Raw genomic sequence first — 144,179 nt, 5'->3', positions numbered from 1 at the left:
ATAACAACACCCGTGGAACACACCTTTCATACACCTTTAAGATAAGTACATACCTTGGTTAGCTTTTCTTCTTGAGTGGCTCAACAGAAATTCACTTGCTTCCAAAATCCTTATGACAGTCATGCTCATCACTTGAAACCCATCACCCCCTGTGCAGAACTACATGTTCTTTGCACTCTATTAAGGACGTCACTGATAACTAAATTAGAACAGGAAGGGAACTCTGGACTCTGGCAATTAATGCCCATTTGTAGACATGCAAGGCAGATTTCCTACACCTCTTTTTTGCTTATTCTAAAAGACCACATTGGCTGACTCTCAGATAGCAAATAATAACATCAGGTCAACTGTCAGTGCATCACAGTTGTGCAAGTTAATGTTGAATATGGCCACACATAGAAGTGTCTAAGCATGCTAAATATCCCTAATGAAGGAACGATAACACCAGAAAGACCTAAATGGCACTCTGGATGGCCATTGAGGATTCCCTGAAAGTTCAAAAATGAACTATATCATTATTACTCAAAAGCTATTGATCAATGATTATATCCTCAACTATATACCACCGTCCTGGGATGTACTAGATAACACTGTGCCTGGAGTTTTTTTTATAGTGTCTGATATATAGTTAAATCACACTGTTTGACAGATGTAACTAATTATTTATTTCATATATCAGCAACAAACATGGCACCAGACAGGGCTTCTAGAAAGTGAACACCGAGATTTGGACCACTACAATGAGCCCTGGAAGAAGGAATCTACATGCGGATTCCACATAACAACCAAGGTTATTGTTATTGTTGTTATTGTTAATTCCGGCTTTTATAGCGCCAACTCACCGGCAGGTCTCAAGGCGCTTATGACCGAAGGGCAACAACTACATAATTATCAGAAGGAGGAGAGCACCATAATGTTTAAACTGAGCTCTGGGCCCTGTGGACAATCAGCTCGAGTACAATGATTTAGCATGATAAGGGTCTAACAATTTTTACAATGTGATGCAGACTTTGCTTCAACTAAGATATGCAATGAATTAACACAGAAGGGACATTTGCCCACCAATGTCAGCAGATGCCATATTATAACATTCTTGTCTGTGTAGTGTGGATCTCTCTGCTTTCCTTGTAACTCCTGTTCAGCGGCTGTGCTGAAGTCTGAACAGTATGCTAAGCCTTCCAAGTTAGTTTTGGCCACTGTTGGCTTGTATTTTTGTTTTTCAAAAACAAACTCATAGAGTGAGAGCTTGTGTTATAAAAACAAAAAAGCATTGGCCCTAAAGCAAGAAAGCTTCTCTCTGTACGTCAGGGCCTGTTAGACTTGGCATTGTTGGCATGGTTTCCCCTGACTTTTTGCCTCTACCTCCTGTATTTTTGATGCTGTGCTGATTTCGTTGTTGCTGGCTTAGATGCTTTAGGCACTTTGTCATTACTGATCAGTCTCAAAGTACAAGTGCTCCTGTGTAATTAGTTATTATGATTGGTTCTCCCTGAGTGGCATATTTGATATACTGGTCAGCGCCTAGTAGAGTACACTGAGTGTGCCAGGGCTAGTAAATCAAATACTACTTGTGGGCCTGCAGCACTGATTGTGCCACCCACACGAGTAGTCCTGAAACGGTAACTCAGACATGCCACTGCAGTGTCCGTGTGCAGTTGTTAACAGCTATGCCGACTTGGCAAGAGCCCACTTGCCAGGCCCTAGCCTTCTCTTTCTTACATGTCAGTCACTTCTAAGGTAGGCCCAAGGTACCCCGGGGGCAGGGTGCAGTGTATGTGAAAGGTAAGACACGCCCTGATGTGTGTGGCATGTCCTGATAGTGGAATACTGCCAATTTCATTTTTCACTATTGTAAGGCTCTCTGTCCCCGTAGGAAAGCATGGGAGTTAATTTATAACATCTTATATATATAATTTACCATTGGGACTAGAGAGGAAAATAAAGTTAAGTATGCCTGAACTCAGAATCCAAAGATGCATCTTTCAGGAAAGGTGATTTTTCCATTTTGAGTTTAAAAATACCCCTTTTAGAAAGTAGCTATTTTCTTGTTTAACCATCCTGTGTGCCACTGCCTGTTTGTGGATTGATTGTCTGGCTTTTGGAGTGATAGGGGCTGGCGAGGTGCCTTGGCTCCAGGAGTCTGGATGAGTCAGCACTAGGTTGAATAGGCCTGATCTGCATTTGGAGTGGTGGGAGGAGTAGCACCTGTAACTGATAAGGGCTGTACCTGCCTTCTACAACGCAGGCTCCCACTCTCTGTGGTGTGTCTGGAGCCAAGGCTCACACTGGTAATGGATGTTGTTGTGCACTTGCAGAGTGCCCCCAGAACCGGTTTAAACTGGGCTCAGAGCCCGTTGCACAAAGACATTTTGGGGTATAAGTATCAGACCCAAAACCCCAGACGTTTAAACTACTTCTGGAATCAAGAGGAACCTTTGCCAAGGAGAAAAGCTGGAGAAACTGAGGAGAAGTACTGCCCTTGCTGTGTGTCTGGGGTTGGCATGCAGTTGCTGTTTCTGCCAAGGAAAGGAGACAGACTTTGCTGTGTGCTGTGTCCCCTGCTTGAGGGAAATCTCCAAGGGCTTGAGCAGAGCTTGCCTCCTATTTTGAAGTTCAGGAATACAAAGACTTCACCCCCAGCTCCCCTGAACTTCCTTGTTGGGAGGTCTGACCTGCCAGGAGTGCCTGTGACTATGTGGGGCCTCTGGAGGATGTTTCCGCTGCTGGGAGCTGGAAAGCAACGTAGCAACAAGAATCAACGCATCAAGGGATTGGGGCCGAAGAAACCGACGCAGCGCAGCTCGACGCCGCCACATCGTTCGCCACCACATCCCAGATTTCCATGCATTGTCCCTGTGCGACAAGTTTTCTCCGATGCATCAGTCGCGGATTGAAGTCATCTCCGAATTGACGCAACACTTCCCCCTACAGACAGGAACCAACACACCGCTCCCCTGTGCCCAGCGGAACTGTTGCATCGCTTCCACGAAGGTCTCAGGAATCGACACATCTCTTTGTTTTTCTACGCTTTCCATCGCTGCGGATGTTTAGCTTGGTGAATTTTGTCAGAACTACAGGTACTTTGCAAGAAATCACGCATCCATAGTTTTCTATGGACTCAGCTGCTAAAATCTTTTGAAAATTATTTTTCTTAATACTTGTATGTTGGATTTTTTTTGTTTTGGTCTTGTTAAGATTAGCTAAAGATACTTTATTTTCTAAACTGTTGGGGAAACATCCTTTACAATGAAACTTTTACAACGCACTACCATTACGACGCAACTTTTACAACGCAAACCATTACAACGCATAGCGCTGGGGGGCGCTCTAGGATAGGGAATGTATTTAATATACTATCCAACACCTTCCCTACTATCCACGGGGACTGGAGTTGGAATAGTCAATTAAATAAATCACTATCCAGCGCCTAAAAGCACTATGCGTTGTAATGGTATGCGATGTAAAAACCGCGTTGTAAAGGCATGCGATGTAAAAGTATGCATTGTAACGTCATACATCCAAACTGTTGTGGTGTCCATTTGTGGTGTTATCACTGTGCTACTGTGAGTGTTGGTACACGTACTTTACACATTGCCTTTGGGAGGAGCCTCTCTGCTCATGCCAAGCTACCAAGAGGGTGAGCAGGGGTTATCTAAAGTGTGTATCCCCCTTACCCTGACTATTAGCAAGGGTCCCTATTTGGACAAAGGTACCTACCTTTGCCAACTAGAGACCCCCGATTTCTAACAGGGCCCCTGTGTGTTTTCCTTGTCAGGAACGACTATGTCTGGCAGGGCACCCCCTGCCATGAAAATCCAGTGACAGTCATCCCACCCTACAAAACGAGCAGGATGGGGAGCTGAATTTGGCAGGCTTGGTGTCTACTATTTGCAATATGTGCCACACACCCAACAGCCTTTAAGCTACCGCATAATCTAGAATGTGTGGCTCTAGACAAAATAGCTATGGTGTGGTATTTTGGGGTGCCCATGCCAAAAATGCATATTTGTGTTGTGCAGCTAGGTGAGAACAGCAGACCAATGTTTTCCTTACTGTTACTCATGCACTTTCATCATCTTATTTTATTGTTAGAATCTGATTTAAAAATTGTACAGTGGAAAAATATGCCCTATGTATCACCATCAACGCACTGTGCATTGTGAAATGTTAACTCATCTAGAAAAGCTTGAAGAGTGGTATAAAGTCATGATGTCATCGTGCCTATGACAGTCTCTGTAGGCTTACAGGCGTCAAAGGGAACACAATTGTTGAGTTATATCACTATACACACACGAACTCTGGAACCTCGTAGACGCCACAGCCCCTGACGTCGCCTTCCTCACGGAGACCTGGATGAACGCCTCTTCAGCTCCCGACATCGCTATCGCTATCCCAGAAGGCTACAAGATCGTCCGGAGGGACCGCAACGCCAACCAGATGGGGGGAGGCATCACCATCATCCACAGGAATCAATCAATCAATCAGGTCATTTATAGAGCGCACTACTCACCCGTGGGGTCTCAAGGCGCTGGGTGGGGGGGGGGTGCCGTTACTGCTCGAACAGCCAGGTCTTGAGCTTCTTCCTGAAGGAGAGGTGGTCTTGGGTCAGGCGCAGGTCGGTCGGCAGTGAGTTCCAGGTCTTGGCGGCCAGGTAGGAGAAGGACCTTCCTCCTGTTGTCGCTCTTCGGATGCGGGGGACGGCGGCGAGGGCGAGGCTGGTTGATCTGAGGAGGCGCTTGGGAGTGTAGAAGTTGATCCGGTTGTTGAGGTAGCTCGGGCCTTGGTCGTGTAGGGCTTTGTGTGCGTGGGTGAGGAGCCGGAAGGTGATTCTCTTGTTGATCGGGAGCCAGTGCAGATCTCTCAGGTGTCCGGAGATGTGGCTGCGACGGGGGATGTCGAGGATGAGTCTGGCCGAGGCGTTCTGGATCCGCTGTAGTCTCTTCTGGAGCTTGGCGGTCGTTCCGGCGTAGAGGGCGTTGCCGTAGTCCAGTCGGCTGGTGACGAGGGCTTGGGTGACCGTCTGCCTTGTCTCGATGGGGATCCACCGGAAGATCTTCCGTAGCATGCGCAGGATGTTGAAGCAAGACGAGGAGACGGCGTTTACTTGTCTGGTCATGGAGAGGGAGGAGTCCAGGATGAAGCCCAGGTTGCGTGCGTGGTCCGTCGGTTTGGGTGCGGTGCCCAGAGCGGGGGGGCCACCAGGAGTCGTCCCAGGCGGAGGGCGAGGAGCCCAGGATGAGGACCTCCGTCTTGTCCGAGTTCAGTTTCAGGCGGCTGGTCGTCATCCATTCGGCTACATTTCTCATCCCTTCGTGCAGGTTGGCTCTGGCGGTGGCGGGGTCGTTGGTCAGGGAGAGGATCAGCTGGGTGTCGTCGGCGTAGGAGATTATGTTGAGGTTGTGTTGGCGTGCGATGGCCGCGAGGGGGCTCATGTAGACGTTGAAGAGGGTGGGGCTCAGTGAGGATCCTTGAGGGACGCCGCAGATGACTTTGGTGGCCTCTGACTTGTACGGTGGTAGGCGGACTCTCTGTGTTCTTCCGTCGAGGAAGGAGGTGATCCATTCCAGTGCCTTGTCCTGGATTCCGATGTTGCCGAGGCGCTGTACTAGGGTACGGTGGCAGACAGTGTCGAAAGCCGCGGAGAGGTCCAGGAGGATGAGGGCCGCTGTTTCTCCGTTGTCCATCAGAGTTCGAATGTCATCGGTGGCAGCGATGAGGGCCGTCTCGGTGCTGTGGTTCGCTCGGAATCCCGACTGTGAGGGGTCGAGGGATCCATTCGTCTCGAGGAAGGCGGCCAGCTGTTTGTTGACGGTCTTCTCGATGACTTTGGCCGGGAACGGGAGGAGCGAGATGGGACGGTAGTTCTTGAGGTCGGTGGGGTCTGCTGTGGGTTTCTTGAGAAGAGCGCTGAGTTCGGCGTGCTTCCAGCTCTCAGGGAAGGTGGCGGTGTCGAAGGAGGTGTTGATGATGTCCCGCAGGTGGGGTGCGATGACAGCGTCGGCCTTGTTGAAGACGTGGTGAGGACAGGGGTCAGTCGGAGATCCGGAATGGATGGAGTTCATTGTGCGGATGGTGTCTTCGGTGCTGATCGGAGTCCAGGTGCGGAGGGTGGTGGTGGGTGGCGTTGTTGCGGTTGTGGCTTGCGTTGGTTGGTTGCTGAAGCTGTTGTGTATGTCCGTGATCTTGTTGTGGAAGTAGGACGCGAGGGAGTTGCAGAGGTCTTGCGACGGGGTGATGTCATTGTTTCCGGCGTTGGGGTTGGAGAGCTCTTTCACGATGTTGAAGAGTTCCTTGCAGTTGTGTGCGTTGTTGTCCAGCCGGTCCTTGTATGTATTTTTCTTGGTGGTGCGGATCAGTTGGTGGTGTTTCCGGGTGGCGAGCTTGAGGGTGGTCATGTTGTCCGTAGTTGGTTCCCTTCCCCAGACTTTCTCGAGGGCTCGACAGTTCTTCTTGGAGTTCTTGAGTTCGTCGGTGAACCATGGTGTTTTTCTGCTGCAGGGTCTGCTGGGTGGGGTTCTCAGAGGGGCGAGTTCGTCCGCGCAGTTGTTGATCCACTTCGTGAGGTTGTCGGCGGCCTGGCTGGGGTTCGCTGAGCTGGCGGGAGGGTGCTGGCTCAGGGACGCGGTGAGCTGGTTGGCTGTGATCTTGTTCCAGCTTCTTTGGGCAGCCTGTTGCTGGTGGTGGTGGATCGTTGTTCTTCTGAAGGTGAAGTGGACGCAGCTGTGGTCCGTCCAGTGGAGTCCTGTTGCGTGGCTGAAGGTGACGTCTTTGCTGGATGAGAAGACGGCGTCGAGTGTGTGTCCGGCGAGGTGGGTGGGGGTGGATACCAGCTGCTTGAGTCCGAGGTTGGCGAGGTTTTCGAGCAGGCTGATGGTGTTCCGGTCGTTGTTGTTCTCCAGGTGGAAGTTGAGGTCCCCCAGGAGGATGTAGTCGGCGGAGGGGAGGGCGTGCGGGCTGATGAAGTCGGCGATGTCCTCGCTGAATCGTGTGCGTGGACCCGGGGCTCGGTAGATCAGGGTGCCTCTGAGGGTGGTCTTCGGGTTGGTGTGGATCTGGAAGTGCAGGTGTTCAGCGGTGGTTAGGGTGTCGTCGGTGTTGGTTGTGATGCAGATGGTGTTCTTGTGGATGATGGCGATGCCTCCTCCCGTCTGGTTGGCGGTGCGGTCCCTCCGGATGATCTTGTAGCCCTCTGGGATGGCGATGGCGATGTCCGGGGCTGAGGAGGCGTTCATCCAGGTCTCGGTGAGGAAGGCAACGTCAGGGGCGGTGGTGTCGAGGAGGTTCCAGAGTTCTACGGCGTGTCTGTGGACGGAGCGGGTGTTGAGCAGGATGCACTTGAGGTGGTTGCTGCTGGTGTTCGGCTTGGCGGGTGCAGGGGAGGTCCGGATGCAGGTGAACTTGCAGGCGTGGCAGCTGAAGGGTCCGTGGGTGTGCTTCGGGGCGGCTTGGTGACATCCTGGGATGCGGCCGGTGTTGAGTGCGATGAGATCGGCGGCGGTGTAGGTTCGTCGGGACGGCTTCCGTCGGTGGGGGCCAGGGGTCCTGGCACTGGTCGCGGTCCGGTCGCGGACGGGCGCAGACGGGCTTACCTGCACGGTCGCCATTTAAGGCGAAGTGCGCGGGTGGGCGGAGCAGCTGGGAGGCGGGAGCGGGGAGGGAGCAGAAGGAAAAAAGGGGCGGGGTCGGCGGTGGTGGCGGGAAGCGGGGGGCGGCGAGGGAGGCGGGAAACAGGCCGGAGGACGGTCAGAAATGAAGAAAACAGGCACAAGATACAGAAAAAATGCTAAACACGGGTGAAATCAAGAGAGATACAAAACAAGCACAAATGACAGACAAAATAAGCTTGACACGGGCCGAAGCTGGGAAAAAACAAAACAAGCACAAACGATTGTCAAAAACACTACAGAGCAGCAGGGTCAGCCGGCAGCGAGGCAAGCCGCGAGGCAGAGGGCACAGGGAAAGGGCACACGCAGCAGCTGGTGGCCGTGCGGCGCAGGGGTGTCCCACAAGTGGGTCACACTCACCTGTGTCGCACGGTCGCCATTTAAGGCCAAGTGCGCGGGTGGGCAGAGCAGCTGGGAGGCGGGAGCGGGGAGGGAGCAGAAGGAAAAAAGGGGCGGGGTCGGCGGTGGTGGCGGGAAGCGGGGGGCGGCGAGGGAGGCGGGAAACAGGCCGGAGGACGGTCAGAAATGAAGAAAACAGGCACAAGATACAGAAAAAATGCTAAACACGGGTGAAATCAAGAGAGATACAAAACAAGCACAAATGACAGACAAAATAAGCTTGACACGGGCCGAAGCTGGGAAAAAACAAAACAAGCACAAACGATTGTCAAAAACACTACAGAGCAGCAGGGTCAGCCGGCAGCGAGGCAAGCCGCGAGGCAAGCCGCGAGGCAGAGGGCACAGGGAAAGGGCACACGCAGCAGCTGGTGGCCGTGCGGCGCAGGGGTGTCCCACAAGGAACACCATCCGGCTCACGACCAGCACCGACAACACCCTGACCACCGCCGAACACCTGCATTTCCAGATCCACACCGACCCGAACACCACCCTCAGAGGCACCCTGATCTACCGACCCCCGGGACCACGCACACAATTCAGCGAGGGCATCGCCGACTTCGTCAGCCCGCATGCCCTCCCCTCCGCTGACTACATCCTCCTGGGGGACCTCAACTTCCACCTGGAGAACAACAACGACCGCAACACCAGCTCCCTGCTCGACAACCTCGCCAATCTTGGACTCAAGCAGCTGGTGTCCACCCCCACCCACCTCGCCGGACATACACTCGACGCAGTCTTCTCCTCCAGCCCAGACATCGACTTCAGCCACGCCACAGAGCTTCAATGGACGGACCACAGCTGCGTCCACTTCACCTTCAAGAGAACGACGACCCACCACCACCAGCAACAGACCGCCCGCAGAAGCTGGAACAAGATCACAGCAGACCAGCTCGCCACCTCCCTGAGCCAGCACCCTCCTGCCAGCTCAGCGAACCCCAGCCAGGCTGCCGACAACCTCACGAAGTGGATCAGCATCTGCGCGGACGAGCTCGCCCCGCTAAGGACCCCGCCCAGCAGACCCGGCAGCAAGAAAGCCCCGTGGTTCACCGACAAACTCAAGAGCTCCAAGAAGAACTGCCGAGCCCTCGAGAAAGTCTGGAGAAGGGAACCTACACCGGACAACAGGACCACCTTCAAGCTGGCCACCCGGAAGCACCACCAGCTGATCCGAGCCGCCAAGAAAACTGCATTCAAGGACCGGTTGGACAACAACGCACACAACTGCAAGGAACTCTTCAACATCGTGAGAGAGCTATCCAACCCCAGCGCAGGAAACAACGACATCACCCCATCGCAAGACCTCTGCAACTCCCTCGCTTCATACTTCCACAACAAGATCGCAGACATACACAACAGCTTCAACAACCAACCAACGCACACCAGGACCGAACAACCACCCCCCACCACCACCCTCCACGCCTGGACCCCGATCAGCACCGAAGACACCATCCAAACAATGAACTCCACCCACTCCGGATCACCGACTGACCCCTGCCCTCACTTCGTCTTCAACAAGGCCGACGCTGTCATCGCACCCCACCTGCGAGACATCATCAACACATCCTTCGACACCGCCACCTTCCCTGAGAGCTGGAAGCACGCCGAACTCAGCGCTCTACTCAAGAAACCCACAGCGGACCCCACCGAACTCAAGAACTACCGCCCCATCTCGCTCCTCCCATTTCCAGCCAAAGTCATCGAGAAGACCGTCAACAAGCAGATGGCCGCCTTCCTCGAGACGAATGGATCCCTCGACCCCTCACAGTCCGGCTTCCGAGCCAATCACAGCACCGAGACCGCCCTCATCGCCGCCACCGATGACATCCGAGCCCTGATGGACAACGGAGAAACAGCGGCCCTCATCCTCCTAGACCTCTCCGCGGCATTCGACACTGTCTGCCACCGCACCCTAGTACAGCGCCTCAGCAACGTCGGAATCCAGGACAAGGCGCTGGAATGGATCATCTCCTTCCTCGACGGAAGAACACAGAGAGTCCGCCTTCCACCGTACAAGTCAGAGGCCTCCGAAGTCATCTGCGGCGTCCCTCAAGGATCCTCTCTGAGCCCCACCCTCTTCAACGTCTACATGAGCCCCCTCGCGGCCATCGCACGCCAACACAACCTCAGCATAATCTCCTACGCCGACGACACCCAGCTGATCCTCTCCCTGACCAACGACCCAGCCGCCGCCAGAGCCGACCTGCACGAAGGGATGAAAGAGGTAGCCGAGTGGATGACGACCAGCCGCCTGAAACTGAACTCCGACAAGATGGAGGTCCTCATCCTGGGCTCTTCACCCTCCGCCTGGGACGACTCCTGGTGGCCTCCCGCCCTGGGCACCGCACCCAAACCAACAGACCATGCACGCAACCTGGGCTTCATCCTGGACTCCTCCCTCTCCATGACCAGGCAAGTCAACAACGTCTCCTCGGCGTGCTTTAACATCCTACGCATGCTACGGAAGATCTTCTGGTGGATCCCCACCGAGACCAGGAAGACCGTCACCCAGGCCCTCGTCACTAGCCGACTGGACTACGGCAACGCCCTCTACGCCGGTACCACCGCCAAGCTCCAGAAGAGACTCCAGCGGATCCAGAACGCCTCTGCCAGACTCATCCTCGACATCCCACGAACCAGCCACATCTCCGGACATCTGAGAGACCTTCACTGGCTCCCCGTCAACAAAAGAATCACCTTCCGCCTCCTCACCCACGCACACAAAGCCCTACACGACCAAGGCCCGAGCTACCTCAACAGCCGAATCAACTTCTACGCTCCCAAACGCCACCTCCGATCAGCCAACCATGCCCTCGCCGCCGTCCCCCGCATCCGAAGAGCGACTACAGGTGGAAGGTCCTTCTCCTACCTGGCCGCCAAGACCTGGAACTCCCTCCCGACCGACCTGCGCCTGACCCAAGACCACCTCTCCTTCAGGAAGAAGCTGAAGACCTGGCTGTTCGAGCAGTAGCGGCACCCCCCCTCCCCCAGCGCCTTGAGACCCTACGGGTATGTAGTGCGCTCTATAAATGTCATTGATTGATTGATTGATTGATTTATAAATAATTTGGCACCGTATACATGACTCAAGTGAAGTCACGCAGCCACCGTTGATTTCATGCATGTGTTGTCATGAGCAGTGTACTTAGTGGGAGTAAAGGCTGTTCAGTGACATTAACTGGCGAAGTAAGCCTATTTGAGTATTTTATGCTATCCTGAACGACATTGGGGATAGCGCTTTTCAATAGAATTTTTAAGGTTTGTGAGTAATATAACATTATCCAAAAGACAGGTAAACTTAATTTCACCTCAGCTCAAATCTGTTTAGTGAAAGTATGGAAGATGACAAACACGCATATTAGGTTATTAATGAATTTCAACTCAGGTGGCTGAATGAAAAAAACGACCAAAAAAAAACCTGTCAGAACATCGACGCAGGTCTTATTCCAAGAAATACCTGAAGCACCACGGCTGCAAGCCACATTGACAAAGCAGTTTGCCTCTGCAGAATTGCTATCAAAACTCATTGATAATTGTTCTCCAGCTGAGAACTACGAGGTGCTGCTAGAAATGGCTTGCCGCAAATGAAAAGGCAGAAAAAACGGTTCGCCATGTGAAAGACGGCAGCTGAGAAGGTTTTTTGAAACCGCCCCCAGGGAAAGCCTCCTTGGGTTTGCTAATATGCAGTCGGCAGTTCATGCGGAAAACCAATCCATGCTGTAATCCGCAGGCTGGATTTCAGAGTGCGCAGTTAGCAGCGCCCTCCACGGGGAGGTCTGCCCTGGTTCTGCTGAGAGGAGTTACTGCTCCTACTCGATTTTCGAATGGTATCCAACTGCTAATGGGAGAAGGGAGGATATTTGAAGCTGCTCGTCGTGCAGAGATAAAAGGCGGCAAAGTAATCCTGCTCCGCTTTCTGATAACATTAATTAGCCACAGAGCTTAGCTCCGCGTTCCTTTTCATTATTGAAGGTATAGATTTTAGAAGGAGTTTTAAACAATTCACAGAACTTATTTTAAGAAGTTACGATTGCTCTCTGTAATATTGCTGTTACTCACGAGTTTCAAATTAATGAGCGTTTCTCCAGTTTGCACAAATAAGATTTGAAGGTTCTAAAATTATTATTCTTTGACTCTCTCATTTGAAGGAGTTTATATACATGTTCGAATTAGTTTACTGTATTGTAATACCAAAAGAACACACTGAAGGGAAAATGATTCTCGCAATTCATATATATCTGTGTGAACAACTTAATCAATAGGTAGCCTGCAATCAATTAGCAATGCTTCTTAGGTCTCACAGAGAAATGTCCCTTGAAGATAGTTTGTTTTCAAACAGTGAGCTTCTTGGCTGCAGATTACTTTCCATTTGTTTGCTTCATTGTCACTCTGATTTCCTTGCTTCTGATTGGTCACCTGATAATGCTTCCTTCCTCCTCGTGCATTAGTCCTTCCCCTGAGTTTGGCCGCATTACTGGTGTTTTTCCACTGCTCATTTTTTCAGGCATTGCTTTTTTGTGTCGAAGTTCTTTGCCAGAGTGAATCTTTTTGTGCCATCTCCCTCGGGTACTTGCCCCACTTCATGTTCTCCTCTCCTTCCTCCCCTCAATTTTCGTCAACTTGCTGCAGGACTTCCCTGCCTCCCTCTGTTGTCTCTGCTACCCCTTGAATAAACCCTCTTAGTTGCTTCCTACCTTCACTCCTCGTAATAAAGAAAATCAAAGGGTTATAATGCAGCCAGAGCTGTCTGTGTCATATATTTTTCCCCAACACACTCTGCCTGTGTTGCCCTCTCCACATGCCCTCCATCCATGTTAATTCCAAGCTCTCTTCCCGCACCACCAGCTGTATAAAATATCTCTAAGATTCATCCAGCACTGGCCATATCACAGCACTTAAAAAACATATTTTAGTAGGCTGCTGAACAACGTGGCTAAAATAACACTGACAAAGACAATAGTAGCTCTCTTTTAGGTGAGCCTCTTGGCTTTGCCAATGCCTGTTTAATCAGCTGAGACACTTACAACAGGTAAAAGCTGACACAATAAGGTCTACCTTAAAAAATATATATATATTGGCATTCATAGTTACTTGTCCTTGCATTTTTTTCAAGCTGCAGTCACCACATTCCGAATGGAGGCTGCAGTTGGCTTAGCCTATTATTAGAGGTTCCTCAAGTCACATGGAAGTGCTTGCTGCTGCAGGCTGCAGTACCTTGGGCTATAACTAGATGTCAGAATAAGCACTTGCTGTAGCCACGGGCGTAACGAAAAGTGAGGGGGCCTCCCTGCACGGTACTTAGGGGGGCCCCCTCCGGGATCAATTAGGAGCTCTCCCGGCCAGAGTTCAGTGCCGAGGGGGCCCCTTGGAGCTTGGGGCCCCCTGCAGCGCGTGGGCTGCGGGGGCCTGTGTTACGCCCCTGGCTGTAGCAGTCTGCAGTACTTGACGCCATTAATAGAGTGCCAAGCAGAAACACAAATACTATGGGCCTGATTCCAGTGTCAGTCGGAGTTGCCTCCGACTGACACCATCGCGGTCTAGGGACCAACCGACCTTCTGAACACCTGATTACAATGTGACTGAGCACCAATCAGTTGCATACTCCTTATTCCATATGGGAGCTTGTGTTCCGACTGTCCACTGCTTGTAACACAGGCTCCCATAGAGAAATGCGGGTGTGTGGAACGCCCTGCACCCATGGTGTCTGTCACACAGTGCAGGGATTTACAGATGTGCATCCTAGGTACTCCCTCCGCCCCCAATCATAGGCCGTTGATGCAAGGGGGCCCTGCTGGTGGCCCCCAAGTGGCTTTCTGTGTCATAAAGGCCGGCACGGAAAGTCTGTCGGAAATTGACATTGTAACCTAACAGCAGAAATGCCATTCAGAGGGTATTACAGCGCAGTTCTGAGCGAGCAGAAACCTCAGAGAGCCGAGAACCGTGTTGGAATGACTGGCTGGTTTACTCTCTGAAGGCTGACATTGTAATCGGGTGGTCAGAATACAAACTGACCATGTTGGGCAGAAAGCCTCGTACTGTGTTGGTCAGCTTCCGACCGGTGGTCGGAGGCAAATCTGACTGACATGGTTATCAGGCCCTTAGTGTTTGTTATTATTATGAACGCTATTAGTAATTTTTAGTATGTGATTTTACCTTATATTTTTATGAGTTTACATATTTTGGTTAATTATGCTATTTTTTTGTTGTAAGGTATACTTTTCACATATTTGTAAAATATGCATTTTTTTAAAAATATGATACTATTTTTAATGTTATTGTATGTTTCACAGTTAATAGAGAGTATGATATTTATAATAGTTACACATATGTTTTGACAATATTGTAGTCTTCCATATAATTTTGTTGTCAATATTTTTGACTCCGCATTTAATATACGTAAAGTTGATATTTGTGCCCTCAATATTTTTTGGCAAATGTTTTTTTGCTGATATTTTTGTTAGCGATATTTGTTCATACAACTGCACAGTGCGATCTGTTGCAAACTGGAAACAAAAACATGTATCTAAACATGGTAGGTGTACAAGCATGACAGGTACATTATAGTGTCATATGTATCAATAAATTGCAGTCTATCTATCGCTCCCTTAATTGCCTCACAACTTCAACACAGTCCCCATATGTGCTTGCGTGTGGCATAACATAGAAGATTGTAGAGTATAAAGGGCGGAATGTGAGAAAGTAAATTATTGCTAAAATCATACTTAAATGTGAGGACAGGTTATGGGTGGAAATAGTCAAAGATCAGAGTTAAGGCAGAAATTGTATTGGCACCACACTCAAATACACGTATGAGAAATCTGAAGTGCAGGCCACAGGGACAGAATGAACATCGCTATGTCTCTAATGGAGAAGAATTTACCAAGAAGTCTCTTAGTCTGCTTCCCCAGAAGTGCATGTAGAAAAGTTTCTCTTCCACTGGCTATAAATCGATACTACAAACAGGCAATCAATCATAGCATTATGGAAGGGACGGTATTGTGACGTTACAACGCATGCCATTACCCCGCATGCCGTTGCAACACCAAATTTTACCCCCGACTTGCTGTCGGGGGAGCGCTGGAAGTTGGAATAGATTAATTTTCTATTCCAACTGCAGTGTGTGCAACAGTAGGGAAGGTGTTGGAGTTAAATCCAACACCTTCTACCCACTGAAACACACCTTTTTCGTTGCAATGGCATGCTGGGTAAATACATGTGTTGTAATGGTTGCGGTGTAAAGGCTGTTTCCCGGAACGGACAGTTGCAGCCTTAGAGTATGGAAGGCATTTGACTTTGGGTGTATCTGCGATCTAGCGTAGACTTCACTGTGTTATATGAGATAATAATCCAGTGTGGAGTCCCTCTACAGGATGAGACAAAGTAATGGTCACTGGAAGAAAAATTCCTAGTAGGTCTGAAGAGTTGTGCAGCTTCCCATATAGTCCATGTACTTTCATCCCTACATATTTTGTCCCTACGTACTTCAACATACTGGACAAAAGAGCTGTTTTAATGCAGATTCCCATGCATGTATCATTTGTATTCTTACAAACTTCACATAAATCCAAGTCATACAGACCATGAAGCTGTTGCTGAATACAATGATAAAACAAATATTTTCATGTGGAAGCTCCCCCCATTCTTACATTTTGATTCATGGATTCTATCAGCATTTAATTTGACAATCCAAACATATGTATCCTAAGAGACAACATGACTGACCATCAAAAGAACGCTGAATGTAGGTGCGCATTTCATGAGCTGTGTGCAACAATCAGTTATGGCATTATTGGTGGAACAGCATACTCATGCAGGGCAAGTGCACAAAAGCACACACCGATGCCTCAAAATCCACATAATGTCAAGCACCATTACATTAATTTTGAAGGTTCTTCAAGCTATGGACATGCACCTTCACTGAGACAAAAGGCATGCATATATGTGTATAGATAACAGATAGTGTTCAATCATAACCCCATTGTCAGATTTGCTCATGCATATCCCCCACACTTTGGAGCACATGGCATTATACTCATTGTCACTGTCATACTAAATGTCACTGATCTGTCAACCATATAGCTTTCCAGGAAACAAGTCCTTCTCCCTCGCTCATCATCGCATGTGCCTGCGTAACCAGTCAGTAGCTGGATTGCCTGTTGATACCATCCTCTTCCTCCTCCTGGAGCAATAGGTCTTCCTACAAGTAATAGATCTTCAGCACTTTATCACACACTCTGTCATGATCAGTGATTTAAGTATTTCCATCTTTTAACGGTCCCCTCCCAATCCTGCTGAACACTCCATGATGATACCTTCATGGGTCTTCTTGGCTAGCTAACTTGACCTTGATACAGAAAATCTCATAGTCGTCCACATCCAACAGCATTTGCTGTCACCTTTGTAAGGTGGAGTTTAAGGACCTCTCCCTTTTCCTCTGTGATTCTTGTGCTTCTTGATACAGAGGGCCTAATTTACAAAGAGCCCCTGCACTCGTGGAAGAAGCCTCACAGTCATGAGAGAGTCTCTGCACTCGGAACGGAATTTCCTTAAAGAGAATTCTTCATTGTGGAGATTATGCCCCGAGGGCATAGACTCCCCCATGACTGCTGGGCCTATGTCACAAGTGCAGAGGCCCTTTGTGAATCAGGCCCTGTGTCTCTGTCAGACAATGGTTTGTACTGAATACACAAATGTGAATTTCAGCAGATGGTGCCTTATGTATTGAGTTGTACTTAGTCCATACATTACTTATATTTATTTGCTGGTCTGATACACACAGACTTTAAAAAAAAAATTATTCTTGTATGTATAAAGTGTATGGCTACCCACAAGGGCTGGCTAAAACACATGGCACAGTACTACAGATGCACAGAAGTGTATAGCCATGCAGGCTTTGTGTGTATTTTAGGCAAGTTCACAAGGTGTCCGCTTTGTATGCATGTCACATCTGTGAAACAATTACAAATGCTCAATGCTTTCCTTTTTTTAATGCTTGATGGAACATTTGTAATGCTTGATAAAGCAATGTTTTGAGTGATGTGTCAGTAACATGTATTTATAATTCAGATTTTACATTCACATGCATTTGTGAATAGTAGATGGACCATGGTCTCACAGAAGACCCATTTCCAAATGTTCTTAATTCATACTTCAGATTCTAAACACCAAATACATGCTCGAATGCATTTATGCTTTCATTGCACTTATTCGGGAAGAAGAGAATACAGACTTATACAGTGCTGCTAACATCCATGTAAATAAAGATGAATGAGTTCTGATTACGCTAACTTTTATACTTGCCTTTCCTACTGAATTCACTACCGATGGTGTTTTATTTGCCTGCAAAAAGTGGTAGAGGGGAGCAAAGAAATTCAGGATTATACTTACAAATTAGTCATTTGGGACCACAGATTCTGGAATTCGTTTGGTAGATTTATTATAAAGCCACAAATAATTAAATATAAACACATCTTAATATCAGAGAATAAAGGTAAATAAATATCAATACAGATCCGAGTTTGTGAGTATAATTCATTCGGCACATAAGGCATAATATGATGAACTCTAGAATTTAAATGCAACCCAGAATAGAAGCTGAGTCCAATTCTCTTTTAATTGAGAAGAAAATGAAAATATCTTTCCCTACACTGTTCTAAATGAGAGTCCTGGCTAATGTCCTTATCTCATACCCCAAAGGTGTCAGCACGTGTTGACTTCCTTAAGAAGTACTCACGTCAAAATGGGCCTGAAAGCTTAAGGCTATGTAACTCGCTCTAAGATGCTCCTTCTTCTCTGATAAAGCAGAAGTCTCTCAAATCTGTCCCTGTGCATCATACAAAAAGACCAAGTTCATCCCACAATACGCCACATAATGAACTTCTGCATTGCAAGATTTGTAAATTTCCACAGGAGCCTTAGTCTGTTCAACTCCTCTCCAGTGGCCTTGGTTCTCAGATAGGCCAGATACGAAAGACGTCCTCCCTTTTCACCTTCCAGTGTTCTTCAAAGACATTCTGGGTATCTCCTTAATCTGAGAATAATGAGGTCGAATTCCAGTACCTGCAGTGGGATGAGAACACACTATCTTCAAATAAAAAAAGATTAATTGAATTATTTCTTGAGCAACCAAGGAGAATCAAAACTAAAAACTATTTGCAATTTGGGCCTACAATGCAGACAACTTAAACTACACACAGTTACATTGTATGAATATAATTTCGTCCTACACATTATACATACAGGAATAATAAACTGTCTAATACTTACAAATCCTATTTAAATGTGCATACTACATTTCAAATGCTTATATAACTTGAATAAATGCATTTTAATAATCATGAAACATCGCAAACAACAAAATATATGTTAGTGCATTTGAACCATGAGTATAATGCACCCATACAATTTAGAGTGCTGTAAGCGCTCTATCAGTTCAATCTGTGTGCATTACTTCTGATTGTGCATGTACTTATTGATACTTGTAATGCAACCAAATAGGTGCAATCAGTTGATCTTTTTAATGTTCATTCTATTAAAGTGCTTATGTGACATTTGCAAACAGTGGACTGTACTTGTGGAAGACCACTTGATGCAAATGGTATGTCTCATAAGTTAATTTTAGTGCTTCTTTTTGTGCAGCGAGTTTTCTAGTTTCTATCAAATATTTGAAGCTTAATATGGTCAATCCTTTTACCTTTCTATTTTAATGTGCCCGCTTGTATGGTTCATTGAACTGACACATTCCCACAGATTGCACAGCCCATATCTTGGGAGACGTGTGTCTGAAACAGCTTTCGGAATGTAACAATTTTGTTTTTATTCTATAAGCTTCCCAGAAGGGCGCTCCACATTCTTGGCACAAGAATCGTCAAGGGCCTACCTCATTTTCATTGATTTCCACATCACCCTTAATTGTCTTATGGAGAGCGAAGTGATCTCAGTGGTTAAAAGCTCTTGATTTTAGTCTTCAGAAAGCAAGTCAATGCACATAAATTGCCTTATGCCCAACACAGAGTGACATCAAGGAGGTCTTTCGATAACCATAGAAATGCCAGTAGGTCGTGAGATATGCTTACATTTGTGAGTCACCTCCACTGAAAGGGGCTGCCAAATGGTGTATCTGTATCTGCTATAACACATTTTCTGGCAAAGTAAGGTATAGAGTATGAGTTATTGAGCTTACCTCCCTCCGCTGGCAGCATGAAGCCAGGCATCATGATTCAGTCTGTTGATGCCTTGAGAATTTTAGGCTATTGGAACATACTACAGAAACAGCCCTAATCCATGGTTTCAGTGAAGGAGAACTATTCCATTTACACCATAGGTTTTTGATCTAAGACACAGGCACAAAATCAGTCTCTCTGGACACACATCCTCTTGGCTTCCTGCCATAAAACCCTATGGGGCATATTTAAAAGAAGTTATGCAGTCCTGCAAGTCACCATGCTGCATTACGTGACAGAAAAAAAGCATGAAAGCACCGTATTTAAAATTATACAATGCATTCCTGCCTTTGTCCCTGTGCAGGTGCCATTTTGGTTGCCTAGCACCAACTCAGGCATCCTTGTACCATGATGCAAGAGTGCCTGTATTTTTAGGAGGATTGCTTTTGCACAGTAAGGGGCACCTTCCTGGAAAAAACAATTCCTGAGGAATATTCTTCGTTCTCTATCTGCTGCAGAATGCAGCACACTTAGAAGGAGGAGTCATGGGGAGAAATAAAGATATTTCTCCTCATTACGCCTTCCCTGAGCGTTTCTTTTTGGAGCATTCCAAGGTCTACCACTTTTATGTAAATCTGGGAATGTGTCAAAATCCATGGGAATGCCCATACAATGTTCATGGAACGCCTTTCTGGGGCAGGGTAACATAATACAGTGATTTGTGCGGCAGTATTTTATTCCTAAATTATGAAGCCACTAAGGGTGGCCTTGCATAGCTTTATAAATTGCATTTTGTCCTTGCTTATCTCTTCCACCATGTTGCGTGGTGCAAGAGCGGCGCAAATCTTCTCATAAATATGCCCCTTTTTTAATTTCTAGGAAACAAAAAGGGTTGCCAGTACTGATATGAATTATTTAGAAAATTAAATAACTGTCCTATACTAGAAAAGAAATTCCAGAAAGGGAAATGCTAATTAATAGCTTTTTATTTTATCAAATTTGTAGCATCAATAATTCAATAAATTTCTACATACACAACAAAAAGTTATTTTTACAGCGGACACAAGAGACATTAGGGTATAACTGTACATTAGTCATTCATACAAAGTTACACACATATCACATTCGAACATCCTACATTCAAACTATCAGAATCATAGTGTATAAAACAATTTATATACATTCAAGAGAAGAAGAAGAGAAGTAAAAAGGGGGATGCCACGATCTGCATGGAATTTACAAAAGATACAAGGACTAATTAACTAAGGTATAGTACATTCCTACATATTGTATAACTAGAGCAATGCTCATTGGGATTCCTAGTCCAAGGTAATGTACAACTCAAACTGTGGCACACATTCATTAAATGTCCAACAGTTCTGGCAGACCAATGTGGCGGGGCCTACGCGTTTCAAATCCCACCGAATTCCTGGGGATTCTCTTCAGGGCCTGGTGTGTTCTCCTAAGTATGGAATATGAGTTCCTAATTAGATCGGTGTCCTGTGTAGTACAACAGATGCTGGAGTTCAAACTGGGGTCTTACGAACTTGAAAATGGAATCTTTGTTTGTTCAAAACCTGCTTCCGGTAAAGCTGGGGAGAAGTCCGAAAAGGAACTCCTATTTCACGGAGGGAACGTCTGGAAGAAAGGTCAAGTCTTGGGCGGGTGCCTGTTCTACGAAAGATGAAACTCTAAGTTTTCGGTTACTCAGTCTACGAGTGTTCGGTTTGGACTGGGGCCAGACGATGTCATACTTGTATGACAGTGGCTGGTAGAATTCCCCCGGTTCTAGGAAAAGCTTGAGCTCGGGGTCCCTCGGTGAAGCGTTCGGGTGAACGTAGCGTTCCAGCCTGCACTAATCCGTGGCGCATGCGTCTTTTTTAATTTCAGCCACAGATGAGTGGCTACCAAAAGGGTAATGACAAAACACAGTGTCATCAGCATCTACATAGCAATGGGAGCTGCACAGTCAGATGAGGTCCGCCAGTGATTTATGCTAATCATGGAACAAAGTGTATGAACGGACAAGGCACTTAGATACCCCACCTCCAATGTTCTCAGGAGTAGAAGAGAAAGGTGGACGAAAATTGTCTTTCTTCTGTTAAATAGCTATGACGCTGCTGATCCTGAGCCACTCTTTCCACTCCTAATCATTTAGGGACCCCAGGAGGATGGCATGGCTAACAGTGCTAGTCGTTTCTGCTAAAAGAATCTATGCTGTGACACCATCACCAACCGTCCTGTGGTCATTCATTACTGAGATGAGGGATTATGTAGACGTGCAAATACTCATCATCTTCCTCATCCATTGCGGTACTCTCTTAAATCAGATAATGGCATTCGCATCATAGGATTTTGATGCCATGCTTTCTCCAATGGTTGAAAGGTATTTCTAATGTTGTATGTGGAGCGCTCCACTGCTCCTGGAGCTAGTGCAATAGTATTCAAATGCGCTTCCTAAATAAATTTTAAAAAACATTCTTTGTTTAAACATTTCTGTTAACATCAATATTGAAAAATTAACTTAATGACAAGCTATGCATACTTCAATATCAGAAATTAATATATTGCTTTGCATATTATCGTTTCTGTGGTAACATAACATGTGAAGAAAAATTGCTGGAAAATGGAAAATGAATCAACACATAAACAAAATATTATTAGTATAACACTTATAAACATATCTATTTTACTGAATCTGTATACTAATATTGGTAACAGTAATTAGTTTAAGTGTAGTGTATTAATTCAAGAAGATAATGTAAATACATTGTAAGTATAAAAAATATAATACAGTACATCCAAAAGTACAGAAGAACAATTATGTTTTTTTTATCTCTTAACAGAGAATAATTAATAACATTGTAAACCTTTCAATGGCAGTATAAATATCAGAGCTTCCTTGAAAAATTCAAAATAGTCAATTTCATTTACTATGGGATGTGCTGATTTAGAAACGGCTATTCGCATATGTTTTACATTCAAGCACAACTTTTCGAAAACGATCCCCTTGATCTTGCACCCTTTGTATTTGCAACATTTGAAAAAACAATATATCTTTGATTTACCAGTATGTTGCATTAATAGAATCTTACAGAGTGCACTTTCACGCAAAGGCTTCTTGGCGCTAGAGCTTGGTAGGGACAGATTGATAGTATATGTTGTTGATTCAGTTTTGGCTCAAATGAAGAAGGTCTACATGGAAAAATAGATGGAGTATGAGTCTGCTTCATTTGCATTCTTACATAGGCAATTTTAGTTCCATTACTCCCCCTTTGCCAGTGAGACTGACAGAGGTCAGAAAGGGATTGTTTGTAAAATGACTCTTGTAATTACAGCTCAGAGAGAACAACCTCTAGTTAGTATTTGTTCAGCACTTTTCTTTTCACCTTTACCACTGTCACCTGCTTACATCTCCCGTGTCTCTAATGGGCCCTTGACGGATGGAATTTCACCTAATTCCAGCACTTATGTGTGAATGAGACATACCCTTCTCTTTGTGCGGAAGGAAAGAAAATATTGCAGGGCAGCCAAATGGGAAAGGCATCGCATCATTATAAAAAGCTCTGGATAAAACCAGTTATACTCTTGTCTGCCATTGTGATCTTCAGCAGTCCCAGCAGATAGTGCTCAATATATGTGCCAGTATAAAGTGCAACACATTATGAGACACTCGTTCCAGGCATCCCTTCCCGCATAAAGCACAACAATCTTGATTGTCCTTCTGCAGAGGAACGGTCGAGCAGACAGATTGGATGGTCTTAAATAGAGAGGTGCAAATTGTATACACAAATCACTGGCACACACGCTACATAAAGGCACAAATAAGACACAAGATTAACTCGCCTCTCTCACCTTCCTGTTGAAGAGCACTTTTATTCACCAAGGAATGAAATGACCCCAATAAAAACCTTTAAATGGATTGGCGTCAAAACATCAACAACAATCTTGTGATTATGCCTCAAAGGACCATATCACTTTAATTGAGACAGTGTGGGGCAATTTTGAAGGGCTTCCAGGCAATTCTGCACTGGGGCTGGTCAGTTTTTCAATGACATTGCACAGTCGGTCAGTTGCAAAAACAACACGTGCACTGACCGATTACATTGAAAATTGCATTTTTTTCGTGTTGGACGCTGAAAATGTTGGTTTAAGACTGCACAAAAAAGCACAGGGTTATTGTAAAATTTCAAGGTGGCAAGATCCCATTACCAGGCACTGGTGCATAGTATCCTGGGCCACTGGAAGTATGCACGTCTGTGGCTCCAGGGTGCAGTGTTTTCTGTATAATTATTTAGAGAGCTTGCCACATACTCGACCGTGTTCCTGCATAATTTGCACATTTCAACCAGAAAATGTTCCTAGCTCAAATGTATCAAAAGTTAAGAGAAAGTTGCAAAAGGTGGTACCGCGCTGTGGCGGGCGGTTGCAACAATTAATTGGTTCATGCCGAGTGCTATATTTATTTGCTAGACTGTAACTGATGAGGTGAATTCGTTACACAGACTTTATTACCTTGTGTTAGAATGACAAAATAGTGAAATAATAAACCTGGTCATAATTTTAATGGTGACGGACAGATTTTATATGTGTCAGGCCGCTGTGTTTAGAAAATGAGGTCAGATCCAGGAGAAACAAAATATTTCAAACGTGTTTTAGTCATCTATTTTTATGATAATTACTCAAACATATAAGAAATTTCTGAAACTTTTTTTGCACCTCAGCTGCAACATCATTTGTAAAATTTGAAAGTGAGTGCTGTATTATTCTGTTATTGTGTCCTTTAGTCTGTGAGGCAGAAAGTACATTTAATGTGTTTGTGAGCATTTTTTCCCAGATAAAAAGTACAAGATAATTCCGTTTTGATTGCCTTATGTATATCTGTTTTGACCTGTGTTTGTTTCCCTTTTATTTCCAGAACCTCGTTGCATTCACCACCACTCTGCCTGCTCCACCTCCAGAGGTTCGAGGCCTTGTGAATAGCATTCATTATGGTGACGTACTCACCACCCTCATTTGTACTCCACAGGGGCCTGTAGGGCATCCAACCCAGATAAAAAGAAAAAACATTAAGGGTGGCTCCCTGTAGGGTATTCACTGTTTAGGCTTTTTAGGGCCTGAAAAGGACTTGGGTCAGGAACTCTGTCCCTGTCAAGTGTCCATCAGAACATTTCAGGGTAAGTTATTACCTTAGCCACCTTTCCTTCAGAAAGTTACAACCCAAACTGCAATCCATAACATTGTCAGCTCTTGTGTTCACCAGGTAGAACTGCAGGAGTTGGTCCTGTGTTTGAGCATGGTTATCTCCAGGATAGCAATGTACCCATTCCTGGGCTGGTCTCAAAGACTCCCTACTGTGGCCTTTAGAGGGCTCATGGCTCCTACTAAGGTAATGCTCTCACTTCTGGGTGTGCCTCAAAGACCTGCTTCTGTAGGTTTGTTAGCTTCAAAGGGTATTGAAAGAGTAGCAACATTTTCACATCTTTCGAGTAGATGCCTCTCGGAAGGTATATAGGCCTTCTGCTGTTTGGTGTCCAAAATATATCCCAAGATTCTGTAGTGTCATGGTACCTGCTGCGGGGCAATCTACAAAGACCCACTACTGGAGAGTCAAGTCCTATGTGTGATCAGCACATCTCCATCTTGTCAGGGCATCCTCTGCGGCATCATCCACGCACAGGAAGACTTCCTTTGCCACAATACGAACACTCAAGTGATAACCAAGCAATCGTCACCCAGAACTCTTCCTGGTACCTTACTCTACTGTTTGCACCAACCAACCACAAATGACCAGCTACCAAACTCAGCACCCCTGTTAAGCAACTTTTCTTTAAAGTAGCGATCTTGTATTCCAAAAGTCAGCTAGAGACACTGTTTAGCTGTTTTCACTGGCTGGTCGTGCACCTCTGGACTAGAGGTGTTTCTAAAAAAGCAGTGTTAGGCTATTTAAATAATTGACCTCTTTGGTCTCATTGTGTGCCAGTACAACTGTATGTTTTGGTTTTTTGGCACATTAAGGGCCGCATGCATGTACTTTTTTAAAGGTCGCAAACGGATGTTCCTATGTACCAAAACCTATTTGCGATTCAGTAACCTATTACGAATCGCAAATAGGGTTTGCAATTTAGTGTTAGGAAAGGGCATGTTTAGGGTGTCTCTTCCTAATACCGAATAACAGCGGTATACAAGAATGTTTTGTGATCGAAATGTGGTTGCAAAACTTTCGCATTTTACCACCAAATTCTTTGCAAATAGGAAGTGGTTCCCAAGGCACCCATTTCTGCTTAGTGAATGGTAGTACAAACATTTTTTTAGAGCAGACAGGGGTCCCACACACCAAAGTTTTTTTAAATTCAACCCGTTTTCCTTTAAGGAACACAGGATGCATGTAAAAAAAAGTTTGCTTTATTTAAAAGCAATCACAGACATGGTGGTCTGCTTCCCCAGCAGGCCACCACCCCGTGATTTTAGTGACTCCTAATGTGTCGCAAATTGCGACCTAGCTCATTAATATTTATGAGTTAGGTTGATTTGTGACCTCCTATGAATCGCTAAAAGAAACTCTTAAAATTTCATATATTAGGAACAACATTTACCTAATTGCGATTCGCAGAAAATCACAATTAGGTCGTTGCTATACCTAATGTTGATACATGTGCCCTTAGTGCTATGTTTTGATGCACACCTCGATTCCATATCTTGTTTCAAGCTTAAGGTATAATGAAAAATGTGGAGATATTTTCATTCATGTTTTTAACAGCTTTGCTCGTTTCTCAAATTTACAATCATAAATACGGGAACGCTAGACAAGGGAATGATGCAGTTAATCTTTGGAGACTAGTAGTACCAGATATGTTTAAGTTTTCCTAGGGAATGTAGTAGGCACATACATTTTGCAATATTTGCTCACATTAATAAATGCTGGCATAATCACTGTTTATTGGGCACTGTTCATTTGATGGCTGATATCAAAGTCAGGACTGCATATCAAAAAAATGTATGTTTTCTAAATATGTGCAATGTATGTGCAATGTATAGAATCTATTCTCCCTTGCCCTGCTGAGAGGAAGAATCTGTTGAAAATCATACTTTTTCTGTTTTCAGTAATTTTGTAAAAAAACATTCAAAATCTCCCCTGTTTTCATTGTTTATATCCTTGACAATGCTTGACCCACATCTGTGTTCTACTTGGTCTCTAGAACGTGGTGGTACTAGACCTGTATTGACTTTATATGGGTTTTTGGTGCCTACTAGCGATACATTGGGTATAGTACATTAGGAAATTACAATAGTAACTGAAAGCAAAATGTTGGGTTTCTGTTTTTTGGTCAAAAGCATCACCCCTGAGAAGCATGGAACCTACCCCAACCATATTTTTCATTATTTGCATATCTTACGGTTTCTAGCACTGGGTGCTAGAGGTCATTCACCCTGAGTGGCTTGCGTGGATAATAGACTGAATATTATGTTTGTCCCTCCAGATTGCCTAATGCAGTGTTGGGACTGGAATGTCCCCTGCATAATATACAAGCATGTTCCCTGACCTGAGTGCCCAAATGCATGTGTATCTGGTACCTCAACTTTTATTTTGGCCCTATTATCACATTTATCCATGCCTGAGCACAGAAGCCTAGGTCCATTCCTGACTTTGTGAGGTTTTAGGAGGGACTAACCTGGTGTGCCCTCATAATGGACAGAGGGCTACTGTCACTGTCCTGGGTACAGCACATAAATCTGCGGAAACAGCATCCCATTTTGAGATTTATATTGTTACTAGGTATTTTTATCTATGTCACTGTGAGTGTGGCTTACAGACCCCTCCTGTTTAAAGTGCTTTTGTTTTGTGAATGCCCTGAACCTTATGCTGATAGTTTCCTTGTGATAAACAATTTGATTATGGTCTTCATGAATAAAACATAAACACCTGCTTGAAAATTTGCATCATTTAATGATGTGATTCATTCATATTCTTTGTCTCAATTTTTTAAAAACAAAAATATTGCTGTGTGAAAAAAACACTTTAGACAATACTATATACAAATATATACAACAAATACAACAGATCAACAAGTGAACAAATTGCACTTACACCACATGCATCCTTCTTACACCCTTAGCATTCACACTACAGAAAACCCTAGGAGCACCACAGTACAAAAGAAAATACTCAAATATAACACATAAGCATATTACAAAGATGATGAGAATTAATTGCGTCAACAATGTTTCTACTGATTGTTCAAATTCCAACTGTCCATTAATGACAATCCAAAATGATCACTTCTTAGTGCAGGTGACCTAGGATTAGGTCGACGCGTTTTGAACCCTCATAATCGTTGGGTTCTCATCAGGACCAAACAGACTCTATAAAACACAAACAAAACCAATTTGTAGGAAATATCGCTATAAAATATCTCATCTAAAGTGCCTAACCGGTGAAACACTTCCCTACCTTAAGTCTTCTACAACCACTCCAATATGTGGTGTTGCTGTTGTTGGGATCTGAAATTAAACCAAATCTAGTGTCATCCAAAGGTTCACAAATCACTCAAATCTCAACGTGTGGTTAGTCACAACATGCACTTATATCTTTCTCTCTTAGGAACTCACCCCTGTGTTCAATAGTCAGGGTACCCAATGTTCTCGTTTTCAAATAGCGGTCTTAAACCAGCAAAGACCTGTTGCTAAAAGTCCATGTTTCTCAATTCCTTTTGAAAAAGTTGCCTGTTGAAAAAACAGGGGCTCATTAGGATTCACATATCGTCCCTGTGTGGCTTGGTCTGAATCGACTAGAATGCTGTGGCACAGTACTTCATGTAGCGTCAGAACACACTCTTTCGCTGCTTTCTGTGTCTTCTTAAAGCTAATACCGGTATATACAAGCTTCCGCGCGTGCTATTCAGGTATTGGGGAAGTAATTGTTTACGGGCGCTAGTGGTGTCTGGATCTAATGCGAATAGACAGTTTACCAATGTTTGGAAGCATCGACAGTAATGCCCCTCAGTATTTCGTAAATCGGCCGAACACAATATTTTGCTATTTGCTGTGGCACGTTTTGAATGCTGGCTAACGCGAATGCTTGCATGCACTGGGAGAGTTATTTTGTGGGCGCTAGTGGTTGAAAAGCATCAACGACGCTGGTTCCCCTTTGGGCTGTTTGCCGCTGGTCGTTCTTGAAATCCCCGAGTATGCGATGTACGCGAGTGCTGTGCTGCGCTGTCTCTTAGTTGCCCCCTGAATCATGAAGTTGCGCTGGTCGCGCTTCCAGGCACTCAATCTTACCTGGAATGAATTTTCACACAATGTCGTGCAGCAATGCGGGACACGTCCTCCAATGTTGTGAGCAATGCTGGAAGTGAATAGCCCAGTGCAAGTTGGAGGTTTTACTTCCTGGTTGTCACATGGTTCCCTGAGGGCAAAGCCTTCTGGGAGATGTAGTTTGATACAATGAAAGTTCGGGTTTTGAAGGGTGGTCCTGCGGGAGATCTAATTGCGGTCCTAAGTGGATGGTATCGGTTCTATAATACACTGCAGGTGTCGAGCAGGTGATCAATTTTTAAAAATTTCATAAATTTCGTTGAGGCCATTAATTGCTGTAATATATTTCATAATAAGCATTGCCTCCCTTTGATTAAGTCTTGCGTCCAGATCACTGCCTCTTTTGTCCATTTCAATTTTAGAGATCACCGTCCACTTGAGGTCAGCTTCATTGTGTTTTGTTGCGATCCAATGGTTGACAAGTGGAGCGTTTGCCACATTTCTTCTGACCCTTGATTTATGCTGGGTTATCCTCTGACGTATCTCCTGTGAGGTCTTCCCGATGTATAACTTTGGGCAAGGACACAATATTCCATACACCACATTTTTCGTTTTGCAGTTAGTAAAACTGTCGTGTCTCCAATGGATTCCGTTGTGAGAGAAGACTGTTCCCTCTATCGTTTGTTCACAACATGTGCAAGTTCCACATTTATGATGTCCCACTATTGGTGGAAGATGTAGCATATTTCTCAGGTTTAGTGGTTGTTCTTGTGGGAGGGCTGCCCTTACCAAATGGTTGGCGATATTCATGTCCTTCTTAAAGGCAAACATGGGTACTTCTGAGAAATCTTCATGGAGATTTTGTACTAAATGCCAATTGGTATTTATCATCTTTCTGAGTTGATGTGCATTGGGACAAAAAGTGGAAACACATATAATCCTGCTGGGTTCCTTTTTTGTTCTTTTTTCTAGCAAGGTTTCCCTGGGCACCCACCAAGCTCGTTTAAGGGCGTGCTTCACAAGTTTCTTAGGATAACCTCTATCCATTAGTCTTTCTGAAAGTTGGCCGGCATGCAAAAAGTATTCATCCTTGCAGGAACAATTCCTCCGTATCCTCAAAAATTGCCCAAATGGCAAATTTTGGCGAAGGCTTCTTGGGTGATAACTGGTATACAGGAGGCTCTTATTTCTATCCGTTGTTTTTCGATACAATGTAGTGCCTAATCCTCCTTGCCAGGGGAATACTTTGACATCCAAGAATGTAATCGTTCGGTCTGATGAGTCTGCGGTGAATTTGATGTCCTGTGTTCTTGAGTTCAACCACCCTACAAACTCATCCAATTTCTCTTGAGTTCCTGTCCAGATGTAGAAAACGTCATCTATGTAGCGCATGAAGTGTGAAATGCTGGTTGAATAAGGATTATCATTGTAGATAAACTTTTCTTCATAGAGCCCCATGAAGAGGACCGCCAGCTCCGGTGCAAAGGGGCAGCCCATGGCTACTCCTTTTATCTGGAAAAAGAATTCCGAATCGAATGTGAAAAAATTCTTTTGTAGTGCAAATTTCGCTGATTCCAACAAGAATTCTGTGGGGACTCTTGTGGGACGAGGTCTAGTCTCAAGGAAGTACTGCAAGGTTTCCAACGCTTGCTCCTGCGGGATCTGAGTGTACAGAGAAGTCACGTCCATTGTCACCAGTAGTTGTTTTGAGCTGTCAAATTGAACTTTATTGAGTTGATTTAAGAATGCAGTCGTGTCTTTCAGATGTGCTGGTACACCGTTAACAAACGGCTTTAAAAAGAAGTCTATATATTTCGCCACTGGTTCTATGAGCGAATCGCAACCCGACACGATTGGACGTCCAGGTGGGTTAGTCTCGTTTTTATGTAACTTTGGAAGGACATAAAAAACAGGTGTTCTAGGATTCTTGTTTTGCAGATAGAGAAATTCCTTTTGGCCCAGGATCCCCTCATCAAAGCCTCTCTGAAGTATTACAAAGAGTTCAGCTTGTAAGTCATTTGTGGGATTTTTTCCGATCCTTCGGTAGCAATTGGTATCGTCAAGTTGCCTTAATATTTCCTCCTTATATTTCTTTACATCCCAGACCACCACTGCTCCTCCCTTGTCAGCCTGCTTTACGACCACTGTTTTATAATTTTTTAATGACAATAAGGCTTCTTTTTCACTCTTCTGCAGGTTGTATTTAATATATTGTTTTTTGTGTTCCATTGCTGAAATCCCCGAGAGCAGTGTTCTTTCAAACGCTAGGACCTCTTTTGGAATTTTATAACCGGGAGGGATAAAAGTAGATTTTCTTTTCAATCCAGTTACTTCCACGCAGTTGGCAATCGGCGTGTCTTTAAAGAATGTTTTCAGTCGAATTTTCCGACAGAACTCCATCGTTTCCAATTTCATCCTGACGAAATTAGTCGGTTTTGAAGGGACAAATGATAATCCCTTGTTTAATACAGAAATTTCTGGTTTGGACAAAACTCGAGATGATAAATTGAAAACTGCCCAATGTTTTAATTCTTGTAGAACTGACGGCGTGTTGTCATTTCCCATGGTTGTGGGTTGTAGCACGTCCGCCCTCTGCCTCTCCGTTGGCCTCTCCCTAAAAAAGGGGTTTGATTTTGTTGTTGTTGCGGGGGTTGTTGGTTTTGTTGGTTGCCTCTTTTACTTTGATTGTTCCTAGTGTCACCAGAATCTGACTCCCCTCCTGATGAGGATGATGAAGTGTCAGAGAAGGTAAGAAACTTGTTGTGAGATCTACCTTGATTGTCCCCAAGAAAACGTCTTGAATCAGTTCTTAAGTAAAAATCCTTGTTAAGATATGGATATGTAGATTCCAGTGAGAAATTCTTTTTGTCCAGTTCAAATTTATTAGTCTTTTGATTGACCGTGAAATCCTTGAACTCTACAATTTCCTTCTCAATCTTATCCAATAGTGTCTTTGAGTCGGTAATAAGTTGATTATTTTGGATTTCTGTTTCCAACACACTTATTTCCTCTAGTTGTTTGAGTGAGATTCTATGTGCTGTTTCCACCGTTAAGACCATAAGGTCCCTGCTGCATTTGGTCTCAATACAGCTGAATCCTTTCTTATATTCAGGGTCATCTGTGAACACCACTGGAATGTTATGTATTTGGAGCCCTACAGGTATAGTCCCTGCTTTCAGGTGCTGCAATAAAAAATGTCCGTGCAAGTCCGTCCGGATTTGTTTTTTACGTAATCTGATCAGATTGTCCGACTCGTTCTGGGTTTTAGCTGTAGTACTTAATGCAGCAGAAGCGAAGACCGGGGGAGCACTAATGAGTTTCTGAATATGATCTTCACTGTAAGCGAAAGTATCTTTTTCAGACATACCAAATAATCAGATGTTCAAAAAAAAATTGGTTAGTAACAAATAAACAACATACACACGCTTAGCAACACAGCTATACCCCAACCCAAAGTGGGAGACAAACTCCGAGAATCTTGCACAGGATTCTCAACTGTCTATTTGAAGTCGTGGAATTCCTACCTCAAAAAGCCTCGCGAGCAACCGCCCGCACTAATACCCAATAAACAACAAAGGGCCTCGGCTCATAACCAGTCAGGCTGAACCAGATCAACTATAAATACCAAAACGTGCGCCAGGACTGATAGTTTCCTTGTGATAAACAATTTGATTATGGTCTTCATGAATAAAACATAAACACCTGCTTGAAAATTTGCATCATTTAATGATGTGATTCATTCATATTCTTTGTCTCAATTTTTTAAAAACAAAAATATTGCTGTGTGAAAAAAACACTTTAGACAATACTATATACAAATATATACAACAAATACAACAGATCAACAAGTGAACAAATTGCACTTACACCACATGCATCCTTCTTACACCCTTAGCATTCACACTACAGAAAACCCTAGGAGCACCACAGTACAAAAGAAAATACTCAAATATAACACATAAGCATATTACAAAGATGATGAGAATTAATTGCGTCAACAATGTTTCTACTGATTGTTCAAATTCCAACTGTCCATTAATGACAATCCAAAATGATCACTTCTTAGTGCAGGTGACCTAGGATTAGGTCGACGCGTTTCGAACCCTCATAATCGCTGGGTTCTCATCAGGACCAAACAGACTCTATAAAACACAAACAAAACCAATTTGTAGGAAATATCGCTATAAAATATCTCATCTAAAGTGCCTAACCGGTGAAACACTTCCCTACCTTAAGTCTTCTACAACCACTCCAATATGTGGTGTTGCTGTTGTTGGGATCTGAAATTAAACCAAATCTAGTGTCATCCAAAGGTTCACAAATCACTCAAATCTCAACGTGTGGTTAGTCACAACATGCACTTATATCTTTCTCTCTTAGGAACTCACCCCTGTGTTCAATAGTCAGGGTATCCAATGTTCTCGTTTTCAAATAGCGGTCTTAAACCAGCAAAGACCTGTTGCTAAAAGTCCATGTTTCTCAATTCCTTTTGAAAAAGTTGCCTGTTGAAAAAACAGGGGCTCATTAGGATTCACATATCGTCCCTGTGTGGCTTGGTCTGAATCGACTAGAATGCTGTGGCACAGTACTTCATGTAGCGTCAGAACACATTCTTTCGCTGCTTTCTGTGTCTTCTTAAAGCTAATACCGGTATATACAAGCTTCCGCGCGTGCTATTCAGGTATTGGGGAAGTAATTGTTTACGGGCGCTAGTGGTGTCTGGATCTAATGCGAATAGACAGTTTACCAATGTTTGGAAGCATCGACAGTAATGCCCCTCAGTATTTCGTAAATCGGCCGAACACAATATTTCGCTATTTGCTGTGGCACGTTTTGAATGCTGGCTAACGCGAATGCTTGCATGCACTGGGAGAGTTATTTTGTGGGCGCTAGTGGTTGAAAAGCATCAACGACGCTGGTTCCCCTTTGGGCTGTTTGCCGCTGGTCGTTCTTGAAATCCCCGAGTATGCGATGTACGCGAGTGCTGTGCTGCGCTGTCTCTTAGTTGCCCCCTGAATCATGAAGTTGCGCTGGTCGCGCTTCCAGGCACTCAATCTTACCTGGAATGAATTTTCACACAATGTCGTGCAGCAATGCGGGACACGTCCTCCAATGTTGTGAGCAATGCTGGAAGATCTCCATGAAGATTTCTCAGAAGTACCCATGTTTGCCTTTAAGAAGGACATGAATATCGCCAACCATTTGGTAAGGGCAGCCCTCCCACAAGAACAACCACTAAACCTGAGAAATATGCTACATCTTCCACCAATAGTGGGACATCATAAATGTGGAACTTGCACATGTTGTGAACAAACGATAGAGGGAACAGTCTTCTCTCACAACGGAATCCATTGGAGACACGACAGTTTTACTAACTGCAAAACGAAAAATGTGGTGTATGGAATATTGTGTCCTTGCCCAAAGTTATACATCGGGAAGACCTCACAGGAGATACGTCAGAGGATAACCCAGCATAAATCAAGGGTCAGAAGAAATGTGGCAAACGCTCCACTTGTCAACCATTGGATCGCAACAAAACACAATGAAGCTGACCTCAAGTGGACGGTGATCTCTAAAATTGAAATGGACAAAAGAGGCAGTGATCTGGACGCAAGACTTAATCAAAGGGAGGCAATGCTTATTATGAAATATAATACAGCAATTAATGGCCTCAACGAAATTTCTGAAATTTTTAAAAATTGATCACCTGCTCGACACCTGCAGTGTATTATAGAACCGATACCATCCACTTAGGACCGCAATTAGATCTCCCGCAGGACCACCCTTCAAAACCCGAACTTTCATTGTATCAAACTACATCTCCCAGAAGGCTTTGCCCTCAGGGAACCATGTGACAACCAGGAAGTAAAACCTCCAACTTGCACTGGGCTATTCACTTCCAGCATTGCTCACAACATTGGAGGACGTGTCCCGCATTGCTGCACGACATTGTGTGAAAATTCATTCCAGGTAAGATTGAGTGCCTGGAAGCGCGACCAGCGCAACTTCATGATTCAGGGGGCAACTAAGAGACAGCGCAGCACAGCACTCGCGTACATCGCATACTCGGGGATTTCAAGAACGACCAGCGGCAAACAGCCCAAAGGGGAACCAGCGTCGTTGATGCTTTTCAACCACTAGCGCCCACAAAATAACTCTCCCAGTGCATGCAAGCATTCGCGTTAGCCAGCATTCAAAACGTGCCACAGCAAATAGCAAAATATTGTGTTCGGCCGATTTACGAAATACTGAGGGGCATTACTGTCGATGCTTCCAAACATTGGTAAACTGTCTATTCGCATTAGATCCAGACACCACTAGCGCCCGTAAACAATTACTTCCCCAATACCTGAATAGCACGCGCGGAAGCTTGTATATACCGGTATTAGCTTTAAGAAGACACAGAAAGCAGCGAAAGAATGTGTTCTGACGCTACATGAAGTACTGTGCCACAGCATTCTAGTCGATTCAGACCAAGCCACACAGGGACGATATGTGAATCCTAATGAGCCCCTGTTTTTTCAACAGGCAACTTTTTCAAAAGGAATTGAGAAACATGGACTTTTAGCAACAGGTCTTTGCTGGTTTAAGACCGCTATTTGAAAACGAGAACATTGGATACCCTGACTATTGAACACAGGGGTGAGTTCCTAAGAGAGAAAGATATAAGTGCATGTTGTGACTAACCACACATTGAGATTTGAGTGATTTGTGAACCTTTGGATGACACTAGATTTGGTTTAATTTCAGATCCCAACAACAGCAACACCACATATTGGAGTGGTTGTAGAAGACTTAAGGTAGGGAAGTGTTTCACCGGTTAGGCACTTTAGATGAGATATTTTATAGCGATATTTCCTACAAATTGGTTTTGTTTGTGTTTTATAGAGTCTGTTTGGTCCTGATGAGAACCCCACGATTATGAGGGTTCGAAACGCGTCGACCTAATCCTAGGTCACCTGCACTAAGAAGTGATCATTTTGGATTGTCATTAATGGACAGTTGGAATTTGAACAATCAGTAGAAACATTGTTGACGCAATTAATTCTCATCATCTTTGTAATATGCTTATGTGTTATATTTGAGTATTTTCTTTTGTACTGTGGTGCTCCTAGGGTTTTCTGTAGTGTGAATGCGAAGGGTGTAAGAAGGATGCATGTGGTGTAAGTGCAATTTGTTCACTTGTTGATCTGTTGTATTTGTTGTATATATTTGTATATAGTATTGTCTAAAGTGTTTTTTTCACACAGCAATATTTTTGTTTTTAAAAAATTGAGACAAAGAATATGAATGAATCACATCATTAAATGATGCAAATTTTCAAGCAGGTGTTTATGTTTTATTCATGCAGACCATAATCAAATTGTTTATCACAAGGAAACTATCAGTCCTGGCGCACGTTTTGGTATTTATAGTTGATCTGGTTCAGCCTGACTGGTTATGAGCCGAAGCCCTTTGTTGTTTATTCTGAACCTTATGCTGACATTCTCTTTGTATGTCAAGAGCTTCTATAGTGTGTTTGTATCAAATATGCAATAGTAGGACTCTCTGGTGAGTTAGTCTAAGCACGGAAGCCACTGGGATCTATCTTGGATGCTCCAGATTTGGCTTGGCACAAGATGGAGGATGAGGAGAGCTTCCCCAGACAGTGGAAGTGTAACCCTCCATTACCGTGGTTGGACAGATACTGAAGTGAGGAGGATGGAGACAGGGCTACTTTTAGAAGTTCCATGAAGACTTTTGTTACCAAGGGACTGCCATTTGGTTGATGGCAGGGTTGAGGTGTGGGATTGATCTGTTGTGCAAGGAAAGAAGGTTTCTAGGTTAATAATCAATCAATCAGGATTTATAAAGCATGGCTAATCACCCGGGTATCGAGGCGCTTTACCCTACCCTTTTGTCTATCCCTGATTATTGTTTCAGGGAGGATGATAACAGCTACGTGGAGAAATCTCAGACTTCGTTATGTCCATGTTGTTAGTGTTCCTGTTCAAGGACAGCCCTGGTGCTAGCTGCAGTGAAAAGCATCTCTCTACACAAAGGTTATGCATGTGAAGACGTGAGCGGACCTCACTGAGAGAAGTCTGTCTGGTGGTCCTACAGGAAGAGAGACTGTCTAGGATAAGAAACCCACTGTGTCCGTGGACTGAATGGCACCCAGTGAAAGCTGACTGCCTGAGAGCAAAGCCGGAGTGACTAATGCATGTATGGTCCCCTGGTGTCTCAGAAGTTTCCAGCCAGGAAGCACGAAAAGCCTGTGTGAATGTAACCAGCTTAGTGATTACTTCAGCCTGGTGAGATCTACAACTTCTGTGGTGATTGAGTCGTGCTGCAGATTCCTTTGTGAAAGTATCAGCATTGTTGAGTCTGCAATTGCCCGATGGGATTGTGTCTACTTGATGGTGGCCCGTACCTGCTTCAGCAACGGCTGGCAACCAAAGCAGGCTGAATACATCTCACCAGCTGGATGAGGCCAGAGCAGCTGACCCACTCCTGTTTGCATCAGGGCTGAATATGGGTGGCTATGTGAAACCAGACGCAGGGTATGGCTGGCCTCCTTAGGGACTTTTGAGGATGCCTCCAAGTACTGCAGTCCTCTGTAGGGGAAGACAAAGCCATCAGATCCACACTAGTCATTATAAGAGACTCGGAGACTAGCTTTCTGCTCACTACATTACCAGGGATACAAATATGCAATATGCATGAACTGATTGTGCAATTGACTTGTGCAATTGACTTGTTGGTCACCAGACTTTGCACCTGTGATTGATTTCTGCCTCTTCCACAATTGCTGGGGGACAGGCTTAATAAAGGGCACCCTGGTGTGTAATATGAAATGGGGAAATCAGCAGCTTTAGCAACACAAGGGAGTATTGTTACCAGGATCACTGCCCTGTATGCTCGAATGAATTGTGTAGAATTCAGTCAATTTTAAAAGTAACATTCTTATTAAAAATGCTTTCTTTTCTAAAAGGACCAGCACTGGGATGTACATTGAAGTTAGTGTGTTTGTTGAATACTGAGTTTTGGAACTCATGCCCTCTACACAATATCCATGAGCAACATGCATCTTTTCATTGCGCTAAGAGGCAAGTGTGGAAAGGGTTGTACTTGACCCAGTTTTCAGAGCTTTGGCATGATGGACCCCAGGATACCAGTGGCAAACAACCTCAAACCCCACAGCTGGGGCCCAGTAGAATCTGTATGCCCTGTGGCCCCGTGCATAGGGTCTGACAAGGAGGTTGTACATTGTAAGGTGTTGAGCTGCATGATCAAATACCGCTGTTGTGTGGTGCAGGAATTGAGTGGTGCAGGACTGCTTTTGTTTGGGAATGGTATTTATGTTTTTATGTGCTGCATGATGAGATCAGAAGAAAGATCAATGTTGGGATTTGGTGATACTCTGCCAATTGCTTATTTGCGTTTATCTTAATCTGTGGTGAGGTGTGGTCCATGCCAGAGGATTCGGTGCTATGATTCTGTTTGAGTGATGTAGGAATGGTGGAATTAAATATAAGGAGGGATGGTCCTATGTCCAGACAATGTTTTTCAAGATGTCATATTATGTTATCAGCATTAGTGTATCAGTTATTGTCAATTCAAATATTATAATTAAGACATAATCTTTATTGTTTAAAAGTGTAGGTATCTATGCATATGAAGTGAATTTAATCTTGGAACAATTCATTAGAGTGTTCTGTGTGGGGGTTGGTGTACCAAAAGATTTTCTGACTTTCCTTTGGCTTGGTAAGTGGTTTATCTGTTGCTGATCTGGAATACATTCTTTCTAAATCTGCATTCTATAGGACAGTCTATATTTTTGCATATATTTCTTCACTTTTTGATTGGATTGCTGGTAATATTTTCCCTGAGAAGAGAGAAGTTTCCAAAAAGACTTCACTGAGTCTGCTGATTCAAAAAAAATATGGTAATCGTTTAACTGTTTAATGTGGTATATTTATCCTTTCAGTAATCCCATTATAGGTGTGTACAAACTACAAATGAAGGGTAAAAATGAACTGCCTTATTATGATGAAGCCCGAAAAAAAGTGCCAAGCCTCATCGCAGTTTAATTTCAGACCGTCTAATTCAATTCAATTAAAAAATTCTTTATTTCGGCCATTCAGGCCATAAAAGAGTACAGAGTAAACCATGATAATAGGAGATAAAATAAAAAAATTGTTACATAGACACCGTGAAATTCATTGTACATATATTAGACGTAATTGCAGTAAAAAAGTTCAGAGTATTTTAAACCTTAGCATTCAATATCAGTTAATTGGCGTCGCTTGGACCACATAGCTAGCAAATATGATAGAACTTGATGTGTCAGTCTTTAGGATTCTAAAAGCATGTAAACAATTTTTGAAACCTAAGTTTCTGCAAAGTGGTACCAGCCAATACTTCCTGGATTTAGTGTAAGCTGGACAGAAGAAGAGCACGTGGAGTTCGTCCTCTACGTCACAGCTGCATCCTGGGCAAGACTTATTAGTGGAGGCTGACCATTTACTTGTAAAAGCTTTAAGTGATAAAGTGCCGTATTTCTATTGAATAAAAAGTTTCCTTGCTAAAATCGGGAAAACAACATCCATAAAATCCTCAGAAAAGTAAGAATTTTTGAAAGCTAAAAAAGAATTAGTCAAAGTGCCAGCATTAGAGTCACAGGCAACGGAGTTAAAAAAATGTTCCTTGTAAATCCTGGTGAGGGACTTGCGTGATACCTCGAGACAGCCCCTTTCCGGATTGTCCCACATATCAGGCAAACCTAGACTTAAAAATTCATGCTTTATGCTTCATGCTTTATGAACGCCAGCCAGGGAATTTTACCTGCGCTATTATAGCTTAATATCTGCTTCAGCTTTTGCCTATAGTTTAGCAGATCTGTCGATACCCATAGCCTACGCCAAAACCTGAGCGGCTTTAGTGCTAACTCGTCTTCTATAGGTGACAGTCCCAAGTCTAGCCTTAGGGGGAGTAGGGGGGTACTTTGAGGGAGTGTCAGCAGCCATCTAATACATTTTGTTTCTATCTTAGCATTTTCTGACCCACATGAATGACCCCACAACTCCCCGCCATAGAGAGCTGCAGCCCTTGCTTGGGTCTTGTAAATCTCCAGGGTTGGGCTCACTGGCTTGAATGTCGATGTATTTGAGACTTTGAAAATACCACCTGCCAACTGTGACAATTTCAATTGGGATTTAACTTGTTGAGGTCCCCAAGAGAGATTTTCATGAAGTGTAACCCCAAGATACTGGAATGTCGTGACCCTTTCCAACCTCACACTGCCCAGGGTCGGATTCGGTTGAGTGGATGCCGGAGGATTAAATATAATAAATTTTGTTTTGTCGGCATTTATCTCAAGACCACGGCATCAACAGAAGTCCCCAAAGCCATTCAATATCCATTGGATCCCCATAGGAGACTTGGAAAGCAGGAGGGTATCATCGGTGAACATAATCGCCGGGACCCTCCTGCCTGCCATCCTTGGAGCATCATTATTGGGGACATTATCCAGATGTGAAATTACACCATTAACGTAGAGGCAAAACAGGGTCGGTGCCAAAACACAGCCCTGTCTCACCCCTCTGGCGACTGGGAACCTTGATGACAATGCCCCATTCCTCCTGCATTTAACCTGGGCAAAATTCCCCTCGTGTAGCCTCATCAACACGTTCAATATTTGGGATGGAACGTCCAAATCCTGAAGAACCCCCCTCAATTTTCCCCGTGGCACTAAGTCAAACGCGGACCGGAAGTCCACAAGCACCATGTAGAGGTTGCCACCCTCGATCTATGCCGTTTTCCAGTACAGAAGGATCAGGCGAAAGATCTGATCCATGTTGGATGTGTTCCTCCTAAACCCCGCCTGAAAGGGACTTAAAACTTCATGTTCCTCCATCCATGCCAACAGGTGGTCCAGGACAAACCACGCAAATTTTTTTTGCAGGAGGTCAATGAGACTGATGGGCCTGTAGTTGGCTGGGAGCAGAGGAGAACCCTTCTTAAAAATCGGGACTATCTTTGCTCCCAGCCAAGTACAGGGAACCTCCATGCCTCTCAGAATTGCATTAAAAACAATGAGCAGGTAAGGGCCCCAAATCCCTGGTTGATGCCTAAAAAGGTCCCCAGTGAGTTTATCAAGTCCCAGAGCCTTGCCCACAGCAAGTTTCCCTATCGCGTGAGACACCTCCCCCAAGGTGAACTCTAGGGCCTCATGCTGAGCATTTAAAAGTATGGAACCTCAGCAGGTTCATCTAAGTGTAAAGCTTTAAAGTGGGATTCCCACACTGATGCATCGATACTAGGTTCTATTGCTGATTTTGGTTCCCCCGAGCCTATATTAACTAGTGACCAAAATCTGCGTGCATCCCTTGAATCCAAGGCGGAGGTTAGGTTAGACCACCTATCCAGGTCCCAATCACTCTTTGCATGAGCCATTACTTCTTTATAGTGCAGTCTTAATTCACGAATTTTGGGTTTATTAGTCCCAGACTTAACCGCCGTGATCAACTCGGACTTAACCTTTCTGCAAGCTGAGTTATACCAGGATGAAACTGGTGCTCTATTCTTCCTAATGGGAACCTGGGGATTGAAAACCTCAGCTAAATCAGAAACCAAACCCAGGTGGATATGCCGTAGTTCCCCATTAAAATCTGGGGGTGTCGGTTGGGTATTTAAAGTGTCGACCTCCAGAAGTCGAGGGAGGACTAAATTATACAGTTTACCAAGTTCATCTTGGGATTCCGCTATTTTGCCCCACTTTACCCTGCGTTTATTATTTGAAAGTGTCATCCCTTCACCCGGATCATACATTTCTGGAGTTGGAATTTCCTTTGGCCCTGGGAAGGCCATCTCCAACCATAGTGCATTGCGGTCGCTGTCGACCCTAGGGATTACTCTAAAATCAATGACCTTAGACCCCATTCTTGTTTCCACCATGATCTAGTCAAGGCGAGATTTGTGACCCCTTTTGTTGAACGTGCACATCGATGGAGTATCGGACGGTGTACGCCCATTACAGGCCCTTAAAGAATTATTTAAAATAAGGGCCGTGATCTGAATCGCTAAGGGAGACCATGACTTAGGACGTGGAGATTGGCATGGTGGAATGGCCCAATAGTCATCCTCACCCATGAGGGCACCCTCACTCATTCCTAGAAGAGGCTCATAGTGGCAGTTCACATCCCCAGCCACCAGAGATGGCAGTCACTGGGCAATGTACTCAGAAAATGGGATAAATCATCAATGGTGGCTGATTCGGAAGCCAAACTACCTGGACGCGAGCATACAATCACAATAGCTAGTTTGAACGAATTTGGCCATTTCAGAAGTATGCACTGAACATCTTCCGAATATGTGACCATATTCTCTGCCATACAACCCAAGTGAGTAGCGACCCAAATGGCAAGGCCACCTGACGGTCGTCCTTTCCCTCCCCACCTGGCAGGTACATGGAATGTGGCAAAACCCACTCTAGAGTGTTCGTCCCTTGCCCAAGTCTCTTGAAAGCGGCAAATATCATTTTGGTCTACCAAGGATCCCCACTCTGTACAGTTCAATTTATGCGATAGACCCGCCACAATCCACGATAGTACTGTCATCGACTTCAATGTTGTAACAGGGTTTGAGAGGGCAACACAGCCCTTTGGCACTCCATCACCTGAGGCTGCATAAGGGGAGAGCACTATATGAGGCAGCACTGTGCTCCCCGATCCATCAGTACCCATTTCCGTGTTAAGCCCCTGAATATGGGAATGAAGATCTACGGGAGGACTAGATGGGCCGCTGGTGCGCAGGTCCGCAACTCCGCTAGATTTGGCAGAGTTTCTAAATTGGGTGGTGCACAAAGTATCCTTCTTACTATGCTGTAGTCAGTCCACCATTTCCAAACTGCTAAACCTATTATGGGTAGGTAGATAACTCTGAGCGATCGGTCGCCCATACCTACCCCTCTCCACCCTTCTCCCACGATGATGCGTTACTAGGGACCAATCACCTGCACGATCTAGCAATTCTGTTGGGGGATAGAAAAATGATAAGGGGTGGGATTGAATAGTTGTCCCGGTGCTATTATGGCTCCAATTACATATATGCTCCACAGTACGGGGATCCCTAAAATTTACCAGGACACAGTCGCCTGTGGTAGTTTTGGGGCTGTACCCACCCAAGAAACCCTACGTACCATCAATATTTCACTGGTAGTATGAGAGGGTAGTGGTCTATTACAATTAAGCCAATGGGTCACTCACTTTGTTTTTTAGGGACCTGAACGATTCCTGTCCAGGGTTACTTATTTCAGGAACACCTGTCAATACTACCAGGTATGGACTAGTTTCAGGAGGTAAATCATTTCTAGGGGCCCCCTGCAATAATGCTAAAGATGAATTCTGTCCACTCTCTTTTGGTTTTGCTGCATTAACAGAACTACTCCTTCTCAGATTATCAGAAGGTTCGGGCAAGACGGGCAAGACATCAGCAGTGTTTAGCATAGATGGTTTATGTGAGAAGTTGGCCTGATGTGCAGTGCTCACTATTCTAGTGATCACTATATATCAGTCCAAACAACCCTTATTGATGATTGGTTGTAAGTCAACCTTATAGACCAGCTATCCTAGTAGCATGGATACGAGCAGTCTAAGGCTAAGACTCTAGAGGGCGTGTTAAGCCAGCTGTTTTACCATCACATTACCCCTTGAACACCCAGTGAAAGGACACCACACAAGTGTTATGAAAATAAACAATGTATTTATTAGAATCACAACAACCCTGTACTCTTTATGAGGATAGGGTGCTAGGCATACAACAAAACTCTTACGAAAATACTTAAGTTAGCACGGTATACACAAATGCCCGAGGGGCACGAAAAACCATATACTCTGAAAGTGGAATGCGAAATTACTAGCAGGTAAGTACAGTACTAATAGGCTTTGGAATCGCTAGGACTTGACTAGGGAATCGTTAGATTACTTCTAGGAGGCCTAGGGGACTCGGGTGCAGAGTGTGCACTCTCACGCGGGATGCGGGACAAAGTCTATGGAAGCTAGTAAAGTTAAAGTTAGTGTTTACGGACGAACCCGACCTGGTAGGAAGAAAACGACAGTGGATCCTGACCCTTGGATAGTGAGGCTATGCTGGGGCACCGAAATGCCGAAGTTACCTAGCCCAGGGGCTGCAGCTGCATAGGTCTCAAAAGACGTCGGGAATCCTCGTTGCCGGACCAGGAGCCTGGAAGAAAGATGCTGGCAGGCGACCAGTGAAGATAGTTCGAGTTGATCCACGCCTGGATCTGGAAGATGGATGACACCTGAAAGCAGAGGGGACCAAGTTCGTGACTACTAGCCAGTAGTCAGTGGGCACCAGGAGGGCACCGGATGGTAGTCACCTCGACTAGGTGAGTGGGCGACGCTGGCTCTGCAGATCTCACGGACCAGGAGGCGTTGTCGGCAACCAGGATGGAGAGGTGATCTGTCCCACGATGGATGAAGCTGTCGGCATCGAAGTTACCCAGGATTGGGCAACAAGCCTTGGCTAATTCAAGCCCACGCAGTGGACTCAAAATGGCGTCTTGAGTGGACCAGGAGGGTCCGGGGTGCTCCTCTTCGGGAAGGGAGCAAGGGCCAGTCTGGAGCAACCAGACCAGCAGCAGTGATGTCGTCGGGCGTCGTTCAGAAGGCCACAAGCCAGCGGGCTAGTAGCCAAACAACGCGGTGAGCAGCAAAAAGCAGAAGGGCCCCACGCAGATCGTGGAGATGCTGGGAGGCTGCACTTCGGTGCTGGAGCTGCTCAGGGTCGGGGCTTCTCGGACCCCAAAGCACTCACCAGGAAATTACTCGGCGGGCTTGCTGTGCAGAAGTCGTGCAGTCTTGCAGATGGCCGGTCCCTCGAGGTCTCGTCGCACCCACGATTCTCAGCTGGGCTGTAGAGGTGGGTAGAGGTCAGAGGTGCCAGGGAAGCCGGTTCTCGTCGAGCTGGGCAGTCGGATTCCGGAGGAAGGACTTGCAGCAGACCGCAGTGTTCTTGCGATGGTGCCTGCGGATGCAGGGTGACTACTCCTTAGCCACAAGGGAGAAATCTTAGGAAGAAGTCTTGAGTTCCTTTCGTAGAAAGTAGTTTCAGGATTCAAAGATGATCTAATTTGGAAGGGGGCCTGCTCCTACCTTTATCTGGGAAAAGGGGGCTGGCACGCGACTAAGTCCTGCCCTAGGGGTGGGACCAGGAGGGGGGTGGTTACACCCACTTCCTTGGCGGGCTTTTCCCCAGCACAGGGTCTGGAGTGTCCCTGGAACTGGTTCAAGCCAGCCTATGCACAGTGAGCACCGGGGTGCCACGTGCAGTCACCTTCCTCTGAAGCCCTGCCTACCTACAATACACAAAATCCTGTCTGGGACGGTGCTGGCACCGCCCCTGGCAGGAAACCCTTTGTCCTTATCTCCTGCTCTGGGAGGACTCCCAGCAGCAGGAGGGCAGACTTGTGTCTCGGTGGCAGCATCCATTTTGTGGATGCTAAGGCTCTGTCTGACTTTAACCGGGGTTAGGGGTTACATACATGTCGTGTCCCTCTAGAAGGGTGGAATGCTAACCCCGTCGCCAGAATTGGCGAGGGGTTAGTATTCCAATTCGTATGACACCTTACTCGACATGTTTTGATAAAGCGATACCAGAGTTGGCATATAACCGCGAGGATTATAATGCACTTAAGAGTATATGGTATGCGATATCATGGAAACGGCTAAGGGATGGATCCCGAAAGCCGCAGACAGGCTCAGCTCATGCCAGAGCACCATCTCACACGATTCCAAGCACTCTGCCTTCAGGATTGTTAAGGCCTGCCATAGGAGTGACTGATAGGAGATCTGTGTGTCCATTTTAGTGTTAGATATAGGTATACTATATCTAAAGCAAAGGGTGAGTACACCACCTTGCCCCAGCTGTCGTGCAGCCAGTTGTGTCAGTTTAGTTAGTCAGCCCAGGGGTGGCATAATACATGCTTCAGCCCCTGGGAGACTTCTGGGTACACCTCAGCCCTGGGTACAGGGACTTGGAGAGGGCCCAGTGCCAATTCAGTACCTGAGTACAATTTGGATAGAGAGAACAGCTAGGCTGTGGGTCTGATTAGCAGGCCCACAGCCAGGGAAAGTCGTAAACCAGTGCAGCAAAAAGCAAAAATCTGGGTGATCATAGGATTGCAGACCCTACTCTCCTACATGACCCCCCCCAAACTTTGGGACAATAAACTAACCTTGACCAGGTGAGTCTTCTTGCTCTAAGTGGAAATACCTGGAGAGCCCATCAGCATTGCTGTGATCAGTACCAGGTCTATGCTCCACTGTAAAATCCATCCCCTGTAGGGAAAAGGACCACCTAAGCAGTTTGGGGTTTTCACCCTTCATCTGATTTAGCCACAAGAGGGGCTTATGGTCTGTCTGAATGGTGAAGTGAGTGCCAAACAAGTAGGCCCTCAGCTTCTTCAGGGCCCAGACCACAGCAAAGGCCTCCCTCTCAATAGCTGACCAATTTTTCTCTCTGGGTGTCAACCTCCTACTAATGAAAGCAATAGGCTGATCATTACCATCAAAATTCAGTTGAGACAGAACAGCCCCCACACCCAACTCAGAAGCATCTGTTTGGACAATGAATGGCTTGGAGTAATCTGGACTCTTTAGGATAGGTGCTGTGCACATGGCCTGCTTTAGGTCATTGAATGCTTTCTGACAGCTTGCTGTCCACTGAACTTTCTTTGGCATCTTTTTGCTTGTCAGGTCATTAAGAGGGATCACTATGGACCCATAATTTCTGACAAACTTCCTATAGTACCCAGTCAGGCCCAAGAAAGCTCAAACCTGAGTCTGGGTGATTGGAGGAGTCCAGTCCTTGATGGCCTGTATCTTACTCTCCAGTGGCTGAACCTGGCCTCCACCTACAAGGTGGCCCAGGTATACAACCTGTGTCTGCCCTATCTGGCACTTTGTGGCCTTGATAGTGAGGCCTGCCTTTTGCAGAGCCTCTAACACTTTCCTCAGGTAGACCAGGTGATCCTCCCAGGTGGAGCTAAAGACAGCAATATCGTCTAGATATGCTGCACAGAAGTCATCCAGCCCAGTGAGGACTTGATTCACCAACCTTTGGAAGGTGGCAGGTGCATTTTTCAGTCCAAAGGGCATTACCACAAACTGATAATGCCCTCCAGGGGTAGAAAATGCTGTCTTGGGTTTGGCCTCCTCAGCTAACCTGATTTGCCAATACCCAGCTGTCAAATCGAATGTACTTAAGAAGTTGGCAGAAGCCAATTTATCTATAAGTTCATCTGCTCTTGGGCATCAGTCTTAGTGACTGCATTGAGGCCTCTGTAGTCTACGCAAAACCTCATCTCTTTCTTACCACCCTGGGTGTGAGGCTTTGGCACTAGAACTACTGGGCTAGCCCAAGGGCTATCTGAGGGCTCAATGACTCCCAGCTCCAACATTTTCTGCACTTCAGTTTTGATGCAGTCTCTAACATGATCAGGCTGTCTGTAGATTTTACTCTTAACAGGCAGACTGTCTCCAGTGTCAACATCATGGGTACACCAATCAGTTTGGCTGGGTGTCAGAGAGAACATATGTCTGAAGGATTGCAGGACTTGCCTGCAATCCTGTTGCTGATGTTCAGTGAGGCTGCCACAAAAGACAACACCATCAACTGATCCATCATCAGGATTCTGAGTGAGCAGGTCTGGGAGAGGGTCACTCTCTTCCTCCTGTCCCTCATCTGTGGCCATGAGCAAGCTCATGTCCTTCCTGTCAACATATGCCTTGAGCCTGTTAACATGGAGCACTCTGAGAGGGCTCCTGGGAGTTCCAAGGTCCACCAAGTAGGTAACCTCTCCCTTTTGCTCAATGATGGTGTGGGGCCCAGACCATTTGTCTTTCAGAGCTGCTGGGGCCACTGGCTCCAGCACCCACACCTTCTGTCCTGGCTGGTACACAGTCAGAACAGCCTTTTGGTCATGCCAAGCTTTTTGAAGTTCTTGGCTGGCCTCCAGGTTTTTAGATGCCTTCTCCATATACTCAGCCATCCTGGAGCGGAGACCAAGTACATAGTCCACTATGTTGGTTGCAGGCTTTTTGAGAGGTCTCTCCCATCCTTCCTTCACCAAACACAGGGGTCCTCTTACAGGATGCCCATACAGAAGCTCAAAAGGGCTGTAGCCAACCCCCTTCTGTGGGACCTCTCTGTAAGCAAACAAGAGGCAGGGGATCAGGACATCCCATCTTCTCCTAAGAGTTTCAGGTAGCCCATGAATCATCCCTTTGAGGGTCCTGTTGAATCTCTCAACAAGCCCATTGCATTGTGGGTGGTAGGGTGTGGTGAACTTGTAGTTCACACCACACTCCTTCCACATTGCAGTCAGATATCCTGACATGAAGTTTGTACCTCTGTCAGAAACAACCTCCTTAGGGAAGCCCACTCTGGAGAACACTCCAACTAGGGCCCTTGCCACTACAGGTGCTGTAGTGGTCCTAAGTGGAATAGCTTCAGGATACCTGGTGGCATGATCCACTACCACCAGTATAAACTTGTGCCCTGATGCTGTCTGGGGTTCCATTGGACCAACAATGTCAATCCCCACTCTTTCAAAGGGAACCCCCACCACAGGTAGTGGTATGAGGGGGGCCTTTGTTGTGCCACCTGACTTACCACTGGCTTGGTAAGTGACACAGGAGCGACAAAACTCCTTGGTATTCTCATTCATATGGGGCCAGTGAAAGTGTGAGACAAGCCTGTCCCAAGTCTTTGTCTGACCTAAATGACCTGCAAGGGGAATCTCATGGGCCAAGGTGAGAAGGAAACCTCTCAGAGACAAGGGGATGACCAGCCTCCTGGTTGCACCAGGCTTGGGGTCTCTTGACTCAGAGTACAGGAGTCCATCTTCCCAGTATACCCTGTGGGCACCTGTGGCATTCCCTGCAGCCTCAGCAGCAGCCTGCTGTCTGAGGGGTTCAAGGGAAGGGCAGTCTAACTGTGCCTTCCCCAGGTCTGCTCTGGAGGGTCCCCCTGAGCCCAGAAACTCAACTTGATCAAGTTCAAGCTCTTTAGGCTCAGTTTCCCTCAGTTCTCTCAGATCAGCCTCCTCAGAGACTTGATCCTCAACCTGGGGCAAGGGGGAAGGCAAAGCCTTACCCTTACTGCTCTTCTTCTTGGAAGGTGTCTGGTCCATAATTTCAGGATCCAGCACCTGTTCAGTGGGGCATTTTCTGGCCTGTGACCTAGTCACAGCAAGCACATGTGCTGGCAAGCCTAACATTTCCATGTGAGTCCTCTGCTCCACTTCTGACCATTGTGATGACTCCAAATCATTGCCCAACAAACAATCAACTGGGAGGTCTGAACTGACTACAACTTTCTTTTGTCCCTTCACTCCACCCCAGGAGAAAGCCACAATTGCCACACTATGACTAGTAGTGACATTGCTGGCATTGGTCACCAGGAAATCAGTACCTGGCATGATCTGTCCAGGGTCCACAAAGTTAGGTGTCACCATGGTGACACTGGCACAAGTGTCCCTATAGGCCTGAGCCATTTTGCCATTAATCAAAGGCGTCTGCCTGTATTTGCCCAAAGTATTGGGACTTATCTCAGGGGATATATCCATATCCCCTGTACAGACAAGGACAGCCTGAGTGAGTGTGCCAACTAAGTTGTCAGACCCCTCAGTTCCCAAGGTTAACCCAACTAATGCCTTGGGAGGTACACTACCACTACTGACTGTACTAGGGGGTGGCAGGAGTTTGTCCTCCTCTTTTGGTGCACTCACTAAACCAGTGAGATTTACTTTTGCAGTACTGGCACCACCTTTTTGACTGGCCTTCTTGAGTCTTCTTCTTCTGGGAAGCCTGACCCCCACCCTCTTTGGTTTGTTGGGGACCTGGTGAAGACTTCTGGTCATTTTGTTCACTCTTTGCATTACCCTTCTGGTCTGCTTTCTTCTGACCACCCTGGTTCTGGTTCTGGTTTTGCTTGATCCTTGTCCTGACCCATTTGTCTGCCTTCTTTCCCAATTCTTGGGGAGAGGTCAGATCTGAGTCAACAAGGTGCTGGTGCAACAACTGGTTCTGACAATTGTTTAAAATTTGTTCTCTCATCATAAGATTATACAATCCTGTGTAATCTGTAACCTTGCTACCCAGCAACCAGCCCTCCAAAGCCTTAGTGGCACTATCCACAAAGTCAGACCAGTCCTGAGACTGAGTTTTCTGGGTGTCTCTGAACAGCAACCTGTACTGCTCAGTGGTTAAACCAAACCCATCAATCAGTGCATTTTTCAGGACCTGGTAATCATTAGCATCCTCCACTCTTGTAGTGAGGAGCTTAACTCTACCTTTACCATCAAAGGAGAGCCACAGTATAGCTGCCCACTGACTTCGGGGAATGCACTGCACAGTGCAGGCCCTCTCCAAAGCAGCCATCCATTTCTGGATATCATCCCCTTGCTTAAAGGGGGGCACTATCTTAGTCAGGTGTTTAGTATCTAAACCCTTCTCTCTATCTCTTGGGAGATTGCTGCCACCAGTGGGAGCTAGCCCACTCATCTGCTGCTCTCTAGCAAAAGCAAGCTTTTCTTTGGCCAGGGCAAGTTCTTCCCTTTCAATCCTCAGAGCAGCCTGTCTCATTCTAGCTTCATGCTCTATTCTCTGAGGGGAAGTCACTCTCCTCTGTGGAGAGTTTCTCCTCCTCTGGGAAGAGGCATTAGAGTGCAGAGATCTATTGGAGTCCCTAGAAAGAGATCTATCTCTCCTAACTCCAAGGTTAGGCCCACTTCGGGTTAGTACTGGGGGGCCCCCAGATCCTAGCCCAAGTAAGTCTAAGTTGGCCCTGGTTAGCCTTCTGACTACCTCAAGACCTTTGTCTACCTCATCCCCAGAGAGTTCCTCTTGATCCTCCTCCTCAACTGCAGTAGCAGTGTTGGGGAGGTCTGGATCCCCAGAGGTTCCCTCTAAGGCTGGCATATTCTCATGTAACTGAGAAATCTTTCTGGCATCATATGTCTCTAAGAGACCTATCAGAAAGGGAATGGTGGGGTTAGACCCCTGCTTCAGTTTCCTGGAGGTACAGACTTGTCTCATCTCCTGAAAACTGAGAGCTGCATATCTTGAAGTGACCTGTGGAGGGTCAACACTGACCAGGGGAGTCTCAGTAGATTCTCCCTGGGTAGACATGCTTTTCTAGTGAGGTGTAAGTGGTGCACTTACCTACACTATGTGTTTGCCTACTGATCCCTTGCTAGAGTTGTAGTTTAGGGTGTGCTAGGCCCTAGGAGCTACAACAGCTGGTTCAGTAGCACTCAGAGTATTCTAAGCTAAGTTATATGTACCTTTAGTACTTATGTGATCTTTCACAAGATATTCTTAGGATATGTGTGGTAAAACAACAGCAAGCTCAAATCCCAACCGCTGCTCACCAATGTGAGAAGTTGGCCTGATGTGCAGTGCTCACTATTCTAGTGATCACTATATATCAGTCCAAACAACCCTTATTGATGATTGGTTGTAAGTCAACCTTATAGACCAGCTATCCTAGTAGCATGGATACGAGCAGTCTAAGGCTAAGACTCTAGAGGGCGTGTTAAGCCAGCTGTTTTACCATCACATTACCCCTTGAACACCCAGTGAAAGGACACCACACAAGTGTTATGAAAATAAACAATGTATTTATTAGAATCACAACAACCCTGTACTCTTTATGAGGATAGGGTGCTAGGCACACAACAAAACTCTTACGAAAATACTTAAGTTAGCACGGTATACACAAATGCCCGAGGGGCACGAAAAACCATATACTCTGAAAGTGGAATGCGAAATTACTAGCAGGTAAGTACAGTACTAATAGGCTTTGGAATCGCTAGGACTTGACTAGGGAATCGTTAGATTACTTCAAGGAGGCCTAGGGGACTCGGGTGCAGAGTGTGCACTCTCACGCGGGATGCGGGACAAAGTCTATGGAAGCTAGTAAAGTTAAAGTTAGTGTTTACGGGCGAACCCGACCTGGTAGGAAGAAAACGACAGTGGATCCTGACCCTTGGATAGTGAGGCTATGCTGGGGCACCGAAATGCCGAAGTTACCTAGCCCAGGGGCTGCAGCTGCATAGGTCTCAAAAGACGTCGGGAATCCTCGTTGCCGGACCAGGAGCCTGGAAGAAAGATGCTGGCAGGCGACCAGTGAAGATAGTTCGAGTTGATCCACGCCTGGATCTGGAAGATGGATGACACCTGAAAGCAGAGGGGACCAAGTTCGTGACTACTAGCCAGTAGTCAGTGGGCACCAGGAGGGCACCGGATGGTAGTCACCTCGACTGGGTGAGTGGGCGACGCTGGCTCTGCAGATCTCACGGACCAGGAGGCGTTGTCGGTGACCAGGATGGAGAGGCGAGCTGTCCCACGATGGATAAAGCTGTCGGCGTCGAAGTTACCCAGGATTGGGCAACAAGCCTTGGCTAATTCAAGCCCACGCGGTGGACTCAAAATGGCGTCTTGAGTGGACCAGGAGGGTCCGGGGTGCTCCTCTTCGGGAAGGGAGCAAGGGCCAGTCTGGAGCAACCAGACCAGCAGCAGTGATGTCGTCGGGCGTCGTTCAGAAGGCCACAAGCCAGCGGGCTAGTAGCCAAACAACGCGGTGAGCAGCAAAAAGCAGAAGGGCCCCACGCAGATCGTGGAGATGCTGGGAGGCTGCACTTCGGTGCTGGAGCTGCTCAGGGTCGGGGCTTCTCGGACCCCAAAGCACTCACCAGGAAATTACTCGGCGGGCTTGCTGTGCAGAAGTCGTGCAGTCTTGCAGATGGCCGGTCCCTCGAGGTCTCGTCGCACCCACGATTCTCAGCTGGGCTGTAGAGGTGGGTAGAGGTCAGAGGTGCCAGGGAAGCCGGTTCTCGTCGAGCTGGGCAGTCGGATTCCAGAGGAAGGACTTGCAGCAGACCGCAGTGTTCTTGCGATGGTGCTTGCGGATGCAGGGTGACTACTCCTTAGCCACAAGGGAGAAATCTTAGGAAGAAGTCTTGAGTTCCTTTCGTAGAAAGTAGTTTCAGGATTCAAAGATGATCTAATTTGGAAGGGGGCCTGCTCCTACCTTTATCTGGGAAAAGGGGGCTGGCACGCGACTAAGTCCTGCCCTAGGGGTGGGACCAGGAGGGGGGTGGTTACACCCACTTCCTTGGCGGGCTTTTCCCCAGCACAGGGTCTGGAGTGTCCCTGGAACTGGTTCAAGCCAGCCTATGCACAGTGAGCACCGGGGTGCCACGTGCAGTCACCTTCCTCTGAAGCCCTGCCTACCTACAATACACAAAATCCTGTCTGGGACGGTGCTGGCACCGCCCCTGGCAGGAAACCCTTTGTCCTTATCTCCTACTCTGGGAGGACTCCCAGCAGCAGGAGGGCAGACTTGTGTCTCGGTGGCAGCATCCATTTTGTGGATGCTAAGGCTCTGTCTGACTTTTAACCGGGTTATAGGTTACATGCATGTCGTGTCCCTCTAGAAGGGTGGAATGCTAACCCCGTCGCCAGAATTGGCGAGGGGTTAGTATTCCAATTCGTATGACACCTTACTCGACATGTTTTGATAAAGCGATACCAGAGTTGGCATATAACCGCGAGGATTATAATGCACTTAAGAGTATATGGTATGCGATATCATGGAAACGGCTAAGGGATGGATCCCGAAAGCCGCAGACAGGCTCAGCTCATGCCAGAGCACCATCTCACACGATTCCAAGCACTCTGCCTTCAGGATTGTTAAGGCCTGCCATAGGAGTGACTGATAGGAGATCTGTGTGTCCATTTTAGGGTTAGATATAGGTATACTATATCTAAAGCAAAGGGTGAGTACACCACCTTGCCCCAGCTGTCGTGCAGCCAGTTGTGTCAGTTTAGTTAGTCAGCCCAGGGGTGGCATAATACATGCTTCAGCCCCTGGGAGACTTCTGGGTACACCTCAGCCCTGGGTACAGGGACTTGGAGAGGGCCCAGTGCCAATTCAGTACCTGAGTACAATTTGGATAGAGAGAACAGCTAGGCTGTGGGTCTGATTAGCAGGCCCACAGCCAGGGAAAGTCGTAAACCAGTGCAGCAAAAAGCAAAAATCTGGGTGATCATAGGATTGCAGACCCTACTCTCCTACAGTTTAGTAACATCTGAGGTAGATAACACAACGGAAAAGAGGGGATTATGTGTTACAAAACCATCACACACAGGATTCATTTGAACATTACCCTGACATGAGCCATTTGGCTTTGTCTTGTCCATTGTGCCCCGTGTGACCAGTTCCAGCTGGGAAAGCTGATGTTCAATGCGCCCAAGTCTCTCTTCTATCAGTCCAAATGAGGATCTCAGTAGGTCACCCAGTTTTGTAAGCAAAGAATCTTCTGCCACCATTGTGCCACCGGTAAACTGAGCCACGTCCGCAAAAGTTGGCCCTGGGCCCAATCCAATCGATGGCATTGGCCCCTGGCAGATCAGATCATTCGAAACAAGGCAGGCCTTATCTTTCGATGTTATATCACTATCACCCGACCCTTTTGCAAATTCAGACTTTCTTCCCCCAGAAATAGTCGTAGCTGCGTGCTTTCTCTTTGATTTAGCGCCCTCTTGTCTTTCCCGGAGGTGTTGGGTGGGTAATTTCTCTGGAGATTTGGCCGGGATTAGAGCATCAGTAGTCAGCAAGGCCTCTGGTGTTTGTAAGCAGGCAATTGGTGAAGTGTGCTCATCCTCGTGAGAAACGGGTGGGGGGTGTAGAGTTACTGGGACGAGAATTATATTAGCACGACTATCGCGCTCCGGTGTCCGGGCATTAGCAAAATGTCCCATTGAGGAGCGTTTAGCCATGGCAAGATCTTGTGACACCCGGCGCTCCATCAAAGTTATCCCCTGGTCGATAACTGAATTTGCTCTTGTTATAAAATTATCCAAAGTTCCTGTTAGGTGACCCCTAACAACCAATGTTTTATTCCTCATCTCACGTGCAGCCATACTATTACTTAAGGCCTTCAGCCACGAGAGTACTTACGGCTAACCCAGGCGATGAGTATGTGTTCTACAGCGGACGCAAGAGGGATGGCACGGTCCGGTCTCTCTCGGTCTTAGTCTTGAACGGGCTAAAACGGCCCGCCCTTGGTCCGGGCTTCGCCCGGCGCGCGCCGGTGCGCGTCCCGCGTGGCGTGGTATGGACGTGTTTATGTACAGCAAGTAGGCCGGAGATGTGCGGGAAGAGGCACCAGCTGTGGCAAAAGCTGAGGCTGCTGGTCTTCACAGTCCCGCGTTGGCGTGCTTATAGTCCCTCTGGCTTCAACCGACCCAGTAAAATACAGGTCCCGGTATGCACAGACTCCCCAGAAGAGCAACAACTGCTGCAAATAATTATATGGTTTCCTGGGGTTCGCACTGTTTGGCGCTGCACGGCTCGGACTTGGTAGCATTCCGGTCCCTGGTTTGGATGAACACCGAGTCTTCAAAATCCCCACCCAAGATCTCCAAGATATGAATGGCTGAATAATCTTCCAGTATTGCAAAAGCACTTTTTGCCAAAAGAAGCTTCTAGAGTAAACACACCCCCTAAAGAATGCAGTGCAAAATAAAAGAAAATGAATCCCAGCCAGGACGTTGGAAAATAATGGGTAACACTATCCTTGTTCTGCCATCCTGGTATTACCTCTTAATGCAAGCAGAGGTTAAATCTGTAGGCAACAAGATAAACCGAGAGCCCCAAAATACACGGGCAGATCCGCTGCGCGGTAGAGCAAAGTATGGTGAAACTAATAATTAACTCAAGAGGAGAGCGCCTTCATGCGCGGTCTCCGACTCTCGGGAAATGCGGGAACCAGCAGGGACGCGGCTCGCAGATAATGGCTGCCGAAGTGAAAACCCGAGAGGAGAGCGCCTTCATGCGCGGTCTCCGACTCTCGGGAAATAAGTAACCAGCAGAGATTGATTTAGAACCCCCTTGCCAGGAAAGGAGCAAGTCCCAAAACTGAGGCGATATGGAGAGCTGCTAGAACGCCTCTCCTCGTTTCTCTCTCGGCGGAAACAAGACTCGAAAACCCGGGCTGGAATGCTGAACACCGTCTAATTACAATCTAGGTGGTCGGAATTGAAACTGGCTAGTCATTCTGGCTGGGTTCCTATGGGCTCAAAAAGCCTGTTGGCCAGTCGGAGACCGGCCCGTAATCCCTGTTGGCGGCATTTCCGCCGTAGGGATTACGATGCTCAGACATGGTTCTGACATGGAAAGCCTGTCGGAAACTGAGTTTGGGTGGCCCCTAGCTGGGCCTCCTTCTCCTTGCGGCCGCCGGTTGGGGGCCAAGGGGGCACCTATTGTGGCCCTCTGTCAATCCCTACACCATGTGGCAGGCACCCTGAGGTGCATGCCATGTGGTGCAGGGATTAACACTATCTCCGCTTTCTCTCTATGGTAGTTTGTGCTATGGCCGGTTTACGGCTTTAGCACAAGCTCTGATAGAGAAATGGCAGTATGTGACCACGGAGGTCCATCGGTCCAGCAACCACAACGTGTTGGTTGGAGGCAACTCCGACTGACATCGTAATCGAGTCCTATGTATCTAGGCCATTATTTACAAGCGGCTTGCGCCCCTGTTGCATTCAAACTTTTGAAACACAAGCAGCGCAGGCCGTACTCCTAATTTACAAGGAGATGCATGTTGACAAATACGTCTTTTTAATAGACCTGCATCGGGGATACCTGCGCCAGAATCTGCTGCGGTATGCAGAATTTAATATATGCCAGGTAGGCATTCCTCCCTAAAATCCATCATAAAACTGATGCTGTGATATTTATGAGTTTTTCCAAAAGTGACACACCATTTGCAAGAGGTGCACTGAGGCAGAAGTGGATCAAAAATCCTGTGTCTCAGTAACCCAGGCATCGAAAATGAAGCATTGGTTGTTGCATATGAAGAAAAGGCACTCAATACAGTCTGGAAAGCTCAACTACACCATGGATGTGCTCATTTGCATCTGGGAGTTGCAAGTAGACCACCACCCCCTTCACACACCCCACCCTCCCTTAACCACGTTGCAGCACAGGAGATGCTAGAACGTTTATCGGCAGCATACTTCCATCATTGATCTCAGGGATGATGAGGTCATCACCTACTACTGGCTAAGGAAGGAGGTCATCATCCAACTGCTACACCAAATAGTGCCAAGGCTACAGCCACCAAATTCCAAGTCCGCCAACATTCCCCCATAGGTCAAGCTCATAGCTGTTCTCCAGATGCTGGCATCTGGTATATTCTAGATTACATAAGCCAGAGTGGCAGGAATCTCCCAGACAGCTTTTTCGGTCTTCCTACCCACCGTCCTTGATACCATCATCCACCTAACACCCCAGTACCTCCTCTTCCCCAACACACAACAACTGCAGCTGGAGACAAAGCAAGGTTTTAATGCCATCACTGGTTTCCCACATGTGATGGGTGACATGGACGGTACTCATCTGGAACCTGGTCACCCCTGAAGCAACATCCTATCTCTATAGGAACCAGAAGCACATATATTCTATCACTGTTCAGGCCACCATGGACCATCGTGGGATGTTCACCAATGTTCTCGCCAAGTACCCTGGGAGTGCTCATGATGCCTACTTCTTCAGGCAGTACATCATCAATGAGCGCTGCCAGAATGGGAGTTATGGGAATGCCCTACTGGTTGGTAAGTACATCTGAAGTATATGACAGGCCTAATAACGTTGAATGATGTATGATAAAATATACATCTCTGCATGTGCTATACATGTAGGAGGGTGGGCCTCATACTTGCACCATGCCACATGGCACATGTGCATTGCAAACCTGCAAGTCACACAGGTAAACACATGCTAAGCTACTGTGTGTGCCCATCAATAATTGGGGAGAACCTGCGCAATACAACGTTAGAAAAAAAGCCATACTGCAACAATGTGTAATAGTCATTCAGCACACATAACAGACATGTACTCAAATGTGGGTTGTTCAGTCACCAGAATCATTGAGTGACTTTTCTTTCTTTGTGTTTTCAGCTGATCAAGGATATGGTCTGCAGCCATGGGTCATGACCCCATTTGCACATCCCCAGACTGAGCCCTAGTGCAACTACAACAAGCACTGTGCAAGTCCAGGGGTATTGTGGATTGGACTTTTGAGGTACTAAGGTTTTACTTCCGCTGCCTGGACATGTATGGAGGGCAATTGCTATACTCCCTGCCCATAGCATGAACAATTATCCTGTGTGTGCTGTTTTGCAGAACATCTGTGTGTGGACAAATGTCCCATGGGACCTGTGCCATAAGGACGAAGAAGCACTGGATGAGGATATGGTTCAGGATAAGGCCAGAGGGGAAAATGTTGGCATAATTGCAGGTAACCAGTGAAGCAACACGATTGTGCATGTACCAGTTGCACACTTGACTAGTCTGGCAGTGAGCTACAGTGTACTGACTGCCAGACAGCCTACTACAATCCAAAGGAAGTGTAAATGTAAGCTGTGTGCAATAATTTAGTGTGTGCTGTACGTCTCAACATTTTCCACTTCCTTTCACATCACACTCGTGGAGGCCAGTGCATTGACCTTATAGTCCTATGTGTGTAAAAAGAGGCCCATATGATGTGCATGGGCCCACATTGCAACCCAGTCTCCATATGCTACATCAATGCTTGCAACCACATAGCAAAATCTGAGTGATCTCTCACATAACATATATAAATGTGGAGTATTTACCTGTGCTGGTGCTGGATTGGCTTCCTAGGCCCAAGCAGGCACACTTGACCCACTAGTCAAGTGTGCAACTGTTACATGCAGGAATGGATGTGACGGTGTTGATGTGTCCTACTCTGTAACTGTTAGAAATAGGTGTCTCTAGTTAGCAGTGGTTTGCACCTTTGTCCAAGTAGGGACCCTTGCTTCTAGTCCGTTAGGGAGTTACGCCATTAAACAACCCCTGATCACCACCTTAGTAGCTTTGCATGAGCAGTCACGCTTATCTCAAAGGCAGTGCATGAAGCATTTGCACATAAGCCGCAGTAATACAGTGAAAACACTACAAAAGGACACAACACCAGTTTTAGAAAAATATCTAATATTTTATCTGTGCAAAAGAAGACCAAAAACGATTTTACAAAATCCACCATACAGTTCTTAGAAATATCAATAGGCAAAAATAGACTTAAAAGACGTTCCTTGAAGTCGATAGCTCCGTCACGTTGTGAACAACAAATCCAAACAGTCCTGGTTGACCGCGGTGCAGCGGGCCAACCACAGTGTTGGGAAGACCTGCAAAACAGTACCTTTATAAATGCAAGGTGTTGGTGGCCTCACGAAGAGCCAGAATTGGCAGACATTGTTTCCGGAGGTCACTGCAGGAGTGATCGGGCCCTTGAAGTCACATGCGTGGCAGCTCAAACTCTGTGAGGTTGAAGTCAGGAGCACTGGCATCAGTGGGCATCAGGGCTGAGGTGTGAACTGCAGCAGTGCAGCATGTGGTGCCCTCAGGTCGTGGTGCAGGCATCGTCTCGGTGACGGTCATCCAGCTGCATCGGTGAGTCCACGACTGTGGTGCAAAGTAATGCGGTGCTTGTGGCGGTGCTTGCATGTCAGGGTGCAGGCATCGTTGTTGCTGAAGCGCTGTCGACAGCTGATGAACTAGAATCAATGGTGCCGGCATCAGTAAGTCAAGGTTATGGTGTGGGATGGGGTAGTGCATCGTGTAACTTACGAGCGGTGCCCTCAAACCACGGTGCAAGCAGAAGCATTGATGTTAGCATGGAGCGGTATTGTCGGGGATACCAGGGCAGTGGTGTGAAGCATTGCAGTGCAAAGTGCAGTGCCGACAGGTCATTGTGCAAGTAGCGGCCCGGTTTTGGCTTTGGGCGTCATCAGCAGTGAGAACAGGGTTGCAGTGTGAACTGTGGTGGTGCCCTTTGTAGTGCCTTCAGGACACAGAATCGGCAGAGGCTACGTTGACAGTGATGGGTTCTGTTGCAGCACAAAACACACAGTTCCCAGAGCTGGCAGCAGATGAACTAAAAGTCTTTGCTGTTCCTGAGACTTCTTGAATAGGGGGCAAGCTTTATCTCAAGTCCTTGAAAAAACTCAAATAAAGACGTTGCAGAAAGTTCAGTCCAGTCCTGTCACTGTCCAAGACAGAAGCAGCCACTTCAGGCCAACACAGCAAAACACACAGCAAAGTAATAGTTCATCCTCACAGCTTCTCCAGCTCTTCTTCTTAGCAGGTTCATTGATCCAAAAGAGTTCTAATTCCTGGGGTCAGGGCCTAAATATTTATACCACATTTTCACTTTGTTTTCTTTTAGCAAGGGTCTCTGAGCCCAGTCCAACCCAGTCCAACCCAGTCCTGCCCTGTCTGGCCCAGCTTCACGACAGCATTGTGCAGAGGAGACACTGCCTATCCAGGTGCTAGTGAAAACTCCTCCCATCACTCTAAATGCAGACCTGGCCTTTTCATCCCAAATATGAGTCACTTAGGAAAGGCAGGACACACCTCCACCCACCCTTGTAGCTGTCTACAGTGAATGCACATGCCCAGCCTCTGTCACTACAAAACCAGACAGTCAATACGCAAAGCAGCAGAGGCACACAGAATGTTTAAACAAGAAATGCCTTCTTTCTAAAAGTGGAATATTCAAACACACAATTCAAAAACCACAATGCTAAAAAGGTCTGTTATTAAATTCTGAGTTTAGAGAGCCTAAACTCCATTTATCTATCTTGTCACAATGAAAAGTTATACTTGTAAGATATTACAAAGCAACTCTCATGTTAGCCTATGGGACAGATAGCCTTTCGACAGTGAAAAACAAAATTGGCAGTTTTTCACTATCAGGACATGTCACACACACCAAGACATGTTCTACCTTTCCCATATACTGCACCCTGCCCATGGAGGCACCTTGGACCTACAAGACGGGGTGCCTTTCATGTAAGAGAAGGGATGGTTAGGGCCTGGAAATTAGGTGTACTTGCCAGGCATGGCAGTAAAAACTGTGTGCAGACACTGCAATGGCAGGTCTGGTAACCCTTTGAAAGCCTGCTTGTGTGGGTGGCACAATCAATGCTGCAGGCCCACTAGCAGCTTGTTATTTACAGGCCCTAGGCACACACCTAGTGCACTGTACTACGGACATGGTAGTAAATCTAATAAACCAACCATGGAAAAACAATTTACAGTAGGAGCACTTGCATTTTAACACTGAATGGCAGTGAGAAAGTGCGCAGAGACACTAAACCAGCAAAACAAAGTCCAACATACGATAAAAACAGGAGGAAAGAAAGCAAAAAATACAGGGAAAACATTCCAAAAAATTCCAGGTTCATGTCCCCTCTAGCTGAAAGTAGTGAGAACTACCCAACCACCTTGTAGTTCTCTTCACTAAGGCGGAAGAACCTGGACAGACCATCAGCATTGGTGTGTTCAGCGACAGGGCGGTGTTCTGCCATAAAGTCCATTCCCTGTAGGGAGATGGACCACCACAAAAGTGTTTTGTTCTTACTCCTCATCTGCATTAACCATCTGAATGCCCTGTGGTCTATCTGAACTCGGAAGTGAGACCCAAACAGGTGGAGTCTAAGCTTTTTCTGTGCCCAGACCACAGCAAAACCTTCTCGCTCTATGGCATTCCACCTATGTTCCCTGTGGAGTAGCCTCCTGTTAAGGAAGACTACAGGCTGGACTAGGTCCTCTTCTTTTAGTTGTGAGAGCACACAATCCTCTGAAGCATCAGCCTGCACTACTCGTTTCTTGGAGAAGTGGGGTGCCTTGAGCACGATCACTGTGCACATGGCTGCCTTCAGAGCATCAAAAGCTGGCTGACAGGCATCAGTTCAGATCGCCTCCCTGGGCAGCTTCCTGGAAGTCAGCTCAGTCATGAGGGGCAATAATGGTGCCATAGCCCTTGACAAATCTCCTATAGTAACCGGTTAGACCTAAAAAGGCTCTCATCACCCTGAACTGTTAATGCCCCACTTGTGTTGAGAATGCACACCTCTCCTTTGCCGCATCGGTTAAGTCAATCTGCTAGCACCCAGACGTTAAATCAAACGTGCTGAGGGACTTGGCAGCCCCCGACCGACCTATGAGCTTATCATCTCTGGGGATGTGGTGCGTATCAGTGCTGGTGACAGCATTGAGCCCGTGGTGGTCCACTCAGAACCAAAGTTCAGGAGTGGCACCGGGTTCAGCAACCTTTGGGCCCAAAGATTTTTGGAGGGCTCTAGCACCCCTAACGCCAACATCTTAGAAACCTCTTCTTTGATGCTGGCTCTGACCCTGTCAGTCAGCCTGTAAATTTTGTTTATTAGCCAATTAATGGCCATATTCAGTTGAAGTGTGTTGAGTGCCTGTTGAAAGTACTGCCTATAGTTCATTGTTTGGAAAGATGTGGGCAATGTCTTTGGTTTGGGTGTTTTGTGTAGGAAAGAAGCACCGTGGGCATAGTAGACAAGCACACTACCACACTGCAGGTCTAGCATCCTCACTATCTCTCTAGATGCGGAATGAAAAAAACGTCCATAGTAGCAAAATATTTGAATGCCGGTGCATGTTGTCATGTAGTATCAAAACAAAAAGAGGCTACCTCAACATTAATGTCAAACAGGTGGGGATCAGGAATATATTGAACATAATCAAAGAGAAAAAAATGCTTACTTTCAAAGTTTCAAGTATACTTTGTGACAGAAATATTATTCACAACACAACACCTTTATTATCACATTATTTTCAAAATATCAACTTTTATTTTGACAGTTTGTCACTTCATTATTGCAAAACATCAAATGAACAATCTTTGTTGAGTGAGGATTATATTTTCTTTTCCTTGTCAATGGGAAAAGGGTTTCATGTTAGGATAATAGGAGTCATAGTAAAAGAATGTTTATTGTTCTGTAAAAGTTTAACATCTCTTTTTATTTGTTTCGTCTATGCTTGGTTGGGTTGAGGTACTTTCTCAGGATAATGCATTTGGCACTTTTCCAAAAATATGTTTGTCTCTGCTTGAACAGGTCATGGGTTTTGTCAATTGAAGACATACATTGTATTGAACAGCATGGCACTTTGACTTAATTTCTAACTCTGATAAGTGTTTAGGTACATAATATTTACAAGCACCTGGAACTTTGATGCAACCTGTATGGTTTTCTGTCCACTAGGATAGATTTAGCTTCATTTCTAACTTTGATGAATTCTATATGTATGGGTTTGTACTGGATTATCGAACAATTTTACATCATACTTTAACGTATTTTTTAACCCCCCATTAACTTTTACTCATATAATGTTTATAAGCACTTAGTACTTTGAAGCAACTTGTATGGTTTTCTGCGGGATAGGACAAATGTAGCTCTATTTTTAACTTCGATGAATTTTATGTGTATTAGTTCTAATCGAATCGTTGCACGATCCCATAATGTTGTATGGTCTCTATAAGAATATTATTTGTGAAACTGCTGGATACATACTGTAATGTACCATGGTGTGGTGTTTATTAATCAGACAATAAAATGTATATAATGTAATGAACAGTCCATATGATTGCATAAGAGCACCCCAAGGATAACCTCCCTCATTTCTGAATTACACACCTTCATACATACTAAAATACACCCTTTACCTTTGATGTAGCAGATACAAAAGTCTGTGAGCTGGAAGTTTTTATCAAAGTTAGAGAAACAGAAATCTCACAGGAATATCTTCATGGGATTATTATGTATATTGGAATAAATAAAATGATAAACGCATTAATTTTTGCGGCATCCTCAAGGGAACAGAGGAATTGTATTTTTGTAGTTTTTTTCAAATAAAATGATATAATGATATTGGTTGAACTTAATGTAAATTGGACGTTTGCAAATTAAAAGTATTGAGATTTTTATTGAAATGTCATGTTTACTTAGATGACTTTGAAATGTGCAAGAGCGATTGGTGTGTCTATAGTATAGACAATAACATATCTTTTGTATTGGTTGCTTGTGAGCCACTGTAGCAGTGTGCCAAAATAAAGACCTTTCAAGGCAAAAAAATCAAAAAAAAAAAAGTCAAAGTTCTTGTTTGGGGCTATCTCCAAAGGTAGCAGAATAGCCATGATATTCAATGGTGTATGCTATGCCAACCAAATATATTATGTAAGTTGTGAACAACAATGTACACACCACTATACACCACAGGCAATAGCACCTGTCACACACTAAGGAAGCACTAGGAAGCATGGCCAGGAGAACAGCATTCTATCACAAACATCAAAGAACAGATAGAGCACAGCAGCAGCAGTACACACAATCCCTTAAACACAGAACAGGTACAGAAAAAGCAAATGTAAGGCTATCATCACTAACACATAAAAGAGATTGGGATGCAGCATTGCAAGATTATCTTAAAGACATACTTGTTATAGAGAGAATAGCAAATTACAAAAAATGAGGGTAGGTGCCTATTTCTAAACTAACACCAATTCAAATTATGGCAATTTGGGTGGAGGCAGGGGGGTACAGCTTGATATGGGACCTTTAAGCCCTGCTATGCCAGAGGGAGGTGTGTATGAAGGGGTCTACTCTGGGATCATTCTGCCAACAAATGCTTATGCAGAATACATGATTGGGCAGCTGTGGCATTATTAATCCCAAGAACTCCACCATTTTTCATCAGCCCATTGAGTAGCTCTATATTCCCCTAGTGGTCCTCATCAAGCCATTGTACGTACATCAACCATCCCCAGCCGGCTGTGATGAGTTTTCATCACATATCATCTCTCGGCACAGAAGGAGCTGTGGGAGGTCCTCACGTTGCCTCTGTCAGCCCTTATATAAATGCGTCCGGTACTCAGTGACCCAAATCCATCGTAAAAGATTCCAACAATATGGTGGTCCTAAGCCACACTCAGAAAAACTTTGCGAAGTTGGACACACTTTCACATAATTATCAGATAATCCTTTGAAGTCAAAAACCCTGGAAACTCTCATGTGACACTCATAAATTGAATCACTCAATTAATGTTCAGGAACACTTTTATGGCAATCTGACCCACTCGTTTGATTCTCTGTTTGTCAAACCCTCTCTACTGCACCACAGTCTTTTCACAGGGACCCTCCCCTGTAGCAAAAAACCCATGATCCCTTTTCATGGTTTCAGTGGATCCACTGGTGTGGCGTATAGACTGAAGGGTGAGTAGTCTGCAGAAAAGGGGTCAAGGATTTTGTTGCTACTGCTCTCTATATTTAGAAATATCTGCAAGCCATGTTGATATCCCTGTGGCTTTAAAGTAGCTGTCGCTATGGAGGTTCCTCTGAATACACTGAAAGTTTACTGAATCGCTGCCAGACTGTGTCATCAGAAACATGGTGCTGAAGCACCTGGATGGGGAGCTTCTTCTATGCTGCCAAACTTTAAATGATGCCCTCTGACTATTGATACCTTGCTTTTTTCATAGGACACATTGTGTCCAGGTAATTCTTCCAGGGGCAATCCCAAGCCCTTCTACACTTGATGTTGCCAGTGTCCTAGATGAGAAGATAAATATTCCACTTAATGCAGAGAATGCTATCAGTCGTGTCAGGCATGGATTCCTCTGCCGAACCCTTAAAATTGCGGTACTGGTACCAAACGTCTTTGAAAGGTCAAATGGCAATGCAGGGAGCTGATAGCCCAAGCCATTTGTGTTGGTTTTCCACATGCTACCTTGAAGAACATTAAAAAAGATAGTGCATTATTGGATCAATCACATCAGGTTCTCTTCTCAGTTATTGAAGGCAAACATTGTGAAGGCCAAGAGCGTGGACAGTAGTTGCTGATGGAGGGCACCGGCACACATTTATTTATTTATACATTTTATATAGCGCTAGTTAGACCCGGAGGTATCAGAGCGCTTTACATATAATGCGAAATTATTAGATTGAAGTATATGCAAAAAAACAGACAAGGCAGAGTGGGTGTGAGCTTTGGAAACATGGCTCAGTTAGGGTGTGTGTTGAGCATTATGTGTTTAAGGTCCCATTTGAAACAGGAAAATGAGGGGTTGCAGTGCAGGTCACTCAGGAGTGAGTTCCATATCGTGGGAGCATTTCCGGGGAAAGAACATGTCTGGGAGGATTTCTTTTTCAGTTTGGGAGGTATGAGAAGAAGTGCGTTAGAGCTCCTTAGAGATCTGGCTCTATCTGCTTTCAAAAGTTTGTTCTCCAGATAGTTGGGGTTATGTGTGTGAAGGGCTTTGTGTTTGAAGCAAACGGTCTTGTAGAAACATCATCCTTCGATTGGGAGCCAATTAAGGCTCTTGTGGGCCGGTGTGATGTGCTCACACCGTATGCAACCCGTTATTAGCTGGGCTGCTATGTTGAGAATTGAACTTTAGGGGGCCAGTTGAGTTTTTGGAGTTCCTGTGAAGATGGGGATCAGCGCTTCTTTTGACATGATCAGGCCTTGATCCACAGTAAGGGAGAGTAAGAATGAAAAGGGAAAAATAAGGGGATGAGGAAGATGGGAAAGTGCAACAGAGGAGATCAGAGATGAAAAAAGTGGCAAGAGCAAATTAAAGAGATAGGGAAGCATATTTACAAGGGCATTGTGCCAAGGGAGAGTCACTTTTTTCAACGCCTTGCTGGCGCAATGACCTGCTCCATATTTACAAAGTGGTGTTAAGCCACTTTGAGTGGCCTAACGCCACTTTCGAAATATTGTACCCTTTCATGCAGTTGTCTGCGTGAAAGGGGCTTGCAATGGGTGTTGCTGTGGGCGTTCCACAGCAACACAGCTTGTTTTTTACCTCACCCCAGATTTACAAGGATATGCAAATCTGAGGCAACGCCAAAGACTAATGCCACTGAAAAGCAAGCGTTAGATTGGGGCAACGAGGAGAAATAATTGTATTTCTCCTTTTTTGTTGCTCTTTCTATGTTTGATGCATTCTGCAACACACATAGAAGGAGTAAATCGCCTTTAACCCCTTGGGCGCGGGTGCGATTCTGCACCTGTGCGGCACATTCCGATCGCGGGTGAGGTCATGACGGTCGGGAGCCGTCATCAGTACACGAGCACTGTGTGCCATGACGGCTCCCGTCATCAGCATGGAAGGGGTTAATGATTACTTCTGCACAGGAAATAATCATCCTTGCAACACAGACACCCTTGAACAATGGTGCAAGTGTGCCTGCATTGCAGGGATGATTCCCTTGCACCGGAAAGGTGTCTGTGTTGGCACTAGACAGCTTCTTTAGCGCCAGCCCAAGGGAAAACACAAAGGTGCACCATATTCTTGTGAATACGACGCATCCCTGTGTTTTTAAAATGTGCGACATGGGACTGCTAAATTGCTTGGAACACTGCGCTGTACCATTTCTTTGTAAATATGTCCCACGATATGTAGGTGGGAGAAGATATAGGCAGAAGGTGGAATCAAGTCAATGCAGCTTTGACATTCATTCACCCTACCTAGCAATAGATAACCAGGAGATCTGGAAACAATTGCAAGGTAGTCGGAGGCTCCTAAGAAAAGCCATGGGATATTACACATTTCTTTTTTTTTTTTTAATTAGTTTTAAACAGGTTCTTTAGATTGTCATAAAAACAGCAACCATTTACACATAATAAAACGCTGTATTGTGTGAGGACCTACTCTTATATTGTACACCTGCAAACACAATTCTTCGTTGGTGCAGCAGGGCAAAATGATCAGTACGAGAACACACAAGAATCATTTCTGCAGTTTACCTATGGCAAACCATCTACTGCTGTCTTCCGTGAAGATAACCAAAAAGTGCGTTTCCGAGGGTAAAACACTATAGGAAAGACATCAACATCCTGGAAATGTGTTACCCTGAACAACTCTGCTGCGGCCTGTTTGTTATTGCTGTGAACAGTACCGTTGTACTTGTTAGATAATTTACAGTAAACACACGTCTTTTTAATTACATCACGAGAGCTTAAATGGATTTGTAAAGCCATTAAAAAATCAATGCGCGGCTTTTAGGTGATGAATTAATTAATGGAGTGCAAATGTTCAATGTCTGCTCTAGTCACTGCGCGCTATGACTTTTCATAGCATCAGTGCTCGTGGTAAAGTTAAGTGTACGCGGTAACATGGTGTTAATAGATGGCAAAGTGGCTATCAAATGTTTCAGTCCTGCCTGTCACTCAGATTATTCCCTTCAAGCCCGCCCAATCCAGATAGTGATGGCTAATAAAAGGTTTCCTCCTGGCATCAGAATAACATGGACAACGGAAATGAGCATGCCACTGGGATAAATAATCCTATTAAAGTGCCCAGAGGGAAAAAACACGATAAACAAACACTGTTTGGATGACAATAATGATCTCAGCCTCTATTAGGGATCTGATTTTGTCTCAAGAAATTGCCATTGTTGTTTACATTAATTGCCACTCTGGTTGTTAATATGAAAGAAGAGGGCATGGATGGTGTGCGTATACTACTTATTTAACACTTTTAGGCCAGATCTGCTCAATCTTTAAACACTCTACTCATCTTGTCGCTATCTAACTCTTGCTGGTTCCTTTTCATCCCTGCTTTCACCCGTTTTCGCTGTTTTCATATATTTCTCTTCCTTATGATTTCTTAATTGTCTTCTCTTTTTTTCTGTTGCTCGGGCTCAAAGTCTGATTATGAAAACGAGTCATGGTCTCAAAAATGAATTCCGGTGCCCACTATGTGCAAGCACCTGCACAAATAAGGCCTCGTTTATAATTTTGTCTATACACTACTGTAAGTTGCCTGCATTTTGACTGAAGTGAGAGTGTGAAGCAATGACATAAAGCTGATAGGAGCAGTGTGTGGGCCTGCCCGTTTACCTTGGCTAGGTATTAGAGGGTGTCGATGCTAACACTGTTTTTGTCTGATGCCACCATCTATTAATTGTATTTTTCACTCATACAATACCCTAACCACCAGCTAGAGCAAATAAATCTGAAGCAGTCAATAATGAACGGTTAAGGCCCTGACCCACTTGTAGTATACTTTAAAAGTTTATCAAAACAGGGTATTTCTTTGAAGTAATGATTTCATGATGTGTTTGCTTTTATGTTCATCTGCATCTTTTGGACGGTGTAAGTGACCATATATACTGTAGGTGTGTTTCAATGTCTAGAGAACAAAGGAGTAAGGGTAGGGACCCTATTGAGCTCGGTAACAAACCGTCCCTAGTAGACATCAAACCAGTGTTTAGTAAGGTTAAACCCAGTTCTGTAGTCAGGACAAGACAAACTTCGATTTATTTCTTGTACTTTCAAAGTGAAAAACCTTTGATTTCTTGAAAGGAAACAGAGTCCAGTTACATATCCATCCTGTCTGACATTTTGAGAAAGATGGAGAAATCTGTGAAAGACAATGGTTATTTTTTTTTTGTTTTCAAGTATGCCTAGTTCCAAATTGGAAATACCATGCTATAATAGGAACCAGAATACCTTGCCTCTCGCCATGTCGTTTTGGGGTGGTAACGGAGAAGACTGTACCCTGCTATATGGTCATGATTTACTGTTCACAAGGTTCTACTGAGGCTGTTTCACTCTATCATGTTTACATTAACTTTCGACGTAACCACGTTGGCCTTATTTTATTCTAAATTTTTAATGCAAAGCATGGCAGCAAGCAAAGTTGCTGCGCTGGTTTGCATGAAAGGGAAATAGCACCAGTGCGGATATGGCACTGCGTGGTGCCTAGAGACAATGCAGGCACCGTTGCACCATGGTGCAAGGGTACCTGCATTACAGACAGGATAGGTTTTGTTCAGCAAGGAACTCTGTTGGAAAGTAGGATTTGCTTTCATGGTTACCCACACTTTTTCTGGTGTCATTCTGTTTTCTGACTAGTCTGACTGGAATCCTGCTAATCAGGACCCCATTCTCTGTGCTTCCTCCCTAAATTGGACCATGGTGAGTACTTAGGTACTCCCCAGATTGGCTACTGGTGTACCCTTGTAAATCCCTATTACATAGTAATAGGGTACCCAGGGCATAGGTGTACCAGCCCCCCCCCCCATGGGCTGAAGCATGTATTATGCCATCCATGGGAGACCACTCAAATTGTGACTACAGGCCTGCCTTTGCAGCCTGTGTAAGCTTTTGCTAGCACCAATCACAACAGATATGCGATTTCATATATCTAAGGTCACTACACTTAAAACCTATAAGTCACCCCTAAGGCAGGCCTTTAAATCCTGAAGTCAGGGTGCTTGGTTATAAGTGTGAGGGTGCCCCTGCATGAACAGGACACACTTACAATCTCCGGAGTCCATTCTTCAGACATTGCAATGTACATCAGCCATTACTATACATAGAGTGGCCATGGGTCATTAAGTGATGGCTAACTCTAATCTCTGGCTGTAACGAATCCTGGCATGTTTGGTATCAAACATGTTGGAATCATACCCCAACACCACGAATGGTGTTGTAGCTATGATTCCATGCACTGTGGGGCTGCTCCCGGTACCACTCTACAGAGGCTGACAGCAAGGTATGGATGCTGGGGACCACAGACACGATTATACCCTCCTACTGCTGAGCCAAGCTTGAGCAGGGGAAGGTAGGATAATTGGTTTCCTGTCACAGGGAGGTGTGGCCACCTCCCAGACAGGACTTAGTGTACTGGGCTAGGCTGGGGGCACTTGCCAGCACCAGTTGACAGCTTCGAAGGGAATATTTGGTGCCTTTCTTACATCCTCTAGTTTGAATCAGTTCAGAGAGCCATTGGCTCCTGCTCTGGTGCGAAACTGGACAAAGGACATGGGTGTATCATCCCCACTGTTCAGCCCTCCACTTGGAGGGACCCCTGAATTGTCCCAACCCTTTCCTTTAGGTACTAAGGGCTTACTTGTGGGTGGCTATTCAGATACGTTGTGGGACAAGACTCAGATTTGAAACCACTTCATCTTCAACCGTCTGGACACTTTGGACTTCGTTGGGCTTCATTGTGGGAACTAAGATTGCAACTGTAAGACTCCTACTGCTGCTGGTCTTGTCGTCTTGCCAGTCTTCTTCATCTTCTGTGCCTGTACACCATACAGGTTCTCCCCAGGTCTGTAGGCATCCAAGACACCTGAAGGAATCTCCCTTGGAGTGAAAGAGTCACTCCCCTGCACCTGCAAGCACCACAACAAAGCTGACTAGCCTGCTGTTACTGAGCTCCCACTGACTCTGAAAAGTTCAGCAACAAAGGTGATGGTTATGAATTGCCCTCAAGGCCTGCTCTGTCTTTAGAGCAATTTTGAAGCCAATATCCCTCGTCGGAACTGCTGGAGCAGTACCCCTGTGCACTGCGTGTACTTGCCGTTGCCAAGGTTTATTGACTCTCTTCTACAGAGATCTTCGGGCTCCAATATGCCCCAGCTTCCAGCATCTCCTGCTACCAAGATCTTTGTCCTCACCACATCCTCTGGAACGTGGGCCTGCATCATTGGTGAGCTGCTCGAGGTAATCTTGCGACTCCTCTGGACTGTGGGTCTTCTTGAGGGTCTTCTTTGGCTCCAGTGGGCACCCCTTCTTGCTAGGGGCCTACTCTCAGTTAACTGCACCTGGTTAGTCTCTTGGACCTTGCTGGTCCCGACACTGCACCTTTTTCATCTGCCCCATTATTTGCTGCTGCCAAGGCATATTGGTGCTCCCACGGACACTGACCCCCTGGCTCTTGACATCCGACGTAGGACAGCTCATCAACAGCTCCTGGTCTTCCACAGCATCACCTGGTTTGCACAGCTACAGAACCAATGTCACCATCAACTCTACTGCATCTTCCAACATCAGTGGGTATTCATTTTCCATGCCTCCTAGCCACTCCTGAGTGTCATTGACTCTGTATCCTCTGTTTGCAGGTTCCTCTCTTCCTGAATCCACCCTTGGATTCCACCGGACTCTTTCACCCTTGTCGCCAGCGGCATCTTTACTGAAGTCCTCCATTGTGGTCTACTGGGGTTTCCGGCGTCACTTTGGACGTGGTGCAGGTGCCCTGTTCCCGGGGCGGGGGGGGCACGGGTGGAGTGACTCTCCAACTTCCATCTTCCACAAAGTTTCTTCAGGGTCTTCTGGGAAGGGTCCTTCTTCTTGAAAACTGCATCTAGGACTTCCCCGTTGACTTGTATTGAGTGCACAGTCATGTTCCCCCTCTGCACACGCCCTCCGTGGGGGTTCCTGGGTACTTACCTTGGGTGGTTCCTTGGGTCCCCTGCTCTCCAAAGTCTTCTGGGTCCAGTCTCGACTTAGGTCATGGGTCTCATTCCACTTTATTAGTATATGATTTGATCCCTCCCTGAAGACCACTGTGTATTTGTTATACTTACGTGTTCTATTACTGACATATGGTGTTCATTGTGATTATATCTTCGGGGAGGAGATAATGCAATGTGTTAGTGAGTGTTTAATATATATACATATTTTATAGCTACACTGTGTGGTTCTTTTTCACTTAACCTACACTGTATGATTAGTACTGGTGCTTCACACTCCTTCTAGACTAAGCCTGAAGGCTGCTCTCCACAGCTACAAATTAGAGAGCTTTCTAAGGTTGTTAAAGACCTTGTGGTGACCACTAAATCACCACAAGGGTTGTTTGGATTAGTGCAAGATGCACCACTTAAATAAGTGTGCACCATGTACTAAGCCATCCTCCTACAAACATCAAGGGGGTGGCAGAACAATGTTGTCCCTCAAGACCAGGGGTCTCCAACCTTTTCTGTAATAGGAGTTACTTATGTTCAATGAAAATCATCATGAGCTACTAATATTATTAATGTTGTAATTGTGATTATACCATATAAGAATACAGCATTGCAGACCCCATTCAAATGTTCAAGTAGCGATCACCTCAATGCATCAAGTCGGGTGCGAGAAGTAATGTAAAAAGGCCTTTGTCAGTGTGGAATGCCTCTCCTGTATAATACATAACAACAATAACTGCAATACTTCTGGCACCAAGGTGATATTATTGGTAATACGTCTCCCTCATGCCACAAGCTTTATCACTTAAATTTGAACTCTAAATATATTTTGGAAATTTACTAATTATTCACCAGTTGTTCACCAAACAACACCTTATGAGTTCATTTGTTTTTTTCTTCTTTTTTTTTTCATCAGATAGGGCATAATCATATAATTGACATAAGCAAAACAAATTAATATAGATAAACAGATATGTTAATTAATACATAGGCAAGGACATAATAGAAAAAGAAAGAGGGGGAGGGGAGAGAGATCTCGTAATAACATAACAGATAAGAAAAAGCAATTACAAACATTTTAAGTATATTACTTCTTATTTCATATTTTAGCCAGATCTAGTTAAATTAGGCCATCCAGGGCCATTGGCCCCCACAGCGCCTCTAATTTGACTAATTATTTAATCCCCCTTGCCTTTGCCAGAGCGGCCTCTAAACCGTAGATATCTCTGATAACCGCCCACCAATCCTCTGCCGCAGGGGGTGTAGTAGAAACCCATGCCCTGGCAATAGCCAATCTGGCTGCAGCCATCAAAATCGTAAAGAGACGTGCTACTGCCGGGTTATCATCCTTGTATCCCAACATAATTTCGAGATCGGTAAGTATGTGATCCAACCCTATTTTAGAGATAAGTATTTGCTCAATTTTCCTCCAGTATCTATTCAATTCTGGACATTCCATAAACATATGTTTTAAGGTAGCCGCATACAGTCCACATTTCAAGCATTTCACCTTATCCCCCATCTTATTTCCCTTGGCCCATTTGGCTATTCTAGCAGGGGTATAATACATCATGCAAGTAATACGTATTTGCTGGAGTTGCAGACTGACCGAGTGGACTGAGTCCTTAACATAGCCTAGTATTTGTTTGATCATTCTAGGTGAGACAATTGTCCCCAAAGTCTGAGTCCAGCGTTCCGCTAATTTCTCACTGCCCAATGGTCTATAATTATGTAAGAGAGCATACATTGAGCCAATGAGAGATTTAGACACTCCCTATAGATACAGTACCAGATTTTTGAATGTTTTATTTCATCTACAGTCAGATTAGAGGCTAGATAGTCCTTAATTTGTACATATTTAAAATAACAATGGGCTGGAAGTTTATAGGCCAGTCTTAAATTTTCGAATGATTTGATATCTCTATCATTATATAGATCGCCCAGACAGTTTACTCCATGGTTCGCCCAGATTTTACCCGCTTGATCCTTAAATACCTCAGGGAAAGTCGTATTCCCCCACAATGGGTAATTTTTATGGAATATAGGTAGATTGCACCTAGTAGACATTGCTTGCCAAATATAAGTAATATCCCTTAGGGTCTTGAATTTTACCCTTTTAAAATAGTTTGGATCTCTACTTCCATATAAGAATGTATCCCTCTGATTCCCAAGCATAAACCTAAACACAAAATCAGATTGATCTAGGCCAAGCAAACTACGAAAACGGCCCGTAAAGGCTGCCCAAAAATAGATTTTGAAGTCTGGGAAGCCAAGGCCACCTTGATCATATGTAGCTTTAAGTAATTCAATTGCCCTCCTAGGTTTTTATACCCCAAATAAAACTACTGAAACCCCCCCTAATTTTTTATAAAATATGTTGGGGACTTTTAAAGCAATAGAACGAAACAAAAATAAAAATTTAGGCAGTATTTTCATTTTGATCAAATTACATCTACCTAACAGGCCTATGGGAAGCCTATGCCATATTTTTAGCAATTTATTAGTTTCTTTTAACAAGAGTGCATAATTTAAATCGATAATCTGATTAATCTTAGCCGTTATCCTTACTCCCATGTAAGTTACAGTGACACAAGATCCAGTAACGGAATTATGGATCCCCACAGTAGTTAATACCTGAGTCTGGTCAGCATTCAGTTTGTAGCCTGCCACTTTGCCAAATTTGTCTGCTTCAATCCTAATACTCTTTACAGCTTCCTCTGGATTAATTGCATAAACTGCAATATCATCTGCGTAGGCTGTGATCTTTAATTTAGTATTGTCAGCTTTTAGAGGTTTGATTTGAGCGCATTTTTGTAGTGTGCCCATAAATGGATCAATGTAAAGAGCGAATAATAACGGGGACAGAGGGCATCCTTGCCTTGTCCCACACAGAATCTGGAATGGAGATGAACACATTCCCCCATATGACAGCTTGGCCTGTGGTTTACGGTATAGAGCTTGTACACAGGACCGGAATTTAAGTCCAAGACCAATTTTAGCTAATACGGCACATAAGAAGTCCCACCTGACTCGGTCAAAGGCCTTTTCGGCGTCTAATAATATCATACCGAAGTCAAGCCCTTTTTATCTGCATAGTCAAATGCCCCAATAGCCGTATTAACGTGTGCAGTGGTGTCCCTCCCATAAATGAATCCATGTTGTCTTTCAGAGACTATTCGTGTCATAAGTGGAGCTAGATGGGTTGCCAAGATCTTTGAAAAGACCTTTGCATCAGTATTAATCAGTGAAATAGGCCGGTATGACCCACATTCTGTTGGAGATTAAGCTTTTTAAAAAAAAAATACTGTTTGTGTTGTATTCCATGATTCCAGTGTCTGCTCGCTTACTGCCACTGATTGTATCATTCTGCACATAGGCAGTAATAGTATTCTTTTAAAAGATTTATAAAATTCTAATGGTAGCGAGTCGACTCCAGCTGCCTTCCCCGTTGGTAGAGCTGACAAAGCCAGTTCCACTTCTTCTATAGACATTGTGTCTTCTAGTTTGACTACTTCCTCCTCATCAGCTATTAATATACCGCTGTCCTCAATATAGTTTAATATATCTTCCTGATTCGGGTCCCATGTAAGGGAATAGAGTTTCTGATAGAACAAAGAAAATTGCTCTATAATTGCCGACGGTTCAGTGTGCATATATCCGTCTGGGCCCCTTAAACCACTGATCTTGGTTTTTGCTTTTGCTTCTGCAGTCTGATAAGCCAGTACCTGCCCTATATGTTCACCATATTCGTATTTCTCCAGTCAATGTTTAGTAAGATTAGCTGTCATTTTTTCCCGCAGGGTCTTCTTTACTAATACTCTTGCATCTATTAATAATAGGAGCAGAGTATCTTGAGTAGCCTGATCTTTATTTGCTGCTTCCATATGCTGCACCTCAAGATTGCGTAGAGTGCTTATTAGAGACTCTGTTTCATTTTTACATTTCTTATTCCTCTCATAAATGTATTTTAGTGTAATACCACGAACGAACGCTTTCATGGTATCCCATACAATCGTCGGTGAAGCTGTTCCTGTATTAACTCTAAAGAACTCTTCTAATTCCTGTCGTATTATCTAAGTAGTCACTGTCTGTCAGCAGATATCTTGGAAATGAGAATGGTCTGGTCTCCCTCTTTAATACATCAATCCGGAATACTAGCTTAATAGGATTATGATCAGATGTTACGCGGGGGCATATTTCCTTTTTCGATGTTCTAATTAAGCCATCTGATACCCAAACCATATCAATCCTTGAATAAGATTTATGGGGGACCGAATAATATGTATAGCCCGGTATTGTTGGGTATTTATGTCTCCATCGATCTTTAACAGATTGTAGCCTTGCCAGAAGAGTCTAAACCGTAGTCTATGATACAATTGAAATCTCCCACTATCAATCTTTCCCCCTCCCAATTCAGCAATTCCAAGCTAAGATGTTCAAAGATTGCAGGATCATCCACATTAGGGCCGTATACATGCGCACACCACACATTTTTTGCCTCCTATCTCTAGCTGAGTTAGTGCCCAACGGCCACGCTCATCAGATTGACTTTTTAACACTCTACAATTAAACCTTTTTTCATTATGAATAGCTACCCCTTTTAGAGAAATTGATTGTGTAGTGCATGTAATAATCTCGTACCCCAATTGTTTTAGCAAGTTGCGATCTATGTATGCGATATGTGTTTCTGTTATAGCTATTAAATTGGGTTGATACATTCTCAACTACTCCCGAACTAGCTTGCGTTTGGTAGTACTATTGAGGCCAGCCACATTCCAGATCATGCACTTAATCTGATCCATAATGAGGTTTCCTGACCTTTGCCCGGGCCCCCTTTAATACCTCAATAGCCATTACTCTATTTATTTTTTCTATCTTGCCTTTCAGATAACTGAATATTGAACAATTACATTCAAACAAAAAGAAAATACCTAGTAAACTGCAATGCCCTAGTGATGACATGTTTTGCCCACCTTTTCCCTCCCCCTCCACGATCCCCCCACCCAGTCCCTTGAAAGAGGATTCCCCCCTTTACTCAGCTGCCGCTAACTAGGCAGCCTCTACAGAGCTTCAACCATAGTGTTCTCCCCCCATGCACCCTTATCATATTAATCAGAAATGTTTCCCTTCTCTCTAGATTAGTGCCTAACTTAGTAGAGACTGGGTGCGTAAAGCTTACTCCACCTTAGGGCAGCTTTGTTGGACTCATTGAAATATCTACTATCGATATTACTGATTGAGGTTTCGCTGATATGTTCTCACCAGGGACGCTTCCCGAGTTTAGTAATGCCACACGCTTGATGCCTCCTTTTGCCTGTATCCATTTACGCAAAGGGCTATTGGCAGGAATTAGCTTTCCACGTGGTGTAGTCACATTCTGTCCGACATTCTACCCCCCATTCTGTCCTACAGGCGATTTCTTCTTGTTTTTGCTGCCCTTACTTCTATTTTTTGCCTTCCCCTTTCCCTTTCCCCTTTTATCCAAAAATACATTTGAGAGTTCCATAGTATCTTCATTATCATCAATATCGTCGAAAGAATCTGCCTCCAAATCTCCCTCATCTCTACCCGCAGCGGCGGTATCCATGGCAGTTTTATCTATAGCACGGCAGCCTTTTGCCCCCAATTCTGTCGCTTTATTCAAATGGATAGTTCCATCATGCGCAATCAGTGCATCCTCTGCACCAGTATCCCTATTGATTAGATTCGGACCACCTTCAGCAGCCAATACAGTATATAGAGGCAGAGGCAAAGACGTAGCTATATTATCATTAACGGTAAAAGTAGCAGTAGGTTCCGGTAGTTCCGAAACAATAGAAGTAACAGTAGCAGTATCAGTGACGGATGTAGCAGAAGAAGCTTTTATAGCATTGTTAATGTCGATCGTATCGCCTGAATCACTTAAAACAGTAGAAGTTGCAGTTGTAGTATCAGTTATAATTGTAACAGCAGCAGTTGCAGTTGTAGCAGTAGTAGTTGCAGTAACTAAGGCAGCATTTAGTACTATATGCGCAGCATTAAATGAGGTATCACTACTACCTTCCATGATAACCCGAGCTTCAGGAGCCGCCAGCAGAGCCTCCAGCAGGCTGTCATGCCCTCTGCCCATCTTAGAGCTGCCTGCATGTAATGGCTTCCCAACTCCTTCCAATATGCTCTGAGACATATCCGCAGCAGCCCCCTCTCCCATTCCCATTCCTATTTCAGTGGAGAAGCTGAGACGCTAAGACTAAACGCCCAAATCTAAATGCGAGAGACTGCCACATTCGCTCCGTGAGGCACTTCAGGTATTTTCAGAAGTCAAAGCAGCTTTGGTTCCTTTTTTTCCCCCGTTCCTCTCCGCTTTTTTTCCTTTACCAAGCCGTGCCGCTACGTTATACACATTGCACTCTCCCCGGGCTCCGGGCTCCGCTCCATTCTACAGCTTTTTTTAGTGTTTTTTAGCATTTTCAGAGGGATGAGGCGGGGGGGCGCTTCAGGTATGAGGACGTGGACTAGCCGTGGTGATTCTCACAACCGTTCGCAGCACACCGCTGTTACACTGCCGCTCAATACAGCTCAAATGCAGTACCTCTCCAATCGCTGCGTTTTCACGAGAAATGCCGGGTAAGTCTATCCCATTTCGGGTATCGGGTGGAGCTCACTCGGCTGTGCTCTGTGGTGGCGGCATCAATCCGCCATCTTGCTCCTCCGTCAAGGTAGCACTCAACTTCCCCACCTTATGAGTTCTGAAAATACACTTTTTCATTTCGAATGCACTCCTTTCAAGTTTGGAATACTTAAATTAGTTCAGCTAAACAAAAACTTCTAATTTGGTATGCTGGGTTGCAAACAGTAGAACTACTTACAGGTATATAGCATATGACAGATAATCTTTGAGGTCAGGTCTAAATTCTACAGCTAAGAGGTGAATGCTACTGTCTTTCATGCTGTTATTATTTTCAGCCTTCTTTCATTATGACATGCGTTTCTGTGCTTGTGGTCCTTGGGATTGTGAAATTGACATCTATCTATCATCTATGTATCTATCTAACTATCTATCTATCTAACTATCTATCTATCTATCTATCTATCTATCTATCTATCTATCTATCTATCTATCTATCTATCTATCTATCTATCTATCTATCTATCTATCTATCTATCTATCTATCTATCTATCTATCTATCTATCTATCTATCTGTCTATCTGTCTATCTGTCTATCTGTCTATCTGTCTGTCTGTCTGTCTGCCTGTCTGTCTGTCTGTCTATCTGTCTATCTATCTATCTATCTATCTATCTATCTATCTATCTATCTATCTATCTATCTATCTATCTATCTATCTATCTATCTATCTATCTATCTATCTATCTATCTACCTATCTATCTATCTATCTATCTATCTATCTATCTATCTATCTATCTATCTATCTATCTATCTATCTATCTATCTATCTATCTATCTATCTATCTTCTTGTATCTATCTTGTATTGAGTGCACAGTCATGTTCCCCCTCTGCACACGCCCTCCGTGGGGGTTCCTGGGTACTTACCTTGGGTGGTTCCTTGGGTCCCCTGCTCTCCAAAGTCTTCTGGGTCCAGTCTCGACTTAGGTCATGGGTCTCATTCCACTTTATTAGTATATGATTTGATCCCTCCCTGAAGACCACTGTGTATTTGTTATACTTACGTGTTCTATTACTGACATATGGTGTTCATTGTGATTATATCTTCGGGGAGGAGATAATGCAATGTGTTAGTGAGTGTTTAATATATATACATATTTTATAGCTACACTGTGTGGTTCTTTTTCACTTAACCTACACTGTATGATTAGTACTGGTGCTTCACACTCCTTCTAGACTAAGCCTGAAGGCTGCTCTCCACAGCTACAAATTAGAGAGCTTTCTAAGGTTGTTAAAGACCTTGTGGTGACCACTAAATCACCACAAGGGTTGTTTGGATTAGTGCAAGATGCACCACTTAAATAAGTGTGCCCAATGTACTAAGCCATCCTCCTACAAACATCAAGGGGGTGGCAGAACAATGTTGTCCCTCAAGACCAGGGGTCTCCAACCTTTTCTGTAATAGGAGTTACTTATGTTCAATGAAAATCATCATGAGCTACTAATATTATTAATGTTGTAATTGTGATTATACCATATAAGAATACAGCATTGCAGACCCCATTCAAATGTTCAAGTAGCGATCACCTCAATGCATCAAGTCGGGTGCGAGAAGTAATGTAAAAAGGCCTTTGTCAGTGTGGAATGCCTCTCCTGTATAATACATAACAACAATAACTGCAATACTTCTGGCACCAAGGTGATATTATTGGTAATACGTCTCCCTCATGCCACAAGCTTTATCACTTAAATTTGAACTCTAAATATATTTTGGAAATTTACTAATTATTCACCAGTTGTTCACCAAACAACACCTTATGAGTTCATTTGTTTTTTTTCTTCTTTTTTTTTTCATCAGATAGGGCATAATCATATAATTGACATAAGCAAAACAAATTATTATAGATAAACAGATATGTTAATTAATACATAGGCAAGGACATAATAGAAAAAGAAAGAGGGGGAGGGGAGAGAGATCTCGTAATAACATAACAGATAAGAAAAAGCAATTACAAACATTTTAAGTATATTACTTCTTATTTCATATTTTAGCCAGATCTAGTTAAATTAGGCCATCCAGGGCCATTGGCCCCCACAGCGCCTCTAATTTGACTAATTATTTAATCCCCCTTGCCTTTGCCAGAGCGGCCTCTAAACCGTAGATATCTCTGATAACCGCCCACCAATCCTCTGCCGCAGGGGGTGTAGTAGAAACCCATGCCCTGGCAATAGCCAATCTGGCTGCAGCCATCAAAATCGTAAAGAGACGTGCTACTGCCGGGTTATCATCCTTGTATCCCAACATAATTTCGAGATCGGTAAGTATGTGATCCAACCCTATTTTAGAGATAAGTATTTGCTCAATTTTCCTCCAGTATCTATTCAATTCTGGACATTCCATAAACATATGTTTTAAGGTAGCCGCATACAGTCCACATTTCAAGCATTTCACCTTATCCCCCATCTTATTTCCCTTGGCCCATTTGGCTATTCTAGCAGGGGTATAATACATCATGCAAGTAATACGTATTTGCTGGAGTTGCAGACTGACCGAGTGGACTGAGTCCTTAACATAGCCTAGTATTTGTTTGATCATTCTAGGTGAGACAATTGTCCCCAAAGTCTGAGTCCAGCGTTCCGCTAATTTCTCACTGCCCAATGGTCTATAATTATGTAAGAGAGCATACATTGAGCCAATGAGAGATTTAGACACTCCCTATAGATACAGTACCAGATTTTTGAATGTTTTATTTCATCTACAGTCAGATTAGAGGCTAGATAGTCCTTAATTTGTACATATTTAAAATAACAATGGGCTGGAAGTTTATAGGCCAGTCTTAAATTTTCGAATGATTTGATATCTCTATCATTATATAGATCGCCCAGACAGTTTACTCCATGGTTCGCCCAGATTTTACCCGCTTGATCCTTAAATACCTCAGGGAAAGTCGTATTCCCCCACAATGGGTAATTTTTATGGAATATAGGTAGATTGCACCTAGTAGACATTGCTTGCCAAATATAAGTAATATCCCTTAGGGTCTTGAATTTTACCCTTTTAAAATAGTTTGGATCTCTACTTCCATATAAGAATGTATCCCTCTGATTCCCAAGCATAAACCTAAACACAAAATCAGATTGATCTAGGCCAAGCAAACTACGAAAACGGCCCGTAAAGGCTGCCCAAAAATAGATTTTGAAGTCTGGGAAGCCAAGGCCACCGTGATCATATGTAGCTTTAAGTAATTCAATTGCCCTCCTAGGTTTTTATATCCCCAAATAAAACTGCTGAAACCCCCCCCTAATTTTTTATAAAATATGTTGGGGACTTTTAAAGCAATAGAACGAAACAAAAATAAAAATTTAGGCAGTATTTTCATTTTGATCAAATTACATCTACCTAACAGGCCTATGGGAAGCCTATGCCATATTTTTAGCAATTTATTAGTTTCTTTTAACAAGAGTGCATAATTTAAATGGATAATCTGATTAATCTTAGCCGTTATCCTTACTCCCATGTAAGTTACAGTGACACAAGATCCAGTAACGGAATTATGGATCCCCACAGTAGTTAATACCTGAGTCTGGTCAGCATTCAGTTTGTAGCCTGCCACTTTGCCAAATTTGTCTGCTTCAATCCTAATACTCTTTACAGCTTCCTCTGGATTAATTGCATAAACTGCAATATCATCTGCGTAGGCTGTGATCTTTAATTTAGTATTGTCAGCTTTTAGAGGTTTGATTTGAGCGCATTTTTGTAGTGTGCCCATAAATGGATCAATGTAAAGAGCGAATAATAACGGGGACAGAGGGCATCCTTGCCTTGTCCCACACAGAATCTGGAATGGAGATGAACACATTCCCCCATATGACAGCTTGGCCTGTGGTTTACGGTATAGAGCTTGTACACAGGACCGGAATTTAAGTCCAAGACCAATTTTAGCTAATACGGCACATAAGAAGTCCCACCTGACTCGGTCAAAGGCCTTTTCGGCGTCTAATAATATCATACCGAAGTCAAGCCCTTTTTATCTGCATAGTCAAATGCCCCAATAGCCGTATTAACGTGTGCAGTGGTGTCCCTCCCATAAATGAATCCATGTTGTCTTTCAGAGGCTATTCGTGTCATAAGTGGAGCTAGATGGGTTGCCAAGATCTTTGAAAAGACCTTTGCATCAGTATTAATCAGTGAAATAGGCCGGTATGACCCACATTCTGTTGGAGATTAAGCTTTTTAAAAAAAAAATACTGTTTGTGTTGTATTCCATGATTCCGGTGTCTGCTCGCTTACTGCCACTGATTGTATCATTCTGCACATAGGCAGTAATAGTATTCTTTTAAAAGATTTATAAAATTCTAATGGTAGCGAGTCGACTCCAGCTGCCTTCCCCGTTGGTAGAGCTGACAAAGCCAGTTCCACTTCTTCTATAGACATTGTGTCTTCTAGTTTGACTACTTCCTCCTCATCAGCTATTAATATACCGCTGTCCTCAATATAGTTTAATATATCTTCCTGATTCGGGTCCCATGTAAGGGAATAGAGTTTCTGATAGAACAAAGAAAATTGCTCTATAATTGCCGACGGTTCAGTGTGCATATATCCGTCTGGGCCCCTTAAACCACTGATCTTGGTTTTTGCTTTTGCTTCTGCAGTCTGATAAGCCAGTACCTGCCCTATATGTTCACCATATTCGTATTTCTCCAGTCAATGTTTAGTAAGATTAGCTGTCATTTTTTCCCGCAGGGTCTTCTTTACTAATACTCTTGCATCTATTAATAATAGGAGCAGAGTATCTTGAGTAGCCTGATCTTTATTTGCTGCTTCCATATGCTGCACCTCAAGATTGCGTAGAGTGCTTATTAGAGACTCTGTTTCATTTTTACATTTCTTATTCCTCTCATAAATGTATTTTTGTGTAATACCACGAACGAACGCTTTCATGGTATCCCATACAATCGTCGGTGAAGCTGTTCCTGTATTAACTCTAAAGAACTCTTCTAATTCCTGTCGTATTATCTAAGTAGTCACTGTCTGTCAGCAGATATCTTGGAAATGAGAATGGTCTGGTCTCCCTCTTTAATACATCAATCCGGAATACTAGCTTAATAGGATTATTATCAGATGTTACGCGGGGGCATATTTCCTTTTTCGATGTTCTAATTAAGCCATCTGATACCCAAACCATATCAATCCTTGAATAAGATTTATGGGGGACCGAATAATATGTATAGCCCGGTATTGTTGGGTATTTATGTCTCCATCGATCTTTAACAGATTGTAGCCTTGCCAGAAGAGTCTAAACCGTAGTCTATGATACAATTGAAATCTCCCACTATCAATCTTTCCCCCTCCCAATTCAGCAATTCCAAGCTAAGATGTTCAAAGATTGCAGGATCATCCACATTAGGGCCGTATACATGCGCACACCACACATTTTTTGCCTCCTATCTCTAGCTGAGTTAGTGCCCAACGGCCACGCTCATCAGATTGACTTTTTAACACTCTACAATTAAACCTTTTTTCATTATGAATAGCTACCCCTTTTAGAGAAATTGATTGTGTAGTGCATGTAATAATCTCGTACCCCAATTGTTTTAGCAAGTTGCGATCTATGTATGCGATATGTGTTTCTGTTATAGCTATTAAATTGGGTTGATACATTCTCAACTACTCCCGAACTAGCTTGCGTTTGGTAGTACTATTGAGGCCAGCCACATTCCAGATCATGCACTTAATCTGATCCATAATGAGGTTTCCTGACCTTTGCCCGGGCCCCCTTTAATACCTCAATAGCCATTACTCTATTTATTTTTTCTATCTTGCCTTTCATATAACTGAATATTGAACAATTACATTCAAACAAAAAGAAAATACCTAGTAAACTGCAATGCCCTAGTGATGACATGTTTTGCCCACCTTTTCCCTCCCCCTCCACGATCCCCCCACCCAGTCCCTTGAAAGAGGATTCCCCCCTTTACTCAGCTGCCGCTAACTAGGCAGCCTCTACAGAGCTTCAACCATAGTGTTCTCCCCCCATGCACCCTTATCATATTAATCAGAAATGTTTCCCTTCTCTCTAGATTAGTGCCTAACTTAGTAGAGACTGGGTGCGTAAAGCTTACTCCACCTTAGGGCAGCTTTGTTGGACTCATTGAAATATCTACTATCGATATTACTGATTGAGGTTTCGCTGATATGTTCTCACCAGGGACGCTTCCCGAGTTTAGTAATGCCACACGCTTGATGCCTCCTTTTGCCTGTATCCATTTACGCAAAGGGCTATTGGCAGGAATTAGCTTTCCACGTGGTGTAGTCACATTCTGTCCGACATTCTACCCCCCATTCTGTCCTACAGGCGATTTCTTCTTGTTTTTGCTGCCCTTACTTCTATTTTTTGCCTTCCCCTTTCCCTTTCCCCTTTTATCCAAAAATACATTTGAGAGTTCCATAGTATCTTCATTATCATCAATATCGTCGAAAGAATCTGCCTCCAAATCTCCCTCATCTCTACCCGCAGCGGCGGTATCCATGGCAGTTTTATCTATAGCACGGCAGCCTTTTGCCCCCAATTCTGTCGCTTTATTCAAAAGGATAGTTCCATCATGCGCAATCAGTGCATCCTCTGCACCAGTATCCCTATTGATTAGATTCGGACCACCTTCAGCAGCCAATACAGTATATAGAGGCAGAGGCAAAGACGTAGCTATATTATCATTAACGGTAAAAGTAGCAGTAGGTTCCGGTAGCTCCGAAACAATAGAAGTAACAGTAGCAGTATCAGTGACGGATGTAGCAGAAGAAGCTTTTATAGCATTGTTAATGTCGATCGTATCGCCTGAATCACTTAAAACAGTAGAAGTTGCAGTTGTAGTATCAGTTATAATTGTAACAGCAGCAGTTGCAGTTGTAGCAGTAGTAGTTGCAGTAACTAAGGCAGCATTTAGTACTATATGCGCAGCATTAAATGAGGTATCACTACTACCTTCCATAATAACCCGAGCTTCAGGAGCCGCCAGCAGAGCCTCCAGCAGGCTGTCATGCCCTCTGCCCATCTTAGAGCTGCCTGCATGTAATGGCTTCCCAACTCCTTCCAATATGCTCTGAGACATATCCGCAGCAGCCCCCTCTCCCATTCCCATTCCTATTTCAGTGGAGAAGCTGAGACGCTAAGACTAAACGCCCAAATCTAAATGCGAGAGACTGCCACATTCGCTCCGTGAGGCACTTCAGGTATTTTCAGAAGTCAAAGCAGCTTTGGTTCCTTTTTTTCCCCCGTTCCTCTCCGCTTTTTTTCCTTTACCAAGCCGTGCCGCTACGTTATACACATTGCACTCTCCCCGGGCTCCGGGCTCCGCTCCATTCTACAGCTTTTTTTAGTGTTTTTTAGCATTTTCAGAGGGATGAGGCGGGGGGGGCGCTTCAGGTATGAGGACGTGGACTAGCCGTGGTGATTCTCACAACCGTTCGCAGCACACCGCTGTTACACTGCCGCTCAATACAGCTCAAATGCAGTACCTCTCCAATCGCTGCGTTTTCACGAGAAATGCCGGGTAAGTCTATCCCATTTCGGGTATCGGGTGGAGCTCACTCGGCTGTGCTCTGTGGTGGCGGCATCAATCCGTAATCTTGCTCCTCCGTCAAGGTAGCACTCAACTTCCCCACCTTATGAGTTCTGAAAATACACTTTTTCATTTCGAATGCACTCCTTTCAAGTTTGGAATACTTAAATTAGTTCAGCTAAACAAAAACTTCTAATTTGGTATGCTGGGTTGCAAACAGTAGAACTACTTACAGGTATATAGCATATGACAGATAATCTTTGAGGTCAGGTCTAAATTCTACAGCTAAGAGGTGAATGCTACTGTCTTTCATGCTGTTATTATTTTCAGCCTTCTTTCATTATGACATGCGTTTCTGTGCTTGTGGTCCTTGGGATTGTGAAATTGACATCTATCTATCATCTATGTATCTATCTAACTATCTATCTATTTATCTATCTATCTATCTATCTATCTATCTATCTATCTATCTATCTATCTATCTATCTATCTATCTATCTATCTATCTATCTATCTATCTATCTATCTATCTGTCTATCTGTCTATCTGTCTATCTGTCTATCTATCTATCTATCTATCTATCTATCTATCTATCTATCTATCTATCTATCTATCTATCTATCTATCTATACCCACCCACCCACCATCTCAGTGTATGCATCAGTTTGCACTTGGGTGTGGTAGGGTATGTATTAGTGTGTCCCTGCATTTCTTAATGTAAGCATCAGAGTGTGCCTGGGTGTGTCAGTGTATCTATTAGTGTGTGCCTAGGTGTGTCAGTGTATGGATCAGCGTGTGCCTGGGTGTGTCAGTGAAAGTACGTGTGTGCCCCTTGGTATCTTAGTATATGAGGTAGTGCGTGTGGTTGTGTCAGTGTATACTTAAGTGTTTTCTTGGATGTCTCAATGTATGAATGAGTGTGTGACTTGGTATGTCAAAGTATGCTTAGGTGTGTCAGTATCTGTATCACTGTGTCTGTGGGTGTCTCAGTGTATGCATCAGAGTGCGCTTTAGTGTGTCAGTGGATGTATTAGTTTGTGCCTGTGTGTCTCAAGGTATGAATGAGTGTGTGCCTGGATGTCTCAGTGTATGCATCAGTGTGTGCTGGGGTGTGTCAGTGTATATATGAGTGTGTCCTTGGGTTTCTCAGTGTATGAATGAATGTGTGGCTGGGTATGTAAAAGTACGCATAAGTGTGTGCCAGGGTGTATCAGCATCTGTATCACAGTGCCCGTGGGTGTCTTGGTGTATGAACGAGTGTGTGCCTGGGTGTCTCATTGTATACATCTTTGTGTGCCTGGCTATCTTAGTATCTGTATGCGTGTGTGCTTGAGTTTCACAGTGCATCCAGCAATGTCTGCCAATATGTATTATAGGGTGTATTAGCTTCAAAAATTAATTAGTTACTTACATACATGCAAGAAATTGTTCCATTAATCTGTGTGAAAAGAGAGAAAAAATTAATAGTAATTGTTACATAATATAAACTTGCACTATGAAGTTTAAGTTTCTGCAATACAAATATTTATGTTACTAATGAAGGTTTACACAGCTGTAATGCTGTAAAGCAATTATACATTTAATTTAAGCATTTGGTTTCCCATTTTTTACTGTTCTCAGCTTTTGTAATTGTACATCATAAACAATTTACTGTATAAAGATTCATCCTTAAATATTGAGTACATACTAGTGATCCACTACCTATATCTGCCAGATCTGGAATGCCTGAAACAGGATGCATTACAGTCCTGTCAATATGCAAATGTTGCTGCAAACCACACAGTGCAGGAAACAATCTCTTCTTTGGTTTATGTTCAATTGCATTTATAAGATGTGGTAAATGAAACAGTGCATACAGAACAACATTTGCATTGCAGTTGACACCAGAAGTGTTAGACCACTGATAACCTGTGCTGGGAGTAGAAGCCTCTCTCTGATGGCTTCCTGAGCCGGTCGCTCCGTCGTTTACAGAGACAGTACCCCTGATTTCCAGGGTCTACAGAATCCATGGCACACCAGAGAACCAAGCTTTGGCTTCTGTTCGAGTGCCGTGTCTGGGAGCTCATGGCGCAAAATTGCGGATCGCAAGTGTCTTTTGTTCGGAGGTCAGTCATTGCCCATCTAAGACACGGATTGCCTCTGCCTTATACCGATTCCATGGGAGCTCAAATACCTACACCCTCGGATGAGGTAGTTATAGCGTTACAAGTGTGATCTGAGGTTTGTGGCGATCCTTTATTTAATACAGCATGACCCTAAAATGGCAGCCATGTATGTGCTGTGAGAACTTTCCTGCCGGCTTCGAGTTTGAGGTTTTATACAAGAAAAGAGCAAGTTTGCTTGCTGTGACTGCAGTGTGAGCAACTGTATGGAGCATTCTGAAGCGGGGGCACTCACAACTTGCTGATGTCCTTTAGTTGTTCAGTGCATGACCTTGGTATGGCGGCCATGTAAGGACATCGAATAACAATCTAAGATGGTGCCCGGGGAGCTGCAAACAAGAGCCAGAGGCTGAATGAAGCACACCGTAATGACATCAACCACTGCTCCAATCCAGGAATCTACCCCCACCCCTCGACCCTCACCTCAAAGTGCCTGCTGTCTGCTGCATTGACCCATCTCGTGTTCCCGCTCTTCCAACATCGCACGCCTGCAGCTGGAGAGGGAGGAGCACTTGAACTCTATCAGTGGTGTCCTCCGAGATTCTCAGCGGGCGCTCTCCTGAGGCGGTAGGTAGGGACACGTGGGGCAGCCTTTCACGACCTGAGCTCAGGTTTTGGGATCCCGCTGGTGCCTAGTTTGACCCCCTGTGAGGAAGACGGCTGCCTTACCTCCGGGGCTCATAACGGGAACGAACCTGCAACGATGTCGCAACCACCCAATGCATCTTGGGACTTGAAGGAACTGAGTTCAGGCCGACTGACATCCCCGTTGACCATGTCTTCTCAGAGGAACCCCGGATTGTACCCGGAAGTCAATACAGAGGACCCGGGAAGTAAACAGGAGGAACCAGTGAAAGGAGGAGGGACCCTAGAGGCGGGGTCTTGGACCAGCGAGAGCGAGGACGTACGAGGAGTGAGAGGAGACGCCGAATGTCGACGCGAACCTGAAGAGGACACCGTGGAGTTCCAGACGGAGACAGAACCTGCCGTATACCAGGAAGACGACGAGGCGGGAGACCGGTGGATCGAGGAGTGGTGGTACCCGCCGGAGGAGGCTGGAGAGCGGCCGCAACTCAAGGAGAGAGTTGCGGCAGAGCCGGTGAGTGGGGCGGGCACCGGGGAGTTGTGAGATGAGTCGGGAGGTGTGAGGAAGGGGAAGCGGGTAGATGTAGGAAACAGGGGGGGCGGCCTGGTTTGTTTCACCCGGATAGTTTACCCTTGACACACCGTGTAGAATCTTAAGTAAAAAAACAACATGAACAAGGCTGCATGTTCTTAGTGAACCACCTCAATAACCCTCTTTTGGTTTATTTAATACCCGACCACAGAAGCCTACGGGAACTATTAGCTTTCTTCTCTATTTCTTCTTTAGTCATTTCCTTCCCTCCTTCACCCGAGCACATTCTTTCCCGTGACTCAGTTTCCCTTCACTTACGGTGCGGTGACTGGTACATTTTAAAAACCCAAAAACGTTACAGAATGACTGACGGCTCCATTTATCTTTCTCTTCTATGAGACTCCGGGGAGACCCCATCCAGTCCGAAAAGGAGGAGCCGGGAACATCAAAGATTGACCGCTCATCATCCAGTAGTTCCCAAGAAGACCAGGAAGATAGACCCTCTGTATCATTGACTATTCCACTTACTGCAAATAAACCACTTCCTTTTGGATCATATGTACAGCCTCCTCGCCTGATTGTTAAGCCTGCGCTCCCACATCCCCATTGAACTCGGCACTTACTTTCGAGATGGAACCCGACTCTAAAATGGCCCCCACCAATGTATTTTCACCGGTTTGGGAAAATGTCCCATCAGACAAGAGGGTCCTGATGTTCCACTATGACAATGGGCTTAGCTGAGGAAACAGTTCCTAAGATCTAGAGACAATACCACCTATCGAGTCTTGGAGATCAACAGACTTGATTTGCTTGACTCTAAGATGGTTGCCAAGTGACACTCCTCTTCCTATCCTGCCATCCTTGCCATCTCTACCAGCCCGTCTCTGGACTTTAGACTTTTGGTTCTGTCCCGATCCTCATTTTTATCCGGCGGAGTCTGAAATGTCTGACCGATTTCCGGTGGAGCTGCTTCTACAGCTATATGGGAGACAGGCTCTGGCACACCGCTATGGCCGTCACCTACCCAGCCGGATTTCGGACTATGGCCCGTCTCTTTCTCCGCTGCTGACTCCCTGCTCTCCATGGCCTTTTTCTTTTTTCTTTTCTGTTGATCTTGTTTTTATGGTCGCTAATAACTCCTGTATTGAATTTGTAACCCTTCTGTAATTAATGTGATTATTTGTGTAACTTGTAACACTCTGTGACCTTATGTAAAGTGCTCTGATACCTCCGGGTCGATCCAGTGCTATATAAACCTCAAATAAATAAACCTTAAATATGTCTCTCATTCTCTAATTTTTCTTCCTAACACTTTCCTTGTTCTCCTTCTTTTTCTTTTTTTCAGCAACATCCATAGATTCATTTATGATCTTCCACTTTGGACATATTATCTGTCTTTTAGAAATTGGATACTGTCCTAATGAGGAGCATATACACTTCTTAACCAATTGTACTGTTTGACACAACTTGCATTAGAACTAACTTTTCTGTAACCAACATCAACCAATAAACAAACCAGACAATGTTGTTACTCGAGACAATGCAACATATGACATATCTTCTTTAAATACAGTGCTACCAATATTAATAAATGCTGCGTCCTCACCGAAACATTGAGATTTATGGATAGTTAGAGTGTATGCTAGAGACACTGGGAACTGCTGTCGCTGGACATTTAACTCTTTTACAAGCAAACAAACGTACAATACATCTAGCAATCTGCTTCACATCATCAATCTGATCAAATGTTATGGCTAAGTATTCAACCTCATCCCTATTTGGAAAGATAAATAAATCAATAATTTACCCATTGCACCATTTCTAATCCTTCCTCAACATTTAAGTTATGCCACAAAATGACTCCATAGTTTTTGCATATGCATAAATACTTTTTGAATCCTGCAGTCCTGGTAACAGATTTCTTTGATTAATCTAATTTTACATGCAGTTTTCCACTTAACAGTACTGACACTCCTCGGTGTTTCATTTTGTCAATAGCTGTCAAGATTTCTTCATCCTCCAGTTTTAGTAATTGTTCATTAAAATGAGAGAACTCTTGAATTGTAAGCATTAAACAGACTATGGATTTCGCTTCCTCAATGAAACTGAACGTCAACTGTGCTGCTGTATTGTCAGAAAACAGTTTCTTGATAAGTCATATTTCTAAGATATGTTTCCCCTCCTTTGTCAGAACTCCTACTTTCATGTCCTTTAGAATATTTCTGAATTCCACGTCAGATGCTTGACATATTTTCCTCAGCAGTTGCATGCATTAAAAGTTTAGCCAAATGTTTACCATGCTAATACTACCCAAATAATTCAGTGTTTCATCATGAAGATGTGTCTTGAAAACAGGTTGTCCTTTGACAGGGGTAAGCTGCAGTAGGTCACTGAAGCAATTAAATACTTTCCTCCAAAGAGCACGTTATACTCTGTTTTTAAAATCTGTGGCATTCTAAAGTGTATTAAGGCAAGCATTACGTTTGAGACCACACGCCTCACTGATGATTAAAAGCTTTCGTTTGTTCAGTATTCTTGAGACTTCATGACAAGCTTCACCGGTATTCCAGTTTATTGCCATGTTCATCAGGTAGCATAAGTAGTCAATGTAAAGTAATTCCTTTAATGTTGTGTGCAGTTAATTTAGTTGGTGCTGTTACTACTCTCAATAAAATTTGATTCTGTAGTCCTCTGTAGGTAAACGGTGAGTACTTTAATTACAAAACTTTTCCCGGTGACTACTTGACCACATAAGTATAGTAGTATTGACTTAAATTAAATTATTTCTTCTTGTACAGGAATTCATGCTCTATTTTCTCTTTTACCACCACATAAGTGTCTTTCTGTACATCATTCAGTTGTCCAACTAGCAGTTCTAAATCAACTCTTTCCTGTCTCGATTATTGTACTGCATTTTCGACCTCATTCATGGCTATTACAGCTTTATTTTTAATAATTGGTTGTCCAAGAGGATTTTTACTCAATGATCCAGAACGTTGGTTGCTTTGTGAACTATCCTTAGCTATCTAAGCAGCAAACATTTTTTCCTGTTCAATCTCATTATTTAACATTTGTAAATAGTTTGAAAAGACTATACACTGAATGCTGTCTTAAACAGCATTGAAAGGTTATTTGTAGCCATCATAGCCTCCAAGTCATTTGGTTTCAGCATCTGTCTGGAGTGTGGCAACTAAGTTTTCTGTGATTAATTAGATTTCCTTGTGTGTATCACATCCATCTACTGCATATTTCCCTTCTTCTTTGTTTTCTGTTACATTGCTTCTGTAGTTGTAGTGTTGAAGCTTTACATAAAGGCGCATGTTTTCTAGATGTGGACTCCTTTTTCGATAGTATGTGTCTAACGTTTGATTTCACAATGTCTGTACTTTACGGGTCAAACTCTGCTCTGTACTTAATTTCCGGGAAAAACTTCAACACCCTACTTTCGTTCTTGCTATGCCTAGACTTAGCCAAATAATTCCCCTTGACTCTGTGGACAAACTGGCTAAACTCAACCGATCACTAGGCCTGGGTGAAGCTCGCCGAGTTTCTCACCACGGAATTCTGTTGAGTTGCCAAAAAACTCTGCCAAACCTGCAGAGTTCTCTGAGCGGGCAAAGTGTTGCTCGGCCATCCCTAATGCATTTCCCTTGGCTGCTGAAGATCTTTGGGGGCCACTAACCCCTATCATTGCCACTAGTAGGTCCCCCACAGTGGGATTACTGAGACCTCATCGGAGGCCCGCCCCCTTTCTCAACCACTCTACAATCGTATCTCCTGGTGCACTACTGGTTGGGGCATTAAATACCCTTGGCTGCTGAGGGTCGTTGGCAGCCAAGATCCTATTGTTGCCACCAATTAGTCCCACGCAGAGAGATTGCTGAGACCTCGTCAGAAGCCCCGCCCCCTTTCTTAACCACTTTGCAAAGGGCCTCCTGGTGCACTACTGTTTGGGGGATGAAGTTCTCTTTGCATCTGAGGGTCTATTGGAGCCAATAACCCCTATTGTTGCCACAAGTAAGTTGCCCACAGTGGAATTGCTGGGACCTTGTCAAAGGCTCTAGTCCCTTTCTTAACCTTTCTGCAAATGTACTTCCTGGCACACTACTGGTTGGGGGATGAACTCCCCTTATTTGCTGAGGATTACTGGGTGCCAAGAAACCCTATTGTTGCCATAAGTAAGTCCCCACAGCAGGATTGCTGAGAACTGGTCGGATGCCTCGCCCCCTTTCTCAACCACTCTGCAAAGGGGCCTCCTAGTGCATTACTGGATGGTAGAGAAAGCCCCTTTGGCTGCTGAGGGTCATTGGGGGCCAAGAACCCCAGTTGTTGCCACAAGTAAGTCCCCCACAATGGGATTGCTGAAACCTTGTCGGATGCCCTGCCCCCTTTCTCACCCACTCTGCAAACATGCCTCCTGGCACACTGCTCTTCGGGGATAAAGTCTAGGGTGCCAGAAAAACCCTGATCTGCTGGTTGTTGGCTGACCTTTTGCTGTACGGAGCCAAGCATAGTGTAAAGTGGCAAAACTCCACAAACTCTACCGGCAGAGTGGAGTTTTCCACCCACCCCTACCAATCAGAGCATTCACAGGACCCTATCTTTCTATGGGAAATAATTTTCAAGCTTAGACTGTACAATTTCTTGGTTAGAGATTTTTCTGCAGAAATCTCCCCCCACATCTCCTTCATCTCAGTCTTCTCTGATTGTATAATATACAAAGTGACATAATGAGCAACCGCGATGGAGTTGTCTGCATCAAATTGTATCTCCATGTTAGCATTCTGCATTTTGAGAATCACAAGGTTATAGTCATTAACATAGCTAGAGACCTCTGTTCTTTTCAAGTTGTATGTGTTTTTTGGTGATCTTCATGACACTATATGTCTGACTGCGGATAAACAGATGTTCATTCTTCTTTGGAAAATGACAGGTGGTAGAAATCCAAAACAACATCTTGTGTAAAATTTTCCTTTACATATGCATTTTTACCACAGTACTTGCAACATTTATGTATTTGAACGCACAAAACTTGTTGTTTGAAGCCTTTTTGACCAGTTTCATTCGGGATGGGGGCATGTCACATACTATTTAATGAAAGAGGGTATAGACTCATCACTTAAAGGAAAACGGGACCTGTTTAATTTTTTAAGAGTAGGCGGTCATCCAAGAAACCACTGTCTGCTCTTAAAAAACACTTTTGCTGCCAGTCACCTACTTGATGTAGGCGGTAAACTGTGATTGTTTTGTGGCAGCATTCCGGTTGCAAAACAATCACTCATTACCTAGTGACTTTCTATTAGCAAGGGATGCCCTTGCCTCCCCCCTTCCTAATAGCGAGTCACAAACCCTATTTTGCGAGTCGGTAATATGTTACCAACTCACAAAATAGGGTTGAAACATTGCACAAGCTATTTAAGTGGTTGCAAATGGACTGATTCTCTATTTTCCTCTGCTAAAAACGTTTGTACAAGTACTCCTTTGTCAACAAAGTCTTTTGCAGAGAAAGTTTGTAGGTTAGCTCCTGTCTTCAGTATGTGGTTTACAGCATATAATAGTCCAAACAAGTCACTTTCAAACAGAAGATGAAATATGCTTGGAATACACTGGTAACATCTAAGATCTTCTGAATATAACCTGGTTGACCTGTATTCAGCTGCTGGTATTTGTAGGGGCGGTTGTCATAATGGCCACCTGCTCCAGAGGGAAATAGGTGTGGAAAACAGCAAGCCTCTAAACTTTTCTCCCACACACTCATGAGATCTCTTTTAGCTTGTTTCGCTTGAAAGAGATCAATAGCATCACCAAAATCTTCATTGGAGTGCAGAGGATAGATGTTTTAGTGTTCATAAACTTCTTTTGATCAGGATCGGTCCGCTTTTTCAATCTGCCCACTTGGTGATAATGTTTCACCCGCCATATAAGTTACATCTTGAACAACATCAACATTTTTATAATAAATATTATTTTGTACCAGGTATACTGTCACTTTGTTTACTTTGCTAACATCCACTAACTCTAGCCCGATCTTTTTATTCTTGGTTGGCACACCATTTACTAGAATGATAAGTGGTTCTTCAATATCTCTCTCTACCCCTACATTTTCAAAATCTAAAGGTAAGGAGACAGCTCTTTTTTAAAGGCCTTTTTGTAGCTCTGTTGGTGGTGATTTTCCTGTCTTTGGTTCCATACAAACTATTGCGGGAAAAGGGTGTATATAAGGTATTAGAACTCATTCATAGGCATTTGATTCTTGAAGTTCTTTTGGAATTGATACAAATTTTAGCTTATTATGTATGGCTCTGGCTGGCATTTTCTTATTCTCTAACTTATCACAGCAATGATAACATATAATTTGCTATTTTGTCAAATTAAAGCATTTCTCTACAAATAAATATACCCCAAATTCCTGCCACTTATCTCTGTTCTCCTGTTCGATTTTTGAGAACACAAACACATTGCGAGTTTGGCTTTGTAGTGAGCACGTCAACAACAAATACAAACACAGTTTGGTTTTTCTTTTGAGAGTGTGTTAAAGTTTGAAGTCTCTTGTGCAAAGTTATCAGTACTAATATCTGTGTCCTGTTAGCTAGACCTCAAGTACGCAACTCCTCATTTGCCCTAAACTCCTCTTCAGGACAAAAGAAATGAAACAGTACATTTTCACAACCATTTTCTTCCTCTGCTGTGTACCAAGCAATAGAGCTCTATTCATCTCTCCTAAATATAAGGCAGGAGTATTCACAAACTAATGTCTCCTTACGAAATTTCACATTTTAGAGTGATGAACAGTTAACATTCAGAAGTGCTGATAGGTTTTTCTGCACTCTTTCTTTAAAAGACACGCCAGCGAATGTCCCTGTAAATTAGCATACTTCCTCACTTTGCACGGATCTAATCCTTGCAAAATTCCAATTTTCAGCTTCACACTTTTTCATGGAAATTCACGTAGGAAACTTCTCAATAGAACAATTAATTCCTGACAAACACTGCAAATCATATTACGGTTCCATTTGTGTACAGAGGCCTGTCTACATCATCCTTGTACCTCTTAAGCTATCACTTCCTCTGCAAGGCTAGGAATCAGCTCCTATATTGCAATAGGAGTAATATATTTTACCTCATATCAAAGACCAGTTGTATCAATTACATGCACAAACGTGTTCTCTTGGAAGTAGCCTTCTTCATTAAAACCTCCGTATTAGAGGTGTGTTTCCATTCACCTTTCAAATCATGCAAAAAAGTGCTTTATTAATAATGCTTTTTTTCAATACGCAATACTATTTTGTCCAGTGTCCTCATTCTGTTCAAGATCAAGATTAATAGTTTCCTTTTCACAGCAAATGCTTTGTAAACTATACTCTCAATATGTTGCTTTTGTTTAAGTGCAGCACTTCCCCCTTCAACTTCTTCATCCTTTGTAGCAAATTCTACCAACTAGTAACTCCTCAAACTGTTTCTGTATCCATGTCAACTTGCCTGTTTTCTTTTATCATTTCCTACTTTCAAAATAATGTACTCTTTGCTGTTTGTAACTTGATTTAAAACTTCTGCTATTACTTAACACATTTCCGTCACTCTGCATTTTATGGCATATTTTTTCAGAAACTCCTCGCAGCTGCTCTTTTTTTCCTCTGCACATTCTCCACCTTATTTTCTTTTCCACTCTCAATTTTAAGCACATATTACTGTTTACTCTGTTTCTTTCTTCTTTGTCTCTTTTAAGGCATTTTAATTATTCTTTAAATACAAGTGGATACCTGGAAAGCCAAAAAACAATAAAGTTACCTATACAGAACACACTATTTTGTTAGTTACTATAAGCAAGCGACTAAGTACATACGTGGTCATTTCAGTGTCCAAAAGCATAATAAGGCTCTTTATATAGATCCATACATGCATATATCAGTTAGTATATACATAGCACAATAGGGGCCTCATTTACAAGGTCATTGCCCCACCGGTGTGTCCCTTTTTTTGACGCACCAGCAGTGCAGTATACCTGCCCAAATTAACAAGACCACTCAAAGTCACCCTGCATGACTGTTCATGGCCTTGTAAATATGCACCCCTTTCACACATTACTCTATGTGAAAGGGGCATTTCATGGTTGTTGCCGGTGGTGTTCCCACGAAACATCAATGGAACCTGACACATTCCCAGATTTAAACATTTTTGTAAAGCTGGAAATGTGTCAGAATCCTATGCCTCCCCAGGGGAGGCATAGGAGTGGAGCAACGGGGAGATATACTTTTATTTCCCCTGAATTTTTCTTCTCCTATGCATGCAGCATTCCTCAGCATGCCTAAAAAGATGAAAATGCCATTGATTTGTGTAGGAAGGGACACAATCATTGATGACATTTTCCTCTTTCTATGCATCCCTTCCTGCACAAAAACAATCACCCCCGCAACGCAGGCACCCTGGTGCATGGTAGCCAATTGTGCACCAGTGCAGGGGAAAGCACATGGATGTGTCAAATTGTTGTCAATGCGACGCATCCCTGTGCTTTTAAGATGACACAGCTCAGCGCAGCAAAATGGCTTGCGCTGCCAAGCTGAGTAATTTTTTTGTAAATGAGGCCCTAGCTGTCTGTGGAACTACCTGTCTCAATGATACGTTTTATTGATGGGATGAATGTGTCAATGTATGTATTAATGTGTGCATGGGTTTGTAAGTGTATGCATTAGAGTTTGGCTGGGTCTATTACTGGGTGCCTCAGTGCATACGTGGATCTCTAAGTAGCTGTATAATAGTTTAGCTGCCTGTATTTGTAGCTATATTACTTTTTACCTGAGTCAGTGTATTCAGTATGTGCCTGGGTGCATCAGCGTATTCATCAGTGTCTGCCTGGATGTGTTAGTGTAGGCATCAGTGTGTACCTGGCTGTGTTACTATATAGAGGAGTTTGTACATGGGTTTGTTAGTGTATGCAAAGTTATATGTCTATGTTTGTTAGTGCATGCATCGGTGTATGCCTGGGTTTGTCAGTAAAGCATCAGTATGTGCTAGGTTGTCTTAGTGTATGCATCAGTGTATACCTGGGTGTGTCAGTGTATACATGATGAAATTCCTGGGTGTGTTTTGGATAGTTTTGTATTTTTGTGGTTGAGTCAGTGTCTGCATTGGTGTATACCAGGGTGTTGTTATTCTTTACAAATTCTTAATCCTCCTTTGGTGATTGATGTAGTTTGCCTTATATTCATAACATGCTCTCTTTTTATATTCCTTTTTACTTTTTGAAAACAGCCTATTTACTTTCATCTGTCGTATATACACTCATGCCTTTTCAATCAAATTTACTTTTAAACTATAGCTTTATTCACATACCTGTTAAATCTGATTGTTGATTTGTATTTTTGTTTCTCAAGATCTCAATCTCAATGCGTGACGCGCGCGGGCTTGCCCGGGCCGTGCCCGGGCAAAGCCCGGGCCAAGGGTGGGCCCGTCCGTGCCCGTCAGAGGCCGGAGGAGGCTGGACTGGGCCTATTTTCTAACTTCTCTGCCCCGGGATCTGCAAACAAGGTACTGTGGCCGTGTCCCCCAGTCTGGTATGTTATAGGAAATGTTCTTCCCTCTTCTGGCACACAGTTAACCCAGTGTGCGCCCCAAATGACACTGTACTAAGAATAATTGGGGAACATTAATACTGCACCCATTTTTTTTTGTATCTATTTGTTTGAGCTGCATAGACCTTTTTCTTTTGTTTCTTTGATTTTTGGGAAGTAAATCACATAAGTGGTGACTTGCATTAGCTTTGCAACTTTGTGTCTGTAGAATCTGCTATTCTAACCACGCTGGCCTTAGATAATACTCCCCAGCATTGGTCTCTCTAATAGGTATTCTTGTAGTTGTGCATACCTATAGAGAGTTGTAGTGGAGATTTGTACCAGTGAGCTCTTGTGCCAACTCTAAATTTAAACCTTTCAGCCAACTCTAGAGTATATCCTAGTGATAGTGCATAATGGGGAAACGAACCTGCGTCGAAAATAAACAGGCCTTGGCCAAGTCCAACCGAAACACTGGACCTACCTCTATCGATAGGATGTTGGAAAAGGCTTTAGGGGCTGTGGCCACAGAAATAGAGCAGACCGAGAGACGACTGTCCTTGACCCCAAATCTAGAAATCGCACCGACAGACCCTAGTACCTCACAAATCACAGGGGGTCCAATAACTGATTCTCCTAGTGTTCAAACATCAATAACTGAAGTAGTCAACCCCGAGCAACCTAGGGCTGTCATATCAAATCAATCAGGTAGAAAAGGTAAACCCAAACCCAAACGAAAAGCAAAAACAGTAGCAAGAAGAAAGAAGGAAGAAATCCCCAGGAGCGATAGCCGATAAATGGAATTTTGGGATTGAGGACCCAGAAGACAGTACAGAAACCACAAGCGATCAGCCAGTGTGGGTTACTAAGTTAGTGGTGGATGTACAGATTCAAATGAGGGATAAAGTTAAGGATGAACTTAGATCTCTACAAGAAAGGGTTGACAGGTTGACAGTACTCTTCAATGACTGGACAAGCTCTAGGGGGACAACCCATTGTAAGGCTAGTCTTGAAAGCATAAGGCGAGTTCAGACCACTGCAAGCATTACATTGGCCAATTCAGTCCCTAAACCCAGTGAACAAACCTCGCTACCAACACCAAATGGGGAGATACATATATTGGAGGCTACCAAAGACAGTATTTCAAGGCCCCCTCCGGTCACATCTAATACAGCTAATTGTACACCCGCATTCTATATTTCTAGAGGGCAATTACAAACAAAACATCAGCAGGCTGGGGGAGGCGCACCCAAAAATACAGAAGCCACTAATCATTTCTCCCCCTTTCCAGTCATAAACCTACATAAACCTGCAATAACTCCTTACGTCCTTATCCTTGCAGGTATCCCAGAACTTAGAAGGGACCAATATGAATCCCACCGAGAACTAAAGAATAAATGTATTCATTGGCTTGCAAACCACTGACGTTTTAGCTATGATCATGTGGAAGAGATTTTAACTACACGCAGGGTGGGTTGGGTAGGCAGGCGACACAAGGATTTACAAGGTGATTGCACAGTAATTAATTTTAGAAATCCTGGATGGCCCAAAACATTTTAGTTAGAGAGGATGGGAGAGAAACGGGCGGCACTCAAATGCTCCCATTGAGTTACTTCTACCCCCCCAATAGGCCTTACCAGGGCTGTAGGGATTTTGAGCGAGGGTGGAGAAATGGCCCCAATAATCATGAGTTACCTCCCCCAGACCAGCACTGGCAAAGGCAACATACTTTTAATATTCCAACATCAAATATGTTTAGCAGCTTAGATGGAGTAGATTGACTACAGGATCATCCCCCCAATACCAATGAGCGAACACGCCCGCCCCGAATAAAAACTGAGACCCAGGCTAGTGATACAGGACTTTGCACGCTGCGTGGGGAGGGCAAAGCCTGTGGGAGCATGAGCGGCTCCCTAGCCGCACCCGCGATGGCTGTGATACATTTCTAAGGGATCATTTAAAACTTCAACTTACTAGAGGATCAGTTTTGAAGGACGTTAGTGTGAAGAGAAAGGCCTCATTGGAACCTCCCCTTCTAGTGGCTAGTAAACCGAACTTCCCCAATTGCCCAAAGACAAGGATTCTATCATGCAACATTGCGGGTCTGAATAATAAGATAGATGACCCAAATTGGGGTCTCTTTATTAGCCACTTTGAGATATGCATTTTACAAGAAACATGGGCCAGAGGGGAGGTTACTAAACTGGGTTTTGCCACTTTTATTACCCCCGCAACATCTGGGGGTAAAGGGAGACCATCTGGAGGCCTTAGCACATGGGTGGGAGTTTACCTAGGTTGCATGGCCAAGCAGATTGATACAGGATTTAATGAATTTTTTTGTGTTTTACTGCAGTTTCCATTAAAGATTTCCATTGCTCTTTTAAATGTGTACTCTAGACCAACCGCCCAGGGAAAGGAATGTATAACGCTGGAGGAGCTAACCACGTTTCTAGGCACCATAGCTGACATTCATATGGTGATTCTAGGAGGGGATTTTAATTGTCAGTTTGAGCCACTAGAGGGAATGCTCCAGGACCGCCTACATGATGAGGACACATTTTGGGCAATCCCGGAGACCAGATGCCCACCAGTTAAAAAATGGTGCCCTCTGGTGATTCAGATGAATTGCCTTGCTTTGAAACACTACCTAAGAGCTTGCAAAGGTAGAACTTTATCTGACACATCAAGTAGTTATACTTTCATAGAAATGAGTGTGGTTCTTTATTAGATTATATTTTAATTGACTCTAAGTCCTGGGATAGGTTCATTGTTTTTAAGGTTGTTCCGTGGCTAGACAGTGATCATCATGCATTAGTATTCAAATTAAAAGAGTTTAATCCTGTGAGTATCCCTAATCTGGACAATCCTATTGATGGTAGGTTGACAATTTCAAATTGTAGGAGAAGAGTGCGATGGTCTGATATTAGAGATTCACAATACAAACTTAGCACTCTATATGAAGCCCTCATCCTGGTGCTTTCGACAGCATCTAACGCAATAATTCATCATGGGGACAGTATAGATTCCGAGTTGGTTATATTGAACCACGGTAGACTAGGAGAAGTCGCACTAGACTTCTTCTATCCAGAAAAAATAAACCGGCCAAGTAGGAAACCCCCCACCCTTGGTATAATGATCATTGCCGTAATGCAAAAAGATCGCTGGTATTGTCCATTAAGGCTAATGATCGCATGTCAATAAAAACTGCTAGGATGTCTTACAAGGCGGCCATCACTGAAGTAAAAAAAGGGTGGGAAATGGACAAGTGGGATGCTCTAAGAAGCGCTTTGGGACCCAGGGATATGAGGACTTTCTGGAAAGTAGTCAACTCAGGCAGCTCTGGTGCTAAGTCACTGGCAGAGCCGAATTTGGATGAGGAGATCTGGCGGGAACATTTCAAATCTCTCTACTCTAAAGGAGACACACTGAACAATGTGACCATTGAAGGATGCCCTATGGGGACCGACTATTCTACCAATACAGGGGAAAACAATGAACATTCTGATGATAGATCCCATACAAGTATAAGTTTAAATGAGATTAATGGAGCCTTAGCCAAAATAGCTCCAAGTAAAGCACCAGGCCTAGATACAATTCCAGGGGATCTTTTCCGCAGTGAACCATCTGTATGGGCTCCATACCTCTGGGTGTTATTCAATGCCATACTTCAAGGTATGAAGATCCCCCCCCAGTTGGGCTGGAGCGGAAATAATTCCCATTCATAAAAAAGGTTCACCACTTCTACCAACCAATTATAGGCCGATCAGCCTGATAGATATTACGCAAAAAATGTTTGCGCCTGTATTGCTGCTTAGGTTACAAACTTGGATGGAGGAACGGAGGATACTTACCCACTTACAGGCAGGGTTCAGGGAAAAACTGTCTACTTTGGACCACTCAGGCTACAACTATTACACTGGAAGATCATGGGTCTAGAGGTTGGCAGCCTCCACTTAATATTTGTAGACCTGAGGTCAGCTTTTGATTTGGTCCCAAGGGAAAAACTGTGGGTAGTCCTCCACGAGATGGGGGTCCCAGCATATCTATCCCAACTCATTAAGCAGCTGCATGAGGAAAACTTTGCCCAAATCAGGTTTGGTAAGGATGAAAAGCTTACTGCACCCATCCCGATTAAACGCGGTGTTCGACAGGGCTGTGTGCTTGCCCCTACCCTCTTTAGTTTATACATAAATGGTCTAATAGATTATTTACTTGTTGAGAAAGACCTTGATGCACCCAAGTTATCCTCCCGCATAATTCCAGCAATGATGTTTGCCGATGATACTTTATTAGTATCTAAATCACCTATGGGGATACAGAGGGTGCACAATAGATTTGTAGCATTCTATAGTGAAAGAGGATTAGAAATTAACCTACAGAATACCAAATTTATGGCGTTTAATAGCCCGAAAAGCACACAAGCTAACCCTTCATTAAATGGTAAATCCCTTGAGAGAGTTTCCTCTTTCGATTACCTCTGCATTACAATCACAGAGACCATGGATTGGGAGGCACACATTAAAAAATCATCATTAAAACTGTTACAATCGTCAGGTGGTATCATGAAGGTATTCTTTAATTCCTGCAGAAACAAGTGAATCCCATCATTGAAATGTATCAGGTTCAAGCCCAGGGAGGGGCGTTATATGGCGCAGAACTTTGCGGCCACTCTGGTTCGGAGAACCTAACGCAGGTATAGAACAACTTTCTTAGACAGTTGTTAAATCTCCCACGGAGCACTCCGTTAACTCCGCTCCGATTAGATCTGGGAGTCAGGGCAATCGCAGAGGAATCTAACCTAAGACCTTTATTGTATTGGCGACGCCTGTGGGTTACTCCAGAACTCCAATCATATAGGGTGGAATTAAAAGAAGTAATAAACTTGCGGGGGCAGCGAAATTGCTCTGGCTTATGTACATTAAGCACATGCTAACCAGCATGGGGTTGGGGGAACTCTGGGTTGACCCTGAGCTCGTCTGCACCTCGTTACCAAGGAAACTGCTAAAGGCCCACTATGGGGAGTATATAATGGCACTGCTCCATAGTAGCCCCCGAGTAGGCAAGCTAACCTCAGCTTTCTTAGAAATTAAAGATAGGTATAGCTTTGAGTCGGTCCTGGATGACATCAAGCCGGCAGCTGCTAGAAAGCTTTTTGTCCAGTTTAGGCATGGGGTTTTGCCTCTCCGTTGCTTTACAAACAATTGGGGGGGTCAGCAGGTTTTGAAGTGCCCGGCATGTAACTGCCCTGCAGAGTCAGTGCTCCATGTGTTTTTTAGCTGTCCTGGCTACCATAGGGCAAGAAAACGATGGCTGGTGCAGATTTGTAGATACCTTGGTGCTAGGCGCTGCTCAGAGGCTTTCAGGATGCTGAAACATGATTGCAGTATCCCGATTGTTTACTCAGTTGCAGGTTTCCTACTTTCTATGTGGTGTACCCGCAGGACATTTTTTAAAGCACCTTAATAAAAAGCAAGTAAAGATAATGATTTTGGCGAAAACAATACAATTTCAACATTAACCATTTGGGAAATGTATCCATTCATGGTCACCTCCGCCAGTTTTAAAAGCTAGGTTCTGTTTTTAAATGATCAGTTTTAATTGAGCATATATGTTGGCCTTCCAATCATGCCATGGTAAATCGTTTTTCTACTTTACATGTGTTTTTAAAGTATACATGTTTTTATATATTCTTACTGTTTCTTAAAATGGTAGCATTATTTACTGTTTTTGTGTAGTTTATGAGTCTACTATCACAATCACTGTGAAAACCTCCTGCAGACGCAGCCTGCTTTCGGGGGTTCCTAGTGCTAAGTCCCAGTAACTGCTGCATGGCAAGAACAGTGGTCATCTTTTTATGAAATTTGTTTTTATCTAAATTATTTATTTATTTGCACTATGCACTTCCCAAAAAGTTAATCTCTGTCCGCTGCCTTGAATAACCATTTGCTATATTTATTGCCCCAGCTCTTTTTCAGCGTAGCAATTAGAATAATGTGTATTTTAAAACTGAGTGTGAATTGACTTACTCAATGTTTGCCAGCTATGTTCATTTTTGTTTTTACTATTTGCTCTCTACTACATGCAATTGTTTTCTTTTTTATTATGTGGTTTTAAATGTATTTGTATGTATTATGATTGCACTTTTAAGGTCATATTGATTAACCCTTGATTACCTATAAGAAAAAAAACTGAGTGTCAGGAAATACATTTTATTTAGTTTTGCAGTAGTCTGACAATTGGCAATATGACATATACTCAGGGCCACAGAAATTATGAGTTTCGTTGGCAGCAGCATTTCTGCATATTCATGGACTTTCTGCCTTTGCTACATAATGTACTATCTGCTGCATAACGTAAATAATTTGCCCAAAAATAAATTTAGATTCTAGCTCAAATGAATGAAAAGTTATTAAACAATAAGTGCTACACATAATTATGAGCAGTGACATATCCTTTGAAAGTTTTACTGGACACATTCTATTTGAAGATTGCTATATTCTGCTGTTCTTAAATTGGAACTAATGTGGCAAACCGTTGCCCAGACACTTTCATTTGTTGCAAAAATGTCAAAATATAGAAGTAATATTGCTACAGAGTGTGTCACAGTATCCTGTATAATTTGCCTTTTCTAGCTGCATAAATTTGTTAACACTGTTGCATAAATTGATCCTCCACTGCCGCATAATTCCAGTGGACAAGCATTTAATGCCATCGCCCTTTCCTGACTATAAGGCCAACTGCTTAATGCCTTTCAGTGGTTATAGTTTTGTTTTGAACACTACCACTGTGGGCTCAAAAACCCAGCATGAAAAAAGCTGTTGGCTGCAAAAATAGAATTGGCCTACAGTGTTACACATGGCGTTAAGCCCTTTGTTAGCTATGTTTCCGTTTTTTTAAGTCACCTAGTCCATTTAAAAAACAAATCTTTATTTCACATATAATCAAAGTAAATTCTGTTTTCATAGCTTATGAGGGTTCACTCTTTCTTTCACATCATGTATTAAGACAAGCTTTGGCAATGTAAATTGGTTTGCTTTTGTGTAGTGAAAGGTTTAATACCGAGCTTTATATCACAACAAAGTTATAATATTGGCAGCAGCCAACTAGTGCAAAGTACCATGACTTTAAAGCCCTGAAGAAGTGAGACACTCATGAAACATGTGTTGGCTTGGCTGTTGAATTTATGTGTATAAAAAGAAGTTTGAAAATACTAATGTGAAGAAGCTTTGGAAATAAAAACTTTACATTTAGTGGTCGCCACAGGTCGCTGCCACATCCCTTAGCATGCCCCTGGCTACCCCTGGCACTGCCTTTGCCATCTCTAGCATCAGCAGTGGCAAAATCAGTGGCAGCATCAGAAGTAGTTTGTCCTTATGGACGTCAGTGGGGGCTTGACTCGTCTTGTTTTTTGACAATTGTTTATTATAGCCTTATAGCCTGCCGTAGCGGGCTATACCGGCTATTAAAGGCCCGCTGAATCGTTAAAGGCCCGAGCCGAAGGGACTGATTTAGATGCCCTGCTGATACGGTCAGAAGAGAAACTCCTATGCAGGAAGATACACCTAACTCAATGCAGTGATGATTTCAACATGAAATGTAAATATTTAGATGGGAAACTGGAAAAAATTCAAGTTGGGGCCAATTTGCAAATTACTGGTTTGTGTTTATTCTTTGATTTTTCATGTATTGAGAAGTAGCCATTACCTTTTAGGCCAGAGTTATTTGGAGCAGCCAATCTACAGGCTAAGGGCCTCATTTATGGGGATTTGGCACAGGGCAGTGCAGCAAGCCACCTTGCTGCGCTGTCCTACGTCACAGTGAAAGGAGAGGAATGGACCGTATTTATCTAAAATGGTACATTCCTGTTCTTTCTCCCAGCGCTGGAGCCGTTTCTGCAGTCTAGCGCCAATACACTTACCCTTGCAAGGGTGCCTGTGTTGTTACCAGAATTGTTTATGTGCAGGAAAGGGCACCTTCTTGCACAAAAACAATCCTGGAAGGCTTCTTCCTCTTTCTATGTGTGCTGCAGAATGAGGCACACATGCAAAGAGGAAAAAACGAGGAGAAATAAAGTTAATTCTCCTCGTTGCGCCTTCCCAGGGGAGGTGTACGTTTTAGGCACATGCCCGGGTTTACATGGTTATGTAAATCTGGGGAAGCATCAAAATACATGGGTGTTGCGTGGAATGCCTCCCTAATGCAGAGTAAGGCAACACAGTGTTTTGCGCCATATTTATGACCCGTTTGCACTGCTCTTGCACTATGCTACATGTGCAAGAGGAACGCATACATGACGTCACATTTCTGCAGCCATGCTAAGTGACTTTGCGTGGCTTTGAATATCTTCAAAAATATGGAGTAATGCAATGCAGTGCAGTGCAAATCGCTGCGTAGAATGACTCTGCACCAGGGAGGCGTTTCATAGGCGTTGCATGGGTGTCCCCATCAACTCCCATGGTTTTGATGCATGCCCAGATTTACCAAACCTGGTAAACCTGGGAATGCGCCAAAAAGATATGCCTCCTCTAGAGTGGCATAACATTGAGAAATATCTTTAGTTCTTGTTTTTTCCAGTTTCCATCTGCTCTGCATTCAGCAGCACAGATTATTTTTGTGTAGTAAGGTGTCCCTTTCTCCCCAAAAACAATCTTGCCTACAACACAGGCAGCTGCAAGGGTGTCTGCGTTGGCTCTAGGCTGCCAAGATAGCGACAGCGCAAGGGAAGGAATGCACCCTATTGGATAAATACGGCGCATTCTTGCCCTTTCCATGTGATGCACCGCAGCAAGGTGACTTCTTGTGCTGCACCACAATTTTCACAAATATGCCCCATTCTCTTTAGGTCAATTATGCTTCAACTGACCCTGGTTAGGTTATTTCCTCTGTTGTTTCTGTCTCCCTTACCCAGTCTTCAAAAGGACCATACTCGTGATGAGGCGTTTAGGAGAAACATCAGGAACAACCACAAATCGACACTAGTCACTGGCCATGAAAGACTGCTAAGAATTCACATTGATTGGAGGCCATACATCTGTTCTCTGCAGGATGAATCGAAAAGAAAAGGTAATGCAGTTTAAGATGCTCTAAATATACCTCTGCATGTGTTGCCAGTATCCAACGATTTTTCCATTAAAACACCACTGCTTTAATTAAAAGTCAGTATTCCACGTTGGCCATCAGGGCCGGACTGGGAACTGAAACCGGCCCTGGCAAAGTGCTCGGTTGGCGGGCCCCCCTCCCCCCGGGGAGATTGGGGGTGCGACCGCGCTCTTTTCTAGGGCCGGTTTTTGGCCGATTTTGTTACAGGGCCGTTTCTGCAGCTATGCTGCAAAAAATGGCCCTGTAACAAAACCGGCCCCCACCCTCGCGGCCGACCAGGGAATTGCCCGGTGCCCACAACGGCCAGTCCGGGCCTGTTGGCCATATATTTTTGACACCCTTATCATGGTTGTTAGAGTGTGTGTGTGGCCAGTGACGTTTTAAGAATTTTGGAGGCCCTGGGCCAAATGTATTTTGGGGGCCCCTCTTCAGAACAGATTTAATTTTATCATCCAGTATTCAGGGATAGTGATGTGTCTTTTCAGTTTTCTAACACAGCAGCAGCTTGCTAATATTACTGCAAATAATCTGTGTGGCTCCCTCCCATTTCTCATATGAGAGGTCCTGTTTAGGCCTAAAAGAAACTTTTTATATGGATGTTACATGAAACACAGACACGTTTTGTCTATAAAATGTCTGTAATAGACTCTCACACATTAAAAATAAATGATAAAAAAACGCTATTTACAACAATCTGTTTACATTTTTTTTAATTATTCAAGGCAAACAGGACAAGACTCTGCAGAACATAGCTGGCTCTATCAAGGGACCTCCAAAAAGAATGGGGCCCTGCCCAGAGCCCACTTTGCCCATGTCTTAAAATGTTTCTGTGTGTGGCTGTTCATGTGTTTTTGCATTTGTGTATATGAGTTGTTATGTATGCAGATGAATGCAAAGTATTTGTCTTTCAATGCAAGCATGCACGCATACAGGCGTGTGTGTGTGTGTGCAGGTGTGTGTGTGTGTGTGTGTGTGTGTGGCTGGGTGGGTGGGTGTGTGTGTGTAAAACCCTTTCCACAAGAATGCAAACAAACCAAATGATCACCATCGCCATTTTCCACTTTCAGATAAAAATAACTCTTGCACGCTGTCAACACCACTCCGAATTGGCATCAGTCTGATAGCGGTATTTGCAGTGCTTGAAATGGAAAAATAGAAGTGTAGCTACTCTGTACCAGAGTACCTTCGTGTTTCTGAGAAGTGCCAGTACTCTCCAATTAAAAGTATTGCACTTCTGTTGAGAGGTGCAGGTACTCTCTCTCTTAAAATAAACAAGTGCTGGTACTCCGTATCAGACAGTACCGGCCCATTTAAAGCACTGGATATATGCCTTCTTTCTGAGAAATAAATGCACAGCCACACGACTAAGGCGATGGGTGACTTTGTGTCCATGGATTTGTACCACGTGAACCACAGAAGACGGCTGAAGTTATATGGGGCAGATATACAATCCCCTTACGCCACTTCTGCGTCACTTTTAACATGGGAAAAGTGACGCAAAAGTGGAGCAAGGGGCTTGTAAATCTACCCCCTATGAGTGTAAAACACCTGCGCTGGCTGTTTTTCAGGGGAAACATCATTTACCACGAAGGCATTACCACTACTCACGTTTACCACGTGACACTTACCACGCAGGGTGCCTTCCACGCAGGGTACCTTCCACGACGTCTTTACCACGGGCTAGGGGGGAGACGTGGTATTCCTTCAAGTCGATCTGCGTGGGCATGGGGGGGCAGAGGGAGGGGGGGGCTCGGAGGGGGGCTGGGGGGGGTCTCCCCCCCCAAAAATAACAAGCAGGTTACTTTAACAAAAAAACGAACATAAATTTATAAGAAAGAGGAAAGAGCCTCCCCCAAAGACGTGCCGTGTACGTCAAAAAAGCAGTCCTTTTTTTATTTTGGTATACGTGTTTTGACGCTTGTTTCAGAGGAGGATGGAAGTAAGGGCTCGTGGAGAAAGACGTGAAGGTAAGACGTTGCAACGCGTAGTAAAATGCTACGTTGTAAATACCAGCGTGGTAAAGCCACTTGCGAGGTAAAATTCGCGTGGTAAAGCCATGCGTGGTAACTGAAATCGTGGTATAATCATATATTCGTTTTTCAGCTTTTAATAGAGCCTCGTTTCTAGTTTGCATCCCGCCGTACAAACTATTAGGTGGCCTAAGCAAGGCTGACACCACATTCTGTCATGCTCTAAATATAAGTATAAATTGCACGGCATATCACCTTCGATGCATAACCTTGTTGTACAAACCTTCGTTAATATATGCTAATAAAACGTGCCGCCATAAATTGTTTACTTGGCACCATTACACTGGCGGCGCTATTAGCACAAATTGATTTAAGACAGTAGCATCTCTATTAAATGGAAAGGTGAGCATATTGTATCGCTCGGAACATTTTAAATGTAGTTTAATGCGGGTTATTCATCAGCGGTTACTTCACGAAGGGAGAGCGGGAAGCATACACAACAGGTGTCTCGAGTCCGCTGGGATTTATAATGTATCTGTCTAGATTTAATAACTAGCTGTTTGAACTTGCGCAGTCTTCTGGGACCAGGAAACAGGAGCTCCTTAAATAGAATTTTGCAACAGAAATCTTTCAATGCCTGGACCAATTTTCCTGTAAAGAGACACCATCTCCTGGTATAAGCGCGGATGAAAATCGAGCATAAAAAAAATTTGAACAGTTCCACGAAACGAAATACGGCTATTGTGTTGCAGCTTTGGCAAGCAATTGAATCTGCAATTAATGCTCTTCTATGGAGCATTCAACATGACCATGAGCCTTCGTGACATTTTCGAGAAAAGCTCGCGAGCGGCCCTGCGAAGTCTGATCAGGTTTTTGTGCATCTCTCCGTCTGCAGTCAATACAATTATTGGCAATGGAAAGTGCATTACATCACGAACAAAGGGCACAGAAAAACAGAGCGCGATCTGCCGGAGGGTGATGTAATGCAATCATTTTCAGAATAAATAAAACAAAAGCCGCGCGGTAATCCTCACTGGGGACGCGAACCGGTATGAAATGGGCTTAGCGTTAGGTCTGGAAACTGATATGAAACTGATCTCAGATTTAATGCACTGGACAGACAGCCAATAACTGCTCATCCAAATTTTCCGAGATGGATGGCAACAGACTCACTGTACCGAGTCTAGAAGTTCCCAGGGGACAGCATGTCTAATCCAACATCATATAAGTGCTTCTGCGAGAAAAAAAAATTCTGAAGTGAGTTTTTTTTCTCCATTTGACTGGAAACCAAGGCGGCTGAGGCTGCATTTTAAATATGGCCGAGTGTTCCAGGGCATTCAGTGTTTGGAGGATGCTCTGCTTGTGGGAAGCTTTTATTAGCCTGCCCATGCTTCTGAGTGTAGATGTTCCTTTGACGTGTTCCTTGCTTCCCCTAATACCTTCTGCGACTCGACACTTCCATGCAAAGTCAGTAGTCCCAATTCAGCTGGGACCAGAGCTTACTCAAAAGCACCTCATGGCACCTGCAAGTTGAGTCCCAGTTGGTTAAATTATTGAGAAACTGTGGACCTAATTTACAAAGGGTCTCTGCAGTTGTGGCAGAATCCGCATAGTCGCGGGTTGGTCGGTTGGAATCCCCACAATGAGTATTCCCACTGCGAACATTCCGCCCCAAGTGTTGAGGCTCCTCCATGATTGCTGGGCCTCCGCCACGAGTGCGGAGGCCCTTTGTGGATCAGGCCCTATGTCCTGAGTCTATGAAAGGCAGGCACCGGATCCACTCTGATGCGAAAGAGTATCAGCCACAGATTTGTAGTGGCCAATGTTGGCCAGAATGGTTTTACAGAAATGTAGGATGCCATGCACAATAAGCTTACACACTCTTCTGCTTTCTTCCCCAGGCTTGGGTAAATGTGTGTAGCTCTATACCAGCAGGCAGTACTGCTCTGTCCCTAGCAGTGTCACATACCTTGAACAAAGGCAAGGCAGCAGGTGTAAACCATTCCTACTGGAAGTAAGCTAATAGAGAAAAATGAGAGGGAATGGATATCTCCTCAGAATATTCCAAATCTCAAGTTTCCCAGGGTCACCATGTCCTGACATGGACCTGCCCAGGACATGGTTTTGTCTCGAAGAAGTAAAAGTGGAGTCTGTCTACTGTGCCCATGATTATACACTAGCTAATGGTAATGCTTGCTGTACAAATGCTATTCATACTTTTTCCAGAGAGCGATCTCCATCTTTTAATCTCTCAAATGTAGAGATGTCTTCCACAATTGTGGACATCTCCACACTTTTGTCACCTTAGGTGGGTAGGGTATGGCCAGACATAGGTCCAGTGCTCACTGCGCCACTGAATTCAAGCTAGCCTGGCTGATGAGGGGTGATGCGTCGAAACCGTTCCCATGATGCTTGTTTCCTGTCCAGGGAGTACCTGACTTGGCAGTCCGGCCTGGACTGTTACCATGAGGCAAAGGGTCAAGACTGTTTGGCATTTGGCTGGGTCCAAAGTGGGGTGGGGTGGTGAGCAAAAGAACAATGGATTAAACCCAGATCTTTGTGACTGTGGGTGAATGTTTGCATTGTTCAGCATTTCGTCAATCAATTGTTCCTTTTGCCCCTGTGTGTATGCACACCATTTCCTGCATGTCATGGACTTTCAAGTCCATGCTGTGCAGGAATCTTGTTGTGCAGTCCCATGGTGGGGCCTTTTTCAGAGGCACAGCTGAGAGACTGGCACGCCGCCCGCCTGCCAGATCACATTTAAGTCAAAATCTGGAGGGTGGGCGGCAGTGAGAATCGGTGGTGCGGAGCGAGGCAGTGGTGTACTGCCCACCCCTGCGCTGCTGAAACCCGTAGTTGGGCCCTATATGTCCTGTATAGGTACAACCCCCCCCCCCAAAAAAATTTGAGTCTAGGCCTTCTCTCAGTCACAGTCACAAGTGTTTTAGCTTCTCTTCATCACTTCAGGTGCAGAGCATTGACACCAAAAATCAATGTTAATGGCTCACAAAAATGGTTGCTTATGCACTACTATATTAGTGCCAAACAGCAATACCAGTAGCAAAACAATAAGCTAGTATGACACCTAAAGAAGTTATATTGTGCTCCAATAAAGGTATAAAGCTACATTCTCTAACTGAGTAAGAGAGAGACTAAAGAGTGCAATTATTTTTCTCCAGCAAGGTTATGTAGTTTCCAGTTTTCCTTCACAATTAAGGGTGCCTAGATTCAGGGGCAGATTTATCAATAATTTCTGCAGCGCAGCAACATACCTTGCTGCACTGCGCTGCATGATAGGTAGAGGGCAGGAATGTGCAATATTTTGCATTCCTGTAATTTCCTTGCACTAGTGCACTTTGGCTGCCTAGCTCCAATGCAGGCACCCTTACATAATGGTGTAAGAAATATTTTTGTACAGAAAGGACACTTTCCTGCACAATAACAATCCTCTGAGGTTTTTCCTTTTTCTACATGTTCGTTAGAGTGCAGGACATGAAGAAAGAGGAAAAGATGAGGAGGAAAAAAAATATCCTCTTGTTTCGCCTCCCCTGGGAAGGGATAGCATTTTGACTTATTCCCAGGTCTGTCACTCATGGAAAATCTGGGAATGTGCCATACTCCATGGGCCTCATTTATCAGGCCGTGCGTCACTTTTATGCCGCCGGTGCGTCACTTTTTGTGACGCACCAGCAGCGTAAAAAATGTGCCTTGTTGCACCATATTTACAAAGTGACGCATCTAGGTAGATGAGTCACTTTGTAAACCCCTGCGCTACTTTATACCTACGCCAGGTATAATGTATGCAAGGGGGGCGTTCTGACGCAAGAAAGGGTCATAGAAGTGACGCAGTGAAATCTATAGGATTTCACTGCGCCACTTCTAGGACACAAATGCGTAAATTTCTTACGCCTGCCTCACAGCAGGCGTAAGACTGACGCAGGCCCTTGCACATGGGGCTTGCCCCATGTGAAAGGACACATTGCTGGAGTTGCGTCACTTTTGTGACACACTCCAGCAATGCGTCACTTTTGCGCCTAAACTTGTAAACTTGTAAACTTGCAGATTTATAGAGCGCAAATTGTTGCCCGGAGGCGTCCAAGCGCTAGGATAACCATGACCTACTGAAAACAGAGGGAGGGACCGGCAGTTGTACGATCTGCAGCCTGCGTAGGGTGTATTCTGGGGCGCCAAGGTAGAGTACGTTGTTAAAATCAAGGCGTAAATGAATGAGGCCTTGAATGGCTGCCTGTTTGGCTTCCATGGGAAGGAGGGGAAATATTTTATTTAGCACTCTCATAATGCCAAAACAGGTGGCTGAAAGTTTTGTGGCTTGGACATTGAAAGATAGGGAACTGTCCAGCCACACTCCGAGGCTTTTGATGTTATTTTTAGGGGTTGGGGGGGGGCCTAGGCATGGGGGCTATAGAGAGGGAAGGAGGACCGGATCTGAAGGTCCTAAGAGCATCAGCTCAGTTTTGTCCCCGTTCAGCTTCAGGGATGATGATGACATCCAGTTCCTCACTTCCTGCAGGCATTCTCTAAGCCCGCCTGGCGCAATTCGCTACAGATACGTCAGAATACTGACGTATCTGTAACTCCTTGCGCCATGATGCGTCATACTGTAAATATGACGGATCATTTGTGTCGCAAGGAGAGCGCAGTGAAAAGTGACGCATCGCTGTTTTCACGCAGCGATGCGTCACTTTTCATAAATGAGGCCCCATGAGTGGAGCATGGGAACACCCACACGCTCCACCCATGAAAGGCCTCCCTGGTGCAGAGTAATCCAAGCCAGTGACTTTTGCTGTCTTGTGTTACTTCAGATTTACCAAGCACTGTAGGCCCATGCCAAGTGGCCTTGCATGGCTTGAACAATTTTACTTAGTGTTACGTTGCTCTTGTGTTACCTTGTTTGACGCTAGGGCAATGCAGCAGTTTCATAATCTTAGCCCTTAATGTTTACAACTACCTCTTCCTCAACAATCTTCCCCACATTTCTATGCACAGTGGCAACGTTTTACATTCACTTTCTCTGTAAGGTTACCGTTTGAGGAGCTTCTCTACTTCATGTGCCATTGCAATGGAGAAGAACACAAACTGTCTGCTGCAAAGTAAATTTTTATCAAACTGTTTTGTTAATATTTAAAGATGATACCTTCAATATAAAGTGCCACAAAAGTCACTATTTTCATGCAGCAGTACCAACAGGGCAAATCTTCCAACCGTGCCAAGTTGGAAACATTCAATAGACCTTTGGAAGAGGTTGCTAAAAAAAAGCTTTGCATCTTTGTAAAGGTAAGGATGACATGTGTCATCTCTCTGAATTGTTTGACCTTTGATGGAACAAAAATATTTTCTCAGAAAAGTAGAAAGTAAGTAATAGCAATGTAAGTGTGAAATAAGTGGGTGAAATGAGAAGGTGGGTAAAGTAGAAGAAAATAGTAAAGAAGGTGGGCTTGTGAAAGGAAGTACAGCAGTAGTTGGTGGGATGGATTTGCTTTTTTTGGTTTTGAAGTCACCACATCTGTCTTTTTCGCCAAATGATAAAATTGAAGTACCAAATGATGCTGTGCTACTGCAAGTGCCCAGAATTAAAATGCAAAGTAGTTATGAGCATTAACTTAAACATACTTTTTATCTTTACTTCTAGTAAGTCATTTAAAAAAATCTTTTGAAAAACTTGATTTTTTTTGGCTTGTTTTGTTGCGAGTCTGAATTTGCCTCACTATAATTAGTCCGTAAATGTATGCTAGTAAGAAGGTGTGTTAAAATGCATACGTTTTGCATGTCCGGCATGCACCATGATTCTTTCCAATGACTGAGGTTCCAACTTCAGATCATGTCTTAAGTCCCAGATGAGGTAAGTGCTATCATAATGATTATCCTACGTGCATATACCCATTTAAGCATATTTTATATTACATTTTCTCATTTAGGAAAAATACATACATCTGTGATCACTTCTATATATGAGAATTTTCAATAAGACATAAATAATTATGCATTTATTGCAGCATGTGTGAAAGCTAGCTGGAACCTATGTTAAATGTTTCCTACTTTATAGGTATAACAAAAAATCCCGTAGGCGTTTATGGCTATCTTTCCTCTATTACATATGTCTATAATGAGCATAGCAGATACAGAGATAGCTCCCAGGAGCTCAACAACATATTGCTCAAATGTGCCTTTCAGATGAAATGTGCCTTTCAGCTCAAATGTGTCTTTCAACATGCCCAGCTTTGCTTGTTTTCATGGACTACTTTTTAAGTTCATCTGGATCACTTTGTGGACTTTTCACCATGTGGTCGTGGAGGGATGAATTGCTTTTGCTAGATTACCAAAACAGACGGTGCCTCTTACTAGCAGATGCTCAAGTCAGCTAGCTGGCTATGTACAACATTCCTTCACACATCAAGTAATAAACCTTTTTTGAGGACATTCTGGCACTCACAACTCTCTTTTTCCTGGCATGGGGTCGACGAACAGGATGATAAAATTTCCATTTTCTCAGTGTTTTTTTTAATGTTTTCACTATATGGAGAAAATGTGAATCAGCCCAGTGCTAACGTGTGATTGTTGTCCTATAGTACATGTTCGGACAGCTGCGGTCTGTGCTGGTAAGAACGGTGGCGTGGGATTATTATTTAATTTCCCCTCGTGGTCGTCTTTCGAATCCCCCTCCCCAAACCAGCCCCACTACGGTTACCTTCACGGGTCGCAGCTGTGTTCAGATGCTTCTGAAGAAGCGCAAAGTGATATCTGTTAACACTTCAGATATACTGTCGAGCCCTGGTGAGAATGATGTAGATTCGGTCTGGAAAGGATCTTGCTGATTCTTGCACATGTATTGAACACCAATGTACATGTATAATTCACGCATGTTCTCATATGTTTTGTTCTTTTTGCATGTTACAGGAAAGAGCCAAGGGCCGGATGTACGACCTTCACAGTTTGCGACTCACAATTAGCATTTTTTTGTGAATCGCACATTGCTAGTCACAAACACTGATGTACAAACACTGTCTGAGACACTGTTTGTGATTCCCAAATGGGTCACACAGGACCTGCCTCATTAATATTCATGAGGCAGGATACATTTTGGAACCCATTGGGAATGACAGGCACTCACAGGCCTGCTTGGGTTATAAGACTACCATGCCTGCGACTGCTTTTTTAACAAAGGAGTTTTTTTTTTAAATGCAGCCCATTTTCCTCAAAGGAAAACAGGATGCATTTAAAAAATAAAAATGAAATGTTTCAGTTTATTTTTTTTCAGAGAAGGCAGTGGTCCGTTGGACCATTGTCTGCTCTTAAAAAACATTTTTGCTGCCAATCACAAAGCAGAAGGGGTCCCCTGAGGACCCCTTCCACGTTGCCACTGGCCTACCACCAATTTCAAAGTGGTAGTAAATGCAATTGTTTTGCGGTTACATTTGTGGTCACAAATAATTCCTACTTCCTCCTGCGACTTGCTATTATGAAGGGATGGCCTTGGCATGCACCTTCCTAATAGTGACTCACAAAACCTATTTTGCGAGAATGTAACATGTTACCGGCTTGCAAATTGGTTTGGTACATTCTACAACCTACAACCGAATTCCCATTTGTGACCCATAAAATTGTTGGTAGTACATCTGCCCCTAAGAATCCCTGAGTTTCATACATATCAGACTGGCAAACTAGATCACGAGATGCAAGTCTAATGCAGCAAATGTATTTCATCCGTGTGATGCACTGAATGGCATTGTTGTGAAATGCTAATAAAAATTGGTTGAAGAAAAAAAAAGTGTGATTGCTTTCATTCTAGTATATTTTCATACTCCACTATGGCCATCAGAATGAGTGACTTTTTAATTCCATAGGGGCTGGTACCAGGAATTATTTGCCCCTTTGGGAATATTACTCACGTAGGGCCACGTGTCTCTGTGCTATTTCACATAAAAAGCAAGGAAAGTCTGTGAGCAAAATTCTGCAAAAAAATTAATGCAGGAATCAACACAGTGAGTGTCCTAAATCCTATTCCCTCACTTAGAATTACTATTTTATTTATAAAGTTTTCTATAGCGGGAACATGATCCCGAAGGATATCAGAGCGCTTTACAATTTGAGGGAGAGGAAGGAAATAGTTGCAGTACAGTCATAAAAGGAATACCAACCCAAGCAAATCAAATATGCATATCAAACAAAAAAAGGTTATAAACATAAGGGACAACAAAGGGCCAAACACAGTCATTAAGGGGTAATGGGGGCACAGAGAAATGATTATTACATACTGGGGCACTTGTCTATTCGTGCTCATGGTAAGGGATCCAGGACTAAGATCCAGCTTGGCATATGAAAGTTTATTTAATGACGATATACAGCATTTTCAATCATGTTGTTTCTCTTTGCATTTGTAAACATTTCAGTATCACTGCATTGTTGTTCCATCAAATACATAATCACCTATTGTTTTAGGATAGTAATTCACTGATATCACTTTGGGCCCGATATATCCAAGGGTTTTGTCCATTCTGTGTCTATGGGGGAATGTGTTGATACATATGGCCCTTTATCACTTTTTCATTTAATTCACAATATGAAATTTGCCGTCAAGACATAGATTGTTTTACCTGGTCAAGCTGGCCTAAATTGGCTTCTGGCTCTTTGCACTTTGGACTGGATTGAGATGGTGTCTTTTCATGGCTCCTGTAGTCTGTTAAAATAACCCTGTGAAGTCGATACAAGAGTGGGTGTGATTCCCAAAAGATTCTGCTATGATTAGGTGCGACTTACAATTGTAGCACTCTTGGGAACATATCTACAAGGGCATGGCACCAAAGGAGCATCACTTTTTAGGACGCTCCAGTGGCGCAATGACCTGCTTCAATATTTACAAAGCGGCGGTAAGCCACTTTGCTTGGCCTAATGCTGCTTTGTAAATATCTTCCCCTTTTATGTAAGTATCTGTGTGAAAGGGGTGTGCAATGGGTGTTGCTGTGAGCATTTCATTGCAACTCCCGCTTTTTGACGCTGTCCCAGATTTACAAGGATGTGTAAATCTGAGGCAGAGCCAAAAACTAATGCCACTGAATAGCAAGCGTTAGATTGGTGCAACGAGGAGAAATACTTTAATTTTCCCTCATTTCTGTTCCTTCTAAGTGTGCTGCATTCTGCAGCACACATAGGAGTAAATCGCCTTTAAAGATTGCTTATTTGCACGTAAACAATCCTCCCTGTCACACAGACACCCTTGCACCATGTTGCATGGGTGTCTGTGTTGATGCTAGGCAGCTTTATTAGGGCCAGTGCAAGGGAATGCACAGGGGTGAGTCATATTCTCGTATATACGGCGCATCCCTGTGTTTTTAAAATGACGCAGTGTGGCACTGCTAACTTGCTTGCAGCTCCACGCTGCACCATTTCTTTGTAACTATACCCCCAGTTTGCTATCAAACTCTAGGAGTAAACCAAGAGTAGACGCGGTCTTACTCCTGGAAATCAGGAGTAAGGCAGGAGTATTACAAGTGTAAGTCATAGGAAAGTCTTTATTAATCGGGTCCAATGTTGCATCATACAGTGTTTTTTTAGTCACCAACTTTCATTGTAAAGGTTGCTAGATATGAACACATTCAATCAAGGTCAGTCAATGTCAGTCGACTTCAAGCAGGTTATAAATCAGAAGTGTCCATCCTTGTTGAATTCAAAACATAAATCAAGCCTCACCTGTAATATGAGGACTGTTTAACAAACTTAATGTTGGGCTTGCACCAACAGAACATTACAGCCCTGGTTAAAACCCTACAAACCCCAATGGAAATGGCAACAAGACTTTCCAGCCCCATTGTAATTATGAGATCCAAGCTAAGTCCATGGATCAACGCTTTTTCATGCTGGGTCTTTGGTTGCTCGAAGCAGGTAAACTCTCTGGATAAAAAATCAGGGCAAAATGATAGAGAAATTAAGTTCAGACTTAATGATTCTATGTTATTTCGTTATTTCTGTCAGAAGCCACCTGGTACAAATTCCAATCCCAGGAGCCATGCAGGTAAGAGCAGTGGGGCCGAGTGGGCAGGGAGTCAACAGACGAGGAGGGAAAATAGAATTAAAGAAAAAGAAAACCACTTACCTTGCGCTCGTAGCTTGAAAAGGCACAATGATGGTTAAGGGAAGTTTCTTAGCCATCACAAGTGTGGCAAGTAATCATCCTCCAGATGTCCCTGGTGAATTTGCAGATGAACTATACTTTCCACATTAGGGGCCTGCTTTATAGTTTGCAGATGAACTATACTTTCTACATTAATGGCCTGCTTTATAGTTTGATCGATGGGTACTCCCATCATCCACCTTATCAAAAGTGACATAGGATATAATTAAATTGCAATAAGGCAGATGGCATTTTGCTGCGTTTGTGACAAAAGTGATGATGGACAGAGTACCAAAACTTTTCAACCACTCACCCCTAGTCAGGAGAGCTGGGTTTAATCTATTGCTCTTTTGCTTACTATGTCACCCCAGTTTGCAACCAGCCATATGCAAATCAGTCTTGACCCTGCACCTCATGGGAACAGTGCAGCCCGAACAGCCAGGCCAGGTGCTCCCCGGACCAGAAACAAGCATCCTGGGATTGGTTTGGGGTTTATCACCCCTTGTCAACCAGCCTAGCTTGAATCCAGTGACACTGCAAGCACGGGACCCACATCTGGGAATACCCTTGGCCAAGTAGGGCGAACATAGTAAACACAACAAGATGATGGATGAAGTGTTGAAACTTCAACACTCATCCCCAGTGAAGAGATTTGGTTTTAATCCAGCATACTTTTGCTTACTATGCCATCCCAGTTTGGACCCTGCCATATGCAAATTATTCTTGACACTGCTCCTCATGGGACAAGTGCAGCCAGAACTGCCAGGCCAGAACCTCCCTGGACCAGGAACAAGCATCCTGGGACCAGTTATGGGGTATCACCTAGCATCAGCCAGGCTAGCTTGAATCCAGTGGCACAGCGAGAATGAAATCAATGTCTGCGCATACCCTTGGCCATGTAGAACAAACACAACAAGATGATAGATAGAGTGATGAAACCTTTCAACCACTCACCCCCAGTAAAGAGACCTGGGTTTAATTGATCGTTCTTTTGCTCACCAGGTGAACCCTGTTTGGCCTCAGCCACATGCAACTCATGGGAAAGGTCCAGCCCAAACTGCCAGGCCAGGTTCTACCTGTCATGGGTAAGATCTGGATGCACCTACCCTGCCATGCGATTAGGCGGGGGATAAGTGAACTACAAACCCCAGAAGGCTCACTACGGAAGAGGAAGTGCCTGGGCATATTTTAGAGGATGACGCATTCCGAGCGGCGTGCGTAATTCTAGTTTCACGAAGACGGACGTTTCGCTGTGCGGCTGTACGAGTCTCCTCTTTGTGGATACTTCGATTCTTTGGTTTTATTGCTGGCTTGGGTCTTATTACACCGCAGGGATTCTCTGGGCTGTCTTGGCTATTGGACCCATCGAGGCTTTGTCAAGCGGAAGACGGCCATCTGTGTGCTTATGGTTTAGTGGATTCTAGACTTGGAGGGTTGTGGATTGTTTGGAAAGGAGAGCAGAATTCAGCCTCTCCATCTATTGCGCTACTCGGGACCGAATGGCATTTGGAGGCTTCTCAGGTTGGGAAAGCTATTTACTAGGAGTGAGGAAGGGAGTCATTCCAGCTCCAGTACTTTATTATCTTTCTTGCTAAATCTATACTAAAGAAGTATTTAGTATCCTCGTTTGTTCTTAAATAACGAAGGAGGTTATATGACTTTAAGATTGTCAAAGCATATTTTTATTTTGGACTCGTAACGTTTGTGCACGATATTGTTGTTCTCTTGTTCACTGCTATAATGGGACTATCCTTTTCACATTGTGGATCACCTATTGTTTAGGAAGCCAGAGCGGAGTAGCCTGGATTTATCCAGTACTTTAAAGATTAATACCAGTATCCCTTTGAATTCTTTTGTTTTGTTCTTTCCGGCCTCTCGATCTTTTGTCTTTTTTGAATGATAGACAATGGTATGTGGAATCAATGTTGGGGTTATACAGTAGTATACTTTGAGATGAATGGTGATATAACATGGTTGTGTTTGTTGTTGTAGGAGTTGTCTTTTCCAGTGAGAGAGAAGTATCTCTTTTGGTTTGAAAAGGAACATCAAGAATGGGTTAACCTGGCTCAAGGTACTCTTTGAGAAATGTCTTGTTTTTGGAACTGTATTAATAGTGTGTACTCTCTCTACAGGTATCCTGTTCCCCGCTGTTCCTACCCTAATTCCCTTTCCCTCACTTGATTGCCTCAATACTCTGTGTTTGTTCTTCAGAGTTGAGGATGTCAATAGGTGGACCTCTATGTGCATCGTCCGGGTTCTGAGGAGCTTCTGTGACCATTACACCACCTGGACTGGAAACATGCATCTTGGGCCGAATTTGGGGGATCAACTCAACTCAGCCAGGCTAGCTTGAATCCAGTGGCACAGCGAGCAAGGGACACACATCTGGGCATACCCTTGGCCACGTAGAGAGAACATATCCAATGCAACAAGGAAAAAAGCATGAAAAAACTGTTTGTTTTAGATTAATGTATTGTATGAATTTGCTTCAGTTTCTTTCACCTAGTATTTTGACAATAGGACTTTGATTTAAGCCTCAACTTATTTGTAACATACGTCTGCATGGCATACTATTTGCGCTGTGTCTTTACCTTATTTAAATGTAGTACTGTTTACACTTATACTTTTACTGATAGTTTAACTGTCCACCATGTAACTTTTACCATACTGATTCATGCTTATCTTCAAGACTACACTATTTCTATGTCATACATGCACACAGGTACATCCAGTCAATCTCTACTGCATATATATATATCGGGCCCCTTTCTTCCTACTCTGCCTTCTAAAATGATCTAGACATTTACAGAGTAATTTGAGTAGTAGTAGCTTGGACGATGTCATTGGTGAAGTCATCAATGATGTCAATTAAGATGTCATTAGTGAAGTCAATAATTATGTGATTCAACATATTATGAGTAATGTAATATATGACGTCATAAGTATGGCTAGGTTGAAAATTCCACTGCGCCTGCTGAGTGCACAGGGTTTTGCCCTCTCTGCGCTACATGAGTATCGTAGAGCCTTGTGGCAGAGGTTTTTTTTGCACACGACTCACCAGTATTAAGTTGGCAAGCAGGGATTTGCATCCCGTAGATTGATTTCCAGGTGCTAGAACGCCTCCCTTCAAGATTTTCTCAACACAGGCGGTCACAGCAGGTTGCAATTGTTCATGTTGAGAAAGCTGCCGCTCGAATAGAAAATCTACTCGAGTAGCAGAAAGAAGAGGTGCCCACTGGTACTGTGTGCACGGTGTGGTGCAGTTTGTGCCTCTTACAAAATAAATGTAGGACACATGTAGGACACATGGACCGAGTCCCCAAGCCCTGTAATGGCTGCCAAAGCATTATCTGAAGAACTGTGGTAGCGAATCAAATAAATCGTTCCCACAGGACTCGTTCTGGTCCTGCAATACCAATAATTCATGGGGAAGAAGCTGAATAGCCTATCAGTATTGGAGTGGTCTGACCCAGGAAGTTTTTCCACTGTAAAGTCCATTCCCTGTAGAGAGTTGGACCACATTCACAGTTTGGGATTTTTGCCCCTCATTTGCATGAGTTATCTGAGAGCCCTGTAGACTGTCTTAATCGGTAAGTGAGCCCCAAACAGGTATGGTCTCAGCTTCTTCAGTGTCCAGACCACAGCAAACGGTACAGTTTCAATAGCACTCCATCTCTGTTTCCGAATAAGTCATCTTGTACTAATGTATGTCTGAACAATAAAGACCTTAGAGAAGTCAGGAGGTCTGAGCACAGGTGCTGTACACATAGCTTCCGTAAAGGGTGTCAAAAGTATCTGTCCAGGTCACCTTTCTGTGCTACTTCTTAGAAGAATAATTTAAAAAGTGTTGAGGAAGACCACCCTAAAGCTGACAGGCCTAACACTGGGCCAATCAGAAGGCCCCATTTTCAACATATCAGTCCTCTTCCACTTGACCAACTATCTAGATTATCACTACATTCTTAACCACTTCATGAATACCCAAAGCACCTCTTTAAACACAATTATTTCAAAAATGGCAGAACGGATTTACACCAAAAAAGGAAAAGCATGCTTGATTTGAGTAAAGTTATACCTTTTTGGCAAACTTGGTGCAATTCCATTCTGCTGTTTTTTCTATATCACTTCCAAAAATGTCATATGGGAATTAACATAGGAAATCGCCCCTTTTTCTTGGCCTCTGCTACACAGATCCAGGAAGTAGCTGAGACAAATGAACTATTTTTTGGGAACGTTTCATAAAATGGCGCAAGAGTGATTAACAAAACAAACCAATTATCATCCTGTTGAAACTCTGACCTAAAGATTACTACATAGAGGCAACTGCCCAAATAGTAATCAAGGATGCACCAGTACTCAGGAAATGGTTGTTATTTCAATGTCATAATTAACTATTGTTAATTAGTTACTTTAGTCACTCATTTGTAATCACATGCCATTCTAAATTTGGACTTATACCGTATATTTATAATTTATGTAACACCTTCAAATTACTATAAGTCATGCACCTCGGTACACTCTGTAGTCATCTCACATGCCACTCTACATTAACTATAACTTTGGCCTTCTCCGTGCATTGATTATACCTTTGCATTGTACATCACTTACACCATGTGAAATGATAGCATCGATAACACCACTTATGCTATCAAAAATCACATTAATTATGAGAACACAGTGCATGGGAGAGTGGTGAGCTATGTTTAATGTAGTGTGGCATGTGAGGTGAAACTCTGTAGGCAGGTGCATGACTTATTGTGATTTGAAGGTGTTGCGTAAATTATAAACGTATTGTATAAATAGAAGTTTAGTATTTCTAACATTTGTGTAGCATAAGTGTTTTTATATAGAAAGAATAAATAAAGTTACAATAATTTAAAAGTTCTGCATAAAATATAAATTCAACATATAGCTATAACTTAAAAAAAAAACTTATTGTATGCTTTTTTATATTTCAACACAACACAAAGTGCATAGTAATAGGTGCCATTATCAAATTCAAAAACTTAGGCGTGCAACCACCCATCCACTATATCGGAATAGTCCTTCAAGCTGTGAAGACAAAATGCTAAGTATAGAGACATTGGATTCAAACGCAGTGCACTTGACAGTGTCAGCTCACGTATATAGGGTGACATTATGTCCCCCTTAGCCTGGGTCCCCCCATCCAAGTCCGTATCCACAGCATTATATTCATTAAAGGATTCCAACATCAAATCCTCAGTGACCTAGTCATCAGTACGAGAGAGGCTCACTTGTTCTTACTCAGCAACTCCTCATTATAACACATCTTTTACCTTTAAAACCTCACTCAGAACCCATGGTCACATTCATCCCATCGCTATCCTCTGCTTGTCCAGAAGACATGCCAGTTGGGGGAGTTTGTAAGAAATCTTGCATTCCTTAGGCTGTCTCATCCCTGCCAGTAGACAGACACTAGGCATCATACCAATATCAACACCTACTGCTGTAGAGATGAGGGGAAACCACCACCTCTCAGAATCCATGGACCTTCCACAGTGCCAGGCAAGATGTAAAAACATAGCCCTCTCCTCTCCACACCATGCACAACCTGCCCTCCTATTAGGACCAATTCAGTAGAGTCTGGCTAGCGTTATGTAGGTGCAGTGTAAGTAATTAAACTGGAGTACTTCAACCCGATTATTGCAGGACACCGCTTTTACTAGACTGCACTCATGATTCCAATCTGAGTCCTCCATTGGTTCTTCTAGATTTGCTTCCCATGCAGCTTTCGCCTTGTAGTCCCTATATGGTTGGTCCACACGTAGGGCTCTGCAGGAGAGGGAAATGGGATGTCTAGCCTCCCCCATTGGAGCAATCCCCTAAGAGATTGTAAGGGTGGAGGGGCAGCCAAGTATTTGTGCCAAAGTTCTTTCACCGTATTGTCTCATTTAGCAAATTATAGGAAATGTCCCTTCCCCCACTTCAAATGTGTCCTGTGCCTCCTGGAATGTGATAAAGATTTTCCCTAGATATGGGTCCCTGGCCAGAAGAGAGCCACCTGCCATCCCTGTCCTTGGACATATCACGGTCAATAGAGTGGAAGGTCCCATTTGGGTAACGGCCTGTCAAAGTGGGCCTCACACAGCACCTTTTTCACTGCCATTTCCCATATATGTGCTGTTTGCTGCATTAACTAGGGTACTGGCCCGTCTGCACGGCCTCCCCTTATTAGAAGACATGGCCATGTGTGCCCCTCCACCATGCCCTTGAGGAGTCATTTCTCCCTGTTGTCCCTGTCCATGAGCCACTGGGCAGCATGTTGTAGATGCACCACATAATAATACAGATCTATGTCTGGGATGGCTAAGCCACCCTCTTCCATATTCCTCTCCAAAACTGAGAGGGGGACTCTGTTGCATTTCTCTGCCAATACAAACGAGATCAAGAGACTATCCAGGGTTCAAAATAATTTCTCGTGCAGGGGAAAAAGTGTATTTTGCACTAGATATAATCATTTAGGAAGGAAGACCATTTTTGCTACAGCTGTCCTCCCCATGATTGTCATGCGGGCGAATTTCAGAACTCAACTGATTTAATGAGTCCCCCCACCACACAGTCTACATCAAGGTACTGATGTTCCGTCACTATCCTAGTGATTATGATGCCCAAGTATGTGAAACCCTCTATCTAATCCATCGGATCCCCAAGTCTTGCAATTGGTTCTGCAGCAGTTGGTACAGCCGGCCCAGAGGAAACAATAGTGTTTTTTTAAAGATTCATCCATAAGCCTGATACTAGTCCAAAGCTCTCCAGGTGCTGCATTAGCACAGGTAATGTTTCAGGTGGAGATTGAACATATAGCAAGGCTTTGTCGGCATATAGAACGATAATATGGGTTGTCACACCAACGTGTATGCATCACTCCCTTGCTCAATCGACAAAGCTTCAAAGACCTCCCCTCCCACCTAGATATGGGTCCCTGGCCAGAAGAGAGCCACCTGCCATCCCTGTCCTTGGACATATCACGGTCAATAGAGTGGAAGGTCCCATTTGGGTAACGGCCTGTCAAAGTGGGCCTCACACAGCACCTTTTTCACTGCCATTTCCCATATATGTGCTGTTTGCTGCATTAACTAGGGTACTGGCCCGTCTGCACGGCCTCCCCTTATTAGAAGACATGGCCATGTGTGCCCCTCCACCATGCCCTTGAGGAGTCATTTCTCCCTGTTGTCCCTGTCCATGAGCCACTGGGCAGCATGTTGTAGATGCACCACATAATAATACAGATCTATGTCTGGGATGGCTAAGCCACCCTCTTCCATATTCCTCTCCAAAACTGAGAGGGGGACTCTGTTGCATTTCTCTGCCAATACAAACGAGATCAAGAGACTATCCAGGGTTCAAAATAATTTCTCGTGCAGGGGAAAAAGTGTATTTTGCACTAGATATAATCATTTAGGAAGGAAGACCATTTTTGCTACAGCTGTCCTCCCCATGATTGTCATGCGGGCGAATTTCAGAACTCAACTGATTTAATGAGTCCCCCCACCACACGGTCTACATCAAGGTACTGATGTTCCGTCACTATCCTAGTGATTATGATGCCCAAGTATGTGAAACCCTCTATCTAATCCATCGGATCCCCAAGTCTTGCAATTGGTTCTGCAGCAGTTGGTACAGCCGGCCCAGAGGAAACAATAGTGTTTTTTTAAAGATTCATCCATAAGCCTGATACTAGTCCAAAGCTCTCCAGGTGCTGCATTAGCACAGGTAATGTTTCAGGTGGAGATTGAACATATAGCAAGGCTTTGTCGGCATATAGAACGATAATATGGGTTGTCACACCAACGTGTATGCATCACTCCCTTGCTCAATCGACAAAGCTTCAAAGACCTCCCCTCCCACCTTGATGGGGGCCACAGGCTGAGTGTATAATAGGTTTATCCACTCCTTGAAAAATGGGCCGAAGCCCATCCCCTTAAGTACTTTCATGAGGTAGCTCCACCGAACAGTACTGAATCCCTTCTCAATTTCCAATGACACAAGGGCAAGGTCCTGGTTTGTAAGAAATGGGTCAAACATCGCAATTTAAAGGTCATGCTACACGCGGGCATAAATCTGCATTATCTGAGTATGGATTACTCCCTGCAGTCATTTTGCTAACAATACAGAGGGTTTTTCCATCAGTGTTATTTATAGTGATGGGTCTATATGAGGAGGGTCCTCGGGGTCTCCACCCGGTTTCAACATAAGGCTAAGGACGCCTTGCGCATTGTCTGGGTCAGGGCGCCAAGGCCCTGTGCTTCCTTAAAGACGCTTAACAATTTTTCTCTGAGGACATTGGGTACACTTGTTAAACTTCTGCCGAATGCCGTCACCTCCGGGGCCCTTAGTTCTATTCAGGTGCCAGAGCGTGGTTCTCCGTTCCTCCAGTGTGAGATCCTCATTAATGTTGCAGGCAACATCAGGTGCCACATAGGACAGTGTGACCTCTACGAAAAACCCCTGCTCCCTATCTGGACAGCCGTCCCAAAATTCTCTGTATACAGCACGGAAGTGTGATAACAGGGCCGTCAGTATCTCGCTGCGCTGAGTCAACACCTGCCCCCTTGGGTCCCAAATCTTCAAGATAGGTGAAATCTCTGGTTCACGTCTTTATATCCAGGCTGATAGCTGACCAGACTTATCACCCTCCTGATGTAATCATTGTATGTAGGGAGTATGGGTATGTCTGTTGTGGGATGCCCAAAGCCCTTGTAGGACCCGTTGGATTTGTACCAACTCCCCACTAATGGCAGCAGAGCCTATTTTGTCCTCATGTAACATCATCAGCTGCTGTTCGCGACTGTTAATGTCAGCGATAAGTTGTTGTTTGACCCCGCAGATCATTCCAATACATTGGCCTCTCTGAGATCATGGGCAGAGCAGAATAACCTGATCCCAATGAACCGAACCGGTTTCACCGCCAATTCCGGCACTTTGACTAACTTATTGACACTGTCCATAATTGTTGACAAAGCACTTACCACATTTAGGGCTGTTTTCTTCTGCTTTGTAAATTTTAAAGCCGCCTTCGATCGGATCCCCATGGCTGCTCTATGGGAAAAGCTAAAAAAATGGGGGATCCCAGCAAAACTCCTGGAGGCGATTATCCAATTACACTCAGGCACATGGGTTCAAGTGAGGTTGTTGTCCGGCACACATCTCTCTCGGAAAATTATGACAACTAGAGGTGTCAAACAGGAATGTGTGCTGGCCCCACTTCTTTTTAATCTGTTTATAGAAGACTTGCCCGCCACCCTAGAAGAAATAAACAGCCACCCACCCAAGTTGGGAGGTTTGCCAATAAGTAACCTTCTATATGCCGATGACTTGGTACTTTTCAATCTCACACGGGTAGGGCTGCAAAGGGTCTTAGATAAACTGTACAGCTATACCACCGTGAACAGCTTAGAGGTTAATTTAAAGAAAACCCAAGTGGTTAAGTTTGGAAGAAAACGTAACCTCGTGGGGGATGGTTGTATAATAACATGAGCCACTCAATAGAAAGCACATATAAATACTTAGGGGTCAACTTTGACTCGAGGGGTAACTTTGCCAAACAGCACAATGAGATTTCAGTAAAAGCCATGACCCTTCAGGTAACCCTCTCTAATCTCTCAAAAAATCTGTCTGGCCCAAGTTTATCACCACTATTGTATGTTACGAGAGCAAAAATCGGGCCGACTCTGTCGTACGGCATTGAGATTTTCAGGGGTAAACTAAATACCAATTTAAACCCAAGTTGGGAAGTTTGCCAATAAGTAACCTTCTATACGCCGATGACTTGGTACTTTTCAGTCTCACACGGGTAGGGCTGCAAAGGGTCTTAGATAAACTGTACAGCTATACCACCGTGAACAGCTTAGAGGTTAATTTAAAGAAAACCCAAGTGGTTAAGTTTGGAAGAAAACGTAACCTCGGTGGGGGATGGTTGTATAATAACATGAGCCACTCAATAGGAAGCACATATAAATACTTAGGGTTCAACTTTGACTCCAGGGGTAACTTTGCCAAACAGCACAATGAGATTTCAGTAAAAGCCATGACCCTTCAGGTAACCTTCTCCAATCTCTCAAAAGATCTGTCTGGCCCAAGTTTATCACCACTATTGGAAGTTATGAGAGCAAAAATCGGGCCGACTTTGTCGTACGGCATTGAGATTTTCAGGGGTAAACTAAATACCAATTTAAACCAACACGTGACCAAAATCTAAAAAAAAGTCCTCCATATGCCTAAAACTGCCTCTGCCGCCCAGATCAGACTAGAATTGGGCTTATTAAATTATGAAGTTTCTAACATCGGCATGTATCTAAATCTATGCCACAAACTTAGACGAGCAGACACAAGCTCACTAGAGTCATCAGTTTGGTTAGATATCTCCCAGAAAAACCCAGGTGGCTCGTACGGCCGTCTTTTAAGGATTCCATCCAGGAAATGTCTGCGGGCGACCTAGGGGCCCTCAACCCCAGCATGACAGCATTTAAAACCAGCATTAAGAAATGTGTCAGAATGAGGTCCCTTATTATTGATAAAGCTCACTTCGCTAAACGCAGCCACGCATGGGCAATAATGAATTCTTACGGGCGGATATCTCCTGCTTCCTATTTGTCCTGCACTTACTCCTTGTACTTAAAACTCAGCTTTATGGCTATCAAACTGGGTGACTGGCAATTTCTAAAAGATTTGCCCTCTTGGCGTCGTACGTCAGAATATTTATTGTGTAGAGGGTGTGGCAAGACGGCTGAAACCATGGACCACGTGGTCTGTCTTTGCCCGCCCTTATGTCGCAGATGTAAATTGAAAACTGAGTGGAATAGGTTGGGAATTCGGACCTGCAGACAAGCAATTATCGCAGCTCTGACCCCTGAAAATACAGCTTTAATTATTGGCCTTATAACTTTTATACGTCATGCACAACGTAATTTTACTTAGTAACCGGAAGGGCTTGCCAGGGCCTTCTTCCTTTTAAATAATAGTTTACACCAAACTGCACTTTATTTTTATGCTGCTAAAACTGTTTTTATTTGATTGCACCTCATCACAACCTGCTGCTATTTGTTGAACATCAGATTGTATCTACAAGCTCAACATTGCTAATTGTCAGTACCACAAACCTCTTGTGTTTTAATGCTATGTTGACTTTGCTGTTCTGCACATTATGTTTTTTAATCACTCATATGTAATTGAAGCCCCCAATGTTATTTGGAAGATTCTTACTTAATCACTGTTGTTTACGGCGAGTTTCCTCTTTCTTTCTCAATAATGTGTATTGCTGTTGGAATCTTCGAGGTGCTCTTTTAAGGATATTTTATATCCAAATAAAGATTATTATTATTACATTGGCCTCTCAGGAGAGCCTTAAGGGCTTCCTACTCTGTGGCGTTTGACCCAGTCGAACCGCAGTTACTGGCCAAATATGTCTTTGGTGCCTCTAAGTGTCTTTCCACAGGCTGCATGAGTTAGTGGGTTTGGAAGCATATGCCAGATTCGACTTGTACGTGTGTTCCCCCAACTGAGGAGTGAAAAAAGTACGTGACCAGACATGAATCTACTCAACTGTTCAACCCTCTGTAGCATCCCAGGGTCTAGTCCTACAACCAGTAGCCGATTGATGTGACTTAATGTAGGTTGCATCAGTGAATGACAGGTATACCCATGAGTCTGTGGGTGTAGTGTGCGCCAACTATCAATTATCCTCAGGTTTTTCATGATTTAGGTCAACGATTTGCTCACTCGAGGCTTGGGGCCCAATCTGGGGTGATAGTATCTAGTTGCCCATCCATACTACAGGGGATCTTATGCTGCCTTCTAGCAACCCCCGCAGTGTTACGTAGAAATGACCGTCATCCACTTTGGGCCTATATGCGTTCAAAATGGTTATGGCTTTCCCATATAACATGTCCTGCAATAGAACATAGCGTCCCTCTCTATCCGATTTACTATAAAAATGACAGAATGGAACCCATGTGGCAATGAATAACTATAACTTTAGCATTTCTAATGTTTGTTTTCAGTTTAAGCTTGGTTTGTATAGAAAGGATAAATAATGCTTTCCTAACTATAACAAAGGTTTTTCATGTAGAATGTCGTAGAGTGGTGTAGAGAGGAGTAGAGTTTCATACAGTGGTATAGAGTAAAGTAGAGTGCTGTCCACAGGCTTACACAGTACATTGGTGTAAACTGTAGTGCTATAGAATGGAGTATAGTGTGGTAGCATGGGGGAGCATAGACTATTGTTAAGGGGAGTCCAGTGTTGTAGAGTATAGTGGAGTGAAGTTAAGTAGAGTTGGGGAGAATGGCAAGGCGTACACTAGAAGAGCGTATAGTGGAGTGGAGTAGAGTGGAGTACCCTAGAGTGGAGTGGCACAGATTGCAGTGGAGAATTGTGGATTAGCTACATAGGAATGGCAATATAATGCAGTGACGTAGAGTGGAGAGGGGTACAGTCCAGTAGTATAGAGTGGTGTGCAGTGGAGAGGCGTAAACTGGAAAAGCATACAGTAGAGTGGCATAGAATGGAGTGGCATAGAGTAAAATGTCATTCAAGGAAATAACATAAAGTTGAGTGGCAAAGAGTTGAGTGGCTTAGAGTGGAACAGCGTTGAGAGTCGTGGCATAGAGTGGAGTTGTGTACAGTTGAACTGCATAGAATGAAGAAGCTTTGAGTGGAGTAGCATATAGGTGAGTGCTGTATACTTGAGTGGCATAGAGTGGATTGGCATTAAGTGGGATTGCATAGAGTGGAGTAGCATAGAGTAGACTTGCATACACATACAGTGGAATAGCATAGAGTAAAGTGGTGTAAAGTGGACTTGTGTATACTGGAATAACATAGAGTTGAGTGCCATAGAGTGTAGTGCAGCATAGTGGATTAGCATACAGTAGAGTGGTGTAGAAGAGTGCAGTTGTATACAGTGTAGTGTGGTAGAGTGCAGTGGCATACAGTGAGATAGCTTACAGTGGAGTGACATACCGTGGAGTGGCATACAGTGAAGTGGCATAGAGTGGAATAACATACAGTATAATGGCTTTGAGTGGAATAGCATAGAGAGGAATGGCATCAGGGCCGGACTGGGTATCAAAAGCGGCCCTGGCAATGTGCCCGGCTGGCCCCCGAAGGGGTTGGGGGTGCAGCTGAGCTATTTGCCAGGGCTAGTTTCGGCCGATTTTGTTACAGGGGCTTATATAGTAGCTATGCTGCTAAAATGGCCCTGTAACAAAAACAGTCCACCAGGAGCCCAAAGCCGGCCCCCACCCTGTCTGCCCACCGGGGAAATGCCTGGTGCCTGTTACGGCCAGTCCGTCCCTGAATGGCACAGAGGGGAGGGGCATACAGTGGAGTGGCATACAGTAGAATAGCATACACTGAGTGTGCTAGAATGGAGTGGTGTAAAGTGAAGTGGCGTGCTATGGAGTGATATTGAGTTGAGTGTGGTACATTGTAGGGACATATAGTGGAATAGTGTAGATTTGAGTGGCATAGAGTGGCGTAGCCTACTCTGCAATAGCAAAGAGTGGAATAGCGTAGAGGGTAAACATCGTTCACCGTGAAACTGGGACACCGTATGCCATTACAACGCGGTTGTTACAACGACCACATTGGTACAACGCATGCCATTACTCCACAGTTCTGAACAACAACTTGCTCCAGGGGTCAGAAGGTGTTGGATTTAAAATCCAACACCTTCCCTTCTGTTGCAAAGACTGGAATTGGAATAGTAAATTATACTATCCCAACATCCAGCGCCACCCCAAAGGAAGTTGTTGTTCCAACTTGTGGAGTAATGGCATGCGTTGTTAAAACACGGTCGCTGTAATGACTGAGTTGTAATGACGTGCAGGAAAAAAACAAGAGGGTTAAAGTGGCATATTCAGCATAGAGTAGAGTGGCATTCAGTGGAGAAGCATACAATCGAGTGCAGTAGACTGGAATAATGGTGAATTTAGTGGCATAGAGTAAATTGACATAGAGTAGCGTGCCATATAGTGGAATAGCATGGAGTGGAGTGGTGTGGCGTAGAGTGGAGTGTCATTTAGTGGAATAGTGTAAAGTGCAGTAGCGTACAGTGGAGGGGCATACATACATTAGAGTGGCATAGGGCTAGATGTAGGCAATCTGAATTTACCGATTCATAAATACCGAATTTTACCGATTCGGTATTTATGAATCGGTAAATATGAAGGAGGGAGATGTAGGAAGAATCGGTAATTGAATTACCGAATCTTTAAAATTCGGTATTTACCGATTCGGTAAATACCGAATCGGTATTTCCTATTGATTCCTATGGGCTGTGAAGCCCATAGGAGTCAATGGGAAATACCGAATCGGTACTTACCGAATCGGTAAATACCGATTTCAGCAAGGGTGCAGGGGGTGTCACTTTGACACCCTCTAGCACCTCGAATACAGGCATGTGTGCCATGTGGCACACAGACATGCCCTAAGGGCATTTCTGTTTGTCACATGGCATAGGTGTGCATGCACACATGTGCCTGCACACCTGGATTCGGTATTTTACCACCGAATTGGATTGGGTGGTAAAATACCGATTCTGTAAGGCCTTTGGGACTCTGAAGAGTCCCACCTACATCTGAAAGTTTCCGAATCGGTAAAAATACTGATTCGGTATTTTACCGATTCGGTAAATTTACCGATTCGGTAAATTTACCGAATCGGTAAAATATGCCCCTACATGCCAATTCTTAAATACCGGTCGGTAACGGCCGAAATCGGGCGTTCCCGACCGGTATTTTGGCTCCTACATCTGGCCCATAGTGAGAAATGGTCAAAAGAATAAAAGCGTACAGAGGAGTGTCGTAGATTAGAGTGGATACTTTTTAATAAAGAATTGCATATGTGAAACATTTGAAATATAAACTAGTACACTTTATTTGTAAAACACTAGTATAGAGTATTTTTAACAATTTATTATTCTGGACCGGGGTACTTCTTAGGAACTACTGCTGTACTACATACATTCGATACAGAAAAGGGGGTGGTGATGTACAGAGTGTCTGAATTAAGCAGACCACTCTTACCCAGTCCAAAGATCAGGGCTTGATCCATCACCGTTATTTATCTCACTGCCCCATCCCAGCTCAGAACCTGGCTATATGCAAATTAGTCTGTCCCTGGCCCAGTGCATCATGGGAACAGGGCAGACCAAACTACCAAGCCAATTCTTCACCAGAAAGGAGACAAGCTACCGGGGAACGGTTTCTGGCATTTCAGCCTCTTCGGCCCGGCTTGCTTGAATCCTGATGGAGCAGTGAGAAAGGGACTCATGTCTGAGTATACCCTGCCACACCTATAGTGGCCAAAAACGATACAGAAAAGGGGGTGGTGATGAACAGAGTGTCTGAATTAAGCAGACCACTCTTACCCAGTCCAAAGGTCAGGGCTTGATCCATCACCGTTATTTATCTCACTGCCCCATCCCAGCTCAGAACCTGGCTATATGCAAATTAGTCTGTCCCTGGCCCAGTGCATCATGGGAACAGGGCAGACCAAACTACCAAGCCAATTCTTCACCAGAAAGGAGACAAGCTACCGGGGACCGGTTTCTGGCATTTCAGCCTCTTCGGCCCGGCCTGCTTGAATCCTGATGGAGCAGTGAGAAAGGGACTCATGTCTGAGTATACCCTGCCACACCTATAGTGGCCAAAAACGATACAGAAAAGGGGGTGGTGATGAACAGAGTGTCTGAATTAAGCAGACCACTCTTACCCAGTCCAAAGATCAGGGCTTTATCCATCACCGTTATTTATCTCACTGCCCCATCCCAGCTCAGAACCTGGCTATATGCAAATTAGTCTGTCCCTGGCCCAGTGCATCATGGGAACAGGGCAGACCAAACTACCAAGCCAATTCTTCACCAGAAAGGAGACAAGCTACCGGGGACCGGTTTCTGGCATTTCAGCCTCTTCGGCCCGGCTTGCTTGAATCCTGATGGAGCAGTGAGAAAGGGACTCATGTCTGAGTATACCCTGCCACACCTATAGTGGCCAAAAACGATACAGAAAAGGGGGTGGTGATGAACAGAGTGTCTGAATTAAGCAGACCACTCTTACCCAGTCCAAAGATCAGGGCTTGATCCATCACCGTTATTTATCTCACTGCCCCATCCCAGCTCAGAACCTGGCTATATGCAAATTAGTCTGTCCCTGGCCCAGTGCATCATGGGAACAGGGCAGACCAAACTACCAAGCCAATTCTTCACCAGAAAGGAGACAAGCTACCGGGGACCGGTTTCTGGCATTTCAGCCTCTTCGGCCCGGCTTGCTTGAATCCTGATGGAGCAGTGAGAAAGGGACCCGGGAAAGGGTCCCCGGAAGCTTGTTTCCTTCCCAGTGTAAGAATTGGCTTTTGTAGTCTGGTCTGCCCTGTTCCCATGATGCACTGGGCCAGGGACAGACTAATTTGCATACAGCCAGGTTCTGAAACTGGGATGGTGCAATGAGCTAAAAAACGGTGTTGGATCTAGCCCTGATCTCTTGACTGGGTGAGAGTATTCTGCTTAATTCAGAGACTCTGTCCATCACCACCCCTTTTTGTACTACATACATTGTTCTTTAATTATATAGAAAGTTATAAATAATGTTCCCTACCTTTCCCCACTTTAACAAAATGGTAATAGGTAATACTTACCTACATCTTAAGAGCTTAACGCAAAACATAGCCAAAGTGAAGTTAAAACAACATTACTCCATTTACCTATTGTTTAGGCAGATATTAGCCATTCACACAATGCATTGTCATCGCTATGTACCAAGGTACTTCCATGAAATACCGCAAAATGCCATGAAATTTTGTCAAACTACCACAACAGATATTACTAATTTAAAATACCTAATAACTTAAAAAATGCTTACACTACTTGCCTGTACTGCCCAAAAGGATCAGCTACACACCATCATCTATATTAATTCCACATTTCATTCAAACCAGTTCAGTTGTTTTTTTGCGCTAAGTGTGCATACAAAGTCTATGAAAAATGCATTGGTGCCAAAATGAGTTTTGGATCCCCCCTTTTTCCTTTGCACCCCCTTGTCGAATCTCACAAAACCTTGCATTGCCTACCAATGCAGCATAAGGAATACGTCTGAAAACTTTCACGGAGATTAGTCAAATGAGCACAAAGTTATTAGCAACCAAAAATCCAAGGAATTTCTATCTCTGGGCATTCTAGCTACATGTACAGAGTGGCTAAAAGTTATCAAATAAAATTTGATTTAAATCAAAAATATTAAACATCACAGCCATCAATCACATCGATTCCCAACAGGGTGAGCCAATCCTACTCCCTGTCGACAATATCCGGCCAACGGTGCACGACCTGCTGCTGAATGAAACTGATGGCAAAGTGGCAGTGCATGCTGTGCCTCACTCACCCCCTGCAGAGTGAACACTTCTCCACTGTGTAAATACACGGCCCACGGCCTCCTCCTTATCAAAATTAGTGCGACATGTCACATCCAAGCAGCACCTTCAGATGTGGGTGAAGAAAGTCTTGACATCAGGCCTACCTCTTCCATGATTGAGGGCCAGGGAGAATACAATAAAAAAAAACACAGGGAGGGAAAATAAATGAAAACAGGTTAGGCAGGGAAACAAACCAACATAAAAGTACATTGAAAAAAAATTGAGGCAGCTAGTCGGAATGGGTGAAAAATGGGCTGCATAGGCAGGGAAAGAATCTGGGAGGCATGAGCAAGTAAGAAGCTTTGGAGAAGGAAATCATTAATTGTGAACTCCACACTAGTGATTGTCCCTCTGATGGCCTAACCCTGGGTAATAGGAGCTTTATTGAAAATTGTGGTCGGTCCTCGACAGGTGATGCTAAAAACTCTATTCTGTCTTGGAATGTGGCGGGGCTTAACAATTAATTGGCCCGCCCTGATTGGGGTCTGTTTATAGATAAGTTTGAAATTTGTCTTTTTCAGGAGACATGGGCCCGGGAAAATCTTTTCAGACCGGGCTACTTATCTGTCAGTAATTTGTCATCGATTGGCAAGAGGGGAAGACCGTTTGGGGGCCTGACTATTTTTATTGCCCCTCCTTTAGGTCAAAACTATGTATAACAATTATCAATGTTTATTCTAGACCCACCAAGCTGGGCAAAGCATCTTTAACTCTGGATTTCCTTATAAACCTCATTTCTATGGTTAAGGGGGGTAGTACCTTGATTGTAGCAGGAGATTTCAACTGCCAGGATGAGCCACTACCGGGTCTGATTGTACCTATTTCCAGTATTGAGGACTCGTTGCGGTCCATCCCGGAGTTGCAAATCTCTCCGATAAGGGCATGGTCACCTTTAGCCCTCCAACTGAATTCCATCACTTTGGCCCATTCCTTGAGAGCCTGTAATGGCAGGTCAAAATCTGATTTGGAGGGTAAGCATACTTTTAATCGTCCAGGGCAGTCCTCCCGTATAGACTATAGTCTGGTTGAGGCTAGCTCCTGGTCTAAGGTCCTGGACTTTGTGGTTTTACCCTGCCACAACAGTGACCATAATGCCCTGGTTCTCAAATTAGATTTCCCTGAGTTGAATTTGAACATCGGACCAAGTGAGGAAATACAGGAGCCACTAATATTATCTAATGATAGAAGAAGGTTAAAATGGCCGACCGTAAAGGGTTCTCCTGAATTAATGAGATCACTCTACCAAACTGTCCTCCGAGCCCTTGACGACCTAAGTGGTACAATAGATCTGGGGCAGGGCCTATCTGCAGAACAAATTTTTATTACGCACGCGGGCCTAGTTGCCTCCCTCTCCTCACTCCTCAACCCATTAATGAGAAAATCCAGGAGTAAGAAAAAGATCAACACCTGGTATGGTTCTAACTGTAGGAAAGCAAAGGGGGCTCTCGTGGCTGCAATTAAAGCCTTGAATCGACCACTAATTAAAATCAAGAGGGTTGAGTATCAGAATCTGCAGTCTGAGGCCAAACAGATGTGGGAAAATACTAAATGGGATGATATAAAAAATGCATTAGGCAGTAGGGACATGAGAACATTTTGGTCCATAGTCCGTTCTGATACCAAGGAAGGGCAAATTGCTTCTGCTCCTAATATTGCACCAGAGAGCTGGGTGGACCACTATCAAAACCTATATGCCGCCCCGGCCGAAGAAATCCTTCTAGTTGAACCTTCAGATCACTTATCACCCCAAAACCTGCTCCCTATCAGGTATCGGGATCATTCCACCACCTATGAATCTTTAGAGTCCAAAATAAGTCTGAAGAAAATAGAGGTAGCCATAAACAGGCTCCCAGTAGGTAAGGCGCATGGCCTTGATAAAATCCCCGGCGACCTTTATAAAGATCAAACTGGGATATGAGTCCCTTGCCTCTATCTGTTATTTAATGCTATTTTACAGGGCGCCAAATTACCTGCCACATGGGTTGTAGACGAGATTATACCAGTCTTCAAAAAAGGTTCCCCTCTTCTTCCGCTCAATTAGCGTCCGATCAGTCTAATTGACGCGAGCGAAAAATTATTCTCACGTATCATTCTTGATCGGCTCCAGAATTGGATGGAAGAACAGCAGATTCTCAGCCCCTTTCAGGTGGGTTTTAGGGAAAAGACGTCCACGATTGACCAGCTGTTAAGGCTCCAACTACTTTACTAGAAGACCGTGAGAGTAGAGGGTGGCAGCCTCTACTTAATTTTCGTCGACCTCAGAACTGCCTTTGATCTGGTGCCCCGTAAAATCTTGTGGGATGTTTTGGAGGACATGGGGGTACCTATTGATCTCCTTAACATCATTAGGAGACTCCATTCAGATAACTTTGCCCAAGTCAGGAGTGGTAAATGGGGCAGCCTTACATCTAAAATCCCAGTCAATAGAGGAGTCAGACAAGGGTGCGTACTGGCACCTACTTTATTTTGTCTCTTCATTAATGCTTTGATTGCCCACCTTAAAGGTGTAAAAGACATTGACGCCCCAAAAATGAGAGGAGAACAGGTGGTGGCATTAATGCTTGCAGACGACACTCTTCTGTTGACAAAATCTCCCATGAGAATTCAACGTGCCCTGGATAGCTTTGCAAACTTTTGTCATATTAGGGGGTTGGAGATCAATACACAGAAAACCAAATTCATGGTCTGCAATCCAACTAAGACCCGCTGTCCCAATCCCTCTCTGAATGGCGTAGCTTTGGACAGGGTCACTGTTTTTGACTACCTGGGTATCACTCTTACGGACAAAATGGACTGGGCCCCTCAATTGGCAAAGGTTAAACTGAGACTAGCCCAGATTATGGGTGGTATTTTAAAATTACACCGAGAGTCCTCTTCTAAACCAGTAGCATTGATTATTGAAATTCGTAAGGCCCAAGCCAGGGGAGCAATCCTATATGGAGCTGAATTGTGGGGCCATTGCCAGGTGGGTGGTATTAGTAAGACCGAAAACCAATTCCTAAGATCTTTGTTAGCCCTCGCATCTAGTACTCCCCTCACCCCGTTGAGAATGGACCTGGGTATTAGACCTTTACAAGAGGAAGTTGCTTTACGCCCTATTGTTTATTGGCGCAGGTTGTGGGTGACCCCTGAACTATTTCATTTTAGAACAGCTTTGGAAGAGTTATTAGTTCTTCCTGGGTCAGAGAGAATACCTTGGCTTGTTTTTATAAAAAAAGGAGTGTCTGAGATTAGACTTGCCTGGCCTCTGGTATAATCCTCTTGTTGTCTGTGCCCAGCTGTCTCGTCTTGAATTGATCAAGTTGGACCGCAATAAAAGACTAGAGGCCATCCTTGGTAATTCTTCTCTGGGCCCACTTACAGTTCAGTTTCTTAATCTTAAAGATGCTCATATAGTGGAACAATTCTTAGATGAAATCTTCCCTCCTACAGCGAGGAAATATTATCTTCAATTTAGATTTGGAACACTTCCGGTAAGGACCTTCACCAACAAATGGTCGACTAGCAAAACAATAGAATGTCCAGCGTGCGGGGCAAATGAAGAATCTGAGGCCCATGTTTTCTTTTTTTGACCGACTTACAAATCCATACGGCAACGTTGGCTTATCCAACTCTCTAAAAACTTGGGATTCAGACATTATAAAGAGGCCCTCAGAACACTTAAGAGTAATACTTCTACCCCAGTCGTATTCTCAGTTTCACGCTTTATTGACACCATGTGGCAAAGGACAAGATCTTATCTGTAGAAGGAAATGATTTATGTACAGTACTTAACTATTTTTAATGTTGTACAGTTTTTTAAAGTTTTATATTTGTATTTATTATTAGTGCTTCTTGTACAGTGTTCTTAAGAAATGTTTAGGATGGTTACTATGTATCTTTAATGATCTTTTGATCGAAATAAAGATTAATTGACTGACTGACTGACTGGCAAGTAAGAAGCACATTCAAATGGACAACTAGTGTACATTGCATAAGGAGAGGTTTTAGGAGTTTTTTCACTATTTTTACGTGTGAAATGCAAACTCGTGTCACCTTTTATTGCTATGGGCTAGAAACAGCATTGCACAGAGTTTTCCATGATTTCACATAATGGTTCTGTTGTTGTGAGCAATTAAAGAATGGCAAATTACGCAAATGTCTCTCACCCATAGAAAAAACTTGTTAATGTTGTAAGTGGATCTAAGGTACAAATAGTAGAGTTTTTACTTGATGGAGAAAATTACTTTTCACTAAGAAACTTTCCCAGAGTTTATTTTCAACAAGTGGGAGAAGGGCACTGAAAGAATCTAGTGGCTCTTATAGTAAAGACGTTTTCGAAAAGAAGAACATGATGCCGGCAAAATCAGTTAGTGAACAGGGCTAAAAATGATATAAGATACTTGGATTTATTAATGCTTTCAGAGAACAAAGTTGTCTTTAACGGATTTGGCCACAGACAATACTAGATAAGATCATGTTGCTCTTGCATAATGTGATGGTGCCTCCTGGCGTACGAATAGACCGAGAGATCACAACACCCTAAATGTTCCCTGTGAGACTTGGCCCTTCCCCCAAAATTTTTCGCCTTTTATTTCCTTTTTAAATCAGAATGCCCTCATGGTAACAACACTGTATAGGCCTTGGGTGGTGGAGAATGCCCTGTGTAGTTTAAAACTAGTGTTAAAATGCAGGTGCCTTATACCCCTAATATGGCTGCCACAGACCACTGCTGCAGCAGCGTGGTTTAGTGGGCGCATTCTAGTAGCCAGGGGCTGGCTGGAACCCTCAGGCAATGTATCCATCTTAGCCTGCCAGCCTGTCCACAGGTAAAATGGTGGAACCTCCTGGAAGCCTCTGGAACCTTCTGGGAGAGGTGAGGTGACACCAACTGCCACTACCAACTGTCAACTGGCAGTATATAAGGAAAGGGAGGGAAACTTTCCTGAGGAGAGGGACTGAGGGAAGACCTGGGGAAGTACCTACGCAGGAGGATAGGCAGTGGGGGTCAGGGCAGGGTCTTATGATGCTGGAATGACAGGGCCTAGTGTGCTGCTTTACAAGTGTTGAGGTATCCTGTTCCCCCCCCACTGACCTAACCCCGCGGAAGGGAACCCCCAGGGACCACTTGAAGGGATTGGCTGAGAAGAACTTGGAACACCAGCCACCAATTTATTCCCCCTTCAAGGAACAAGAAACCAAGCAACTAAATCAAGGAACAAGAAACCAAGCAACTAAACTAAGGGCGCAAGAAACATCACGCCAAGAAGAAAACTAAATCCCCACAGGACTTTTGAGGAACTACCCAGGTATTGGCGCTGTGTCGCTCCCTGTGCCCCTCCTGACGCCAGCTGGGGTTCCTGCGCTAACCTGCCACTGCTGTGTGGCTTGACCTGTGAACTGCCTTTATTTAAAGTCAGCTACTGCTGAAAGCGCTATAGTCTATTGGTGTAAGCGCTATTGACTGCCTATATTAAGCGCTGTGCTAGTACCTCAAGTGCTTTCTTGTGTGCCCCAGAAGAGCGCTGTATTATGCCTCCAAGCGCGTGACTGGCTGGGAAATGCCGTGCCCTGTGGTAGCGCTGTGAGACCTGCTGTAGTTGACCAAGCGCTAGGCCTCTGCGCTAACTCTGGACCCAGGCGCTGGACTGTTCCAGGCTATGGTGCCAATGGATGGCTTTCCCCTGCATCTGAAGCGCTACAGTGCCTGTGTAAAGCGCTATGTTTTGTTCCTCTTAACAGCGCTAGAGACTGCGTGCCTTGAAAAGCGCCGTATCCTGTGCCCCTGAGGAGCGCTATATTTTGCCCCCAGGCGCTGTCAGTATTCAGCGCCCTTCTGCCTGCCATTGGGTCGCCCCAGAGCGTCGAGAAGTGCCCCTCAGGCGCGGCCTGTGCCAAGCGCTTACCTGTAGCGCCTAGCGACGTGTGGAAGTTGCCCGGGCGGCCCTCGGTGCCAGGAGAGGGCCGCCGCCACATCTGAGAGCCGTCGTCACCGCCGCAGCCCGGCCGTGGAGTGAGGAGTTTCCCCGGCGGCCCCCGGTGTGAGGAGAGGACGCCGGTACATTTAGGAAGGCCCGCGGCGGTCCCTGAAGCTGCAAGGGAGTCGGCACCCTTGTCACGTGACGGGGGCGCGCCGCGTCTAGAGCCGCGCCCCCGCCTGCTTATCCGGCTCTTGGCTGCTGCCGCGCTGAGACTTGGGCCGGCCCTGCTGTCGGAGGGGCCGGACCCCCCCCCCCCGAGCAGCACGGAAGCCGGGAAGAGATCCCGGAGAGCTCCCTGAGGAGAGGGAGAGCCCTCCCTGAGCCCCGCCAGCGGACACCAGCTCCACGAGGCCCAGACATTGCCGGAAACCTCCGCAAGGGGCCCGATCGGCCCGAAGGTTAAGGTAATCCTCGGGGAGGAGGGCGGGAGGCCACAGAAGGCCCGTGTCCGCCCCTCCCCGGGGAAAAGTTGTTACTGGACCCCAGTGGCCCCGTTGTGCCCCCAGCACTACCTGAACTGGGCAGTGGCCCAGATTGACTGGTGGGCCCTTTAAAGTTAACCCCTGACTGGGGGACGTGACTTCTTGTTGCCTAAGGCCTGGGTTAACTTTGCCATAATGAAATACTGGGATTGTTATTCTAAAATGTTTTCCCTTTCATGAGGAAATGCTGATCTATGAAAAAGGAAATGTTTAGTCCTGTTAGTTCTGCAATCCGGGAGGGCCTATTTGATGACATATTAAACCCCTACAGCCAGGTACTAAAAGGTTCTGCCCCCAAACGTAGGATATGTATATTTCTATCTAAGGCAGTGTTGTCTGAATGCTGTTAGCTGCCTCAGAAAGTGGTTATCCTTACCTAGGGAAAGGTGGTTACTTTACCCAATGGAACGCTTGTTCATGCTCCATGGGAATGCCTATGCTGGTTCAGAGAGAGTAATTAA

Source organism: Lissotriton helveticus, chromosome 4_1, assembly GCF_964261635.1.
Source record: "Lissotriton helveticus chromosome 4_1, aLisHel1.1, whole genome shotgun sequence".
Taxonomy (NCBI): Eukaryota; Metazoa; Chordata; class Amphibia; order Caudata; family Salamandridae; genus Lissotriton; species Lissotriton helveticus.
The sequence above is the reverse complement of the archived record's forward strand: the minus strand, read 5'-3'. Positions refer to the sequence as shown.